At 41.2% G+C, this 142,931-nt stretch overlaps 7 protein-coding genes across 18 annotated transcripts; 5 read left to right on the forward strand and 2 right to left on the reverse strand.

The window, feature by feature from the left end:
* Positions 1 to 5,453: 5,453 nt before the first annotated feature.
* Positions 5,454 to 21,225, reverse strand: LOC115250834 (uncharacterized). 3 transcript variants are annotated; one of them, XR_003889404.1, is made up of 4 exons: positions 21,130 to 21,225; positions 17,239 to 20,229; positions 5,595 to 5,662; positions 5,462 to 5,503 (listed from the first exon to the last, which is right to left on the reverse strand). XR_003889404.1 is itself a non-coding variant. In XM_029841059.1 (3 exons), exons 1-2 carry the CDS (start codon positions 17,855 to 17,857, stop codon positions 5,601 to 5,603), a joined length of 681 nt encoding a protein of 226 aa, XP_029696919.1. In that variant the 5' UTR covers positions 17,858 to 17,991; the 3' UTR covers positions 5,462 to 5,503; positions 5,595 to 5,600. The 3 variants fall into 3 exon arrangements, 1 of the variants encoding a protein (XP_029696919.1); XR_003889405.1 differs by lacking the exons at positions 17,239 to 20,229; positions 21,130 to 21,225 and adding an exon at positions 5,831 to 6,749 and having other exon boundaries at positions 5,454 to 5,503; XM_029841059.1 differs by lacking the exon at positions 21,130 to 21,225 and having other exon boundaries at positions 17,239 to 17,991.
* A 49-nt stretch (positions 21,226 to 21,274) lies between these two features.
* Positions 21,275 to 44,278, forward strand: LOC101061602 (ras-related protein R-Ras2-like). Of its 4 annotated transcripts, XR_003889403.1 has the most exons (7): positions 21,275 to 21,686; positions 22,273 to 22,360; positions 23,112 to 23,214; positions 38,916 to 39,181; positions 42,146 to 42,254; positions 43,084 to 43,202; positions 43,676 to 44,278. XR_003889403.1 is itself a non-coding variant. In XM_029841058.1 (6 exons), the coding sequence occupies exons 1-6, from the start codon at positions 21,600 to 21,602 to the stop codon at positions 43,468 to 43,470; spliced, it is 564 nt and encodes a 187-aa protein (XP_029696918.1). In that variant the 5' UTR covers positions 21,287 to 21,599; the 3' UTR covers positions 43,471 to 43,623. The 4 variants fall into 4 exon arrangements, 3 of the variants coding, with proteins under 3 accessions (XP_029696918.1, XP_029696917.1, XP_029696916.1); XM_029841058.1 differs by lacking the exons at positions 38,916 to 39,181; positions 43,676 to 44,278 and adding an exon at positions 43,459 to 43,623 and having other exon boundaries at positions 21,287 to 21,686; positions 43,084 to 43,248; XM_029841057.1 differs by lacking the exon at positions 38,916 to 39,181 and having other exon boundaries at positions 21,295 to 21,686.
* Positions 44,279 to 45,097: 819 nt separating this feature from the next.
* Positions 45,098 to 70,916, reverse strand: ap2a1 (adaptor related protein complex 2 subunit alpha 1). 3 transcript variants are annotated; one of them, XM_029841055.1, is made up of 22 exons: positions 70,151 to 70,916; positions 69,191 to 69,402; positions 68,576 to 68,769; positions 66,353 to 66,482; positions 64,923 to 65,024; positions 64,317 to 64,576; positions 63,785 to 63,953; positions 63,490 to 63,627; positions 63,189 to 63,371; positions 61,667 to 61,764; positions 61,325 to 61,556; positions 60,975 to 61,163; positions 60,733 to 60,887; positions 56,891 to 56,953; positions 54,829 to 54,891; positions 52,129 to 52,211; positions 51,093 to 51,182; positions 50,723 to 50,846; positions 48,814 to 48,930; positions 48,663 to 48,732; positions 48,057 to 48,191; positions 45,098 to 46,456 (listed from the first exon to the last, which is right to left on the reverse strand). In XM_029841055.1, exons 1-22 carry the CDS (start codon positions 70,215 to 70,217, stop codon positions 46,379 to 46,381), a joined length of 2,952 nt encoding a protein of 983 aa, XP_029696915.1. In that variant the 5' UTR covers positions 70,218 to 70,916; the 3' UTR covers positions 45,098 to 46,378. The 3 variants fall into 3 exon arrangements, with proteins under 3 accessions (XP_029696915.1, XP_011615231.1, XP_003976086.1); XM_011616929.2 differs by lacking the exon at positions 56,891 to 56,953; XM_003976037.3 differs by lacking the exons at positions 54,829 to 54,891; positions 56,891 to 56,953.
* A 14,244-nt stretch (positions 70,917 to 85,160) lies between these two features.
* Positions 85,161 to 88,978, forward strand: prmt1 (protein arginine methyltransferase 1). Of its 2 annotated transcripts, none has more exons than XM_003976041.3 (10): positions 85,161 to 85,309; positions 86,444 to 86,539; positions 86,633 to 86,788; positions 86,900 to 86,963; positions 87,042 to 87,184; positions 87,563 to 87,650; positions 87,746 to 87,861; positions 87,963 to 88,113; positions 88,271 to 88,392; positions 88,484 to 88,978. In XM_003976041.3, the coding sequence occupies exons 1-10, from the start codon at positions 85,283 to 85,285 to the stop codon at positions 88,565 to 88,567; spliced, it is 1,047 nt and encodes a 348-aa protein (XP_003976090.1). In that variant the 5' UTR covers positions 85,161 to 85,282; the 3' UTR covers positions 88,568 to 88,978. The 2 variants fall into 2 exon arrangements, with proteins under 2 accessions (XP_003976090.1, XP_011615232.1); XM_011616930.2 differs by having other exon boundaries at positions 85,241 to 85,336.
* Positions 88,979 to 94,192: 5,214 nt separating this feature from the next.
* LOC105418202 (trigger factor-like) lies at positions 94,193 to 95,350 on the forward strand. The gene is made up of 2 exons (XM_029840965.1): positions 94,193 to 94,821; positions 95,177 to 95,350. The coding sequence occupies exons 1-2, from the start codon at positions 94,527 to 94,529 to the stop codon at positions 95,182 to 95,184; spliced, it is 303 nt and encodes a 100-aa protein (XP_029696825.1). The 5' UTR covers positions 94,193 to 94,526; the 3' UTR covers positions 95,185 to 95,350.
* Positions 95,351 to 100,358: 5,008 nt separating this feature from the next.
* On the forward strand, positions 100,359 to 126,438 carry abcc1 (ATP binding cassette subfamily C member 1 (ABCC1 blood group)). Its single transcript, XM_011616931.2, has 31 exons — positions 100,359 to 100,657; positions 102,563 to 102,739; positions 103,312 to 103,440; positions 104,277 to 104,414; positions 105,490 to 105,615; positions 106,187 to 106,248; positions 106,613 to 106,744; positions 107,167 to 107,394; positions 107,659 to 107,836; positions 108,012 to 108,173; positions 108,356 to 108,448; positions 108,889 to 109,092; positions 109,240 to 109,386; positions 109,943 to 110,030; positions 110,139 to 110,208; positions 110,607 to 110,733; positions 118,619 to 118,795; positions 119,162 to 119,329; positions 119,454 to 119,619; positions 120,010 to 120,070; positions 120,334 to 120,457; positions 120,540 to 120,747; positions 120,902 to 121,212; positions 121,303 to 121,502; positions 121,716 to 121,842; positions 121,977 to 122,078; positions 123,222 to 123,368; positions 123,455 to 123,613; positions 124,102 to 124,268; positions 124,476 to 124,670; positions 125,627 to 126,438. Exons 1-31 carry the CDS (start codon positions 100,610 to 100,612, stop codon positions 125,733 to 125,735), a joined length of 4,530 nt encoding a protein of 1,509 aa, XP_011615233.2. The 5' UTR covers positions 100,359 to 100,609; the 3' UTR covers positions 125,736 to 126,438.
* Positions 126,439 to 131,518: 5,080 nt separating this feature from the next.
* Positions 131,519 to 139,960, forward strand: tspan4b (tetraspanin 4b). 4 transcript variants are annotated; one of them, XM_029840624.1, is made up of 8 exons: positions 131,520 to 131,723; positions 133,479 to 133,548; positions 133,761 to 133,952; positions 134,429 to 134,503; positions 135,175 to 135,270; positions 136,226 to 136,339; positions 139,003 to 139,086; positions 139,363 to 139,496. In XM_029840624.1, coding segments are annotated over exons 1-8 (699 nt in total). In that variant the 5' UTR covers positions 131,520 to 131,721; the 3' UTR covers positions 139,429 to 139,496. The 4 variants fall into 4 exon arrangements, with proteins under 4 accessions (XP_029696485.1, XP_029696484.1, XP_029696483.1 ...); XM_029840623.1 differs by lacking the exon at positions 139,363 to 139,496 and adding an exon at positions 139,497 to 139,960 and having other exon boundaries at positions 131,530 to 131,723; XM_003976044.3 differs by lacking the exon at positions 139,363 to 139,496 and adding an exon at positions 139,497 to 139,960 and having other exon boundaries at positions 131,532 to 132,622.
* Positions 139,961 to 142,931: the final 2,971 nt, after the last annotated feature.

Here is a 142,931-nt window from a genome sequence, read left to right on the forward strand (position 1 = left end):
CACCTAGCAATCAAATACAATAAGTGAAAAGAGCTGATCCCTCAGGAGGATTTGCAAGGGCTGAGCGCAGGGGGGAGAAGGCGAGACTGATTTATGGCAGTGATAAAGAGGAAAGTGAGAATAAGACAGATAACTTCAAAATTCCGGCTACATTTATTGGAGAATTGGAGCTTCAGGAGCCTGTTGAAGCTCAGACAGAATTATACGAAAAAGATCCGGGTTCAAGTATGGGAAATTATGAATTAGAATCATGGGAAGAGAGTGAGTGTGAGTATAGAGGTGTACCGTTGACAGGGGCCATAAATAATGAGGAGAGGGGTCAAACAGGAATACACACGAGGAGTAAGGGGCCCGTTTTAGGAATGCCGCAGTTTCAGGCCCCTCTGATACAGAAAAGAGGAGGACAGGAACCGGTATATGTTCCATTTGCTATTACAGACATTAATTGTTTGGTGGATAAGATGCCCCCACCCACAGAGGGAGGCGGCAAGTGGATGTCTACCCTTTTCAGTTTAACACAGAACATGCAGCTGGCGATGGGAGACTTTAGAGGAATTTTAGGGAGACAAGTGTCTCTCTGGGATTTGGATAAAGTTGAAGTAGCAGCAGGCATTAAAGCCAGACCTAATGCTGCACGTTTTGGGCCTTGTGCAACTAGGGTTGGTGAAGCTATGAGACAGATATTTCCAGTATCTCCAAGAGCAATGCAGAACTTAAGATTTAACTGTGAGGACAGTGAGTCGGCACATGGATTCCTTACAAGGTGTAATTTATCACCGGAGCTGATCTCATCTGACACCGTCGAGCTTGTGGGGTTCTCAGGGAGACTGCCGTTTTCGGTGCCATTAGTGACTCGTTTTGCCGGACAGACTATGTTGCACCCTTTTGTGATTTCACCACATTGCCCTATCAACCTGCTGGGATGAGATCTCCTTGTGAGGACAGGAGCAGCTATTCTGTGTGGAGACAAAGGTCTTGTGCTGCAATTTCCTAATGGACTGAAACTGAACTGCTCTATTCCACACTAAGGTGTGAAGGGACAAATGCTGATGAGTCCGACACCCTCTCCAGAACAGGGGGTGTGGGCGGACATTTATTGGGCCAGAGACCTCACCTGGTGTCGGTGTTGTGGCATTGTTTTAGAGCTGGAGGCCCTGGTTGTCAATGCTAAGTCCTTTTGCCCCGCCAGTTGATCCCTATCATTTCACCCCATTTTACGACCTTGAGAATAATGAGGTGGATCGGGATGCGTTTAGAGAAAAGTTACAGGGAAATTTCTGGATCATTACATCACCGTGTTTGTGTGTTGAGCCTAACCTCTGGACAACAGGAGGAATGAAACTGTATAGTCTTCAGATCTGGCTTGGGGGAAAAAAAAGATAATTTCTTCAAGGACAGTCATGCCCTGTGGAAGAGCATATTAAACAAAGGTGTTAAATGTATATAAATGTTTTAAAACTGGTAAAATTGCAGCAAAAACAACTAGGCAAACTGTTTAGGGCATCACCTCCTTGAAAATAAAAGTTAGATTTTTGGCATGTAGAGCATTTCGAGGATCTATATAAGGTGCACTGACCACCTTGTGACTGCACCAGTGAGGCGGCAGTGGTGTGGCTTACATAGAAAGTCAGAAAATAAGTGTTAAAGAGAAAAAAGCAATGACCCAAATGATGAACAAAAGGTTAAGGTATCACTGACATTAGCATGTTCCAATATTTGTGTACCGTATTTTCACAACCATAAGGCGTGCCGTATTATAGGGCGCACCTTCAATTAATAGCCTATTTTAGAAATATTTTCATACACAGGGCGCACCGTGTTATAAGGCGCATAGCATAGAAACTGCGTAGTGCCTGTGGTTTCATGACGCGTTCACTAGATCGAGCTGCGCTAAAAGGAATGTCAATAAAACAGCCAGATAAGTCAGTCAAACTTTATTAATAGAATACAAACCGTCGTTCTCACAACTCTATTCACTCCCAAAACGAACATTTTTATCACAAGTGGAGTTTAATAAATCTTCGATTTAGTGCAACATTTTTATCACGTAGTACCGTTGCGGTAAATCAAACGTTAGTGCAAACACAATATACGGTAACTCGAACTCTCGAAGTAGTGCAAAGCGATAGCAATAGCAATATAACAATAGCAATATAACAACGTTGTTCAAACGCTAATGTCCATATTCACAGTATGACCAGCCTTGTTAAGTTGTAAACACACAAAAGAAACACGTAAAGATCACTTTATCAGTTCATTCCTCATCCAGGAATCCCTCGAATTCTTCTTCTTCGGTGTCCGAATTGAACAGTTGTGCGAATACGGCGTCCAACATGGCCGGCTCCGTCTCGTCAAAGTCGTCATCAGGGTCGGTGTCGCTGGTGTTGTCTGGCATTTCAGTGACAATCCCTGCCTTCCTGAAAGCTCGGACCACGGTCGATGCCCAGGCATTTACGATCCACTGGCAGATAGTGACGTATGACGCTCGGCGCCGTCTCCCCGTCTTGGTGAACGTGTGTTCGCCGTTCGTCATCTACCGCTCCCACGCAGTTCGCAGTCTAGTTTTGAATGCCCCGTTGACACCAATATCTAGCGGCTGGAGTTCCTTTGTTAATCCACTTCTTGCTTTGTTTCCTCGGAAGCTCCGTTGAGTCTTCTTTACCTGGCGCAGGTCGTCTTGTTGCTTCCTCCACTTCCGCACCATTGATTCGTTCACGTTAAATCCTCTTGCCGCTGCTCTATTTCCGTGTTCAACTGCGTGACTGATGGCCTTCAGTTTGAACTCTGCGTCAAAAGCGCGTCTCTTGCGAGGAGCCATTTTGGGGTCTTTACAGACAGAAATGGTTTGGGACTGAATTTACTGCTGTTACCTCGGCCACGCCTACTGACGTAATCCATACAAAAGGCGCTCCGGGTTAAAAGGCGCACTGTAGATTTTTTAGAAAATTCTAGGCTTTTAGGTGCACCTTATAGTCGTGAAAATACGGTATTCCAAACCTAAAGACCTCTTCTTTGAGCCACACCTTAATTAGACTCACTGAAAATGGCAAAAACTCATCAACATAACAACCTCTGTGAAAAAATGTTATGTTAACCTATGCCAGGATTATTTTTGAGGGACTTATATGTTTCTGAAAAACAGAAAACACTAAAGAGGATGGGGGGGGGGGGGGGGGGGGGGTCATGGGGAGGACAAAACCTCCACTAACCTGAAGGCCTCACAGCTTCACCGTACATGATTCAAGCTGTCAAACATGGACACCAGTGGTTAGATTAAATAACCACTTTCCACCATATATTACAACCATGGAATTTCCATCCTTCTCGACCAGTGAAACCAGTGGATCACGTGACGTAGCCAGTCAAACCTGGACTTCATGTTTTGCCACCCAAACCGCTGCGCATGTCCTTGAAAGATAAAAAGCAATTTAGTGGGAGTTGGAGTCTACTATCATCCTGATTACGGAGTTAACGGACAATCTGCTGGACTCTTATGACCATAGGTGGAGATCCATTTGCTGTACCTCGTCCTCCTCAATACTTTGACAGGATTTGTGCGGATCCCTCTTCGAAATAGGGTTAGGGTTAGTCTGCCTTCTACTCGCATCTTCTTCAGCCTGACACGTGTTGATATGACCTACGGGTCATGGTAACTTCTGACAGCCCTTGAAAGTGATGACCTGCATGCCGAGGGTCGTGGTGTAGAAGTTGACCGTGTCTGACACACTTCGCACGGTTAGAACTAAATGATCTAAATGGCTCGCTTCAACCTGGCAGGTTGTTTTTAACCTGAAACCCCCAACAGTGACTGTCTGTGAAGGAAACAATGATTAAGATGTGCGCCTTCAATATAGCTGTCAAGAAGGTATAGATGGTGTTAGCGAAACGACGCCACTCCGTAGCCAAAGGAAGTACGTACTGCAGCCAGTATCCACAAATCTGCTCCGATCCTTGAATAAAAAGAATTGACCTACTTTATATGACATTACCTTTCAAATCTCTGCCGATATTTTCACCGTTAATAGTTAGCTGCACTTTATCTTTCATATAATAAGAATATAATGTTCGGGATCTGAGGATTGGGGTTAAATGAATTAAGGTTGGGCTTTTATTGCATTTGAATTTCACCATGTGACTCAAATCATCACTAAACACAGGAGCAATTTCAGATTTTAGTCACAAATACAACAAATATTCATGAATTTCAGGAAAAGAAAATGGATCATTTAAAATGAAACAATTCAAAAAAGAAAAACTGATTAGGCCATTGCCACCCATCGGCTGCCAAACAATCGGAACAGGCAGAGTCCCTGTGGGGTCATCCTTATTTCTTCGTCGTCGTACTCGTCATCCATGGTGTATTCACGCAGTCGACGCTGGCAGTTGCGACGACGACGACGACGGGCGGGTTTTTTGACCTTTGGAGGCTTGGGCTCCACTAGAACACAATTATAAAAGTCTGTTAGTGTTTAGAAGTTTCTCCCTTCCTGGGACTCTCATTCATTTCACAACAAAGCCAGATACTTACATTTCAGAGTCCAGACCGGCTGGTCTTCGTCAGTTTGCCACAATTCTTCAGTGTGTTCCCCTGTTCAGACACCATCCTCATGATCATCACCATCTAATCTATTGCTTTCACATGTGAATTATGGGTTCATTTCTTCTCACCAGAGTCTGGTGGCTGGCCGCTGTGGGCCTCACTGCTCAGACACTTCTGGTCTCGCAAGCTGCCGTTTCCTGCTGTGTGGGCCCTTTGCTCGCTAGAACCAGCATATTCAGTTGGCTGACCGCCGTCGTCGGCTTCGGTCTGACAGCCCTGATCCTTGGTCTCTGCTTGTGCGTGGCACTGCTCCTCCTACATGGCCAGGCAGAGGAAGACATGGATCACATGTGTTTGACGGCTGTCAAAGCCAGCCTTTTCACATCTGCTTGTGCACTTCTTCGTGTCACCTACAGTATGTGGAGCGTACGCTCTGAGCGCTCACCTGCAGTCTGACTCTTGGCTCTTCTAAGCAGAAGATCTGCATGAGCCTTTCTACGGTGCAGAAAGTGTCCGTATTCTTATTCCTGATGGACCCTGATTTGACAAACTCCTGGAATCCATCCATGTATTCAATCAGATACCACTGGGAAAAGTGTACGAAAGGAAGCTTTTTTATTACCATCCCTCTGAAAATGAATCATTAGTAGTGAAGCTGAATTATTTTTTGTGCTTTTTAAAAAAAAAAATCCACTCCAGCTTCTGAGTAAGGGCTTCTGATTCTGCAGCAACATCTGAATTACCTCTCCTATAATCATTTTGATCTGTGCCAGCCACCAGCCAAATGGTTCCTGATCACCAAGCCTGGAGAAAACCTGTGAGACAATGGACATAAAAACTGAATCATCAGTTATACTGGTAGTTCTCACCTCCACCTCATCTCCAACAGCCACGTTACAGGAGAAATTTGGAGGAGGCAGCCGCCGCACAGAGTCACAACACACAACAACTTCCTCCTGTGGACTATAGATAATATATGTTAATAATCAAAACAAATAATACATCAATACACTCCAGAAGTTTGAGATGTTTAAAGAAAAAGCATTACACTTACCTGTTTTCATAAACTACTGTAAGAAGCTTTCCAGCAATGGACTTGATTTGGGCCGAAAGAGAAAGAACCTGTCACAGTATTGACAACATTCAAACACATGGTGGTTAAATAAGTTTACAATTCTTAACAACTGAGTATTGAACTAACAAATGTGTGAAATCCCAGCTGTGAGCTAGTGAATATTAAGTATACAGGTGCTTTTGCTGAGATCATCTCTAAATTTAGCAACGCCTCACCTCGTAGAAGGCGCCGTTCATCCCTTCTACTTCAACGTTGACTTGAACCATGTTGGAGCTTGTTTCTTTTGTTTGTCTCTTAGTTGGTTTTGTTTAACTAAAAATCTGGAGCTTTGCTACTTTATCTAGGCTAAGGCTCTGACCCTCATTAAATAAATTGACTTTGATTTACTTTGATTTTTAAAAATGTGCTTTGGCAAAGGCCATACAGACTCTGCCCTCCCTTTTATAATTCTGCTATGTTCGGCTATCATACCTGTGTAGACCCGTATTAAGCTCAGCGTTGGCGGCACCACGGGGAGAAAATGGACACCTTTTTAGGCTCCATGCGAAGAACTGGCGGCTCGTATTGGTGCAGTACCATAACCTGACCGATAGGTGGAGCTGTTGAAATTTACTACAATGCTTCTGTTTCAAACAAAACTGTCTGTGTCTTTTAATATGTTCCTCTGCAAACTGAACTTAACACACAGTGCCTGGTGGCCGGCCGGGCACAGCCCGAAGAGGCAACATGAGAACCCCTTCCTGTGGGCTCACCACCTGCAGGAGGGGCCAAGGGGGTCGGGTGCATTGTGTGTTGGGTAGCGGCCGAAGGCAGGGACCTTGGCGGTCTGATCCCCGGCTGCAGAAACTAGCTCTAGGGACGTGGATGGTCACCTTTCTGATGGGAAAGGAGCCTGAGCTGGTGCGCGAGGTTGAGAAGTTCCGACTAGATATAGTCGGCCTCACCTCAACGCATAGCAAGGGCTCTTGAACCAGTCTTCTTGAGAGGGGTTGGACTCTCTACTACTCTGGAGTTGCCGATGGTGAGAGGCGACGGGCAGGGGTGGCAATTCTCATTGCTCCCCAGCTCTGTGCCTGTATAATGGAGTTTACCCTGGTGGATGAGAGGGTAGCCTCCCTTCGCGGTGGGGGACGGATCCTGACTGTTGTTTGTGCCTATGGCCTAAACAGCAGTTCAGCGTATCCACCCTCTTTGGGATCCTTAGAGGGAGTGCTGGAGAGTTCTCCTTCTGGGGGCTACCTTGTCCTCCTGGGTGACTTCAATGCTCACGTTGGCAGTGACAGTGTGACCTGGAGAGGTGTGATTGGGAAGAACAGCCCCCCTGATCTGAACCCGAATGGTGTTTTGTTATTTGACTTGTGTTGTCGTCTCAGATTGTCCATAACAAACACCTTGTTCAGGCATAAAGGCGTCGATATGTGCACTTAGCACCAGGACGCCTTAGGCCTCAGATCGATGATCGACTTTGTGGTTGTGTTATTGGATTAGCGGCCTCATGATGTGGACACTCGGGTGAAGAGAGGGGCGGAGGTGTCAACTGATCACCACCTGGTGGTGAGTTGGCTCCAATGGGAAGGAAGGAAGGAAAGGAAGCCGGACAGACCCGCCAGACCCAAACATATTGTGAGGGTCTGCTGGGAATGCCTGGCAGAGTCTCCTGTCAAAAGGAGCTTCAACTCACACCTCTGGAGAGCTTTGACCATGTACCGGGGGAGGCGGGGGACATTGAGTCTGAGTGGACCATGTTCCATGCCTCCATTGTTGAGGTGGCTGACCGGTGCTGTGGCTGCAAGGTGGTTGGTGCCTGTCAAATCAAATCAATCTTTATTTATATAGCGTCTTATACAATCAAATTTGTTTCAAGGCGCTTTCCAGAATCCCAGGGGCTAACCCCAGACAAGCAACAGTGGCAAGGAAAAACTCCCCTTTAACAGGAAGAAACCTTGAGCAGGACCAGGCTCATGTAGGGGGACCCTCCTGCTGATGGCCGGCTGGGTAGAGAGAGGAGAGGAGAGGAGAGGAGAGGAGAGGAGAGGAGAGGAGAGGAGAGGAGAGGAGAGGAGAGGAGAGGAGAGGAGAGGAGAGGAGAGGAAACCTACCTCTTTGGTTTTTCAAAGAGGTAGGTTTTAAGTCTGATCTTAAAAGTAGCGATGGAGTCAGCCTCCCGTACCTGGACAGGGAGCTGGTTCCACAGCAGTGGGGCCTGGTAGCTAAATGCTTGGCCCCCCATTCTACTCCTAGAAACTCTGAGAACCACAAGTAGACCAGCATTCTGAGAGCGGAGCGGTCTATTGGGCTGGTAAGGTATCACTAGCTCCTCCAGGTAGGATGGAGCTAGGCCTCTGAGGACCTTGTAGGTCAAAAGAAGGGTTTTAAAAATTATTCTAAATTTAACAGGCAGCCAATGAAGTGACGCCATTACAGGAGTTATGTGATCTCTTTTGTCAATACCTGTCAGAATTCTGGCTGCAGCATTTTGGATCAACTGGAGGCTTCTTAAAGAGTTGTTTGGACACCCTGATAATAAAGAATTACAGTAGTCCAGCCTACAAGTAACAAAAGCATGAATTAACTTTTCAGCATCATGCCGCGTCAGTATCTTCCTAATCTTTGTGATGTTCCTCAGGTGAAAAAAGGCACTTCTAGAGACTAATTTAATGTGTGAGTTGGAGGAGAGATTTTGATCAAAAGTTACTCCTAGATTCCTCACAGAGAGACTAGAAGTTAATGAGATACCATCTAGAGTGATCATATGATCTAATCTATCCCTGAGAGGTTCAGGACCAAACACCATGACCTCAGTTTTTCCTGGGTTAAGGAGGAGGAAATTCGAAGACATCCAGGACTTTATGTCTTTAAGACAGGTCTGGAGCTTCACTAACTTCTCTGTCTCCTCTGGTTTCATGGATAAATAAAGCTGAGTGTCATCAGCATGACAATGAAAATTTATCCCATGCTGCCGAATAATGTTCCCTAAAGGAAGCATGTACAAGGTGAAGAGGATTGGTCCAAGTACAGAACCTTGAGGAACTCCATGGCTAACCCTACTGTATGAGGAGGGAACACCATGGACATGAGCAAACTGGTATCTATCAGATAAATATGATCTAAACCAGTCTAGTGCTGTCCCTTTAATCCCAATCACATGTTCCAGTCTATGTAACAGGATGCTGTGATCAACTGTATCAAAAGCAGCACTGAGATCCAGCAGAACCAGCATAGAGACCAGTCCATGATCTGAAGCTATAAGAAGATCATTAGTAACTTTACGAAGTGCCGTTTCTGTGCTGTGATGAGCTCTAAAGCCTGACTGAAACATTTCAAACAGGCTGTTCCTCTGCAGGTGCTCCAGTAAATGAGTCACCACCACCTTCTCAAGAACTTTAGAGATAAAAGGAAGGTTGGATATTGGACTATAATTTGCTAATACGTCCAGTGATGGTTTTTTAAGCAACGGCTTAATCACTGCCACCTTGTAGGACCGGGGTACATAACCTGTCACTAAAGAACAATTGATCTGGTCCAGGACAGAGCTGCCTATCATTGGTAAAACATCCTTCAACAGGTGTGTTGGGATGGGATCTAAAAGACACGTGGTGGACTTGGATTTATGGATTAGCGAAGATGCCTCAGAAAAATATATAGGGGTGAAGGAGTTTAAGGGCTCATTGGAGAACCTGTATGTTCCCACGGTCAGCACATCTGGTGATGGTCCAGTTGTTGGGATGGCCTGGTTAGCTTTCTCTCTGATAGCTAGACCTTTATCAAAGAAGCTCATGAAGTCTTCACCACTAAGGGAAGAAGGGATACATGGATCTAAAACACCGTGACTCTTAGTTAATTTGGCCACAGTGCTGAAAAGAAACCTGGGGTTGTTCTTATTCTCCTCAATTAAAGAAGAAAAATAAGCTGTTCTAGCCTTGCAAAGGGCCTTTTTGTAAACTAATAGACAGTCTTTCCAGGCTACATGATAGCTGTCTATTTTACAAGAATGCCACTTCCTTTCCAGTCTTCGCACTTTCTGCTTGAGGGTCCTGATATGTGAATTATACCAGGGGGCACACCTCCTCTGATTTACTATTTTCTTTTTCAGGGGGGCAACAGAATCAAGGGTGATTCTCAGTGAGGTTGCTGCACCTTCAGCAACAGAGTCAACCTCAGCAGGGCTAAGATTATAATGATTTGTCCCTGGGGAAACACACGGTGGTCCTGGGATTAGCACAGGGATCACTTCCTTAAACTTAGCTACAGCATTATCTGAAAGACATCTGCTATAGTAAGACTGTTCTGAGCATAGAAGAATCCTTTATCATGAATGTGAAAGTGATCAAAGAATGATCTGACAGGAGTGGGTTCTGAGGGAACACTGACACATGTTCTACCTCAACACCATAAGTCAGAACTAGCTATAGGGTGTGGTTGAAGCTATGAGTTGGTTGGTTTATCTGCTGGAGGAAACCAACTGACTCAAGTAATGAAATGAAGCCATTTCTAAAGCTGTCATTTACAACGTCATGACACATGGATATTAAAGTCTCCAATGATAATGACTTTGTCCGTTCTAAGGACCAAGTCAGATAAGAAATCAGAGAACTCAGACAGGAACTCTGAATGTGGCCCAGCAGGGGGCCGATATACAACTACAAACAGAAGTGGCTTTTCTGCCTTCCTGTTCAGATGGGTAATGCCAAGAGTCAGGCTTTCAAATGAACTGGAGCCATATTTTGGTCTAGTGATAGATTGCTGCCACTCCCCCTCCTCGTCCAGTCCAGGGTGTACCCTGCCTCCGCCCATTGTGCTGGGATAGGCTCCAGTCCGCCCGCGACCCTCAGTGGAGAAACAAGCGGTAGAAAGTGAGTGAGTGAGTGAGTGAGTGAGTGAGTGAGTGAGTGAGTGAGTGAGTGAGTGAGTGAGTGAGTGAGTGAGTGAGTGAGTGAGTGAGTGAGATGGGTAGGAGGAGTAGATTCATTTAAGCTAACATACTCCTCCTCCTGAAGCCAGGTCTCAGTAAGACAAAATAAATCAATGTGATGATCCGCTATCATGTCGTGTACTAACAGGGATTTACACAAAAGAGATCTAATATTTAACAGTCCACACTTAATTGTGATATTAGTTTCTCCAACTTGTGCTTTAGTATTAATTTTAATAAGATTATGGTGATTGACCACTCCCCTGCTCTGTGCTTGGTGAACTTTTAACCGTGGAACAGAGACTACCTCTATAGTGTTAAATATATTATTGTTGGTGGATGAGGGTTCTATGGAAGCAGCAGAGAGGTGTTTAAGACTACAGCTCTGCATCCTGGTCTGGACCCTGGATTGTCAGGTCACTTTGGGTCTAATAAAATTAGCCAAATTACTAGAAATGAGAGAGGCACCATCCCGTGTGGGATGGACACCGTCTCTCCTAATCAGACCAGGTTTTCCCCAAAAAGTGCTCCAATTGTCTATTGAGGCCACCTGGTTTTCGGGGCACCATCGTGACAGCCAGCGACAAAGTTATGACATGCGGCTAAACATCTCATCGCTGGCCAGATTGGGGAGGGGACCAGAGAATGCTACGGAGTCCGATATCGTTTTTGCGTAGTTGCACACCGACTCCAAGTTAATTTTGGTGACCTCCGACTGACGAAGCCGGGTGTCGTTGGCTCCGACGTGAATAATAACTTTACCAAATTTAAGTTTACGTCTCGCCATCAGCCGTAAATTTGCTTCTATGTCGCCCGCTCTGGCCCCCGGAATGCGCTTGACTATGGTCGTTGGAGTCGGCTTCACGTAGCGCAAAACAGAGTCGCCAATTACCAGGGTCGGTTTCTCAGCAGGTGTGTCGCCGAGTGGGGAAAAACGGTTAGCCACGGGAAGCGGGTGGTGGTGCACCGTAGGCCTTTGTTTTGGGCTACGCTTCCTGCGAACCGTCACCCAGCCGCCCTGGCTAGCCGGCTGCTCGGCTGCTGCCGGGGGACTGCTAGCTGAAACTACGCTAGGCGGCTCCACAGCAGCTAGCTTGTCCTGGCTACCCGACGCAACTCCAGCTAACTCCAAGCTGCGGAACCGCGTCTCAAGCTCGCTAAGTCTCGCCTCCATAGCCGTAAATAAACTACACTTTCTGCACCTATTCCCTTTATTAAGGGAGGCAGAGGAGTAACTAAACATTTCACACGCTGAACAGACAAAGACACCGGGTGAAACAGATGGTGAGGCCATGCTAACGCTAATAATCGGCGAAGCCCTGTATTTGTTTAATATAGGTTGTTTCTCACTGTTGTTATCCGGTGACTAGAATGTCCCAAGTGTTCAAATTTGAATTAAAGTGAATACAACACACTAAGTGTTCAGTATTAAGTGAATACAACACCCCGTGCACAATGCAACCAACGAACGATTGAGAAGGCAGGAAGTGACGCAATACGTTACCAGGAAGGACGAGGCGGCAATGCCCAAACCCGCTGGTGGACACCAGCGGTGAGGTATGCCGTCAAGCTGAAGAAGGAGTCGTATTGGGCCTTACTGGCCTGTGGGACTCCTGAGGCAGCAGATAGGTAATGGCAGGCCAAGCGGAGTGCAGCTACGGCGGTTGCCGAGGCAAAGGCCCGGGCATGGGAAGAGTTCGGTGAGGCCATGGAGAACGACTTCCGGATGGCTTCGAAAAGGTTCTGGTGTTGCGTTTGCAAAGTAAAGGCAATACAACTTAGATTACCATTGACACACAATCGTGTGTGTCTTTTATTAAAGCCACAACAAGTAGTAGAAAAAACCAAATCAGAGCGGGAAAAACACACACCCCCGCCCCTCAACTCCCACGGTCCGTTAAAGGGACCGTGCCAAATTACCCGACTTAGTTGTCGGCAAATAGTGCGAGTGAGTGAGGAACTCATACATAGCAAAATGCTCAACAGGACTATGGCAATGGAACAGATATGAACAATTATGGTGAATTATGATATTTGAGGACATAAACAGCTGTAGAGGATTATGAAATACAAGTGACCGCTACAGTGGACCACCATCCGGCGTCTGAGGAAGGGGGAGCAGTGCACTGTCAGCGCTGTGTATAGTGGCGATGTTGTGCTGCTGACCTCAACTCGGGATGTTGTGGATCAGTGGAAGGAATACTTCGAAGACCTCCTTAATGCCACCAACGTGCCTTCCAGTGAGGAAGCAGGGCTTGGGGACCTGGGGACAGGGTCTCGTATATCCGGGGCTGAAGTTGCTGAGGTAGTCAAAAAACTCCACGGTGGCAAGGCCCCGGGGGTGGATGAGATCCGCCAGGAGTTCCTTAAGGCTCTGGATGTTGTAGGGCCGTCGTGGTTGACTCGACTCTGCAACATCGCGTGGACATCGGGGGCGGTGCCGCTGGATTGGCAGACCGGGGTGGTAGTCTCTCTTTTTAAGAAGGGGAACCGGAGGGTGTGTTCCAACTATAAGGAAGGTTCACACTCCTCATCCTCCCGAGTAAGGTCTATTCAGGGGTACTGGAGAGGAGGGTCCGCCAGATAGTCGAACCTCAGATTCATGAGGAGCAATGTGGTTTTCGTCCTGGGTGTGGAACGGTGGACCAGCTCTACACCCTCAGCAGGGTCTTCGAGGGTGCATGGGAGTTTGCCCAACCAGTCCACATGTGTTTTTTGGACTTGGAGAAGGCATTCGACCGTGTCCCTCGGACTCCTGTGGGAGTATGGGGTGCCGGGCCCCCTGATATGGGCCGTCCGCTCCCTGTACGATTGGTGTCAGAGTATGGTCCGCATTTCTGGCAGTAAGTCGAACTCATTTCCAGTGAGGGTTGGTCTCTGCCAGGGCTGCCCTTTGTCACCGATTCTGTTCATAACTTTTATTGACAGAATTTCTAGGTGCAGTCATGGTGTTGAGGGGTTCCGGTTTGGTGACCTCAGGACCGGGTCTCTGCTCTTGCAGATAATGTGGTCACGTTGGCGTCATCGGCCCATGACCTCCAACAATCGCTGGATTGGTTCGCCGCCGAGTGTGAAGCGGCTGGGATGAGAATCAGCACCTCCAAATCCGAGGCCATGGTTCTCAGCCGGAAAAAGGTGGAGTGCCTTCTCCAGGTCAAGGAGGAGATCCTGCCCCAAGTGGAGGAGTTCAAGTACCTCGGAGTCTTGTTCACAATTGAGGGAAGAATGGAGCAGGAGATCGACAGGCGGATCAGTGCGGCATCGGCAGTAATGCGGACTCTGCACCGGTCCATTGTGGTGAAGAGAGAGCTGAGCCAAAAGGCAAAGCTCTCAATTTACCGGTCGATCTTCATTCCTACCCTCACCTATGGTCATGAGCTTTGGGTAATGACCAAAAGAACAAGATCACATGTACAAGCGGCCGAAATAAGCTTCCTCGGTAGGGTGGCTGGGCTCTCCCTTAGAGATAGGATGAGAAGCTCTGCCATCCGGGAGAAGCTCAGAGTAGAGCCGCTGCTCCTCCGCGTTGAGAGGAACCAGATGAGGTGGCTTGGGCATCTAGTCAGGATGCCCTCTGGACGCCTACCTGGTGAGGTGTTCAGGGAATGTCCCTCCGGTAGGAGGCCCCCGGGAAGACCCAGGTTGGAGAGACTATGTCTCTTGACTGGTCTGGGAACGCTTGGGGATCCCCCCGGACGAGCTGGAAGAAGTAGCTGATTAAGCTGATTAAGGATTCTTCTATGTTCAGAACACAGTCTTACTATAGCAGATGTCTTTCAGATAATGCTGTAGCTAAGTTTAAGGAAGCAATCCCTGTGCTAATCCCAGTGTTTTCCCCAGGGATCAATCATTATAATCTTAGCCCTGCAGAGGTTGACTCTATTGCTGAAGGTGCAGCAACCTTACTGAGAATCACGCTTGATTCTGTTGTCCCCCTGAAAAAGAAAATAGTAAATCAGAGGAGGTGTGCCCCCTGGCATAATTCACATATCAGGACCCTCAAGTAGAAAGTGTGAAGACTAGAAAGAAAGTGGTATTCTTGTAAAGTAGATAGCTATCATGTAGCCTGGAAAGACTGTCTAATAGGTTACAAAAAGGCCCTTCGCAAGGCTAGAACAGTTTATGTTTCTTCTTTAACTGAAGAAAACAAGAACAACCCCTGGTTTCTTTTCAGCACTGTGGCCAAATTAGCCAAGAGTCACAGTGTTTTAGATCCACGTATCCCTCCTTCCCTTAGTGGTGAAGACTTCATGAGCTTCTTCACTGATAAAGTTTTAGCTATCAGAGAGCTAACCAGGCCATCCCAACAACTGGACCATCACCAGATGTGCTGACTGTGGGAACATACAAGGTCTCGAATGAGCCCTTAAACTCCTTCACCCCTATATATTTTTCTGAGGCATCTTCGCTAATCCAGAAATCCAAGTCCACCACGTGTCTTTTAGATCCCATCCCAACACACCTGTTGAAGGATGTTTTCCCAATGATAGGCAGCTCTGTCCTGGACCAGATCAATTGTTCTTTAGTGACAGGTTATGTACCCTGGTCCTACAAGGTGGCAGTGATTAAGCCGTTGGTTAAAAAACCATCACTGGATCCTGACGTGTTAGCAAATTATAGGCCGATATCCAACCTTCCTTTTATCTGTAAAATTCTTGAGAAGGTGGTGGTGACTGAGTTACTGGAGCACCTGCAGAAAAACAGGCTGTTTGTGTCACAGCTGCGGGCGAACTCGCCCTTGTGTCCTCGCTCACTCCGCGCACCTGGTGCGAATCAGTAATTACGAGCCCTTTTAGTTCCCTGCGCTATGCTGCCTCCCTGCCAGATTGTCCTGTGTTCCACATGACTCGCTAGCGTTTTCCTGCCTGCCTGTTTGCCTGGTTCCAACCTTGCCTGTTCCTGACGACTCTGTTCTGCCTGTTCCCCGGTATATCCTGTCTGCCTTCGGTTCTTGTTAATAAACCTGTGTTCAACCGAACTCTGGTGTCGCTCTTGGGTTCTCATCTGCTGCCTGACAGTTTGAGATGTTTCAGTCAGGCTTATTAAAGTTACTAATGATCTTATAGCTTCCGATTATGGACTGGTTTCTATGCTGGCTCTGATGGACCTCAGTGCTGCTTTTGATACAGTTGATCACAGCATCCTGTTACATAGAATGGGGGGCCAAGTATTTAGCTACCAGGCCCCCCTGCTATGGAACCAGCTCCCTGTCCACGTACGGGAGGCTGACTCCATCTCTACTTTTAAGATTAGACTTAAAACCTACCTCTTTGAAAAAGCTTATTGTGAGTGTCAATTCAGTTCAACTTCAAAGGAAAGATGTTGTATAGTTGTTGTTGTTACGCGCCTATCTTAAACACTGTGCACAGCTGTTGCTCATCCCTTGGTTTTAGATGGTTGCAGGTGTTCAAGATGGAGGCAAGCAGGTGAGTAGGCCGCAAGCAGGTGAGTAGCATGTAGGCAGGAGAGAGGCAATGGCAGGCAGGCAAGCAAGCAAGCAGAGGGGTAAAATGGCAGGCAGGCAAGCAGGTGGCACACAGTGGTATAAATCCAAATTGTTTGTACTCCAAAATAAGGCTAAATAATCCAAATAAAATGGCTCAACAAAAAAGGTCCGAATAAATAAACTGAAGTGTTCGTTTCCTAAGTTCAAAGGCTTTCACATTCCAAAGGTACAAGGCTTAAGCGTTTTGGCTATATCACTACTAACTATTCCTTTGTCTAACTGAGACTGACTGCCAAGGGAGGGGCAGCCATCTTTACTTGGTCATGTGACCAAAGCCTGTGTCAAAATAAAAGTACGTGGCCTGAGGCCAAGAAATCTTAACCCAAGTAAACGTCTAAACTAAGGAAACTGAATTGGCTCTAACATATCCGGCCCCTTATAGCTACCACGTGTGGCTATAACAAACACATTTACAATGGGGCCAATTTTCAAAACTAAAAAACAATAAATGTTCAATCTCTTGAAGATAATTATTTTATCTTGTTGGCATGTGTTATACTATATGTTTTTGTTTTATGTTACAGTTAGTTTAGAAGTCAGGGATAGTATATAATCTTTAGTAGGAATAAGCATAAGCAAGTCAGTTGACCCTTCTTTGACATGAATACTGCTTAGACAGTTGGAGCCAGGCAGACAGGAAATGGTAGACCCTCATCGTAAAATATGACAGCATAATTTACTGGTGATTGATAAGTTCCTGGACAGGAATATGACCTCTGATCTGGCAATCTGAGAAGACAATGGAGAAGAAGGACTGCACCAACACCAAAGGAGGCTGGAAGAAGAAGATGAAGTCACCCAAGAAGAAGGACTGGATTGGACTGAATTAGCATCAATAATTACATATGTCCTTCTATAAAAGACTGGGTCAAGGGATAGTTAGGTTGTCAGACTTCATGCCCTGACAATTGACTTTGTTGTTGGTAGGGTTATGAACTGGCCCGGAGCTCTGTAATATTTGTATCTTGAATTGATTCTATGTGCTAAATACATTTTGAAATTGGCATTTGTTTACTTGAATTCTTCATTTAAAGAACACGCGGATTGGCAGTGACACACGAGAGGTATTGCAATCCAACACTCTAAATTCTAAGTTCAATTCCAGTTTACTATAAATGTTGTGTATCAGTGTATCAATATCAGTGTATGAATGTAGTACAAAGGGAAGCACGTGCGCATGTCATGAGTCTTTGTTCAGCATTCACCTTTTACCAACAAGTAGATCTTGCTGATTGGCCTTAGGAGCTGGTTGGTTCTAGTTTGCAATCTCACAGAGCGAACAAGGCCCTCAGATTCTGTTATGGCTTCGATGACTCCTCCAAGCACCCATGAGCCTCGTGGCGCTGCAGCATCAGCGATCACTACTACGTCTCCCATAGAGAAGTTCAGCCGGATGCGGGACCATTTGGATCGTTCTTGCATGAGTGGAACATATTCCTGTAACCATCGTGTCCAGAAAAGATCTGCGATATACTGTATCTGTCGCCATCGCCTTCTGGCGTACACATCTTCCTGTTTGAATATTCCTGGTGGAAGCAAGGGCTGGACCTTAAGCTGCATTAGGTGATTAGGTGTCAGTGGTTCCAAGTCATTGGGGTCACTAGAAACGGTTGTCAAGGGACGGCTGTTTAGGATGGATTCAACCTCGCACATCACTGTGACTAGACCTTCATCATCCAAAGACTGCTGGTTTGTTATTGAGGACAAGACCCTTTTCACCATTCTTATTATGCGCTCCCAGATGCCTCCATGGTGGGCACCAGCTGGAGGATTGAACGTCCACTTCACACCTTTCTGAATGAGACTGCTCTCAATTTGGTCCATGTTCCAACATTTCAGTGACTCACGTAGCTCCTTTTCAGTGGGGTTTAAATTAGTTCCATTGTCTGACCTCAACTCACTGGCCTCTTCTGGATATGAAGCGCCTGAATGCACAGGAGTCAGTATCCATCGATTATGCTACTTCCAAATGGACTGCTCTAGTAGTCAGGCAAGTAAATAGCACACCATACCGCTTTGGAATGCCACGCCCTCTTCTCACTTCTATTGGTCCAAAGTAATCCACTCCAACGTATGAGGGGGCACAATTGTTCACAATTTCCCTCGCAAAGGAATTTGCACAAGGAATCCAATATTTTACCTTCAGCTTGCCAAAATGTTGATTTCTGCCACAATGCCCAACCTGCTGATGAATGTGCCGAAGCAGGAGCTCTGAGACGAAATGCCTCTTAGGCAAGATAGCTGGATATTTCTGCTCCTCTGGCATAGCCATCCTGCTCAGGCGACCACCAACTCTTAATATGCCACGGTCAATTTGAGTTTCCATGTTTTAGGGCACATCATGAAAAGTTTTTTACTTTATGTGAGTGTCAGTTTTCAATTCAGTTCAACTTCAGTGAGACATCATCAACAATTCACCAAGAGAGCTTATTTCAAATAAAGTAATGGCAACACAGAAATTCAGTTTAAATTCATGGATGTTTTCTAAAATCCAGTATTTCAAAAGTGTATGTTATACACAATTCAAACAAATTCCAAGTTTCCATTGTCAAACAAATCCATGTCAAGTTGAGTTTCCATATTTTAGGCACTCTCAGGGAAGTCATGGTGTATTGCTGCACCAGAAGGTCACGTATCGTTTCCACAGAAATCCGGTGGCTTGTAAACAGGTTTGCCTTGCTATTGGGACATGTGTGCTCATCATGGAGGAGACCACTGGACAACCCAGCCCCAACAGGGTTTTTGGTTGCAAAAGGGCCATTGTCATTGCTATTTATCACCTTCCGTCGACCAATCGATCTGGGGGTTGTGGCAAGCCAGCCATGGATACCCGAGAACCCCTGGGAAAGAGAGATCTGGATGAGGAGCAGGCAGGATCTGCTCCCTCTGGTTCCCGGAGACGATGAGGGTGAGGGGTTGGGTCTGGTGCAGTCACCGTTGCCAGGACTTCCCCGTTGAGGCCAAGGACGGGTCTTGGCTTGGGCAGAGTGTGCGATGGGGACACGGGCTTGCATGGCCACGTCCTGGCCTATGGAAGCTGTCATCTGTGCCTGAGTTCACCAAGAATGGCGCAGAGACAGACTCCCGGCCCCAGAGGAGCGTGCACGGCCAGGGTTAAGCGGGGCGGCACGGAACAAGAAGCGCTCAGCAACACTCCCACACGTGTCAACGAGCCTAATTCCCTTGGCTGAGTCTGGCAAATCGGTGACGAAGTGGCCAGCCTGGCCGCAATTAAGGCAGAGGTTCGCCGACCGCCGGTGCTGCCGCTCCGCGTGGGAGAGTCGGGAGAGTCCCAACTGCATTGGTTCACCCGCAACGTCCTCCTGAGGTGGAGCAGGGACCAGAGTTGACGATTTAACAGGAGCTCCACCTCGCCCGGGCACGCTCTCCGAACTCCTCACTGGCCAGTCCCTGTTTCTCTGCCGGCGTCTCTCCCACAGACGATTGTCCAGCCGGATCGCCAGGCTGATGAGCATCTCCAGGTCCCCGGACTCCTCCCGGGCGTCCAACTCATCCTTGAGTGCCTCTGCGAGTCCTTGGGTGAACACCCCGCGGAGGGCCGTGTCGTTCCAGCCGCTTCTGGCTGCGAGAATGCGGAACTGGATGGAATAGTCCGCGACGGAACTGGAACCTTGGCGCAGGGACAGGATCTGGGATGCCGCTTCTCCACTCTGGACAGGATTATCAAACACCCGCTTTAATTCCGCAGTGAACGCCGGGAAACTGGAAGAAGCGGGTGTCTGGTTCTCCAGAACTGCCGTGGCCCATTGCGCCGCTCTCCCTGAGAGAAGATTCACGATGAAGGCGATCTTTGCCCTGTCGCTGGGGTAGGTGAGGGGCTGGAGGTCAAAAACTAGGGAGCACTGAAGCAAAAAACTGGCACACACGCCAGCCTCACCAGAATATCACTCCGGGACGGGTACATGGGGCTCCAGTGGTGCAGCAGCCACCCGCTGCGGAACGACTTCCAGCGTATCCGGGGCTGGTGGAGACGGTACCTGCTCCGCCCGTCCCGAAGAGAGCAGGTCCGTTACGCTCGTGTTGAGCGTCTGGAGCGAAGCCCAAATATCTGTGAGGAGCTGGTTGTGCTGGCCCAGCAACCTCCCCTGAGCCTCCAGCGTACGGCGCACTGCGTCTTGATCTGCCGGGTCCATTCTGGTCGGAGGATTCTGTTATGATACGTGGTTGTCCAGGACCTGAACGCAGAATGCAAGACGCAGTGATGAAAGGTCCAAAATAGGTTTTATTAAACAAACACAAAAGGACAGTCCTCCTGGACTGCCGGGAAGCAACAGTTTCTTACTCCGGTGCGCACAAAGAGCTCCAGCGTGGAGCCACAAAAATCACCAAAATCTTCAAAAACCAACAAAGTCACCAGAAACTTCAAAATCACTCAACAATCCACCGACACCGGTAGGCCGGAGTCTTAGTCCTTAAATAGGCGGCTGATCGCCGATGGCCTGCATGTGCGCCACCGGTGGCCGGAGCCGGCTCCACCACCGCCCCCTGCAGGAAAAACACAACCGGGAAGCCTGGACCCCAACACCCTTACCTCTACATTGTAGGCATGGTTTATGTTAATATTGTGATTTTTTTTATGCCTTCTCTTGTGTGGTCAATAATATTCTTGATTAATAAATAATAAAAGTCTGTTGGGAACTGGGCTGAGAAGTGAAGAGTTCTTGCTTTAAGCCCCAGTGCAGACCAAACATGAAAGGTGTTTTTGGTAGTAGGGAAAGGTGCCAGAACACCTCCAGAGCACTGCTGAGGTACGCTTGAGCAAGGTACTGAACCCAGAAATTCTCATATAGCATGCGATGAACTGGTGACTCATCCAGGGGCGACCCTGCCAGTTGTGTAACCTCCCCGTGACCCTGAGAGGGATGAAGAGGTTAAGAAGAGGAGACATTGATACAGCAGAAAATAAACATAGATTCCTTTCTCCATGGGGCTGTGATATAAAGGGGGACGTTCATAGAGTAGGAGAGAGTTGCACTTCGTCCAAGAGAGCAAAACCATTACATGTATCCTGTGACCATAAACACAAAACTTGATAGAGCAATCAATAATTTACAATAAATTTGCAATCCACTTACATGGTGTCACGTAAAGTAATGTGAATTTCACGGTCAAGTGTTGCATACAGATATAGAGCTATAAATCGCACAAATACAAGTCCGTGCTTGTGCATGTCTACGTTCTTCTGACAAAAGAGGAAGCAGTCCCGCCCTTTAGAGTCTGTCTTATAGGCAGGAAGTTGAGGAATTAAACGAAAAAAGAAACCAAATGGGACACTGGCCGATTGAGAGAGGGAAATAAGTACTTTAAAGTTTAGTTCACTTCTCCGGCGGGTGATGGGAAATTGTTTTAGGTGGAATGTTAAAATGAGCTTCCTGTAAGAGTTTGACTCATGTCTCGATCCTCGTAGGTGTCCTCCGCTGTGTCACAGAGCCGCTCTCACTTAGACGTTGTTTCGGTTTTTCTTGGTCTTGCCTGTTGGTGAAGAACCGTCTCTGCATTAGGCTGTTGAAAATTGCAAACGGATAAATCCCAGCGCAAAACCAGTATGAGGGGAGAAGAGGACCGACTCAAACTTGTGGTGGTGGGCGGTGGAGGAGTGGGGAAAAGCGCTCTAACCATCCAGTTCATCCAGGTAATACTATATTTTACAGCAGTATACACACGGCTGTTGTGTACATTAACACAAGTGGCTTAACAAAACCACCTTTGGAATATCGTTGACTAAAGCATAAATGTTGCACATAAAGTATTAAGAAAAAACTAAAAGTACAACGTAATAGTAAATTACATTGTACTTATGAATTATTAATTCTAAAGTACACGATAACGAACTTTTGCTGATAACCTTATAAATACTTGCTCCTTTTGGCAAACGCCAATGTTATTTTTATTCATACTTTAGAAAAAAAAATCACTTAACATTTAATAATAATAAAATTATTATTAATTTTGTTTGACAAAATTTGAATGTTCAGACTAATAAGATGAGATGCATTTAAACATGAGGTTGAAGATTTCATTTATAAGTTTACATTTTGAAATATCCATCAACATTTTAACATCAGTTTCTTAGCAGTAAATTTGAAGAGTCATGCTTCATCATCATCCATACACAGATTCATCTTTTGTCTTCTTTGCATGTAGCTATGTTTTGGGTTGTTGACTTACATCCAGGTGGCAGAAAATTGACTAAATGTTAAACTAAATGTCTCCCACAGTCTTACTTTGTGTCCGATTATGACCCAACAATTGAAGATTCGTACACCAAGATCTGTACAGTGGACGGCAAGGAGACAAGGCTGGACAGTAAGGCTGTCTCACACTGGATATGATTCATACTTAACACTATTTTCAGAGTGAGAACAGGCTTGTGAATTGCTTCATGTAAATTCTAGGTTTGTAGCCTGTAATGTGATATGTTTTATTCTTCTAAGACTTGTACTTATTCAGTATTACTGCAGGGTGTGTTGCTTTGCAACGGTATTGTTGTATCCAGGTTCTTTTTATCACTTTATCTAGTACCCCCTCACGAATATATATCTAGATAATTTATTTCTTTCCTATCTGTTTATTGCTTTGTTCCCTTGTCCCATTTTTGTTTCCTTTTTTCCTTCAGTTTTGTGATTGTACTCTTTGTTTTGTTTTTGTCTTGTTTGTTGTTTTTTGCTGCTGTTCTTTGTGTGTATCTATTTTCTGTTGAACAAGTTGTTGCTTTGTTTCTTTAGGTTGGTTTGTTTGTTTAAATGTTCCTGTTAGATCCAATATAGCTTTAAAAAAATAATAAATTGGTCATGTTCATTAAATTCAGGATGAGTTTAACAGACTCATCTGCATTTGAATGAACTTTATTATTGGTAAAGTTCATTAAAATACAAGCTGTGTTTAACAGCCTCATCCTGTCAAAGAAAAACCTGTCTGACACAAAAAGGCAACGATGCTTGCCTTACTGTCTCTATATGATATCTGTCAGAAAATGTGTGTATGTTGAAATCTTCATGATTTCATGCCATTACTCCCTCATATTTAAGGATAATAATTAAAACCTGTGTTTTTACAGTTTTAGACACAGCCGGCCAGGAGGAGTTTGGGGCAATGAGAGAGCAGTACATGCGTTCAGGGGAAGGATTCTTAATGGTGTTTGCCCTAAATGACAGGGGCAGGTAATTCTAACAGAATATGTTATGTGTGGTCTGTCTGTCTGTCTGTCTGTCTGTCTGTCTGTCTGTCTGTCTGTCTGTCTGCCTGTCCGTCCGTCCGTCCGTCCGTCTTTTTTTTGCATTTGGATAGCAAATGCTTCGTGCAGCATCACTAGAACAATTACAACTCTCCAATCAATTGGGCAGGGGTGGATTTTTTTTTAAATTCAATATTTTTATTCTGGTGTAGATATGAAAAGTGATCATATCTTTCAAAGTTCGACTCTTACCTCTGCACATGAACAGTAAACTTATCACTTTCATGATGATACATTTTTGCTCCCTGCACCTCAAATGTTCATTAAACACACAAGATAAGAGTTAATATATATGTTTGGGTGCATACGAGGAGCATTATTTGATGGGACCCTGTTGGACTATCAAAATGTGCTCCCCACAAAATATTGATTAAGGAAAACAAAGCGAGATATATATTTTATTGGTTATGTTTGGCAAATGTAGACACAGCTATGAGTAGAAATTTTACAAGGCAGCCAAAATTGAAAACAGTGTACCTTCAGGCTGATACCTGTTTTGTAAAAATACCAAATGCTGATCCTATCTACAAAACTGAAATCACTAACTAATACAGGTACTGTAATATGAATAATAAGATATGGTGCAAATATGAATCAAAGTCCAGTGTCAGTTTTGTTGTGGCAATTCTCAGAACAGATCTGAGGTGTTCAGCACTCAACTGGGATCTGTGGGATGCTTTGTTGGTGTTTTACACATGTGAGGATGAAGTTTTGATCACCCGCGCTGTTCGTTCACTAGACTCAGAGTAACCACGCAAACAACAAGAGTGCCTTGCAAGGGGGAGCCGAGCAGCAGTTCAAGCTTCCTCTGTCAACTCCGTTCGTCTGCTGCTCGCTCACCTCTTTTATTGGTGCAAACAGAATGGGTGTCCAAACAAGATCTCATATCTCAATGCCTTCTGACCTCTCCACCCATCTTAACGAACTTCTCTAATCTTGACCAACAGGATACATCTGGATGCTGGGCTTGGTTGTAAGCAGCATCAGTACTTTTGAATTCTCATGTTCTTCTTCTCCTGTCAACATTCCTCAACACTCAAAATCTACATACAATAGCATTTAAAGATAATACTAATAACAACAATAACAATAATTCTTCTCACATTTCCCTCCTGTTTATCGTTAAATGCGTCTAGATTCTCATCATCAGTATTACATCTTTACATTTTCATGAAATTTCAATGCATTACGTCATTTTCCTAGAAACACATTTCTTACACTCAGGGTTCAACATGGGTACAGCTTAAGACATCTTGAACATTTCTTTTACATATTGTATTACGTTGATCCATTCTTCTTCCAATTCTTCTTCATCGTCGTCCAGTAGAGATCGTTCTTCCACCTGCAGCAAAGTACTAGTAACAACTGATCCCACGAGCCGGCCAATGCAACCCCGGACAAGAGGTACTACACAACAAGCTAGTATGGCTAATACTAGCAGTACTATCCCTATCATCATTCCTATCTTGAACAGTAGTTCCCTCCACCCCGACAGCATTTTTGTAAGCCAATCTGGTGGGGGACTACCATCATCAATCATAGCTTCTGTAGCTTAGTTAAATTTCTCAACGCGCTATCTATCAGGTGACCATCCGCATCATTCTCTGGGATGAACGTACAACAGTAATCTCCTACCATTGCACAAACTCCTCCCTGGGGGGCCGTTATGAGATCTAAGGCCATCCTATTCTGCATGGTCATCAGTCTTAGCGCTGTCATTTCTTCCTTGACTCCTGTGAGAGCAACTTTTGTCAAATTAGTAAACACTTTCAGCCTAATCAACCGTTTCCAATCTCAATATGTTCTTTGCCACTCCTACCCACGGAAAAAGGCTAATGGAGACCTTTTCTCCATCTGTCCAGTGTTTAAACTCTTGTGGTACATCTGTGCCCCACACAGAGTCGTGTGGTTTGAACTCGTATTCATTCAAATCTCGTTTAAAACGCTTCTGTGCTATGTTCTCGGTGTTGTTGGCATAGATTATAATTGTGTGATCTTTGAGATGTACAGGAGCACACACTCCTGACCAGTTTGCTGGTAGGTGTGCATACGCATTGTGTCCACATAACCACCATCCCTTATCCACTAATTGCGTACCTTTGTCTTCTGGCGTGAATGTGGGATAGTTACATGTACAGTTTATAACCTTCTGGACACTTCTGTGTTGCCTCATCTAAGGTAAAGTAACCACAGAGGTGCCGGGGGGTCATCAATACACTCCTGTTCGCATTGCTCGGAACTTTATGTTGCTGTAGACACGTTTCCCGATAATACCGACCAGTTATAACGTTTAACTTCACATCATCACTGATTCCAGTGTGCATGACGTATAAACAACTTTACACCACCCCCGTGCATAACAGTATGTGGGATTTATCGCACCTAGCACAGGGAATCTGAATCTATTGGCTTTCCCTGCCATTGTCGTAGTGGCTCTTGGGTGCAATTACTGCGAGTGAACCACGTTCCATCCAACAACTTGATTGTGAAGTTTGGGTCACGGCTTAGCCCTATGTGGACAAAGCACTGTCCTTCACTCCCTGTCATTGGTTCAGCAGTTATTCGCGGTGTATGCACGGAAACTGGTAACATAGAACAAACGTAACAAAGAGAATGATTCTCTGTCAACTGGACTGGGTTTCTTCTCTTGAAGACGTTTCGCCTTCTATCCAGAAGGCTTCATCAGTTCTGAAATCGCTGGGGAGAGAGCTTGAAAATATATAGCCCCTGTGGACCATTTGCATGCTAATGATCTGGGTGGTCACCTGAGAGTCGTTAGCAGGGTCGTTGGTCGGGTCGTTCACCTAGTTTCTGTTGAGATGTCTCCCCTTTGTCTGCTGGGTCACATGGTGATGAGTCACTGGGTCTCTTGGAATGGTGTGAATGTTTGTTTTGCTGTTGGAAGGAGTGGAGGACTGCATTGTATGTGGGTGACAGGAAGTGTCTCAGGCCACCACCTCTGTTTAAGGATGGTTTCTCCAATTTAACATGGATAGCTTCCTTGACCCCCCTTTCGAACCAGCGGTCTTCTCTGGCCAGTATCTGTACTTGGCTGTCCTCGAAGGAGTGCCCACTCTCCTTTAAGTGTAAGTGGACTGCTGAATCCTGACCCGAAGAGGTGGCACGTCTGTGTTGTGCCATTCTTCTGTGTAGAGGTTGTTTGGTTTCCCCAATGTACAGTTCCTTGCATTTCTCCTGGCACTGTACAGCATAAACAACATTACTTTGTTTGGGTCTTGGTGTCTTGTCCTTTGGGTGTACTAACCTCTGTCTGAGAGTGTTGCTGGGTTTGAAATGAACCGGTATGTCGTGTTTCTGGAGGATCCTCCTAAACTTCTCCGAGACTCCAGACAGGTAGGGGATGGAAACGCTGCGGCGTTTGTTTCTCTCCTCCTCTCCTTTGCTGAGGTCTTGCTTTCTTGAGGTTTTGGTGAAGGCCCAGTCTGGGTAGCCACATGTTTTGAGAGCTGTCTTAATGTGGTCCTGTTCCTTCTTTCTGCCTTGGGATGTGGTGGGTATTTCTCTGGCCCGGTGTTGGAGAGTTCTGATCACTCCCAACTTGTGTTCCAGTGGGTGGTGAGAGTCAAACTGGAGGTACTGGTCGGTGTGTGTAGGTTTTCTGTAGACTTCGATGGTGAGATTTCTGTCCTCAGTGATCTTGACTGCGCAGTCCAGAAAGGCCAGACTGTTTCCTTTAACCTCTTCCCGGGTGAATTTTACATGCTCGTCTGTTTTGTTGAGGTGATCGGAGAACGCTTCAAGCTCTCTCCCCAGCGATTTCAGAACTGATGAAGCCTTCTGGATAGAAGGCGAAACGTCTTCAAGAGAAGAAACCCAGTCCAGTTGACAGAGAAAACTACCTTGGATACAATGACCTGGATGACTGAGAATTTACACAGACAAAGAGAATGATTCTGTGTCCGAGCTGTGAAATTAGCATAGCGCCACCATGTATTCAAACCATAAATGTGTGGGGACTCTGGATCTTGTTCTAACCATGAATGTCCTAAGTGGCTAACTACGGTGCGTTTAGCGCGCGCGTAGCTCTCATCCTGTCTCAGAGCATCATTCTGTCCCTGATTACCTCCCTCCTGTCGGAAATTCCAAAGGCCGAAACTCACGAGTCCTGCCGTCACAGCACTCACCACGATTGGGAAGAACAACTTCATTTCCTTTTAACTCTCCTTCTCAGGTTCCGACGGGGTTCAGCCGTTGCTGGACCTATACAGGCCGTCAGCCGTTTACGGAGAGTCCGCCACTGCTCCCTCGCCTTCACCTGGAAGAATTTTCTGTTTCTTACAATGGGAAAGGTGTATCCACGACAGTTTCCCGTCCACTCGAACTGCGTCTTTGTGGTCAGCTGTACTTGATAAGGACCTTCCCATCTAGGCGTGTTCCACCTCTTTCGCACAAACTTCTTCACCCACACGTAGTCGCCCGGTCGAATGGGTTCCTGGGGGGTGGAATCTGTGGAAGACACAGGACTAGGCAGAACATTTACAGCATTCACACATCGGTTGAGTAACACTTTTTTCAGATAATCTGCTATTGTTTCTAGCTCATTTGTTGTTGCAAAGTATGGTAGGCAATAAGGCCGCCCATATAATGCTTCAAAGGGTGTGATGCCTGTTTTCTTGTGTGGTGTTATGTGCATCCATAATTTCACCAGGTCGAGACAAAACATCCAGTTCTTTCCTGTCTCGTCCATACACTTCTTCAGTCTGTTCTTAATAGTACCATTGACTCTTTCAACTAATCCTGCACTCTGAGGGTGGTATGCGCAGTGATTCTTCAAATCAATGTCCAAAGTTACTCCTACAGTTTTCACTATCTCATTTACAAAATGGCTTCCATTGTCGCTCCAGATGACCTTCGGGATGCCAAACCTGGGAATGATCTCTCTACATAAAACTTTTGCCACTGTCAGTGCATCTGCTTTTGCTGTGGGGAAAATTTCTACCCACCTAGTAAATCCATCTAACACTACTAGACAATATTGTTTACCTTCACATGGTGTTAGCTGAATAAAATCTAGAAAAACTGTGTGAAATGGATGATTTGGCAATGGTGTAGTGCCTGCAGGGGCCTTAAGGGCTCCCTGTGGGCTGTGTTTTACACAAATAGCACATTGTGAACAAAAAATGTTTGAGTATGTATGAAATCCTATAGTGTAATAATGTTCATTAACCATCTGTACCATCCCTCCTGTTGAGACATGGCATGGCCCATGGCTCACTAATGCTGCCCATTTATGCATATTCCGGGGAAGGATTGGTTTATTGCCTATGGTTAACAGTCCTTTGTCATCCAGTTTGGCTCCTCGCTTCTTCCACGTGGCCTTTTCCTTTTCTGGAGCACTTTGTTGCATTTCTTTCAGAATATCATTATCTGCAGGTTCTAGGCTAAATGATTCTTCCTCACCATTATCAAGAAGTGTGTTGTTATTTGCTGCAGCCTTTGCGGCTCTGTCAGCAAAGGCATTGCCTTGTGAGACTGCGTCTGTGTTGTTAGTATGTGCAGTGCATTTACATACAGCTATTTTACGTGGCTGCTGTACTGCAGCTAATAACTTTCTTAACAGTTCTGCATGCATAACCGGTTTGCCCGTCGAAGTTTTCATCCCTCTCAAATTCCATTGTTGAGCAAACACAAACAGCGTGGAAAATGCATATTGACTATCTGTATAAATGGTAACATCTTGTCCTTTGCTTAATTCACAAGCACGTGTGAGTGCGACGAGTTCTGCAGCTTGAGCAGAATAGGAGGAGGGAAGTGATTTCGCCTCCACCACCTCAGTTGCTGTAACTACTGCATAGGCAGTTCTACAGTCATCCTTTCTCGATGATCCATCCACAAAGAGTGTCTGTCCTGTAGTCAACGCGACATCACTAAGATCTGGTCGCGGCAGGACCGTAATGGAGACCTCATCCAGGCAGTTGTGCTGGTGTCCCTCTTCTGCGGTGGGTAGCAGCGTCGCTGGGTTTAAGGTCGTGCAGCGACGAATCGTCAGATTCGGCTGAGACAGCAACACTGCCATACAGGAAAGATGACGTGCGGGCGACAGGAATGCTATCTTACTTTGTAGCAGCAGTATTGACACTGCATGTGGAACTAGCAAAGTTAGCTCATGGTATAGCACCACTCCTGCGGAGGCTTTTACTGCCTCAGACGCTGCCACAACTGCTTTAACGCATGGTGGGAGTGCACAAGCTACGGGATCTAGCTTGTGGGAGTAGTAGGTGTTGTGAATCTTCTCCTGGTGGTTGCCGAGATGTGTTGATGAGGAAGGAATCTTCGCAGACACCGACTTGGTTATCAAAGATGTTTATTGGAGAGAACAGTCAGGTATCAATCGAACACTGCAGATTGTCCCGAGGGAGGTTTCGCGGTCCCGATGGTGAAGAACTCCGAGGTGTCTTCATCGTCACCTCCTTCTTATACAGTCGAGTAAACACATTCTTTACTGATGACCTCACGCTATACAATATGGCCAACCCAATGGTATAGCGTTCAGTCATTACCAAAAAAGGGAATACTTGAAGATGCTTCATGCTACACATCCTCATATGGAGAACAACCAGGGGCCCACAGGCTCCAGTGTCATCTTTTAGGAGCTCCTTTTACATAAAGGAGGAAGACACCGGACACACATGTGGAGCATGTCCTAATATGGTGCTTAGGCTGGGTGTTAAACACATTACGGCCTTACAGATGTAAAGCCTGCATAGAACGGGTCAGATACTACATAGGCTACTGGCTGCCTCCTATCTCCGTGCTTCTGCAACAAAACTGAAGTCATAAAATCACCCTTGCAGTCAACAACCTGCTCAAAAGGCTTCTGATAGTCTGGCAGCTTTAACACTCCAGCACTGACAAGGGCCTGTTTTATGTACATAAATGCTTCTTCAGCTTCAGGGGTCCATGTTAACACATCAGTCATTGCTAAAGGATTATCATACATCAATGCTTGTAAAGGGGCAGTTATTTTCGCATAATCTAAGATCCATGATCTGCAAAAATTCACTAGTCCTAAGAATGACATCATCTGCTTCTTTGTTTTTGGTTTCGGAGCATCAAGTACTGCTGTTTTCCTCGACTCAAGAATAGCTCTTCCATTGTGTGTCAAAACATGGCCCAGATAAACCACTTCCTGCTTCACCAGTTGCAGTTTGCTTTTGCTTAATTTATGGCCTTGTGAGGCTAGCCAGTGTAGCAATGCTAGCGTGTCTGACCAACAATCTCCCTCTGTTTTTGACGCCATGAGGATGTCATCCATGTAGACGAGGATTTGACTTCCACACGGAGGTTTAAACTTAGCTAATGATGACATCATTACCTGAGAGAAGATTGTGGGACTCTCACAGTAGCCCTGAGGTAACCTTGTCCAGGTGTACCTTCGTCCTTGAAACGTAAATGCAAACCAAAACTGGCTGTCTGGATGTACTGGTACAGAGAAAAATGCATTGGATACATCTATCACCGTGTACCACTGATGTTCAGGGTTTAAGTCATTCAGCAGAGTGTAGGGATCTGCGACTAAGGGAGACCTAGGGACCACTGCAGCGTTTACAGCTTGCAGGTCTTGCACCATCCGCCAGCCGGTAGATGGTGGTGACTTCCTTACTGGAAATAGGGGTGTATTTACAGGAGACTCAGGACACTCTCTGATGACTCCTGCTTTAAGCAGTGAGTTAAATATCGGAACAATACCCTCCTGTGCATCAGTCTTAAGGGGATATTGCCTCTGAAATGGTCTATAATCTGATTTAGGGATTATTTTTACAGGTTCTGCTCCTTTTATAAGACCTACATCTGCAGGTCCTTCCGACCATAATTCAGGGGGAAGCTCTTTCAGCTTCTCCTCTTCCTCCTGCGTGAGGAAGATGTTTTCTTCTCATGAACTCTGGTCTGTGAGGTGCGTTGCTGGATACGCCACACCTGGAACTGATCATTAAAATCAACCTCACCCTTAGGCCTGTAGGGCAGGCTGCTCCAGTATTTTACGTCACATCCCAAGTCTTGCCATCTTTTCTTAAGCGGTTTAGCAATAGAAACATGTGGTACAGAACCTGACACTTTGAATAGCGCTGCTGCTTCGATGGAAATGCTTCCTGCCGTGCAGACAGCCGTCTGACCACACACATATAGGTGCATAATTACAACCATTTGTGGATCTTTAAGTTTAACAAACTGCTCTGCATAGCTTGATGTGCCGTGTGAGTCTGATTTACAGATCTCACTAGTGCGCTCCACGTGCATGGTTACATGCAAATCAGCTTGATTGTGGAGCTGGGCTTCAGGCTGTAAGTATGACAAAGCTTTACCATATAACATAGTGATTGGGTCAGAGAATGGAGGGGGCTGCTTTTCAGGAATGTCAAGTGACCAGTATTTACTGCACTTCTCTCCTTCCCTTACCCACAGATTAACCATTCTATCTACAGACCACATCCCTTCGGCTGTGGTACGAATCATCAACTGAAGCTGAGAGATAAGATCTCTTCCTAACAGATTTACGGGACATGTGGTGGAGATCACAAAAGGGGCTTTAAGTGTGATTCCACTTACAGGGTCACAAACATCTACAGGAACTGACATTCTTTCTTTAGTTACGAGACCATTTGCTGATCTCACAAAAATCTGTGTAGAAGTTGGCTTAGTGTCTACTAAGAATGTTAAAGAATTGCCTAACACGGTCAGTTGTATTTCTGGTTTGCCTTCAGCAAACAGGAAGATGGTTTCTAAATCTAAAACATCTTCTAAGTCATCTTTTTCAAATTGATCAAATTTTGTGCCCTGATTTGTTTTAATTTTTGTGACATCTTTTTCCAGTTCTAGTCATTGTTGAGGTGGATTAGAACCTTGCTGCTGTCCTCTATTATATCTCTGGTCACGTTGTTTCTTTCTGCAATCACGTTCCCAGTGTCCATAATTTTTACAATAATGACACCGATCATTTTCACGGGAATTGCCTCCTCCTCCCCTTCCGCCTCGGCCTCGCCCAAGCCCTCGGCCTCGGCTTGGGAAAGGGTTGGCATTGAAAAACATGCCTGTTAATTGGTTCTTACTCTTTTGGCATTGTCTTTCAGCATGCATAGCATGTTGTTCATAGCGGCCTAGGTTACAAATTCCGAAATCAACTAACTGTCTCTCTACCCATGATTTTATCTCTGATTTTGATCCCCCATGTATAGCTTGCTTTAACTGCTGTTGGTAGGGACCTTCTGGTTCTTCCGCATGCGGAATTCCACTATTTCTCCGGAACACATCTTTCATTCTCATACTATAGTCTTCAAAACTCTCGTCAGTCTTTTGTCTTGTGGCCGTAATGGCGCTGTAGTCAGCTCGTCTGGTAAAAGTAGTTCGCATGCGCTCGTACAGTCGGTCAAGTCTGTCATTTAGTTCTTGGCTGCCAGGCTGCCATGGTTGTTGAGTGGCTGGATCCACTGGGACCCAATCTCCTCTAACAGTGCCCCATTTCTTGCCATTAACGCACATGAGGACTTGCTGTGTTTCAGTACCGTTAGTATGGTAACTTCTTAGTAACTGTCTTATGTCTTGGATGCATGACTCTACGTCCATTTGGGGCGAGGTTATGTCATCACAAGCTTTCTTACAGTCTTCTGGAGTCCAGGTTCTATACACCAAGATAGTAGGATCTTGACCCTGCACACCGGCTTGTGGATTTGCAACCTGGATCAATGGGTACATCTGCACAGTGTTGTCCTGCATGTGGTAATTTCTGTACTGGGCTCCCGATAGAGAGGGGCCCAAAAAAGGATTAGTGTTTGAAGCAAGGGGGGCTAAGGCTACGGGCGGGTCCAATGGGACCGCCTGAGGGGGAGCTAGTTTATCAGTTGACTCCTGCATCCTGTTTCGTTGTCCTCCGCCCTCACGTACGCACTCAGCGATGGGTATAAGGAGTTCTTATTTTTCTCTTCTTTCTCTATTTTTCGTTTCTCTTTTTCTCGATTTTGTTTCTCTCTTCTATATTTTGATTCAGTGAGCCAGAGATGACATTGTGTCAACCCCACATTTACTTTTGGATGTTTCTTTCCATATTCTATTAAATCTTCTTTTAATTTTATAATATTGCCTGGCCTGTCTAAGTTACCATCCCAATCGAACTTAGTCATCCACAGCTGAACATATGAGCATGAACCTGGATATTTGTCTTCCATGTGTTTACATGATGCTGGGATTTCGATTTCAGCACCTTTTGTGGAATGTTGGTTGCCCATGTTTGCACTTTATTTATCAGTTTTTATGTATTTGAGTGGAGACGCCTGATCTCCCGGCTGAACAACCCTCAATCCCTACAGGATATCTAGTTCAGTCCCTCCGCCGTGGCCTTATAACCCCTCTTTTTTAATCAGGAGAGTATACACCAAGCTTCTACCTCCGAGGAGGCGGGTGTATCTTGCCTCTGCTTCTCTCCTGATGACCAGGCAGGTAATACCGCGGTATATTCCGTGTAGCGCTTTTCGTGTCTTATACTCACTCCGTTGTCTCTATGGTTTCTCTCTGAGTTGTTTTGGTGCCTTCTTCCCGTCACTGGAGATGGTCGCCCTGGGAGGGACGAAGACCGGCCTTCCGTCAACTTGTGATGAAAGGTCTTTCACTTTGGACGTCTTTTGACTCCGGCTGTGCACAGACTTCGGCGTTCGGTCGTCCCACGGCGCTCCTCTCCAGGTCTTGGGATCCGGCTCGAAGGACCAAATTTTGTGAGGATGAAGTTTTGATCACCCGCGCTGTTCGTTCACTAGACTCAGAGTAACCACGCAAACAACAAGAGTGCCTTGCAAGGGGGAGCCGAGCAGCAGTTCAAGCTTCCTCTGTCAACTCCGTTCGTCTGCTGCTCGCTCACCTCTTTTATTGGTGCAAACAGAATGGGTGTCCAAACAAGATCTCATATCTCATTGCCTTCTGACCTCTCCACCCATCTTAACGAACTTCTCTAATCTTGACCAACAGGATACATCTGGATGCTGGGCTTGGTTGTAAGCAGCATCAGTACTTTTGAATTCTCATGTTCTTCTTCTCCTGTCAACATTCCTCAACACTCAAAATCTACATACAATAGCATTTAAAGATAATACTAATAACAACAATAACAATAATTCTTCTCACACACATTAAAGGTCTGTTCACACACACATTTAGAGCCAAACAACACCAGCATCCTCTGTGCCATCTTCTGGATGTTTGGAAATTTGGTTGCACTTAATGAAGCATAAAACTCATCCAGTTTAACAAAGTTGAACTCCTCCATAACAGTGTCACATTGGAGATCAATCAGTTCCAACTGCAACTCTTCTGGCACTCTTTCAGGATCTTTTGTGAAGGGTCATGAAACCAGCTGAAGTGACTTCTCAATTTTTCCAAAATCAGAAAACTGACAGCAGACCTCTCCATGCAGGTCATCCAGTGTTTTTCTGTATTTTTGCATGTCGAGGGCCTCTTTCAATGTCACCAGTGAGGGGAAACGAGTGAATGACTTGTTTGACATTTGCTTCGAGAATAAGGCGAGCTTGGTTTTGAAGACTCCGATGTTTGTGTACCGTATTTTCACGACCATAAGGCGCACTGTATTAAAAGGCGCAGTCTCAGTTATGGGTGCTATTTCTGTATTTAAAACATACATAAGGCGCACCGTAATATTAGGCGCATGCTGAAACATACAGTAAAAAATGACAACGGAAGTAAAACAGTGAGTTTCGACACATTTATTGAACAAAATATTCATTCTTCCGCCACAAAACCATCAAAGTTTTCATCTTCTGTATCTGAACTAAACAGCTGCACTATTTCAATGTCCAACATCCCGAATTCCTTCATGCGTCTACAATCCACCTGCATATGGTGGCATAACTTGCCCACCGCTGCCTCATAGTCTTTGTGAAGGAGTGTTCGCCTTCCGTCATCCAACGCTCTGTCCGTTTCCGTGGCAGCCGAGAACCACGGTGAACGACGACTTCTCGTGCCCCGTTGTGCATATCGCCACTGTGCCGGTCCCTTTTTCTCCACTTTGTGGGTCAAAGGGATGTTAAAAGTCAGAGGGATCTCATCCATGTTGGTGATGTGGCTGGGCGCGGTTATCTTGTCGAGGCAGTAGGTGCGGAAGATGGCCACCCTCTCCTGGTAATCCGCGGGCAGCCGCTGCGCAACAGTTGTCCTTGTGCGTATGGAGAGATGCCGCCTCCTCATAAAGCGAAAACACTAAGATTGCGTGATTGCCATTTTCAGCCGCATATTCGATGGCCTGCAGTTTAAAGTAAGCCTCATTCATACGCGTCTCGCTTGACTGGCGCCATTTTAGGGGATCCTTACGCGTAGGTGTACCGCTAATCGATTGGCGGAGCTTTTACCGTAGTGCACCCACCAAAGGCGCACAGCAGATTTTGGAACTCAGTCCACACACAAGGTGCTCCATATTATAAGGCGCACCGTCGATTTTTGAGAAAATCTCAGTGTTTTAGGTGCGCCTTATAGTCGTGAAAATACGGTAGCTCCAAAAATGTGCTCTTGTCTGAGCTCCCACACTCGTTGACACACTTTCCTCAAACTTAACCAGCGAACATTGAAGTGGCAAAGCAAGTCCTGGTGATTGGTGTCAGTTTCTTCAAGAAACATAATAAACTAACGAAGCTAAAGTCCCCTCACTCGAATACAGTTTACAAGTTTTACAACTGGCTTCACTATGTGGTCAAGCTGCAATACAGATTTACATAGTGCTTCCTGGTGGATTATGCAGTGGAAGAAAGTTACTAACTGCCGAGGGTTGTCCTCTTTCACCCAGTCTTGGATTGTTTTGTGCAATTTGACGTTTTTTTTCTAGTCACATTTGGCAATCCATCTGTGGCAACGTCCGTGAGCATACTCCATGGTAGCTTGTGCCTTGGCAAAAAACTCCTCTGTTATCTCAAATTTGTCATTAAGCTCCCACACAGCGGCGGCACACCTACACGTGTCAGAGTTCCTGTCTGAGTTCTCTGATTTCTCATCTGACTTGGTCCTTAGAACGGACAAAGTCATTATCATTGGAGACTTTAATATCCATGTAGACGTTGTAAATGACAGCTTTAGAAATGGCTTCATTTCATTACTTGAGTCAGTTGGTTTCCTCCAGCAGATAAACCAACCAACTCATAGCTTCAACCACACCCTATAGCTAGTTCTGACTTATGGTGTTGAGGTAGAACATGTGTCAGTGTTCCCTCAGAACCCACTCCTGTCAGATCATTCTTTGATCACTTTCACATTTATGATTAAGGATTCTTCTATGCTCAGAACACAGTCTTACTATAGCAGATGTCTTTCAGATAATGCTGTAGCTAAGTTTAAGGAAGTGACCCCTGTGCTAATCCCAGGACCACCGTGTGTTTCCCCAGGGATAAATCATTATAATCTTAGCCCTGCTGAGGTTGACTCTATTGCTGATGGTGCAGCAACCTCACTGAGAATTACGCTTGATTCTGTTGCCCTCCTGAAAAAGAAAATAGTAAATCAGAGGAGGTGTGCCCCCTGGTATAATTCACATATCAAGACCCTCAAGCAGAAAGTGCAAAGACTGGAAAGGAAGTGGCATTCTTGTAAAATAGACAGCTATCATGTAGCCTGGAAAGACTGTCTATTAGTTTACAAAAAGGCCCTTCGCAAGGCTAGAACAGCTTATTTTTCTTCTTTAATTGAGGAAAATAAGAGCAACCCCAGGTTTCTTTTCAGCACTGTGGCCAAATTAACTAAGAGTCACGGTGTTTTAGATCCACATATCCCTTCTTCCCTTAGTGGTGAAGACTTCATGAGCTTCTTCACTGATAAAGTTCTATCAGAGAGAAAGCTAACCAGGCCATCCCAACAACTGGACCATCACCAGATGTGCTGACTGTGGGAACATACAGGTTCTCCAACGAGCCCTTAAACTCCTTCAGCCCTATATATTTTTCTGAGGCGTCTTCGCTAATTCAGAAATCCAAGACCACCACGTGTCTTTTAGATCCCATCCCAACACACCTGTTGAAGGATGTTTTACCACATCACAAAGATTAGGAAGCTACTGACGCGGCATGATGCTGAAAAGTTAGTCCATGCATTTGTTACTTCCAGGCTGGACTACTGTAATTCTTTATTATCAGGGTGTCCAAACAACTCTTTAAGACGCCTCCAGTTGTTCCAAAATGCTGCAGCCAGAATTCTGACAGGTATTGACAAAAGAGATCACATAACTCCTGTAATGGCGTCACTTCATTGGCTGCCTGTTAAATTTAGAATAATTTTTAAAACCCTTCTTTTGACCTACAAGGTCCTCAGAGGCCTAGCTCCATCCTACCTGGAGGAGCTAGTGATACCTTACCAGCCCAATAGACCGCTCCGCTCTCAGAATGAGAGATTTTGTGGGTTCGGTGCATTGCTGAAGGATACCTCATTTTCATTAATTCTGACCAGAAGTATGAAGTCTCAATGCCTTTTTTGCCTCAGTGTTGATGTGAATCCATGTCATATCCTCTGAGATATTTGACCCCGTAGTATCTGAAGCTGTCAACCCCCTCCACCATCTGTGGATGTGATGGGAAGATATGCAGACTGCTGAGGTTCTGGAGCATCAGGGAGAGAGGAGGTGAAGAGGTTTTTGACCAGCTGTTCAAAACACTTCTTCACCAATCAATCAATCAATCAATCAATCAATCAATCAATCAATCAATCAATCAATCAATCAATCAATCAATCAATCAATCAATCAATCAATCAATCAATCAATCAATCAATCAATCAATCAATCAATCAATCAATCAATCAATCAATCTTTATATAGCGCCTTTTACAATCAAAATTGTAATTCTCTCACCATTGTGCAAACATAGTAAGACATGGCCTTGCAATCCTCCATGTTCCTCTCCATGAGGAGCTCAATTTTGTAGACAGAGGTGCAGGCTGCCAGGACATCCCAAATATATTTGTTTGTGCTCTCATAGGACATACTCCAGTTTGTGTTTTCCAAGGCATCCTGAAAGGTAGCCATTTATTGGTCCATACAGCATGTCACGTCCTGTATCACTGGAGCTGACTGAATACGAGAGCGATGTGGTTTGGTTTGGTTTTCCCTGAATGGCATATACATGGTCTAAAGTCCGGTTGCCTCTATTGGGGCATGTACTGCAATGTTTTTGTTGAGATCAGGCCTTATCTTCTTCTGTTCAGAACTTCTAAAGTCACCGGCTACAATGAGGGCTTCATCCTGGTGGTTAGCCTGGTAGTTAGTGAGAACCTCATACATTTCAGAGAAAGCAGTGTCTGGGCGTGCTTGAGGTGGAATATAATAGCCACCAAAAATGGCATAAAGATGAAGTGAAAATATGGGGAGATAGAATTGGTGTCACTTTATCATCAGCAGCTCAGGTTAGGCGAGTGGAGATGGAAAAGGGTAAGATTCCTGCCATCACACCAGTTTGTCTGTCAAGGTCCTCAGTCATCCAGGCCATGGTAATTCTGGGTGTTGAATCATAGCAACTGGACTGTTTGAGTTTCATTTGCTATGATTCAACTACCAGTTGTTGTTCACCATCAGACACATATTGCCTACCCTCAATTTTCCCAATTCTTCTGTTCTTTTCACGGTGAAATGAGAAGAGCTCCACTAGTTGAACGACATGGACTGGGATCGACGGGGGTCAGCCATGTTCTGGTGAGGCAAATGATATTGCAGTCCTATATGTCTCTCTGGAACACAATTCTCGCCTTCAGATCACCCATCTTGTTTTCCAGAGACTGGACATTGGCCAGAAGAATGCTGGGCAGTGAGGGATTGTGTGGCATTCTCATAAGGCGATTTCTTGGAGGTGGCAATTTCTCCATTGTTGTTATTGCTGGAGCTCCACAGGATTTTACTGGGCCAGGTAGGGTCAGAAATCTTGAAGTACTCTCTGCTGATTTTTAAAAGTGTGTGTAATTAGTGATTGCACGGTGTAGGGATGGTTAAAATGTTGAAAATCTAAGAAAACCCACACTATATACAATAAGCGTTGGAGCAGGCAAGATGGCAGCTTCTCCCAGTAACCTGTGTGAATGTTCTTTTGCCTTTCTATGTGAGCCTTTTGATTAGCCAAACTTGTCCAGGGTGTACCCCAACAGCTGTGATAGGCTCCCCACCCCAGGGTAGATGTAGATATGTTTGAGTCCTTTTCTTTGGAGATGTTAATGCACATTAATGTGCAAAAGGTTGCACCTCAAACAGACTCTCTAGTCTGCATTTGGGTCTACCGTATTTTCACGAATATAAGGCGCACTGTAATAAAAGGCGCAGTCTCAGTTACGGTTGCTATATCTGTATTTAAAACGCATGCTAAAACATACAGTAAAAAATGACAACGGAAGTAAAACGGTGAGTTTCGACACATTTATTGAACAAAATATTCATTCTTCCGCCACAAAACCATCAAAGTTTTCATCTTCTGTATCTGAATTAAACAGCTGCGCTATTTCAATGTCCAACATCCCGAATTCCTCTTCTTAATCATCTGAATCAGACTCACCGACCGGTTCCAGTTCAGCGTTGATTTTGTGAAAGCTCTTACAATACATGAAGACGGTATCATAGCCCATGCGTCTACAATCCACCCGCATATGGTGGCATAACTTGCCCGCCACTGCCTCATAGTCTTTGTGAAGGAGTGTTCGCCTTCCGTCATCCAGCGCTCTGTCCGTTTCCGTGGCAGCCGAGAACCCCGGTGAACGACGACTTCTCGTGCCCGGTTGTGCGTATCGCCACCGTGCTGGTACCTTTTTTCTCCACTGTGTGGGTCAAAGGGATGTCAAAAGTCAGAGGGATCTCATCCATGTTGGTGATGTGGCTGGGCGCGGTTATCTTGTCGCGGCAGTAGGTGCGGAGGATGGCCACCCTCTCCTGGTAATCCGCAACAGTTGTCCTTGCGCGTATGGAGAGATACCACCTCCTCATAAAGTGATAACACCAAGATGGACCTCCTTGGAAGTGCTCAATGTCCATTTCTTGAGTAATCGCTTTGGCCTTTTGTCGAATGGTGACAGTGGAGAAGCGCCTTCCAGTTGTTTGCTGTTCCACAACCCACTGTTCCACTCGGTCTTCCAGCTCGGGCCACCTTGCTTTGTTCCCGCGGAAACTCAGCTTCGTCTTCCTCACTTGGCGCAGTTCATTTTCTTGTTTTCTCCACTTCCTGACCATGGACTCATTTACATTAAAATGTCTTGCAGCTGCTCGATTGCCATTTTCAGCCGCATATTCCTGTGTCTCTGTGTGTTTTGTGCTGCCCAGCACTAAATCAATGTTCTGTGGTGAATATTTGACATGTCTGAGTGTAGGAATAATAAATTTGGTCAGGATCGGATATGGAAAGTTGTACACACTCTTAAAAATTGGTAAAGTAAATGTGCCAAAAGTGGAACATATTCAGTGGTTGCTATAGCCAGCTTACCTACACTGAAGAAGAAAGCAAAGGAAAACAAATTCGCCTATTAATCAGTATAAAGTAAAGGTGCAGACCTTAAAACACGTAGGAAACAAATTGTAATATCCGGAGAAGGGGCATTATGCAGCAATACACCGCCCACATTGTTTAGTGTTCATTAAAGTAGTCATTAACTGGTGGACTGGGTTCTGGGTCTGGATCCAGACATCATCCTATATGAGTCCTGATCTATTATCAGTGAATTATAATGGGATATTAAATTTGACAAAATGCTTTTTTTTATGCTTTTCACTTGGGCAGCAAAGCAGGAAACATAGACCAATGGCATTGAAGTTAAGGCCTCCCGTGTGATACTACTCAATAATGAAGTCTCTGCATTACAGCCAGTAAACACTCATTTTGTCTGCTTAACCTCTTTATCTCTTTCTGGGTCACAGGGAGGGTCCACAATGGGCAAAGGCAGGGTATACGCCTGGATGAGTTGTCAGTTCATCGCAGGGCCCTAGCATTTGTAGGCTCAGTACCTTGCTCAAGCTTACCTCTGAAGGTATTCTGGCACCTTCTCCTACTGCCAAAAACACCTTTCATGTTTGGTCTGCATTGGGGCTCAAAGCAAGAATTCTTTACTTCTTAGCCCACTTCCCAACTGACTGAGCTACCACCACCATCCACTAAACACTGCTGGCATACATATATGAATGTTGTTAAAATGTTTTTAAATCATACTTAAGCTACTGATTAGATGTCGATGTATTAACATATATGACACTAACTCAAGTTAGACATTATGATTTTCTTGCCCTTTGTTTTAAGAAAATTTGTCTGACATGCCTTTCTAACTGGTTTGGAACAACTCTGAATGTTTGAACTTGTATTTATTAAAGGATAGCCCCTTGAGATGGAATGTCTCATTTTCAAGGGGATCCAGGAAACACATACAACATTCACTACATACAATGACATACAAACATTACAATAGATTACAAAACAATAGAGTACAATAAAGATAATACATTATGTTAAAACAAAATACAGACAACTCGCTCACCCTCACCCATCCCACTCCCATATCTCAGATATTGCAGTACATGACACCAGCAATTGATGGTGAAAGACATGAGCAGTTTGTTTTGAGATGGTTGAAAAGAGATGACTTGCAACATTGAAGGAAGGAGATTGATCTGAGAGAGAGTGAGAGATTGTTCCAGTCAGATGCAGCTTTGAATCTAAATGCTTTACGGCCAATTTCTTTGGAGATGTTGGGTACAGGATAGAAGGGATATTGCATAGTTCTCAGAGGATATAATGATCTGAAGGGAATCAAAAGTGATTTTATCATGGTAATCATGGGGGATGGTTTTCGATTAAAATCTGTTATCATATATGATTATAACCAATTTTGTTGTACCATTACAGTTACCATGAGGTCCAGAAATTTCATACACAGATCCTCAGAGTTAAAGATAGAGATGAATTCCCGATGGTTCTGGTAGGAAACAAGGCAGACCTGGAAATGCAAAGAGTGGTGAGTTGAAATACTCCAAAAACCAACACACATTTTTTCCTGTCCTAAACCACAGAAATCATTGGATTCTCAAATGACCAATTATTGATGAAAGCGGCGTATGCAATGACTCATCTAAACTACTTTGATCATGCCGCTCTGCTCCAATGCTATCGCAAGTTTTTGTAACGAGTCAATATGGGACCAGGCTAAGAACAAAAGTTGCCAAAGCACTGTCAACAGTCAAGAAAATAAAAGGATGCAGGAGTCTGCTAATTTAATACCGACTGAGGGATGAAGTATGCGTTCATTCACAGATATACATATACATACGTACATACATACATACATACATAGTAATGCATAGACTGAAAAAGCTGAATTCTGTCCAGTTGTTCCTGGCTGCAGACAAATCCACTGAAAATTTTCACAGGTCAAGTTTGTGCACCTTTACAATGGCGACTGCTTCAGAGAAGACATCCTGGGGTTAATACCACTGGAAGGGCATTCTACTTAGTTTATTTTCCAAGGCATTCAACTCAACCTGGAATTGAACTCTCCAATGATTTTTGAATCAACATTAGTTTAAAGCATATAGATGCCATAAAGAATGTGATGAGCTCATGACTTGCCCAATAATACCACTAAATGATGGATGGGTGGTTAGATGGATGGATAATGAAACTTATTTAAAAGAAAACTCATAGTCATACCATTTGACATCATTAAAAATGAATGAAAACGCAAATAACTAGTGAAATCTAAATAGACCAGAACAAACTAGCATAGCCGTACTGTTACAAGGTAATACTGGCTGGAGGCGGGGCCTTGATATTTGCTTTTTCTACAGATCTCTGGAGATGATGCACAGGCGTTCGCAAGAGAGAACAGAATCCACTACATGGAGGCTTCTGCCAAGAACCGTTGCAATGTTGACGAGGCTTTCTTGGAGCTGGTAAAAATTATTCGGTATGGTCAAAAATCAATTTTTCAGTTGTTAAACAAAAGAATCAAAATTTCTAAATAAATGATTTGACCCTGTTTTGCTCCTTTAGGACTAATGTAATATAACAGTACAACTCACAACTCCACCTTGCTCATAATATTTACATTTGTGTATTTCTGGGCTTTTTTTGTTTGTTGGAAAATCTGTAGAAGAAATTGAAATGTTGGTTAAAATATAATTGATGTGCCTTTAAGGATTTTGTTAAACAAAAGAATCAAAATTTCTAAATAAATGATTTGACCCTGTTTTGCTCCTTTAGGACTAATGTAATATAACAGTACAACTCACAACTCCACCTTGCTCATAATATTTACATTTGTGTATTTCTGGGCTTTTTTTGTTTGTTGGAAAATCTGTAGAAGAAATTGAAATGTTGGTTAAAATATAATTGATGTGCCTTTAAGGATTTTGTCCTTCTTTCCTCCTTGGTCTACAGAAGATTTCATGAAACAGAGAGTCCCCCTCCACCATCTAATTACAAAGGAATACAGAAGAGTCGTGGCTGTCCCTGTAGCCTTCTTTGAGTACAACAACCACAGACACCAAGGCTGCCTTCTGCTAGAGCACAACAAAAATTCTGTTTTTCTGTATGTGCACATGCATGTTGGAATTAAGATGAGATAAGATGTAACATGAAACAAAATTTAAAGAAAGTTCATTTCTTAACATTTGAAATCAGTGTGATGATTTACTTTTGTATTTGACTAATTTCTTAATTGTAAATATGCTTGACATGATTGATTTGCAAGCGTCATCTACAGCCGAATTTACTGAAAAGCCAGACTAAAATTTAAAAAAATAAAGTCCCTTGTCATACATTGGTGCAGGAAAGTCAGTGGACATCCTCAACACATTAATTTAAAGCTGAATAAATTAGAACCTTCAACTATCATGTTGGGTCAATTTCCCATGCTTATACTACTGCATGCCAGGATTGTTATCCAAGTACTTTCTTTTGATTCATCAATTTGACTTGTGCAGTATAATAGGTGTTGATTCCCTGTAAAATTTGCAATAAAAAATGTAAATTCCAAGATAATTTGTAGGCAGTAACTCCAATCATTAGTGGTTTTATTAATCAATACAAAAATCCAGAGGTTTTATTTCTTCTAAGAATTCAAGAGTGTGCTCATAAACTGACATCAGATCAGGTGCAGGAGTTGTCTGTTGAGCATTGTGACCCAAAAAAAAGGAAATATGTTGGGCAGGGGTGCTCAATACGTCAATCGCCAAGATACAATCACATTCAAAACATAGACGTCAGCCTATCATCTGCCCCGTCACCTGCTTGATCTACAGGGCAGCCAGTCACATGACATCACCAGTCACAAAGTGACCCAACACTTGGGTCACTTTGCATGCGCAAAGAACAGCTCTAAGTGAAGCAAAGCCAACAAGCTGGTCAGTTTATTTCTGCGATTTTTTCGCTTTTTTTTTCTCTTAAACTTAAGAAAGTGAGGGAGCTCGACCAGTTAAGAAGAATAAAACTTATCACTTTCATACAGAATGGGAGGAGGACTTTTTGTTCACGATGACATTTTCAAAGTGCGTTTGCCAGTCTACCATCGCAATACCAAAGAAGGGAAATGTGGAGCGGTATTTTCAGACTGTTGGAAAATAGGACACCGAATACCTGCCAAAGGGAGCTGAGAAAGAGAAATTGAAAGTCCCAGTTGTTTTTCACAATGGAAAAAAATACACATAGTTAATTATGTTGTGTTGTGCAACATGCGGTTACGCAACGTACATAAACTGTAAGAATCCTCAATAGTTTTCTAAATGAATATAATGGGTCGATCATGTTGACTTGGTCATTTCATAAGTAGCTCGCATGCAGAAAGAGTGTGAGCACCCCTGATTTTGGGTATAGAGTGTAATTTATTTTCACATTTTTCAATTACAGAATAAATCTTATTTCTACCATGGGTATTGGACAAATTCTTAACACAGATACATCAGGGTGTAGCTACTTGACACTTCATTAACACACTCAAAATGACAAAATGACTACATTTTTCACAACCAACTTCAATACACTGTGAATGCAGAGCAAATCACAGAATTTGACCATGTATTAGGAATGTCCTTAGACTTTGAAGGTAATCTTACAATTATATTTATATTCACACTCACACATATACCAAGTGCCTTGTAGCTGTTAATGAACATTTGGGGATTAGATCTTCCAGTCTGACTCTTCCATGAAGACATGCATGAAAGAAGCTTGCTGGGCAATCTGCAAACCTGGAGGCATGCACATCAGTTCCAGTAAAGGTTGTATAGAAACCAGATTTGTTGTCATTAAATTATTTTACTATTTGTAAAAGTCAGTTGGGTGAGCCGTAACATGATTGTGAATAAGGTCAAATACTACTTCATGGCATCTGACATGATTGAATGGTTCAAATGACTATTTGTGCCCAATTATGACCAGTTACCTGTATAATCTTTAGAAAGAAAAAGTAAACAAACTTTAGATACTGGAGCACTGGCCTCGACTTGGAAAAGCTTTAAATAAAGCTCCAAGTGAAGTACTCTTCATCACAACATGAAAAGTGACATTTGATCAACATTTAAAGTCACACTGCTTGAAAATGCTTCCAGCGAATGAATACTCTTTAAAAAGCATAAATGATTATTTTGACTCCAGAAAAAAGTGAAATGTTTTGGATAAACTTCATTTGACAAATTTCAAAAAATTTCAACATCCCATCAGTGTCCATTCTGCCATTCTGTTTGGGTTATGCATTATGTTATTTAATATCATGTGTTATTGTAGGGAGGGAATGTTTACACTTGGTCTTGATGAAATGTTCTTCAAATGCATTTTTAGTTGTACGCACACAATATAACTACAAAGTAGTCAGGATGCAGTAGAATGGGACATACAAACACCGGCTACACAGGCAAATGACAAAATCAAAAATATAGCATCAAGTTAATAAACAAGTCAAAGAAACACAATCACAATAATTCCCACTGCATGGAAGAATGGCAGATTTTTTTCCCTTCTGTAGTTACAACTTATTTTACTTAAAGATTTTTTATTGTCAAGAGGAAGAGAGGTGTGGCAGGATGGTGAGACGGGATGTCATTGGAGGGCATGTTTGGAATACTGGTCAAGGTAGATGTGGGAATCCTAAAACTGCTCAGCCAGGAGATCGCATAGACGCTTTGACACGGAGTCCTTGCTGCAGCGCAGAGTGAGACGATACATCTGCATAAAACATGAGAAGGGTTGATTTAAACCTGCTTGATAAATAAAATTTCTGAATTTAAACGCCATTCCTGTCATTTGTTTTCTTTTTACATTCCAATTACCTGCAACTGGTGAGCTTCTGCATTTAAGCTAATGTCTGATTTGGACTGCATCATTAGCATTGTGGCTTATGCTATCTCTGTTTACAGAAAACAACATGTACAAAATCAATTAAAAATAATTTATTAGAAATATATTATTGAATATATTTATTAGAACTACATAATATTATTCTATTATATATTGTATAATATTAAATTTATTACAAATATATTAATATATTATGCATGTAGACTGAACAATGGGTTTTTTAAATAGTAATTTATAAGCATGAATGGGGGGGGCGAACATACATTTAATCAAAAATAATAAATAATATCAGTATATCTCAATATAACAGAAACAAAGTACCTCAGAGCCACCGCCAAGCTGGCCATATCCCCATATATTGACTTACACCCAAAACTAATTCTCCAATTACTTGGAATACCTTCAATGAGTTCATCTGCTACTGCATAATGCTCATCTTGTATTTGAGGGTTAGCCTTGTAGAAAGGACTGGTGATTGAAACGGCAGATTATAGTCCAGGGGTGCTCAATACGTCGATCGTGATCTACCGGTCGATCGCCAAGGTACAATCGGTAGATTGCATGACATTAAAAAGAGACGTCAGCCTATCATCCATTCCGTCACCTGCTTGATCTACAGGGCAGCCAGTTAGATGACATCTGAATTTTGTTGACACTTGGGTCACTTTGCATGCGCAGAGAACAGCTCTAAGTGAAGCAAAGCCAACAAGCTGGTCAGTTTATTTCTGCGATTTTTTCGCTTTTTTTTTTCTCTCTTAAACTTAAAGGGTATTAAAGTGAGTGAGGGAGCTGGACCAGGTAGGAAGAATAAAACTTATCACTTTCATATAGGATGGGAGGAGGACTTTTTGTTCACGATGACATTTTCAAAGTGCGTTTGCCAGTCTACCATCGCAATACCAAAGAAGGGAAATGTGGAGCGGTATTTTCAGACTGTTCATGGAAAATAGGACACCGAATACCTGCCAAAGTGAGCTGAGAAAGAGAAATTGAAAGTCCCAGTTGTTTTTCACAATGGAAAAAAATGTACATAGTTAATTATGTTGTGTTGTGCAACATATGCGGTTACGCAACGTACATAAACTGTAAGAATCCTCAATAGTTTGCAGAAAGAGTATGAGCACCCCTGCTATAGTCTATGGTTCCGATTAGAGAATCAAGGCATGTGGAGAGATCTGAGTTGTCTTCCTTTAATGGTGGTTGTTCAACTTAATAAAATCCAGTCAGTAGTAATATAAGGTTACATAACAGAGTGGGTTGCTTTGTAGATCAAATTTCTTCCAGAATCCAGAACATCAAAATTTAATGTGCTTCCCTTGGTCCATTGTTAACATTTCCTGAAACTTTCATCAAAATCTGTTCAGATTTTTGAGATATTTTGCTATCAAGCAGTCACACGCCCTTCTTTGGCAGAGGTAATAAAACAAAAGTTATTCAAATTTATGTCCATTGAAGCAGAACGTTTTACCTGTGCTTGGGCATTTGGCTCCAATCTTAGCAGACATCCAATCTGCTGGCTCTTGGTTTGAATGACTCCAGCGCACACGTAGTTTTCTGGGTTGGGATCAATGTTTTCCAAAAGGGCTGTTCCCAGTCCCAGCAACTATATGTAGATGGAAATATGACTTGTTTAGACAAAGTGGTAAATAAAGTATTTTCATCATGCCCATCAAGTCATCTTCAATACTACCACAATCTGAATTTTTCCATTCCAATTCATTAATTCCTTGATGGGTGCTGCCTATTTACAAACATGCACTGATGATGTATAACAGGATGTTCAGATTTAAGAACAATTTGTCATGGAATTGTCAAGGGTCAGGAATTGAAACCATACCCATCCTATCACAGAAGCACCACAGCAATGGAGCAAAAAGCAACAGGTTGCAATTTAACTCCTTGGCTGCAGACAAACGTGATTGCAGAGGTTAAAACAAGATTTATTTTTATTTATATATAGACTTTTTATGTGAATTTAAATGTCTTCTGTTGACTTGTTTTTGTTTGGACAGTGCAAAGGAAAAATAATTTTTTAAATGGGGAAGTAACAAATGTAGTAAGACTGAAGACAGACCTTAGCCTTCAGTACTTCAGTATCCATGCTGTTATTGGCCTTGAATATCTTCTGTGCTTCTTGCTGAGGCCTAAAAATATTTACAAAAGGTGTAGTTAAATTTTCTAAACATACGTGCAACTAATATCTCACGCGTCACTCACACACTTACTGGCTGAGCTGCTTCCAGCGCTGGAAAAAGTCATGTGAGGTCATTTCAGTTGGCTGGAAGAACTTGTTGATGGTGACAGGCAGCTTAAGGGTGAGGTTCTGTAGAGCTCCACCATATCTAAAGAACATGTTCATGTGATGTTTAATTGTGGTTTTTCATGAGTAAATATTAACAATTCAGATTAAAGTAGCCCCTATATTAAAAATGGATGGCTGCAAGACTAAAGCAACCTCTGTTGATTATACTTGACACCAGCGACAGCGATCCATCTGATCAAATTTCATTGTTAGAAAGATGCAGCGATATCTTTTTTATTGCGCATTGGGTTTGACAACGTATCTGCATTTCCGGCCTGACCATCTGATGCTGTATTAACTGAAGCCAAGAGTAAAGCTGCAAATTATTGCTATTTCAGGGCATCGAAAATACTGCTAAATCTAGATCTGTGCCATCAGTTTTCCTCCTATACCATATTTTCACGACTATAAGGTGCACCTTAAACACTGAGATTTTCTCAAAAATCGACGGTGCGCCTTATAATATGGAGCGCCTTGTGTGTGGACTGAGTTCCAAAATCTGCTGTGCGCCTTTGGTGGGTGCACTACGGTAAACGCTCCGCCAATCGATTAGCGGCACACCTACGCGTAAGGATCCCCTAAAATGGCGCCGGTCAAGCGAGACGCGTATGAATGAGGCTTACTTTAAACTGCAGGCCATCAAATATGCGGCTGAAAATGGCAATCACGCAATCTTACTGTTTTCGCTTTATGAGGAGGCGGCATCTCTCCATACGCACAAGGACAACTGTTGCGCAGCGGCTGCCCGCGGATTACCAGGAGAGGGTGGCCATCTTCCGCACCTACTGCCTCGACAAGATAACCGCGCCCAGCCACATCACCAACATGGATGAGATCCCTCTGACTTTTAACATCCCTTTGACCCACAAAGTGGAGAAATCTCTTCTGCTGCGCAGCGGCTACCCGCGGATTACCAGGAGAGGGTGGCCATCTTCCGCATCTACTTTTTATATTTCAGAACTCAGTCCACACACAAGGCGCACCATATTATAAGGCGCACCGTCGATTTTTGAGAAAATCTCAGTGTTTTAGGTGCCTTATAGTCGTGAAAATACGGAACTGCCGCGACAAGATAACCACGCCCAGCCACATCACCAACATGGATGAGATCCCTCTGACTTGGGCTATGATACCGTCTTCATGTATTAGAAGAGCTTTCACAAAATCAACGTTGAACCGGAACCGGTCGGTGAGTCCGATTCAGATGATTAAGAAGAGGAATTTGGGATGTTGGACATTGAAATAGCGCAGCTGTTTAATTCAGATACAGAAGATGAAAACTTTGATGGTTTTGTGGCTGAAGAATGAATATTTTGTTCAATAAATGTGTTGAAACTCACTGTTTTACTTCCGTTGTCATTTTTTACTGTATGTTTCAGCATGCGCCTAATAATACGGTGCGCCTCATGTATGTTTTAAATACAGAAATAGCACCCATAACTGAGACTGCGCCTTTTAATACAGTGCGCCTTATGGTCGTGAAAATACGGTATATGGGAAATGATTACAAGGGTGGCACCGAGCTTTACTGAAAACACCATTAGGTTTGGGTATTCTGAGAAACAAATAAACATCTTTCTTCTAAAATATTTTGATGATTTGTTAAGCAACCTCTCTAAAGACATTTGTTGTGTGGGCTCTAGTTTTTTCCTCTGAAATTTTTTGATGGGCCTTTCACTTTAGATTTACATTTTCATTGGACTGTAAAAAGTACCAGACTTAGTATTTTCATTATGTACTTTTATACCTAATATGATGATAACCTTGACACAGACGACCCATCTGATGTACAAGTTATTTTGGGAAAAACACTCAAGTAATTTCAATCTTACCTGAATTTGATATTGAGCAGTGGGGCATCACAGAAGTCAGTCAAACACTCAATATTGAGAACCTGTTGTATCTGGGCTCCTCCCTCCACTAGTGGCTCCACTGGTTTAGTCTGAACATTGAGCTGTGACTGGTTGTTAAGGATCATCAGGTGGACAAAAGAATTACAGCAGATCCCGATTACGCAGATTTGATATATGGAGTTCATTTGAATTAATTATTATACCCATGATCACAAATCTCCATCTTTTGACATATTAGGTAACTTTATAACGTCTTAAATTACAATGAGCAAGTATTTTTATTAATTCCTGATGTGTTTGTGTTCTTTCAAATCTTCAGTTTCTAAACATACTGAAATGTCAAGGATATGACCCTGCAGCTCTCCAGGACAGCTGACAGTAGTACTGAAACTGGCAAACTGCACTGAAGTCTTGTTGCCATAGAATAAGTACATTCTCCCTAGACAAAGCAATATCAGTTTATTATCATGGTTTAGACTTGGTGGAAGGAAATGTTCAAATAAACATCAGCACACCTACAGCTTTTTGTCACACGACACAAATAAAGGCAGAATCAGATTCATGTTAGATTCATATAAATAGGTACAGTGGGACCTCTACTTACGAAATTAATTGGTTCCAGAAGTTGTTTCGTAACCTGAAAATTACGTAAGTAGAGACACGTTTTCCATGCAAATGCCCTAATCCGTTCCAAGCCCCCAAAAATTCGGACATAATTTATTTATAAATCATAAAAATGCATCAAAACATGTAACAAATACATGTTACAATTAGATTACCGCACAATAAATGTAGGAATTCAGCGTAAGGCTTTTTCAGGAACAAAATTGACTTTATTACAGGCTAATCTTACATTAGCTGTCATTACTAGCAACGAACGTTAACACTTGTTGTAACACCGCCATCTAATGGACAAACATCATCAATGTATTACGGCCATATTCTTTGGCGAGATCAACCAAATGAATCCCTTTTTCATGCTTTTCTATTATTTCTTGCTTCGTTTGTATGGACAAAAAAGCTCTCTTCTTCTTTTCCTCTTTTCTCCATCACTTTCCTGGGGTCCATAGCGAATAAAAGTTAAACGAAGAAGACGCTGGGATACACACAAACTTGTACATATTGACGTCCCTCCTAGCCAATGGGATGACAGGAAAATGCTAGGCGATAGCCAATGGCAAAGCAGCTACAAGCATGTTTGCGTTCGCTAAACTCCACGAGCTGCGAGTAGCAGCGGTAGCGTATTTTTGACTTTCGTATCCTGAAATTTCTTTCGTAACAAGAGGAAATATTTTCCCGTTGAGACGTTTCGTAACCTGAAAATTCCGCATGTTGAGATGTTCGTAAGTAGAGGTCCCTCTGTACATACTTCTGCATAACCTTACCTAGATTTTGACGATACTCTGACTTGATGCCGATTTGTAGAAGTTGATTCTCAAACAGAACTCCATTGTTCTTGCAAACAAACCTGTAACATGAGAATACATCAAATATTACAGGCTGAAAATGTAACAATTCTGACAAATTCTGAAAATACAGTTTCAGGAAATGGTTAACTAAAACTTTGTTTTAGAGGTATAATTAGAGGAAACCATTTGGATTAATGGCATTGCGTAAACTGAGGAAGTGGCACTGCATTCTTAATTTAGGCATTTTTGTTGATTTTTGAGAGAGATATCTTTGTGATTACATACTTTTGTCATTTGTGGAACTTTTTCTTGGGTGTAATTGATAAAAATATCAATACTGCTTAGAAGTATGTTTTTCTTCCCGCAAATGAAAATCATTTTAACTTAAATTGTTCTCAACTATGGCTTTATTTGATTAATCAGTCTGCAAGAATGTGAAAAGATATACAGTGATCCCTCGCTATATCGCGGTTCATCTTTCGCGGCTTCGCTGCTTCGCGGATTTTTTTTGCGAGTCGTTCATTGCAGTTCTCAAATATAATCGAAGGTGGCATATCCGTTTATAAAAATCTTCTTGCCCAGAAAAAGAAAGAGCGCCAACAACTGCCTATAACAATGTTCTTCTCTCGGAGAAAGACTCCTGCGCCTTCAGTAGAAACAGACGCTACAGCGGAGCGGAGTCAGGACGCAGAGGCACAGCTGGGACTGGGAAATACGCGAGTGACAATGTTTCCAATCTTGTACAGTATTACTATATTAAAATTATTGTTTTAAACAAAGTTTGGTCTTTAAAACAGGTTTTGATGTTTGGTTTCATTCTACTGTTCAGTATTGCATTGTAAAATAATTAAAAAAAATAAAGTTGCTACTTCGCGGATTTCACTTTTCGCGTGTTACTTTTGGAACGCAACTCCCGCGATAAACGAGGGATCACTGTATACAAATTTTGCAACAAAACTAACTTAAGTGTATAAATCCAATTCAAAGCATTGCTTGCTTTCGGGCTGTCAATGTGTGAATTTGAAATTAGTAATCAGTGCTTTTGCTTGTACACAAGGAAACCAAATTCCTGCAGTAGCTCGAGTAGAGAAATCACACGTAGAAACTGTAGCTGGACTAGAATCGGCCCAGAGTATACCAGATAGCTTGGTTGCGAGTCGACGAGTCGAGCAAACAAGGCTGACCTACACAATCTGTGCTGGCACGACATTTGGGTTATAGTTCGCTCACCTGGAACCAGAAATTTTACAAACAACAACCAGCGGCGACCTAGTAGGCCCTAATACTGGAATGAACTGGCAAATGTCATGATGCTTATGTATCTGAATTAACTCATTTTTGTGGATGGGTACAAAAAAAAGTTGTGGAGCGACATGATGTATCCTCCACGAGCCCGTTCTTTGCATACATCGCCATTAACACAGTGCCTATGGTGGCTCTGAGGAGTTGCAAAAGCAGAACATACCAACAGTATGTCAAGTATTGATGATCCATTGCTACCATTGATTTAAGGCCATGTTATGCTTCTGTGTAGCCTGTCAGCAATGTGAGCACTCTTCCTACATAGGTGGGGTTCACCATTTATGCTCCTACAGACTTGTCTGGTTTGCTATGCAACTCCCAGAGTTTATTGCCCAACAAGCAAAGAGGAGCAGCATTCGTTATTTATACTTACAGCCAATGGCTTTTGACTTAATAAAAACCGTTTCGTAAGCAAAATGCGGCATCACTCGTAGAAAAAAAAACCAAAACACTATGACCGCACAATAACAACAAAACAGACCAGATATTTATTTATTTTTTAGCTCAAATGAATCTATACCAGGCTATTTGCACTTACTAGGCACACAGGTCACAATCCTTGAAACTTGACCACAAAATCTCAAACCACTTGGGAACTGTAGCTCACACGCTAATGAAATATGTATCAAATTGCAGGTTGGCGAGGAGGATTTTTTTATGCGTGGTCTCAAAACCGTGATTAATACACTCTCTGAAAAAATCCCATAAAAATTCAATATGCCTCCATTCCCCCCAAAAAACATAGCCTTTTTCTTCTTCATATTATTCTGTCAAAACGTCAAATATTGCCTCTCACACCATTTATCATACAGGCACCAAATTACACCAAACCCTGTATAAATTCTGGGAATTAATTGCTATGAGTTTTCTTTTGAATTCAGGTGACCCCATAATGTGAGGCATCAAAAAGTTCATGCTTTTTGACCCCTGTATGAGGGCCCACAGATCTGCTATACTTTCATGTAGAAATACCATTCAAACTTTAAAATGCAGCCAAAAGATAGATCCAGAATCTATATGAAACCTCAGTGTCCTATGTCTAAAGGTGCCCGGAGGGGGGACATTTGTTTGAGGCATGGAATTTCTCTCCCGACTGTCCTTTAACAGTGGTGTCTATGGGAGAGGCTAGAGAGTGGGGACCAGGTTACCAGAGTATCAAAGGCTGAAAAAAATGCAACTTTTATTGCCAGGAAATCTTACATTTATGTCTCTGTGATGCTCTTTTGTCTGTCCTTATAAAACGTAGCTGTTAGCTACCAGGAGTTTATCATAATGCTGACAGATTCAAAAAGTGGGCATATTACTTGTTTAGACTTTCAGTATAATTAGGTACATTTGCAAACACCTGAATGTTTCATCCAGAGAAAATCTTACTTGTTGAGAAGTTCGTCTGCATCAGACAACGGAGCAGCAGGATCCTCAGAGGAAGGAGCAGCACTGAGACCACAGGACAGCCCCAAGCACAAAGGATGGGTAGATGCAGACAAGCAACAAGACCAATGAATGCAGCAGGGCAATTGGGTTAAAAAGCCATTAAGTGCAGCATACACCAAGTGGTTAGGACAAATGTAACAAAAGGAACAATGGACAAAAACGAAAAAGCAGAGGTTAGTAAAAGCAGGTTAAATCAACATCATTTTACCAAACACTAGGCTTCAACTGGTGTACATGATAGACTGTGTTTACATATATATCCTCTCATGTTAATGTGGAGGATTTATTAAGCAAAGGAAATAAGAAATAAATGTATTTGAGGGGAAAAAAGGAGTTGATATTTTGAATAAGTCAGCACAAATGTGCAACGATAGCTAACAGCCTAAAACATTAAATAATTAATATTAAAATTTACTAACTAAATGACCGAGTTTGAATTAAGCAAAAAAAACAAAAAACTTTTGATAATATATTGAAAAATACTTAAATATTGTGTTAACAGAAGTATATAGACCCCTTTCTATGACATTTAAACTCAGGCCATTTCCAAAATCACTCCATATTACCCTAAACTAATTAGGAAGTTCCCCATTTTGTACTTTTGTCCCAAAATTAGATGAGTCCCTAACCATGTAATTTATTCCAACATCATTACAACCAACAATGATGTTGGGATAAAAGGTACATGCTTGTCTATGCAAGGTCTCATACAAATGAGACAAATTTGTCAGAGTAAATCAGAGTAAAAACCAAGCCATGAGGGCAAACAAAATGCCTCCAGAACAAAGAGACAGTCACCTGTTACTGAGGCACTGTACCAATCTGGGCTTTAAAGAACATTGGCCAAATGGATGCCTTGCGTAAAAAGACCGATGACAGCCTGTCTAGACTTCACAAAACAGACATGTCTTCCAACAAGACAATGACCCTAGGGCCTAGGCACACAGACAAAACAACGCCAATGACTTATTCACAGTACACGACTTTCAGCACCGTGCTTTTCACAGTACGCAACTCTCCTGTGAGAAGTGACAGACGAAAAGAGTCAATGCCTTAGAGTCGGGCTGTTGCCAACCTCCTAACTGTTGTCTTCAGATTATTCACATTTAATGACCCAGGCATGCAGAGCAGATGACTGCCTCACCCTGATCTGTGAGGAGAGCAAAACCCCAGCCTGCGACTGGCCAATTGGGCTAAATTTGTGTAATGCAAACAGAGAGAAAGTGCAGGGAATGTCCTTCAGAGGCCCAGAGTCTGAACCCACTTTAACATCTCTGAAGAGAGGTGAGAAGGGTGAGAACATCTCACACACAGGATCTGCAGAGATTAATGCCAAATAACCCCAGACCTTCCAAAGATGCTTCAACTAAGTACTTTGGGTCTTAAATAGGGATGTCCCTGATCCGATCAGGTGATTGGAAATCAGGGACAATACCTGATTTTCAAAGGATCAGAATCAATTACCTGATGTTTGTCAATATCTTAAAGTGGAGCAAGAAGGCAGTGTTATAGCAGCATGCAATGTCTATAAGATGGGAATTCCGTTAAGAAAAACAGGCGCAACAGGACGAACATGGTTTGCCACCTGGGAAACAAGCAGCTGGTACAATTCTCCAAGTACACTGTTGCAACTCGGGCAAATACACTTTTCGTAAATAAATTACGCATATCTAAATAGAAATCATTTGCGTGGGTATTCAGTATGTTAATTTTGTGATAAAAATGGTATGTTTTGATGTCGTTTCAATCATAATTAACACTTCAGCAGTGTTGAGCTCACATGCTCCTTGGATTAGTCAAATAGGATTGATTTTTTTTTTGCCCCACAAGTTCCAACCTACATACAAAGTTTCAAAACTTTTTTGCCCCCCAAGTGTACTAGCAGCTCAATGTATACACATGGTGTTATATTTTAAAATAAAAGCTTGTCAAAGAAAGCCTAGGAGGTGGTAATCTATGTGTATTTTACTGGCTAAGTTTGCAGTTGCCTACTGGCCCTTACTCCAAATCACCAGAACTCTCCACCAAAAGGGAATCAGAAGATTCGTTGGGTTGTCCCAGATCTCTGTCAATGTCAAATCAAAGTAGAAGAGAGGGGACACACATTCAAACAAAACACACAAATATACACACACACACACACACACACACAGACACACACACGCGTGCACACACACGCGTGCACACACACACACACACACACACACACACACACACACACACACACACACACACACACACACACACACACAGAGGAAAGAAGAAAAGGGAAAAAGATAAAAGACAAAGATAAAAGACAGTCATATAGACATTAAGATAACTTGAACAGAGAGTGTACTAGACCTGCCAACCACCACAGCACCACAAACAGCCAGAAACTGAAAATTGTTTGCCCGGTAAGACTTTCTCTTCTGAAACGGTCTTATATGCAAAATGCACTAATATACATATAAACAATAAAAAAAATGCAGAAATGCAGATTTAGACTATAGAGAAAATATAATCTATAGTAGCATCCCATTTTCAAATTTAAAATGCTGACACACGTTGGGTGAGATGTCAACATTTTTTAAATTACTGCACAGCATCACTAATATGATGCAATGGCTAACAACTGATATTTTCTCCCAACAAATTAAAGTTTTGCATCTAAAAATCAATCAAACATGATGTTGGTTGGCACCATGTCACAATAAATGATGTTTCAATTAAGCTTTTAGCAAATGGCATCCAATTATTAATTTGTCTTGGTTGGCAGGTCTTTTTTTTTTTTTTTTTTTTTTTTTTTTTTTTTTAAACAGAGAGAAAAAAAAGCAGCCTTCAACTTCAACAGTGTAGGTACTACATATCACAAGTGGTAACATACAATTGTAATAAAATTGTATAATTAAAGACAACAAACTCCAATTCAGTTGCTATCTTCTCCATCCAGATCCAAGAAATGCATGCAGTGATATTATAATAAACTGGTCAGTTTTCCAAACTGAAACCACCAGCTCTGTTCATTATTTGTCTCAATTCAATTCATTTGTTAAACAGAGAGGCTAACAGATTTCTAATACCTGTATGAGATAGTAGCATTGATGGGTCACAACAGAGCACTACATAATATATCATCTTAAGTTAAAACGCTGCTTATTCCAAAGTCATGGGATTCAGGAGCCTATCCCACAGCGAGGCATCCACATGCAATAACAATAACATTGCCAGATTTATCTAAATGATATTGGCCATAATGAAAAAAGACAATGACAACTTTTAGAATTTTGCATCTAGCCATTAACACAATGGAAACAGATAAATTGAGGACTATGCCTACACATCAGACACATGCCTATAAACTTCTAGGATAACCTAAAGATCTAGTTCTGTAATAGGGGGCTGTGCAGAAATTGTCTTCAGATCTACACACTTCACAGTTAATTGTAGTATTTCTATCCAAGGTCAAATGACCATGACCTTCCCCGTGTTCTACAAGACTGGAAGGGGAGATACTGCATTGGATTATGCTATAATTCATAAACGACAGATTTTCTCATATGTGTGCAGATTGGGGGTGGGGGTTGCTTGGCTTATTGTTTAAAACTGGGTTCACACTGGACACAGAAGTGCCGCAAAGCCCCATGCAACAAAAATCGCAACAAGCCAGGGCCCTCTCGTTCACACCAGACGTGTATTTCGCCACACTGGTGGACAAATGATCTCCTCAGCTGTTGTCTACTCAAACCAGTGTTGTGTAGTTGTGGTCTGTAGATATAGAACTGAAATCTTAAATGTTTATCTAACATTTATGTTTATTAGCTATTTAATTTCTCTTCCTTTTCCCCACTGCAGTGTGTGTGTGCATCTCTCTCACATCTCAAGCCACAAGGTCCCCCATCTTAGCTTCTCCAATATCTTGACACAGAGGACACTGAGATTCACAAGGTCAATTTAGACCCTTATGAGTACATTTTAAAGTTTGAATGGTGTCTCTAAATGAATGTCTGGCAGAACTGCTGGCCCTCAAACAGTTGTCAAAAGTGTGACCATTTCAAGGCCTCTCCTATTAGTTAACAAGAGATTTCCTGACCACAAAAGCCCCATGTCCCCTCCCTCTGGGTCCTAATTAGAATAAAAGCAATAGCACACCATTCCAAGAATAGTAAAATTTGATGCCAGTACCACAAGCTGTGGGGGAAGAGATATTTGTCAAACTTTTCGATGGAATTATTAAGAAAAAAAAGGCACTTCCCGTTTGGATGTGAGAATGAGGTTTTTCAAACTTTTTGGGGATTACACAGAGGGCATAGTAGTTAGTGTTAGAGTGCAACGGTTCCCGAGAGGTTTGAGATTTTGTGGCCGAGCTCCGACGATTGTAACCTTTGTGCCTTGGAGGCACATAGAATTTAAAAAAGCCACTTCCTATTTGGGTGTGAGAATGGAGGATTTAGACATTTTTGTGAATTACCGTACTTGGAGGGCATAGTAGTTACGGTCTTGATGCCCCAGATCAAAATCCGCCATGCCAATGCGCAATTCGATGCATGCTGCTCAGTGTGCACCCTATGGTTCCTGGGTAGTTTGGTTTTTTGTCACCAGATTGTGGGGATTGTAACCTGTGCACCTGTATTGTTTTAGATTTATTTTTTTCTTTGTTTGACTTCCAGCCGGATTGTCATGATAGTTCACAGCTCACTCCCAAAATAGACCAGACGTCAAAATGATCGCTACACGGGGCACGCCGATCTTAGAGCTTCGTATCTGGTGTGAACGACACATTCTGTTAAAATGAGCGCCGAAACAAAAATGGCTCTGCTTTTCGGCAGTTCCAGTGTGAGCCCAACATAAGAGTTTAAGATGAGAGTTGTCTTTTTCATCTGTCATCCATTCAAATAACTATTACCGTATTTTCTGGACTATATGTCGCTCCGGAGTTTAAGTCGCACTAGCCAAAAATGCATAATAAAGAAGAAAAATAGATATATAAGTCACACTGGACAATAAGTCACATTTTGGGGGAAAATGTATTTGATAAAATCCGAGACCAAGAACATACATTTCATCTTGAAAGGCAATTAGCAAACCATTAGCATGGATTAGCAATAGGGTTACGGTATGCTAACGTAACAAATTCAGCTACATGACTCACAACGAACTGAGTACGTGTCTGCTTTGTTAACGTAACATATTAACCGTTATTCAGATAATTATAGCATAAAGAACATCCGAGCAAGTTTACCAAACAATCAAGTCTAACTCCATAGACGAAGCACCGCTTCTTCTGCGTAGCTAGAGGAACTCGTTCCTCAGTACTCACACCTAGAGCGCCCTCTTGTGGTTGGCAGTGTGAAAATAACAAACATGTGAAATTCTGTAATAATGTATTTATATAAGTCGCTCCAGAGTACAAGTCGCACCCCCTGACAAACTATGAAAAAAAAGTGCGACTTATAGTCCGGAAAATACGGTAGTTAATAAAAATGTTAATGAATATTATTACTACCACTGAAAACTGTTTGTCCATAATGTACAGGTGTACGGTAATGTCACGAGGAAATATTTAGCAACGTAGCATCACTAAGATTTTATGGATGAGAAGCTTGAGGACTGGGATTTGTTTATAATGCAAAAAAACATATCAGAGAAAGGCTCTCAAGTGTGAAAAGAACAAACTCTGACATCTGAATTCCAAATCGTTTTATATGTAGATTTAAAAAAGATTTGGAGAAATAATTGTAGTGTACCATATTTTTAGTCAGAAATATTGTTCTTCTGAATGTGTTTAATTAGGTAGATTTTTTTTCTACCTCACATTGACCTATTGTGCTTTTTATTTTTGCAATTCAGGGGATGGCTTCTTACCTCAGGAAGCCGTCATCATTTACAGCAGCAGATGATGCAGTTGGTGCAGCCTCAGAGAATACGTCTACCAACAGGCTGCCAGCACTTGTTAAAGCACCACCAATGGGAGCGGCAGAACGAATACCAAGAAGGTCTGCTGATGGTGAAGGAGTTGACTAGTGGAAAACAAAATAAAGAATTGCAAAATAAAATCATTTCGTGGCAATTCAGGAAAATTGGTTAAAAATAAATAGTTTGTTTACAGCATTTGAAGCAGCCACTGCTGCCATCTCTGGGCCGCGTTCACTTGCTCCGTTTAACTCTCCACCCTCCCTCTTGTTGTCCTCCAGTTCTGTCACAGACACAGCACCTGGCCCCTTCTTCTTTTTAAGTTTGGCCAGAATTGATGACTCTCTCTCTGGAAAAGGAGGCATCTCCTCCAGGACAGTTGCCTGAACAAACACACAGCACCGAGATTAAAATTGCAAACAGTAAGGGAGTAATGTCTGTTTGAGAGCGAAGCAAAATAACAAATTATGGCTCCTTACAAAAAGACACAAATTCTTGTTTCCAAAGATATAGGATTTTCATTGACAAGATCATCAACACTAACCAGGACATCTGTGCTAGCAATAGAGGAAAGCTTGAGATACTCGACAGCACGCTGCTGTAGTTCAACATCTGAATTGCGAATTTGGCTATCGCAGCGAAGAACTTCCTGGATGGTGGCCTTAGTCTCTGGGAATAGATTGATAAACTTGATGTAGGCTGACAGCAGCAGAGCACGAGTAGGTACAGAACACAGGTGGAACTTGGAATGAAGAAGGTTGAACTGGACCAAAGGGCTGAATAACAGAACAGCAAAATTAGTATTTATTTAGTACCTATTAGTATATAATAATTTCATTTATTATTTCAACTGTCAACTGTCTGGTATTATAAAAATCATACACACCTGGAGCGTGGGTCACCAGCAATGAGATTGCCAAATTCTCCCAAAATGTAACCTCCAACCTTCACCATGTTCTCATGGCAGGCAGGGGCCTGCAAGGCCTGAAAGACACAGTTAATATTTTTACAAGGTTACACCAACTTATTTGAAAAAACACATTTGTTGAGGAATTGCCACTATGTGCTTAACGGTTTCTTGCTGTAGCATATTTAGTACATATAATATACTATTGCGCTGGTTAACTTGTACAGTGAATGAGATAATAAAACAGTTTACTGCAATAATGTCACAATGTCAGCTTGCAAAAGCAACATACTACAATACAGTGCAAACTGTGCAAAAGGGGGCAATAGAACATCAACCAGGTCTCGTGACTGCTCCTAAAATTTTAGGTGATGCGAGTAAAGTTTCCATCTTCAAGCACATGTGTGACCAGTAACTTTGACAAATCTTTTTAATGTTATTAAATAGTTTTTGTTGCTGAAAATTTACTCGCCACATTTCAGAGCAGCATTTGGCATTAATGCACCAATATACCACTATCGACTCCAAAAGTAGGGATTAACGTGCAAATCCACAGATTTCACATCTTGTAAATAATGAAAATGACGACTGACTCCGCAGTGTGTCAGGAGACAATTCCTGATAATGAATCCAAGAGATCATTAGGAAGCAGGCAGGGAATTATTTTGTGAGAAATGGTGTCGCAAGTTCACCTGACTGAGATGCGTCAGAGAGACAAATTCAACAAACTCCAAATTCTGCTGCCAATACCCACAACATGTAGGGAACACAAAAGTTGCTGCTAATACTGGCACTATAAAATAAATCATGACAGACTGGTCAAACATTTTGTCAATGCAAAACAAGGTGGATGGATTATCTCACTTACACAGATCTAGACAGCCTATTGTGAACATTGTGTCTTAGATCTTTGCAGTTAGCTCATCAAAAATAGGAGAAAAAAACAAAAGTGTTGCCTTGATGTTTTTTGTTTGTCTAGGCTGCATCTATACATTATATGCAAACAAATACAGAACAGAAAAACTGAATTGACAACATAGATGACAACCAAACTAACCAAGATAGTTTTAAGTCACTGCAAAGAATGCAATTTAAGTTGTACATTATGTAAGTGATTGAAAGCCCCATAGCAATGGACCATCCACCCTGTACTTCTGGAGAACAATGGGATAAGAAGGGAAATTACTGTAAGTTCATTTCTTGGTATAACAAAAAATGAAAATGAATAAATAAATCACATTTAATCTAGCTGATGAAATTCCAATAGCCTATCAGCTCCTTCACAATCGTTGCTAACCATTTCATACCCAGGACAAACCACAGTTGTTCCTCTTGAAACTGATATAAATATTTATTTGAAACTATTATTTTCAATAAATAAAGTGAGATAAAACGTTCCATTTAGTTTAGGCAGGAAAATAAATATTTTGAATCAAATGTGAAAATAGGTTTGAAAACTACTTGAAGGTCAAAGAGTGCAAAAATATAGCTTGTAGTGTACCTCAAAGACTGTCTTGGCAGCGTAGCCCTGTACGTCATCTCTGTTAATGACAATCTGAATAACACGATACCAGACTTCTTCGCTGACATAGTCCCCCGCAATGCGGATGAGGTTGAGAATAGTGTCCACATACCAGGAATAATCCACAGCATACTTCTCAGCTAATATTGCAACTTTCAGGACCTGAATAAGGAATGGATTATTCAGTATGGAATTTTGAACGAACAATTAACCATGAGAAATGTACAAGTAGTAACAATGAATTACACTGCAATTCAGCTCTAGGGTGATAAACACATACCATCTCCTCTCTGATCGAGTAGTCAGCAGTCTCAAGATAGCTGAGCATCTCAGCTACGATCTGTTTGGCATTGCTTCGATCACACATTGCATACAGCAAATCTGCTGCCCTCTGTCGGACACTCACATCCCTCTCAGTCTAGGACAGTGATAATAAAGACAGATAAACATCTAATAAACAATCATCTATTGCTTTTAAAAAGATGAAAGAGAAAGCCGTTTTCTGTCATGCTATATAGACAATATTGAATATCTGATAAAATACAAATATTTCAAGTTAAAAGCATGATACAAACCTTCAGCGCATTAATGACAGTCTCAATGTGTGTCTTAACGGCTTCATGGGAAAATTCTGAACTGGCCAGAGTGCACATGCTCTCCAGAGCCAGGTACCGCAGATTTGTTTCTCTGTGCTGCAGAAACTGACCCAGCTGGTTACAGGCTCGAACCAAAAGATTTGGCTCACTGCAGGGAAAAAAAATATAGAATTTTATGCAATTATTGTGCATTTTCTCATTCACCCTCACATTATTACACTGGTGGCAAGAGACTAGTTCACTGGCTGCCACATAACAGCAGACATGTATTTTACATAGGTTTAAAGAGACCAAGAATCATGCTTAATGTGAGAAAATATTTTCAGCTGTGCTAAACCTCTTTCACTATAAAACACTGATACAATGCTGCGTTTGGGTTTGTATTTTACATCATTCATTACATCACACAGAGCAATCCCCATGAGATAAGTAACATTCAGTTAAATTAGTTGCTCATCCATTAGGTAACAACTTAACGTGCATGCACAGTGCTGATTTAATAGAGGCTCACCTGTCATAGTGGATGATGAGTGAGATAGCCTCAAACAAGATTGCATTCTTTGCATTAGAATGCTGCACCTTTTTAGATTTTGGTGGTTCCTGTGCTTTATTGAGAATTGTTTCCAGACACTCAACCAGGCGGCCTTTGACAGCACCATCTTCTGGTGGAGGGTAACACTGCAGCAGGCGCAGCAGTTTGCAAGAAAGCCAGGGAGCTGGAACAAAGTAGTATGTGTAATCCTGAAGATCGGTTGAGGCTGAGGACACAATCTAGAGAATTGGGGGAAAAAATTTAGCACTGCATTTTTGTACACACTGTGAAACATTTATTGTGTAGAGGAATACATAAGTATCACATCCGATGTAAAGATGAAAAAACACAGAAAACTATTTTTCTAATTCTAATGAAGCAGAGATTTGGACATAGCAAATCAAACACATTACAAAAAGCAAAACAGCAAAGAATAGGGACACAAAGACTTCTCTTTAGCTTTAAGACAATAAACAGAAACTACATGAAGTTATAGTTAATGTCGTATTTTTAATTGGTACTACTGGAAGATGAATGGAGCAAGTTAAAGAACATAAGTTGAAATGTATTTTTTGATATAAATACCCTGCTGAGTCGAGAAACAGCCAGAGAAACGCAGGTCTTAAACTCATCTGGATTCTTCTGACTTAGACAAGTGATAAGAGAGATGGCCGCTGTTACTACACCCTAAAACAATAAAATATACAATTAGAAAAGTTACATTGGATTAATATGATGATAAATAGTTAAAAGATTTTATGTGACCAAATAGAAAGTATTAGTACATTGCCTCTTCGATTTTGTGCATTGAGTGGGTCATCTTTCCAAATATTTATCAGACAATTTTACTCACTGAATTATACTGGGTCAGTTTACACAATTGGCATTCATTTGACATGTACCAAGTAGAAAGCTGCCAGTGGGTATTTGCGGGAATTTAAGAACACAGATGAAGTGGCAGCTTTTCATAAACCATTTTAAGTTCAAGTGTCCCTCAAAATTGCATCATGTCTCTTGAACTGAACATATCACTGTGAGCCAACTTCATCATGAATCCCACTTGATATTACCACAGTCTTCGAGTAACACAGGATAGTACCACTTTTTTGCACATTTACTTTCAATTTCAGTACAAGGATGTCCAACTTTAGGAGCAGCTGAGTAAACCACTATAATTGGTGTCAGACATTTTGATGTTTACCATTACTGAAATGGGGTACTGAATAGAGTCTGGTTATATTGTGAACTATTGTGAAAGAAAAATAGTAATGAAGTAATACAGAAGTAATGCACTGACTGAATGTTGACAACGAAGAGACTGTGCAAGTCAGGCAACATAGAAATTATTTAAGCATCAGAGACCTAAATATTTATCCAAAAAAAAAAACGTTACTTATAGTGCCTTATATATATTGGAAATACTATGAATGCTTTACAGCCTTATTTAAATTATTTTTAAGCCAAGGGCAACCAACCAACCAAAACTTTGTAATTATAACAAATGAATGACACATAAATACAACAACTGAACTATAAACTTGGATAACTATGACCTGGATGATTGAGAATCTACACAGACATTGCGTAACCTAGTTTATAGTTCAGTTGTTGTATTTATGCGGGTTTTTTTCCTCTTTGTTCTCTTTTGAAGACGTTTCGCCTTCTATCCAGAAGGCTTCTTCAGTTCTGAACTGAAGGTTAGGCAATATTTTTTTAATTGACTTGTCGACACCATATTCCTTCAAGATTCAAGATTCAAGAGTACTTTATTGATCCCTTTAGGGGGTGTCCATCAGGGACACCTTAGTTAGCTAACAGGTCTAGTGGAAAGATGCCATTAAAAATATAAAAATGTCGTCAATTAAATTTAAAACATGAAATTCCTGTTAAGTTCCTTTTTCACAAACATAACTCAAAACAATTTTAAAAATCCCATTTTTGAGAATAGAAGTTTTGCTGACAATAATGCTGTTTTCACTCCCTCACATGAACCATTTCAGACAGAGCATCCTCACCATATGCTGGTCGTTGAGAAGGTGCACCACACGTGATGTCCACTCGCCCATCATCACCAAGTCAGGAGAGGTCTTATAGAGCCGCAGAAGACATAGGGCAGCTGACTGTTTCACGCTATCCATTGTATCACTATAATGCACATTTACATTACAAACAAGCAAAGGTTTGTTTTCACCCGTCCATACCAGGTTTCAAGTGTAACAACACTTCAAAACCACTTTTTATGTGCTGAAAACACATACATATGGGTATGATGTCATGTTGTTGATTGAGTCTGGTCCAGATTTTGACATTTTAGTCAAAATATTTAATTTTGGCATATTTATTTTTATTAAATATCCAACAGTGACTGCCCTCTATGGATTGAAACCTGACTAGTAAAATCAACATTTTCCATTGGCTAAGATGTACGTCAACGACATTTTGGTTCCAGCTTTCATCACGAACAAGTAGTTTTTGCAGCGCCCCTCCTACGAAAACTAGCATCTGTCAATGTCCTCAGCACCGGTTGCTGCACAAACAGCTCAAAAGGGCACGGCTCTGCACCAGTGGTGGAAATAAATTATGTCTCTGTTGCAAATCTGCTGCTACGGACAGATGCTGCTGGATGTGGAGTCACTGCGGTTCTGCTGCCTTTACATTGTAGTTGAGTGCCACCACCGACTGCAGATGTGCCGTGTCACAGCTCCAGCTTCCGAAACAAAAACGTAGAACGTCTATTTTGGCCGGATACCAGACCGCAGCATCACTCTACTAATCTGGATGGTTTTGTGGGTCTCCTTTTACACACTACAACCCACTGTATCGCATGATTACCGTATTTTCACGACTTTAAGGCGGATCTAAAACACTGAGATTTTCTCAAAAATCGACGGTGCGCCTTATAATATGGAGCGCCTTGTGTGTGGACTGAGTTCCAAAATCTGCTGTGTGCCTTTGGTGGGTGCACTACGGTAAACGCTCCGCCCATCGATTAGCGGCACATGTACGCGTAAGGATCCCCTAAAATGGCGCCGGTCAAGCGAGACGCGTATGAATGAGGCTTACTTTAAACTGCAGGCCATCGAATATGCGGCTGAAAATGGCAATCGAGCAATCTTAGTGTTTTCGCTTTATGAGGCGGCGGCATCTCTCGATACGCGCAAGGACAACTGTTGCGCAGCGGCTGCCCGCGGATTACCAGGAGAGGGTGGCCATCTTCCCTAACCCTAACCAGGAGAGGGTGGCCATCTTCCGCACCTACTGCCGTGACAAGATAACCGCGCCCAGCCACATCACCAACATGGATGAGATCCCTCTGACTTTTGACATCCCTTTGACCCACAAAGTGGAGAAAAAGGGACCAGCACGGTGGCGATACGCACAACGGGGCACGAGAAGTCGTCGTTCACTGTGGTTCTCGGCTGCCACGGAAACGGACATAGCGCTGGATGACGGAAGGCAAACACTCCTTCACAAAGACTATGAGGCAGTGGCGGGCAAGTTATGCCACCATATGCGGGTGGATTGTAGACGCATGGGCTATGATACCGTCTTCATGTATTGGAAGAGCTTTCACAAAATCAACGCTGAACCGGTCGGTGAGTCCGATTCAGATGATTAAGAAGAGGAATTCGGGATGTTGGACATTGAAATAGTGCAGCTGTTTAATTCAGACACAGAAGATGAAAACTTTGATGGTGTTGTGGCTGAAGAATGAATATTTTGTTCAATAAATGTGTCGAAACTCACTGTTTTACTTCCGTTGTCATTTTTTACTGTACGTTTCAGCATGCGCCTAATAATACGGTGCGCCTTATGTATGTTTTAAATACAGAAATAGCACCCATAACTGAGACTGCGCCTTTTAATACAGTGCGCCTTATGGTCGTGAAAATACGGTATGTGCAAATTTGCGTGATTACACATGAATTACGTGTAATTAATTGAGTTTTCGGCATTTTAATTCCTGCTGTATATGATTGCTTTACTGTTTGTGTGTTTTTACGCATGTTAGTGGTGGTGGTGGCATGTGTGGAAAGTGGGTGCAGGCTGCTGGAGAGTTGCTGGACGTATCTTAACTGCTCCATGAGCCCTGCACATAATCAAGGCCCATAATTAAATTTCCAGCCTAGACACACATTAGCCAAACCCTAGTGTGGTGTAGTTGCACTTTAAGAAATAAAAAGGGAGAAAATGTTTCAATTTTACTTCCCACAGTCTTTGTTGCTCGAGTTACTCACCCTGCCACCAAGATTCGAGGAATTTCACCGGCAAAAGCCTCAGCCATCTCTCGGCTTCCGACATTTGCTATACAGTGAAGTGCGAGGCACATGAAGGTGGGATTGCGGCTGGAAAGATCATTCTTGATGGCATTGTTGATCAGCCGAATCAACTCACTGTTGCTGTTTACCAAAACTGAGATAAACAGGTAGCCCTGCAGAAACACATTTTTCAGGATAAGAGCAAATTAAGTACATTAAATAATAACTGAGCATGAAACAGAGTTTGCTGGGATTTCTTCAATACCCTTTGGCACTGCAGAATACATCACAGGAAAAATAATAGATGTAGCTATTTGTTCCTAGATCAGATACCCAAGCCACACAGTGGTAACTTAACTGGAAAAAGATAAATCAAATATAAATATAAATTACGGTAAATAAATGATTGAAAAGGTCAGTTTTGCTGCCAGTATGTTACATATTTCTAACATGGAAACCTGCTAATTATATTAAAACCATTGTGCAAGGCTTTTTTTTTTTTTTTAATGTTTCATTCCACCATACTCTAGAAAATGGTAATTTGAAATTGCTCATTTGAGTTTAACAAAGAAACCCATTTACACACAAACTTACAATCTGCTTTTCGGTGTACTTGTTGGAGCTGAGCAGGTTGACTGCCTCCATGTGTCCAAAGTCAATGTCGTGGCCAAGCAGGAAAATGAACAGCAGCTTGCAGACATATTTCTTCTTGCTGTAACCATCCAAAGCTTTGTCTCCTTTGAACTTGGAACGAATGTTGGCAAGCTCTTTATTAATCCGTTTAATCTCTGCTTCTTTACTCTTACCTAAAGGAAAAGGACATAATTTATCATGGAAAAATAATAATGAAAGAGTGCTGTTTGGGGAAAAAAGAAGCTTCAAGTCCTCCTTGTTTATGATACACTGCTTAATCATTGTGCTTAACTGTCACAGTTAATCACAGATGTTAAACTTTTCCTAAAATTGCGTCTAGTTTTACAGCTAATATTGTTTACACACTAATTTGGAGAGTAAATCATTGAGGAAAATCCAAGAAGATGTAATATCTAAACATGAAACCTATATTTATACATTTGTTAAACCATACAGATATACATAGGAAAACAGAGGACAACAATACTCAAAACATAAAAAGTGTCTCCGGGTCAGCTTCTTTTTCATGACACATTAAATATAAATTTAAATTGAGTGGGGAAATAGGCTGCATTGTGAAGTGGACACATGTGACAAGGCAAAAACATCTCTCTAAATCTACCGACAAGCTTGGGCTAGGGTTGTGGACTGGTCTAGTTGCAATATAAGTAAATACAACTGCTAGAGTTGCGAGGTATTTTCTGACTTCAATGCACTGGAACATAAAAAAGTCAGGATATATATTTTGGTGAGCGTTTAAACTCGCAAATGACTGCCGTTGTTTGGCTAACCATCACGTTTCATTACAGCGTCACGTAAAGTGGTTACGCTGCTAACGGAATCGGACCGAGCCTTGAAGTTAGCTGAATTCAACTTCGACAAATTAAAAATAAAATTCAAATCAAAGCAAGGGACACTCACAGTTTCTGATGTCCGAAATGAAAACCGCTAATCCTCGCATCCCGTCTCCTTTCGACACAGCCGGCATTTTGCAAGATTTTGTCCTTACTCCGACCTTACCCTTAAAAATGCACGTCGATCAGATTTTTGCACAAGACTGGGGTGGACGAACGTCAACTTGACGTTTGGAAGCGGCACGTTCCTTAATAGGGTCACACGTTCACTGCAATGTTATATCTAACAATTAACTAGCAAACCTATCTTTTGCTTTAGTCTACCTGCTTGCTACATTAGCTGATCCAACCGATACGTTAACTCGGTCAGCTGGTCCGTTTCCGGTGACTATGGCAAGCGTATGCTTTTCATTCAATCCTTATCTAACATTAGCTTGGAATGGAATCGAAGTACACAATCTTGGAAATAATTAACTACCGTTGAAGCGGCGTGCATTCAATGTTTGCAGATGGGGAAAAAAGTTCAATTATCAAACAGTCTTAAACGGTAAAATAGCTTATTAGCTAGCTAACAAGCTAGGTAGCCGTACCAATCAAATACTGGAATACATCAACATATCATAAAACTAATTCAATTGGTTGATAAAATACCAATCTTCGATATGTTTGTTTCCTTTTTCGATTCCAGACCTAATTATCGGCAGGCCAAATACAAATAATGTCCTTTGTAATTGCTTCCACACGGCTTAGATAAAGCTAGTGACAGAAAAACCAACACCGTGACCGCGCGACTCTTGTGTGTATATATGCGTGTGTGCGCGCCCGCGCGTGCAATTCTTCTTCTCTTTTCCGAAATAATGTGACCTACAGAATGTTCTTGTTCTTGTTTTGTTTGTTTTTTAAATTGCGACACCAATGTCACGCTGCATTACCGCCATCTACTATGTTGGAGTACAGAGCGATCCACTAAAAAAAGATTATATTAATTTAACCTTTACCTTTTAAGAATGTCTATTTTCCCTAGTGGATAAAATAATTTTAAATTAAACATTAATATCTACTTTCCTTATTTCACCTTGCATTGTTTGTCTTTCAGTTGAAGTATTGGTAATATACTGTACAATGACATGTTCTACTGTTTCCTCAAGTTTACATTGAAAATAGAGTTGGGTGCTTAGTTTTAAGTGTAGTGTTTGACTGAGTTTAGTGTGACCTATTCTGCAATGGGTTAAAGTCTTTGTTCTTTTTTGTTCCCCTTGCCACTCACAAAAACCCACCTTCTGCTGTACCTGTATTCCCTCTATCCCGACCATGTTGCCACTATCCCTTTGCTTCATTGATACTTAGATGTACAGTATGTTCATGATATTCTGTTGTTGTTTAGCTAATGACTGAGTCAACTGTCTGATTTCATTTCTCTGAGCTGCTATCCACATGTTGTAATTATGTTTTTTAAGTTTGTATAAAGCTTAAAAGATTTCCTTTATAATTTCCTGTGCACTCTGGAATGTAGATAACTTTATGGTGGATTCCAAATCTGTGCATATGGTGACCTTCTGTATTCAAGTCTTCTCTATCCACTATAGAGCTGTTGAAAATGCCACAGAGATGTTTTTGATTGCAGCAAGCTCTGCTTGCACCCTTTTGCAGTGATGTTACACAATATAAAGCAATAAGCAATATATGTTTTCAAGTTATATTGAAGAAAAATCACAAACACTATATCTTTATTTCAATCTGCAAATCCTCCATCTGATCCAGAAAGCCTCTAAAATGCCTCTGAAGGAGGATTGCTGCTAATTTAATAGCAGCAATCCTAGGAACTTTTCCCCTCCTAAACCTGTATTGTCTGGCAGTAAGCAAGTGTCATTGTAGCCTGAATGCTGTTTTTATGTCAGACAGGTTTGTAAGATGTCAAACACATCTTTTATAATGAATAATATTTTATTGTTTGATACATACTGGACCTCTGGTGAGCCCCTTTCAGGACCCTCTGCAGTTTGCCTATCAGCCCAAGGTGGGGGTTGATGACGCAGTGATATACCTGCTGCAGAGGGCTTACTCCTCCTTGGACAGACTAAACACCACAGTGCGGGTCATGTTCTTCGACTTCTCTTCTGCCTTCAATACCATCCAGCCAAGACTGCTGAGGGCGAAGTTGGAGAAGATGCAGATGGATGCTCCCCTTGTTTCTTGGATCGAGGACTACCTGACAGGTCGGCCACAGTTTGTGAGACTGCGGAGCTGTGTGTCCGACCCCCTGATGAGCAACACAGGAGCTCCTCAAGGAACTGTGCTCTCCCCATTCCTGTTCACCACCTACACAGCCGACTTCCAGTACCACTCTGAGACATGTCATCTCCAGAAGTACTCGGATGACACAGTCATAGTCGGGTGTGTGGAGAATGGACAGGAGGATGAATACAGGGACCTTGTGGAGAGTTTTGTCAGGTGGAGCAGGGAGAACCTTCTGCAGCTCAACGTGACCAAGACGAAGGAGATGGTGGTGGATTTCAGAAAAAGCAAGTCCCCACCCTCCCCAGTCTGCATCAGTGGGAAGGACGTGGAAATAGTCCCATCTTACAGGTTCCTGGGTGTTCAGCTGGACAATAAACTGGAGTGGTCCACAAACACCGATGCTGTCTACAAGAAGGCCATGAGCAGACTCTATTTCCTCAGGAGACTCAGGTCCTTCAGTGTTTGCAGCAGGATGCTCCAGATGTTCTACCAGTCTGTTATGGCTAGCACCATCTTCTTTGCTGCAGTGTGCTGGGGTGCAGGCATTAAAGCAAAGGATGCCAACAGACTCAACAAACTCATCAAAAAGGCAGGGTCTGTTGTTGGCTGTAGACTTGATAACTTGGACGAGGTGGTGAGGGACAGGATGGTGTTGAAACTGCGGACAATCATGGACAGTCCCTCCCACCCCCTCCATAACACAGTGGACAAACTGAGGAGCAGCTTCAGCAACAGACTCCTGCAGCCTCGCTGCTCCAAGGAACGGTACAGGAAGTCATTCCTGCCGTCCGCCATTAAACTGTACAATTCACTCAAACCAACTCAACAATAATTGTGTAATGTTTATGTTGTAATTTTATTTCTAATTTATTCTATATTTATGTATATATGCTTATAATGCTTATAATATGTATATATTATATTATGTATATATTATATATATGCTTATATATATGCTGTATATATGCTTATAACATTCTAATCTATCTGTATTTATTTTTTTCTGTCTCTTTACTCTGCATTCGCTGCTACTATAATTCAATTTCCCCACGGGGATGAATAAAGTCCATCTTAATCTTAATCTTAATCTTAATACTGGTCCTAACATTAGTAGGGAAATCCACAAACTAAATCTAAACAGGCTAAACACAAACAAATATCTGTGTTTCATTCATATGCATAACAGCAGTCAACCAGTGGTGCAGCGTACAGATTTGTATAATGAGAAGAGTGGCCATACTGAGGTACAGCAAATGTTGAATTGCGAGCTATAACATGAAGACATTCAAAGCCATTAATTTCATGAAAATTTTGGCTCATATGAAAGGCAATACAGTATACGGTAACTACCTTTTGAGAAACATAACTTTGCCGTGATTTTTTAACTTTAGCTTAGCACAATAGACTTCATGTTCAGAAGGTACACGTCTGTGTGTTCATGTTAACAGGTGTACCAAAAGTTGTCTTTTCAAAATGCTGCCCAGAATTAATTAAAATCAAAATGTTAAGGATTGGGTTTTTACAGGACCCGAAAGTAGGCAAGAGCACAGTGATAAGTCCAAAAACTACTCCTTATTAACTAAACAAATCAAACTGGCAGTCCTCCTGGACTGCAGGGAAGCACTAGTTCAATCTTCCAGGGCACACAGAGAACTCCAGCACAGTGCCAACACAGGAGTCGGGATCTGCACGTTCACAAGTCCAGCAGGACGGCTTGGAGACCTCAAACGAGCAGGGGAACACTCCAACACGGGTAGGGAGGCGCTCCCTCCCTTAAATAGGTGGCATGATGGAAATTGCCGACAGGTGCGCCTGCCTGCAGCGCCAGCTGTTGCCAATTTACTCCTCCACGCCCCCTGCAGGAAAAGCCAAAACACAACCCGGAACCCTGGACCCCAACACAAAAGGATCAAAAATACATCACTCAAATCAATAAAGATTTAAATACAAAGCTAATAGAGTGATGAATCACAAACCAAAATCAGTCGATTGGAACATAAGTCGCCGCTGCACCACCTCCAGTCTCCAATGTACCTGAACACTCTGTACCTCTCTGGACTTGGGATGATGCCTTATGCCCCTCCATCAGCTAACAGCTAGTTCTTATACTCAAATCAGGAATGTTCTCAAAGATAAGTTTATGACCAGGTGCCTCCTGCACGTATCTTATGTTTTGGAATGGGCTCTCCTGCTCCAGAGCCTCAAGGGCGTGAGACACCTTTGTCCCCAGATTAAGTATGTCTCAAAGAATCATCAAAATTGTTCTGCTCAGCAGCTGTTCTAGCAAACAACTTATCTCAGCATAACACACACATCATTAAAACTCAGCTTGAGCAGTAAGCAATTAAATAATGAATACGTTCAATGTCTCTTCAGTGTGCAAAACACATCAGTACATGTTTTCATATATCATAGCTATAATGATTGAGTAGGTTAATTTTAAGTTTCTTTTTGTAATTGGAAACCCCATATGTTCCTACAGTCAACACATCTAGTGATGGTGTAACAGCTGTTGGGATGGTCTGATTAGCTTTTCCTCCAATATTTTTTGACTTTATCAGTGAAAAAGCTCATGAAGTCTTCACCACTAAGGGAAGAAGTGATACGTGGATCTAAAACACTGTGATTCTTGGTTGATTTGGCCACAGTGTTGAAAAGAAACCAGGGGCTATTCTGATTTTCTTCAATTATAGAAGAAAAATAAGCAGTTCTAGCCTTACGGAGGCCTTTTTTATAAAATATCAGACAGTTCAGGGTATGGTCGTCACGACAATGACACTAACAAACATAGTTCTAGCCCCAGTCCATCTCTACAGAGACACAAATGTGCCAGTCCACATTCAAAGAACAGTGGGAAGTTCAATTTTGGCCTCAGACTGGGGAAACAGGTAAGGCAACGGGACGTTGAACTTCTTAGAGGGGCTTCCCAGACACTTACCGGTATATTAAGTTGGGATTTTCTGATGAAACACCCAAGCCCTCCTTGATCCCAAGAAAAAAGTACTTCAGCTTTGGGACATGAAAATTCCACTTTTGCTTGGGAGATATGAAGTTGCAGCTTGCCGCAATGTGTCAGTACTATTACCCACTAAGATCCCTGTTATGATTGAAACCCTCATCACAGCGTGCGTATAGAGACAACGCCTGCTTCCCCTGTGCCAACTGACTATTATGGCATACTTCGTCACATACTATTCATCCTGTCACATCTTGGTGGCACACTCTGTCAGTGAAGTTTAGAATTGCACAAAATGTAGTTCAAGTTTTAAACCCCTCAAGACAAGACATTGAGCTCCACTCTGGTCAGCAAATTGGTGTTTCATTCAGCCTCATCTGTTAACATCATACCTTTGGGAGGAACGTGTAATGCAACCGCACCTGTATATGATGTAGCTCCACCTGTCCAGCTAAACAAAACAAGCCTCACAGAATCCCAAAAAATCTCAGTAATCTTTGCTTCACGAATCTTCAGCAGTATTTAGTAAACATTTGGAGGACAGAGGTCATACAGGCATAATCAAACATCTTATTTGCACTCCTGATGCGACACAAATCAATCAGGGAGCTTACAGAGTAATGCCAGCACAGAGGCCCAAAATACACACTCAAGTTGACAACCTTTTGAAAGGAAATGTAATTGAAGGGAGATACAGTCCCTGGGCAGCACCAGTTGTTTTGGTGCGAAAGAAAATGGCTTGTGGTGTTTCTGCATAAATTACAGGAAACTCAATCAGGTCACAATTAAAGACTCAGGAGTAGACAATGCTCTGGATGCTTTGCCAGGTTCTGCTGGGTTCTCTACAACGGATCTTCAAGATGGCTACTGGCAAGTTGAGCTAGAGGAGTCAGACAAAGAGAAGACAGCCTTTACAACCGGCAGTGGTCTTTATCACTTCAAAGTTACATCAATAGGACTCACAAATGCTCCAGCCAAATGTCAACGCTTAATGGAAATGGTGCTTCGTGATCTTCTATGGAAAACAGTGTACTTGTGTATCTGGATGTTGTGCTAATCTACAGTCAATCCTTTGGTGAACACCTGCAGCACCTAAAGGAAATCATCTCCATGCTACAGTCAAGTGGCCTAAAGTCAAGCCCAAGAAAATATTGCTTTGCAAGATCTCAAGTTTTTGGGTAATGTAGATGGCATCCAGCCTGACCTCAACTGAGAGCTCCAATGGAAACCATTGTTGCCACTTCCAAAAAGTTGATGTTGACATACTTGAACTTTCCATCACGAGCCATGGAAAGAGGTATGTGCTTGTGGCTCAAGATTACTTCTCTAAGTATGTCAGTCTCTATGCTATTCCAGACCAGTCCTCCACAACCTCCACAATAGTGGAGTGAAAGATTCAACAGAGTCCTTATCGATCAGCCAAATCATTTCTGCAGCAAACTGGTGAATGGGATGACTGTCTCAACCTGGTAACCTTGGCGTACAACATTCTACTACAAATTCACTCCATTTTTTCCTACACAGGTTCATGAAGCAAGGATGCCTACTAACCTGCTGTTGCCAACGCACATTCCTCATCTATTTTAGGGTCCCCTGATAACTATGTGGAACATTTGTCTCAAAAACTTCAGTCAGCCTTCGGTTCTGCTGCATTACACAGGGACTCTGCCCATTCCAAACAAAAACATCATTATGACAGGACTGTCAAGCATTCTCCCTATGTTTCTGGTGTGGTTAAATGACCCCACTGTAACCAAACGCAACTCGCTCCACACTGGAAAGGACCCTTCGATGTCATGGAGTGAGTTGGATCTGGTGGGGTTTCTCCTGTGGTGACATACAGGATTTGTCACTTCCGGGAGCAATCTGATGAACCCCACAGTTTTCATTGCAACTGCCTCAGACCCTACAATGTACCTGAGCCAAATCACGGAACACAAGAAACCGCAGGTGACTCTGCTTTTCACCCTCCTCTCTACCTCTCTAGTCTCTTTGACTGTTTGGTTAGGTGTATTGCCATTTAAACCAACACAACCTGTGGTTCCTGTGAACTCTGACAGGCTGGCCTGCAGTATTCCAACCTCACAGGTCCCCTCCAGCCTGATCCCATGGGCCTGGATTCACACAGTTTGCCTCAATCCAAGGTACAGCACCATCTCTCTTCTCACTTACCACTGCCCCAGTCTCATTATTTGCCTTCTGCCAGGTTGAGTCAAGGCCCTGGTTCTTTGCTATGCCCTAGACATGTTGATGGCCATCCCAGATATCTTATGGACTATGTGCTGAAGTAAACTTTTTTTTTGTTCTTGTTCCTATTGTTGGCATTTTTTTGGTTATGTTTATGAAACAAGGACATTTCCTTTTGTGGGTGAGGGAGGAATGTAAGGCTCAGATTTATTCTCAATTTTTCCAGAATAATTTTTTATATTCTCATATAGTTACATATTAGTGTTAATACACTTGCAAATGATTACTTAAATCTGCTTTTTCTGATGCTTGTATTTACTTTTTTAAATCCTGTCTGGTAATTGGTCCGTTTTGGTCAAGGGCCGTGAAGGTCCATGGAAGTGTGTGGCAGTACCTGTTATGACTGTAACAAAAACTCAAGGCGGGACCCAAGAAGACAGACAAGAAGGCAACTCCGGTGAACAAACAGTTTATTTACAAAAATATTTACAACACTGAAGAAGAGTGGGCATACTATGGAAATTACAGTGAACGAAGTGTCAAGCCAAAATCTGGTGAAGTGCTCGTCCGAAAGGGAAGACATGGTGACCTAAAGACAAAGAGATAAACACGGTTAGAAAAACACAATAAGCACAAGAACTCAAGGTCTGGACCGCTCAGATTACCACTAGTATTGATGAACCAATCTGATGCTGCACAGCCTGTGCTGGGTGCTTAAAAGGCCTGCTAATCGACCTGATTAACTGCAGGTGTGGATTCATCGCCATCCTGCTGTCTCATTTTATAAAGAGTGATCCAATAACCACCAACGAACACTATGTAGTTGTGGTGAGTTTAAGATGGAAGGAAAAAATGCTGGAGCGTGTGGGTCCAGGTGCAAAAGAGGGAGCGAGGTGGAAGAACAAAGTCCAGAATACAAAATCTTTTCCCACCAGATGGAAGCAGGAGGTCATACACAAAAATGGCTAGAAGAAACAGGCAACCAAACAGACACAGAACTGGCTAAAATCCCAAAACAAATGCCACAATTCCAAAAAGTAAAGGGTAAATAAAAAGGAAATAAGTACCATAGAAAGGGTCAGATCTGTTACATTAGGCAAAAACTAAATTTTGGAGCTATATAACTAAATATGGAAGGGGCAAGTTACCCAATAGTTTGAAAGAAGCAATAGTCATATCTATAATAAAACCAGTAAAATATTCAACATATCCAATAAGCTAGAGGCCCCTTGCTCTCACATCACACATAGCAAGGATCATAGAAAGGATGATAATATATAGAATGATCTATCATATAGAGAAACAGAGATTATTGTCCAGAGTGGATTCAGGAAGGGGAGCATTACAAATGACCTTACAGCTTTCCTAGAAACTGAAATAAAGAATGCTGATATGCTGATATAGGGCCCTGCGATGAATGGGTGACTCATCCAGGGGTAAACCCTGCCTTTGCTCATTGTGTACCCTCCCCATGACGCCCGAAAGGAATACAGTGGTTAAGCAGAAGAGACGAGACAATTTACACCAATGGCACGAAGAAAGGAAACAGAGAATATGTTAGTGTTGGACTGTTTGTGTTGTTTGTTTTTCCTGCCTGCATCTTTTTCTTTCTTCCTCTGTTACAAAGGCAGGCAGGGCTGACTTATTTTGTGCACCACCTTACTCAGCTGCTGCTCATTTGTGCTAATTGGATCTGCAGCTTTAAAAGAGCTGCTCATTTCTCTTCTCATTGCCAGGTTGTTGTAGAGCCTTCTGTGTAGTTGGATTACGGCTGTGTAGCGCAGCCTTGCTCATGAGCCGCTTTACAATAACCTTTTTGAAAATAAAATAGTCCAATTTGTCTGTATCTGTATTTTGGGACAGGTTTCTGGTTTCAGGTTTCTAGGAATCCAGTTTTGTACTACCTGACCATATGCGTAAATAGAATCTGTATAAATATTTACAACTTGATCTGTACTTATCTCCATTGCTTTTGTTAGAGCCACAATCTCTGCTTTTTGGGCACAAGGATTACTTTCTACTCTTCCGATGTCACTGTTTTCCATTCTTTCCACTATTGCTTATCCTGCCTGCAGTCCAAGATCCTTATGTCTGAAACAGCACCCACTGCAGAATAGTTCCCTTGTGTTTTCTTCCTGCATGGTATCTGTAATTTAGTCATGTCTACGTTTTAGTTCGGTTTGAGTTTTTTCAGGTTTTCTCCCATATTTATGCCTGCCAGGACATGTAACGTGTGGTGGCAGAAGCGATTTTTGTAATTGTATGTGTTTCAGTTTGGTGAATGTGAACACTGGATGTGATATAAGTGCTTATGATTTATTAGAACTATGAGCGGGTGTGCCATCACTATTTGGGCAGTGTGTCAATGTAACCAATGTAGATGGTATCTCATTAACATCTAGTCTCTCTGTGAGGAATCTAGGAGTAACTTTTGATCAAAATCCCTCTTTCAACTCACACATTAAATTAGTCTCGAGAAGTGCCTTTTTTCACTTGAGGAACATCACAAAGATCAGGAAACTACTGACGCAGCATGATGCTGAAAAGTTAATTCATGCTTTTGTTACTTCCAGGCTGGACTATTGTAATCCTTTATCAGGGTGTCCAAACAACTCTTTAAGAAGCCTCCAGCTGATCCAAAATAATGCAGGCAGAGTTCTTACAGCTATTGACAAAAGAGATCACATAACTCCTGTAATGGCGTCTCTTCATTAGCTGCCCGTTAAATTTAGAATAATTTTTAAAACCCTTCTTTTGACCTACAAGGTCCTCAGAGGCCTAGCTCCATCCTACCTGGAGGAGCTAGTGATACCTCACCAGCCCAATAGACCGCTCCGCTCTCAGAATGCTGGTCTACTTGTGGTTCCCAGAGTTTCTAGGAGTAGAATGGGGGGCCGAGCATTTAGCTACCAGGCCCCCCTGCTATGGAACCAGCTCCCTGTCCAGGTACGGGAGGCTGACTCCATCGCTACTTTTAAGATCAGACTTAAAACCTACCTCTTTGAAAAAGCTTATTGTTACTTATTCTGTAGTTCCAGTTACTATTATAGACAGACAAACATGATCACCTGACAGGCCTCTGTCACCCCACTGGGTCATGGTTTCCTCTCCTCTCCTCTCCTCTCCTCTCCTCTCCTCTCCTCTCCTCTCCTCTCCTCTCCTCTCCTCTCTCTTTACCCAGCCGGCCATCAGCAGGAGGGTCCCCCTGCATGAGCCTGGTCCTGCTCAAGGTTTCTTCCTGTTAAAGGGGAGTTTTTCCTTGCCACTGTTGCTTGTCTGGGGTTAGGCCCTGGGATTCTGGAAAGCGCCTTGAAACAATTTTGATTGTAAAAGACGCTATATAAATAAAGATTGATTTAAAGATTGAGTAGTGTTGCAATACTACTGAGTCTGTGGTGGAGTGAATAATCATATGTGCCCTGGGAAGGAGATAACAGAACCTGTGGTATTTGTGTATTATTCCAATCAGTCAAGACATTTGTCAGCCTTTTGGTCAATGGAATTATGTCTTTGTCCTGATATCCTGCATGTAATGGTAGTGAAACATGTGGAGCTGCCTCCTCTGAGACTGTGCACCACTCATTCTGCTCAGGTGCCAATTTTGTGTGTTTCACAACTTCCTCAGGACCGATGAGGCATGTAGATGATATGTCCCATGTCACTCCCTCTAAATGTTGTGTGAATGTGTCTGTGTGTGATCGTCCTCCAGGGTAACAGTTCAGGGTAACATTCGGCAGGTCAAGAGGAGTCACATAAGGTTCTACAGAATTAATCCATGCCTTCCTTAGGTTAATCAGAGACATTATTCCATTTGTTACGTTTGTTACATTTGTTTGTGGTTGTAAAGCTCCCCAATAAATGTCAGCACCCACTAAATCAGCACTAGAGGGGGCCTCAAGCATCATTGTTGCTACTTTGGATGTCCATTTATGGAACAGATTTGATAATAAAGAAAAGAGTGGGTCAAGCTCTGATGTCCTACAGTCACTTGCTGTGGTTTAGTAAATGGCAGATATTTTGATTGTCCTGTGAATCCCATAACTGATGCTTTTTCTGATAAGTTTGCGTGAGATGTGTCCATTAAACGTAGTATAACAGGCACCTGTGTCGATCATAAAGGGAAGTACTAACCATTTACTATTATGCTCTCTGTTAGTTCTTATGCTTCACCTTCCCTCTGGGTTCCTGGGCCTCCTCATTGGTGATATACCGGTACTCCTTGCCACATTTGTTGTGCAGCGGAGGTGTTCAGAGCTTGGTAGTGTGGAACTACGGCCTGTGGATGATGACGGGGCATTGTCTGACCTTGTCCAGTTTGGTAGGGACCCTCCCTGGTCCAGTGACCTGGTTGGCCACATAAATGACAGTTGTTATGGGACGGGCCTCCTTGTCTGTTATATCCCATCTATCTTACTCGACCACACCAACACCCATCTCTACCATGCATGGGTTCATGACCAATAATGCTGTGTGAGATCTGGTGGATGCAGGGGCAGCTACTGTTTGGGGCGTCATCAGAGTTACATCACCTCTTTCATCAGATTTTTCTTTTTGTTTTGTTTGATTTCATTAAGCCTGCACATCTTTCAATTGCAGCTTCAGCAACTGTAATTCCAGATCTGTATTTTTTTTTACCCTGTTTTACCATATTAGTCATGTGTTCTCAGTGATAATCAGTCACATGTATTTTCCAATCATTATATGACATATTCACCAGGACTGGAACCCCATCTGCTTTAGCTTTGACATCTGAAGGGAGCCCAGCCATCACAGCTTGCCATCACCGACATCACTCCCCGTCCTTTTTGATTTGTTCCCATTTTATTTATCCGCTGATCTTCAGCTGTTCTCAAAAGCTGTTCTGGTAGTTGTCCCTCTTTCAGATTTATACTAGAGAATATTTGGCTGCCCACATCTATTAGCAATTCAGCTCTCAATGCATCATTACATGCAAGCTCTGTCAAATAGTTCTTCATCCTTTATCGAGCCAGTGCCTGCATCTGACTCCACATTATTTTAGGTGGAGGATGATGATGCTGACACCACTATGGCTCTCATTTCACCCATAGTTATAAACAGATGCATGGTTTGACCTTCTACTGCTCGAATCCAAGGTGCTCCTCCACCTTACCCAGTAAGATCAGAATGTCTTCCATTTTCCAAGGTTTTTATACAAGTCTGTTACCTTTTTCCCTGGAACTGTTTCTATGAGAGGTGCCATAAAGATAGGAGACTCTACAGGTGTCTGTGATTTCATGGGATGATCAAATGAGAGTGGAGGTCTAGCTTGTGATCTGCTTAGTGATCATGTGATGTGCTCTGGGCTGTTTTGTAAGGATACCTTTAAGGGTAACCTTCTGATTTAAGGTGGGGTATAAATCATCAGGACTGAGTTATGTATCTTTGGAGTCCTCAGTATTGTCTTCAGGGTCTACATCAAGAGGTCCATCAGATGTATCATTATTTTCTTTAGTTTATTCATCACCGCCCATTTTTCAGTTGCCATTTTTTGTCTCAGTCTGTATGTGCTCATGCTTTTCTTTTAAAATTTTCAATTGAGTTTCCAATTCTTTCATTCACTTTAACATATTATCAGCAGCTTTTACTAGCCACTTAGATTTGGCTGTTTCAGCATCAACTGGTTGAACAGCATTCATGACAACTACTCCTGATATTTCTACTCTTGGACACTGCAGAGGGGCTAGGGGTGCCGATGGCATTCCTTTGTATGGTGCATCGAAGCAGGCTCCTCTTCACCTGGGCTTATCTTTACCTCTCGTTTTTCCTTGGCCCTGTGTTTTCTGTAATTACTTTGCAGCAGCCATTATTTATGATCAGAGAATCTTTTGCTCTTGTTTATTCCATCATTTGCCTTTGTTCATTTTCCAATTTGCTATGTCAAATTTAAATTTGTATTCACAATCCAACTGTTAAGACTCCTTGTAAAGGTGCTCAAGTGTGTCACCAATGAGGGCGGTGCGGCTGTCGGGTGGAAATACTCCACTTTTTTCCTTTTCCAATTTTTTTTAATCTTTTGGCATTTGAATTTCTTAATGTGACCTCAGTACTGGTGATTACTTAAAGCGCACTTGCCTGCGAACACCCACACATCATTGTTGCAGATTTTTTAACTTTGAACATAGACAAATGACCTTGAAACTTGCTCTTAGCAAATGTACACACAAACAAAAAATTGTTAATGCGGGTGTTTAGTGGGAAGAAAGTGGGGAACCCATAAAAGAGCTCTGAGATACATAGGATACAGGATTAATTACAGCTATATCCTGGTTGCATTGTATATTGTTCAGCAGCAGACACTTCTCTTAATAAGCTAGGTAAAATACAATATCAATGTCAAACTGTGGAGAGCAACCACTGGAAGTATTTAGGAAACAATTACCGGTAGTACTAAACTACTGAGTCAGTCTACAGGGTCATAGTCAGGATACCTTGAAACCTTACTGGGAGAAAGAGTGGAGAAAAAAAAGCTTTGGATGGACATGGACAAAAAAGGCAAAACAATTTCAGATAGATCAACTACACATCAGTTCAACTGTGCCCTTGCCAGTCATTCAACCATGTTTACTTGCTGATGCAACAGTAGACTTGTCATTGTTAGAAAAAAAGGAAGTTAGAAACTTTATTCTTAATCACAAATGGCACAAGCATACATTGATGCATTTCATCAATGTATGCTTGTGTCATACATTGCATCAAAGAACTCAGATGATAGGATGGAAGTAGGTTTTATGTGCCAGAGTTTGGTGTTTCAAAGAGGAAGAGAATTGATGAAAAGTTACCAGTTTATACAGGGGAAATGGTGGCACTATTATTGTTGTTAAGGGGAAGTTTATGCTCAGATGTCCACTCAGCTTTAGCAAATTTATTTAATAATCATTCTAGTAGTTGTCTGTCAACTGCCAAACAGAAGAAATATATGTTATCCTCTTTTGGCAACATTGTAAATAGCTACTGGTGGAATTCAGCTATCGCTTTTATGTAGACCTCATCAAGGTTGTGCATTTGCAAAATGCATATGTAAGGTGTAAAAACACAGCTCCAAGTGTGAGTAGACAACAGCTGAAAAGCTAAATGCTTATAGGATTGTTGAACGTATTTGATTCGTCGTTCTGTTGCTTTTTTTTCATTATGATGTCTTTTCTTAGCTGTGATGGTTGAGTTGAGGGTCCAGCTGTAATGTTTATAGTTGTCATTCACTGAAACAGTCTTTTGTGTCAAAAAATACATCTAGCGGCGAGATGTACCTCTTGAAAATTAAAATTGAAATTAAAACTAAACTACTCCTTTGTGTTATGTTAAAAAAAAATCATTCTAAAATAGTTCAATAAGCCTTATATGTTAAATGTTGCTTTTGTTAAGAAGAGCACATAAGTGATGCGCAGGTGAGCGCACGTTGTCAAAATAAACAATGCACACAGATAAAATATAAGGCGCTCCGCAGACTGGCTCAAACTAGGGGCGTCAAAGACAAATATTTTGTTGTAATGCTTTTGTTAATTTTCATTAGAAATTAAAGCACATGTTTCTCCATATCGCATGATGTGTATTTTTTTTTCCAGTGAGGTGAGGTTACCAAAACAACCCATCCATCTGCTCCTGGTTCGGTCCCTCTGTCAAATTTTAGAACCAATTATGGCCCACGAATGAAAAAGTTTGCCCACCCCGTTCTCGTCTGATCAACACTCCCAACCAGTTGGTGGCGGTAATGCACCGAGATGTTGTCTGCATATTCCCATTAAATAGAAAAGAAGAAGAAGTACAAGAAGCAGAAGAAGACGACTAGCACGTCTAGTTGAAATGGCGGCACTATCAGAAAGAATGGAGGTACAGTCTCTCAAGAGCAATTCCAATGTAATTTGAATTTGGTTTTTAATAGTTATTCGGTAACAGTCTTTTTGGCTGCTGAGATTAACGATAGGGTGGTTCTCACGTTGGTACTAGAGCGTCTAATTTTCCTTGCATTTTATCATTGTTACATGTGCAACAAAATGTTGCTTGTGATGTCATATTATTGGTTGGAGAAGTTGTGTATTGAACTACGTGAATCAGTCTGAGTTTTATTAAAGTCGTTAAGTTTACAATTACATGAAATTGCAATAACCTTTAAATGATGCTGCCAAACGAATCTGTGGAGCCACATGGGGTTTTAGCTTCCATGCTAGTTAGCTGGCTATTCAATGAATGGATACAACTGATGTTTTTGATTTAAATTTTAGTTTCATAACTTCAAAATTATCGAAGCGTTGACATCTTGGATCTCTTGCGTTTTGGGAAATCCTAGACTTTTACACAGTAGTTACAAACATGTTAATGTTAGAGACATGTGGTAAGGCATCGTCTTCAGATGAAAGGCCTATGCTTTGGAGACAACCAAGAGGGACAAAATAATTTGTTCATGAGTATAAAAGCTGGCATAGAAAATCAAATCCCTTGGCGGTAGATATCTGCCTACAATTTCTATGAAGTCGTTTATTTTAATATATAATATAACTTTTATGATGAGTGGGTTACTGATTACCGCCCAACTCAAAGGCGGTTCAAAAGCAAATTATAGATAATCCTAAATTATGACCACGTATAAAACTATCAGTTTCTTTGTGAAGCTATTATTTCTTTCGGCTTTCTATCACGGTTAAAAATAAAAAGGTTGCTGTAAAAAGAAAATAACTCTAAACACGCTTTTAAGGTGGTGATAAAATTGGCATAAAGCCCCGTTTGTTTTTGGAGTTTTGGGATGATTATGATGAACCAAGAACTCAAAGTCTGAATTACAATTCGGTTAGTTCAGTTAGTAGAAATGTAATATGCATACTACAAAGTTAGCACACCAATGTATATGCTTATTCTTGTTCAACATATGGATAGAGGGAAATTTCACCCTATAACCCTATGAATTACCATTATTCTTCCATTGTTTTGTCCCTTACTACTGAACTTTAATTCTGTGACTGTGTTTAGGTTTCACAGGGAGAAAGCTCAGTAAAGCCTGCAGCAGAGGATATGACCTCTAAAGACTACTATTTTGACTCATATGCTCACTTTGGTATCCATGAGGTAATTACTTCTTCCCACATGTTTACACATACCGTAATGATTAAAAGTTATTTTAAATCTTTCCGTTTGTTATTCACGTCTGCACATTTTTAGGAGATGTTAAAAGATGAAGTCCGCACTCTCACCTACCGCAATTCCATGTTCCACAACAAGCATTTGTTCAAGGACAAAGTGGTGCTGGATGTAGGCAGTGGCACAGGCATTCTTTGCATGTTTGCTGCCAAAGCAGGAGCTAAAAAAGTGATCGGGGTAAGCTTATTTAGATTAACATGTTTTTTATCAATGTGTTTAACGTGTTTTTATAAAGGCAACACATTCAAGAGATGCAAATTGAGATTTTTTTGTTTTTCTTTGGAACAGATTGAGTGCAGCAGCATTTCAGATTATGCTGTGAAAATTGTCAAAGCCAACAAACTGGACGATGGTGTGTACATTACATAGGTCCCAAGTTTATCTAATGAAAATTAAGTAACGTATTTGTACTCTGACCCTCTATTTCCAGTGGTCACCATTATTAAGGGAAAGGTGGAAGAAGTGGAGCTGCCTGTGGATGGAGTAGATATCATCATATCTGAATGGATGGGCTACTGCCTCTTTTATGAGTCCATGCTCAACACAGTCATTTATGCCAGGGATAAATGGCTGGTATGTATTTGTATTTTATCTTCTCCCTGCACAATAGATATTTGCTATAATTATCTTTAAGTGCTGCTTAAGTCTAACTAGTAATCGACTCATTTTCAGATATTTGGTAATGTATTTTTACAATGAGTCCTCTCTATGAATTTTATATTTTCAGAAAATATTTTGAAACTTGAGTCATTAGCCAAAAATGTTGCCAGTAGCAAACATTTTGGTGCATTGAAACTTCTCTGGCGTATGAGATGGATCGGGGCTCTATGCTTACCCTTTTCCTTAAGAGTATATACGTATGCCCCAAAATGAAGGGGAGAAAATAAAAAATATATATATATAAAAAAAAATTGTTATGCAGCTAAAAAACTTTCCTCTCACTTTTAACAGAAACCAGATGGGCTCATTTTTCCAGACAGGGCAACCCTTTATATAACAGCCATTGAAGACAGGCAGTACAAGGACTATAAAATCCACTGTAAGTAGCTTTTTATTTTTACTCTTCATTTTCCCTCTGTAATTATATTGATCATAATTGAAACAACCCTCATGGGCCCTTCTGATTTTTGCCAGGGTGGGAGAATGTGTATGGATTTGATATGTCCTGTATAAAGGAGGTAGCGATAAAGGAACCCCTGGTGGATGTTGTCGACCCAAAACAACTGGTCAGCAGTGCCTGCCTCATAAAGGTAAGGTTATATACGCTGATTAACAAATAATTTTATGCCACCTTGATCTTATACTTTGTCCTAACTGTCTCCCTCATTTTCATTGTTTGTTTTTTTTAAAGGAGGTGGACATTTACACGGTGAAGTTGGAGGACCTGACATTCACCTCCCCATTCTGCTTGCAGATTAAGAAGAATGACTACATCCATGCTCTAGTTACTTACTTTAACATCGAGTTCACTCGTTGTCACAAGAGAACCGGATTCTCCACCAGTCAGTGGCTTTTTTTGTACTTTTGTCACCACTTTCTATGTCAATAATTCAGCATGACCCCATCTTTTCATTAAAATAACAATTGTGATAATTAAACTCTTATTCAAGGAGTGCCTTCCTTCTGTTACTTTTAAGTCTAAAATATTATCATTATTAGGCCCAGAGTCTCCCTACACCCATTGGAAGCAGACTGTCTTCTACCTGGATGACTACTTAACTGTGAAGACTGGTGAGGAGATCTTTGGCACCATCAGCATGAAGCCAAATGTCAAGAATAATGTAAGTGTTCTCTTCAAAAAAAAAAATATTTTTGTATGAAACGTTAATTCATTTACTTTTTCCTTTGCTGCATTGTTTGCTATATTTGCAGAGAGATCTGGACTTCATCGTAGACATTGACTTCAAGGGTCAGTTGTGTGAGGTGTCCAAGACATCTGAGTATAGGATGCGTTAGTCTGTTTCCATATTTTCCTTTTGCCTTAGAGTAGGGAAATCATACTGTTCCATTAAAGTCTGTACAGTAGATTGAAGCTCTCACAGGATTTTAAGATTACTTTTCTTTTTTCATCTTTTGTTTTCATGGGAACATTTCCAAAGGCGTTCTTGTGCTTTAGATTAACTGGCACTTAAATACATTGTGCTGTAGTTATCAGAATGTTTGATAGACGGTTGCTGTATGTATAAACACCTTTGCTTTTTGGTTGGTATTAGGTGGTCTTTGCATGTGCAAGACTTGTAAGATGTTACACTGCATATTGCTGTTCCTGTCACATTGTATAGCATCACATTTTTGGTCTGTTTTATCAAGATTGTGTATGTGGGCCCCTGTACTTTTGTATATTAAAGAAATACCAACTCCTGTCATTTCCTGTACATGTGCATTGATGCATAACCTAAAAATGGTAATATTTATTTGTATTGTGCTTGAGAAATTGCACACCCTTGTTACAGTTGTAAGTACAGCTTATCAAAGAAAGCAGTACAGTACAATATTTATTGCATTTTATGTTAAGTAGTCTCTAATTCTTAGAACAATAATTGATACAACCTTCAAACATATACTTCTATAGTATGTTGTATTTGATAGAATAACTTATTTGACATTTAGAGTTAATATTTTATAAGCGATATGGTTATAGTTGGTTAATGCCTTACATCATTTGAAGTGACTTATTAATCTCATAAATAGCATGTTTTTCCTGCAACATCTTGGTTACAAAGAACAGGCCATGGTTTGCAGAGAGCCACCAAAGCACCAGAAGGACTTTTTATAGAAATATACAAAGCAAGGAGAAGGATACAAAATATTTGCAAGGTGTTAGATGTATCACGCATCCCAAGACAGTCATCAGAAGATTAGGGATGGCCCAGCTTGAGCTCATACTCAATCCAGGTTGAACATCCAATTGAGGGGTGAAGTGAAGAAGACTGCAGAGGTAATCACCTTGAAGTTGATAGATTTAGAAAGTTGACTGTTGAAACATGCAACATTTATTTCTGAATGAAAACATGGACACAAAAGACCTTTTGAGTGTTTTCTGCATGTTTAGCAATATATTTCTTCATTTTTAGATGCACAGTTAAAAGTTAAAGATAGAAGCTACCTTGTACAACAATATATAGCATAAATAAAATGAAATATATTGCTAAACATGCAGAAACAAACAGTCATGATGTGGAATGTTGCACAATAATGAAAAGAATGTTTTAACTAAGGATGAGCTAAACTAATCTGATGATAGATATTTTATTGTCAATTCATTCCATGTTTTGAATATACAGATGGACCGAAATACCGTTTCTCTTCTCTCTAGCTTATCGTGCTGTAAAACTGAAATGAAAAATGAATAGAATAACAGAAAAAGGGTGGTCAAATAAAGTGCCAAAGACATAAATGTGCATATAGTGCAATACAATGAAGTGAGGTAGGTTAATAGAATAACGCAGTCAATAATAAAGAAATTTCCCTCGTGCAAATTTCAAGGGTTTGTGGAGTGTAATTGTATTTCAGCAGAGTTAAGGTCCTGGGGCAGGGGTCAGGAGCTGGGGGAGATAGTGTTGCTCGAGAGTTCAGGTAGAGTTCAGCATCCTGACAGCCTGGTGGATAAAACTGTTTGACAGTCTGGTGGAGCGGGCCGAAGGCTTCTGAACCTTCTCCCTGAAGGCAGGAGGCTGCACCAATGATCTTACTGGCTGCATTCACTATGCGTTTCAGAGTCTTTCGGCAGGAGGCGGTGCGGCCTCCATCCCACACAGTAATGCAGCCAGTGATGAAAACGTAGAGGGATTAACCTTTTGATACTAAAGATCAATCAGTTCAAGTTAAGTGGAACTAATGGTGAAGCAAAGAATGAATGTCTTTCAAATGGGCATTATATACAACTAGTATATTAATTACAATTTGGTAATAATTTCAGGGGTCAATTTCAATACGTGAGTATATTCAGTCAAGTGCTGCATATTTAAATAATTGAAATAAAATGTCATAATACACTATCCCTATCTGCATGCAAATAGGCATGCACTGTGCCTGATGCTGGAGTGGTTATGGGCTCCTCGGGTACCTGCTAATTGATGGATTTTCCAGTAGGGACTGAATTTATACCCCAAGATGGCTACTGCCTAAGCTCCTCACCTTTCTCCAACTCCAACTGGTTTCTGATGTCTATTGTTAAATTTTGTTGTAGAAAGTACAAAAAGTAAAGTAGAAGTACCATTTTGTTTTATCCCTTTCTCCTGTGTTTTGAAAGAGGGTAGCTATGTCAAGTCAGATGGTCATTTTTCAGTTAGAGCAATTTTCTTTTTGTTATTATGGCCTTAAATTCACTCTAAAGAGCTTAATTTTGACAAACTCTCTAAGTTTTGATTTTTGGAACGACATAAACCTTTGACAGTAAAAGACTTGTGTTAACTGTATATAATCTTTGTTGCTGGCCCCTGGAAACTTGGGGAAGCTCGGCCTTCTTTGTGTCGTGCCTAGGGCTTCTAAACTGGGCATAACATAAATTCGGGGCTCATCCATCTTCTTTTCACATTTTGTTTTGGGCAAGTAGTTTTTTCTGGGTGACAGTTTTTCTTTGGGTGTGTTGGGCCGAGGCTGCCGGGGCCCAGAAACATGATCACCTGACAGGCCTCTGTCACCCCACTGGGTCATGGTTTCCTCTCCTCTCCTCTCCTCTCCTCTCCTCTCCTCTCCTCTCCTCTCCTCTCCTCTCCTCTCCAATAACTATATTTAATATTTATGTATGCAACATAAATAGTAATTTATTGCTTGTAAAATTTTGACTCTTACCATTTACAGATCTGTTAGAGAATTTCTTTTTCTGAAAGGGTCACCAGTTCATTTCATGGCTACAAAGCTTTCTGATGTGTGTGTGCTTTCTGATATACATTTGGTGATAAAATTACATTCACACAGTAACTAAAGGAAATGTATAAGATCAAGAAAAACTTAAATAATGTGTCCCATGGTTATTGTTTATATAAATTTCCATCCATCCATCCATCCATTCTCTACCGCTTATCCGGGTCGGGTCGCGGGGGTAGCAGCCTAAGGAGAGAAACCCAGACTTCCCTCTCCCCAGCCACCTCCTCCAGCTCATCCGGAGGGATCCCCAGGCGTTCCCAGGCCAGTCGAGAGACATAGTCTCTCCAACGTGTCCTGGGTCTCCCCGGGGGTCTCCTACCGGAGGGACATGCCCTGAACACCTCACCAGGGAGGCGTCCAGGGGGCATCCTGACTAGATTTACTGATCACAACTGCATTACAGTACATTTAATGCTGATGATTTGTTCTTTTAACTAGCATGATGAGATCAAGCAATATGTTCTGTGTGTGTACATATAGGAATACATTGTTTATATGCACAGGATTTATATGATCTTTATATAGGAAAATACTCTTTTATGAAATGATTGGAGCTTGCCAGAAAAATGAAGAAGCACACACATGTTCGTGTAGCGCATAGGTGTCAAATTCTCAAATTTGGCCCGCAATGTAATTATATTTGACCCGCGAAGCTATACCAAATGACTATTAGAGCTGGCGCGCAAGTATCAACGCATAAAGCACACTCACTGCTAATACTACAAATCCCAGAATGCCTTGCTGTTCTTTTGGTGCGAAAATCCACACTCTACATCAGTTGGTGGCGGTAATGCACCAATTTGTTGCTCGACAACCGCCAAGAAAACCCACAAAGAAGTAGACAAAGCGACCTTATACTGTATACTATTACTAATACTGGCACTGCGCTACCCCTCTGAAAAATGGCAAAAAGGCAGAAAACAGAAGCTTTCTGGACAAGTGGGAGGCAGAATATCTGTTTACATATGTAAAATACGGACCTAGAGATGAAAAGACATTTTTATTAGCGTGCGAAAAAAGATTACTATTTAAATTTAACTCAGAAGGCTACAAATAAAAGTCATAGGAGTTTTATTTAATTTTTATTTAAGAAACGAACGCCAGTGATGTGTGTGTGTTTTTTTTTTAGTTTCGATTTTGCATGTATGCAATATTAAATTATATATTGTATAGTGTTAAGTGTCCCATGCTCATTTTTAGGAAACACTAGTACACATCAAAAGGTTTATTTTTATAACTGGAGATTTAAAAAAAAAAAAAAAATCAATATTGGCCCGCAAATTTGTCCCAGTTTTGAATTTTTGCCCACTGGGTATTGGAGTTTGACGCCTCCGGTGTAGAGTGTAAAATTATGTCCTCATTTAGACTGCCTTTAAATGGAATGGGCTTGGGCAAGAGACAGGATCAGTTTCCTGGAGGAAAATAAATCCTGCTGTTGAATGTCTAATCTAGTGATGGATGGACTAATGAAATGCATTTGTTGTGATCTCATCACATACAGGACGTATGAATGAGGTTTTTATTCAATTTCCTGTTATAAGGGTACTTGCAGATCTAATCCCAGAGGAACAAGAAATTTAACAGTTTAGGAGAGAAAATTAGTAGAGAGGGTCATTGTATACTCAGCCAGTGGTCCAACACAGGAAGAATATGTCTATGGCATGTCTGAGTTAATCTATCCACTTTGTAGTCTTCACATTGATGTTGTCTACTCAATTTTCTTGCTTTCTCTCCATACATATGTACCTGCATTTAAAATAATTATGGCTGTTGATGGGGTTTTAATACATTACACACAGCTACCTGACAAATAAATATTCTTTCAAATCTAATTATTCTTAGACTGCTGCGTTCATCATTTAATTTTTGCCCTTACAAGGGGGCTCAAATCTGAATAAGGGAATGATATTTTTGTGCATAGAAGATAGCGTCCCATCTTGATGCATCAACAGGATTACTTATATGACAGATATCATTCAATATATAAATAAATAATTTTCATCCACCAGCAAGTGACATCAGATGGCTGAACAAGATATGGAAAGATACATTCTTATATTTCTTATATATATTCTTATATTAGGTCACATAACATTCCATATTACAGTACAGTAAAAAGTGCACCATGAAGTCAAAACCTGCATTCAGGTCCGAGAGACACCACCAATCCTGAAAAAATTATAAGAAGCCAAATTAAGCTGTTCCCTGATAAAAACCCATGTATAGTTGGCCTAGGCCAGAGTATACTTTGGGGATAAACAGTCCTAGGCCAATAAATATGTTGATAGACAGATAAAGAGAGTCTTACTTTTTGCCTGGCCCTTTTAAAAGACAGGGCTGGGCAAACTCCTATTACACTGACTCCCAAGATGTTTTAAATAGAGTGGTTGTTGAGTTCCTGTGAACACATCTATTTTGAGCTCAGTGTATGGAGGGAGGAACCAAAACGTTGACTGCCTTAAAATGGAAAAAGTTCCCTATATTAAATACATTATCATAATAGAATAATATATCATTCATCAATAAAAGTTTATTTAAAATATTAATTTGCCATCTTTTCATCATGTATGGGAAAACGTTTGAAAATTCTCAAAAGACAGATGGACAGACAGATCCTGTGGACTGCTCCCTGTAGTGCATCTTAGCTCACCTAGAGTTAAGTCAAGTATGTTTTTTTTTCCAACTCTAAAATTAGTTCTCTCTGTGTCTCTAATGCTGATCAGTTACTGAGCACTCCCCACAGGTTCTCAGTGTGAGCTTCAGTCATAGGACAACACTGGGCTATAAGACGGTAGATTTATCGTGGAGTAGTCCAGTGCTAACTTTAACGAATATTAAATATTTAGCTGTTTTAAGTGTTTAGATCACTGTTTGGAGTACCTGAATATATTGAATGTCGACATAAATAGTCTACATTTGAACTTATAACCAACTGCTGTTTTTGTGTTAATTTAAATTTGTCTGAACAAACAGACGAAGAACTGCATTGCAGGACTGCAGCTTTTCCAGGTTGATTCTTCATTCATTTCTTTGGTTCTGACTGAACATGGCATCAGCAAGAAGGCTGATTCTTGCAGTGCTGCTTGCACTGCTTTGCTCTTTCCACACTCCTGTGGGTCCCACTGCCCAGGCACAGGATCTGCCATTCCACTCTGAACAAGATCTTGTAGCAGATGATGACGATAATGACAACGATGATGATGACGATGGTGATGAAGATGACGACGATGATAACGATGATGATGATGATGACGACGACGATGATGATGATGATGACGACGACGACGACGACGATGATGATGACGACGATGATGATGACGATGATGATGATGATCATGAAGGTCAGTTAGTTAACACATCAAATTTGTACTGACCTCTCAGCCTCATCTGATACCTAACTAAACATTTTTTAGTTTAAAAATGTGAACTTTGATATTGAGTGAATGCAGAATGAATTTGGGTTTTTAATATTGTTGCAGTATGGTATTTCGTTCTAAGTTCTAATGTAATTACATTATATGACCAAACATGGCTAATTAGTGTTAACATTTCAAGGGTCTTAAGAAAATGTTTTCTTTTTTTTATTCTTATTTTGATGGCTAAGATCTTATACTTTTATTTGGGGCCTATCTCTACTTCTTTTCTGCTGACAATGTACTTTTTCAGCTTCCAACAATTGTTTTTTTTTCCTGCCAGAGTTGTGAGCACCCTTGGGAAATTGAACTGGACCATCCAAAGACCCACTGTTTGAAGTCCTTACCACACAATACCTATGAACTTTGTGACTGCAGAAGCAATCAGTTTAGAAAGGGAGAGGAGGAAAAAAAAGTCAAACACAACCCGAGTTCTCACTTATCAGAAATTGATCTTCTTTTTGTCTGTTTTAATTAAATTGACCTGTGCTGTGTTCAATTTCTAGTTAATTCTTAAGTCTAAATGTATTTCCAAAATTGTTTTTCAGTGTTACTTTAAACACTGACATTGTAAGGAAATTAACTGTAAAATAGAAATAATTTAATGCAAGCTTGTTTTTAGTTTGTGTTTGAAAAACGATAACCAGAAAAAAGGTACAAAGCTACAGCTTTCAAATTTTAAGTGATCAAGATTGACTGTTATTTTACTTCTTTGGAAAAATGCTTCTATCTTATGATGGTGAATATTCACATATACAACCTTTAGCAATGAAATTTATGTCGAGGCATGCTTTAATCAGTAAAATAAAATGAATGCTCATAAATTTCAACTTTTTCTCAAAACACATACATTTTTAGACTATTGGCAACCTTATCAACCTGGTCCAAGGTAGTTTTCTCTGTCAACTGGACTGTGTTTCTTCTCTTTGAAGACGTTTCGCCTTCTATCCAGAAGGCTTCTTCAGTTCTGAACTCACTGGGGGCAGAGCTTGAAAATGTAGCCCCTGTGGACCATTGGCACGTTAATGATCTGAGTGGTCACCTGAGAGTTGTTGGCGGGGTCGTTGGTAGGGCCGTTCACCTAGTTTCGGTTGAGGTGTCGCCCCTTTGTCTGCTGGCTCACTTGGTGGTGAGTCACCAGGTCTCCTGGAATGGTGTGAACGTTTGGTTTGTTGTTGGAAGGAGTGGAGGACTGCATTGTACGTGTATTGTACTGAAGGAGGATCCTCCTAAACTTCTCAGAGACCCCGGGCAGATAGGGGATCGAAATGCTGTGGCGTTTGTTTCTCTCCTCCTCTTCTTTGCTGAGGTCTCGTTTTCTTTAGGTTTTGGTGAAGGCCCAGTCTGTGTAGCCACATGTTTTGAGAGCTGTCTTAATGTGGTCCTGTTCCTTCTTCCTGCCTTGGGATGTGGTGGGTATTTCTTTGGCCCAGTGTTGGAGGGTTTTGATCACTCCCAACTTGTGTTCCAGTGGGTGGTGAGAGTCAAACTGGAGGTACTGGTCGGTATGTGTAGTTTTTCTGTAGGGCCTGTGATTCCACTTTCTCCATGTATAGATTGGCAACTATAGGGGATACTGGTGAGCCCATGGCACAGCCATGTTTCTGTCTGTAGAAGCCTTCTCTGTACTGGAAATAGGTGGTGTTCAAACACAGGTCCAGCATGGTGCAGATTTGGGCTGGTGTTAAGGTTATTCTTTCTGGAAGATTCTTGTCCAATAGAAGGTGCTTCTGGATGGTGTCTATGGCACTGGTGGTAGGGATGAACGTGAAGAGTGACGTGACATCGTAAGATACCATAGTCTCTTCTGGATGTAGTTTGAGTCCACTGACCTTTTGAGCAAAGTCTTAGGAATTTTTGAGGTGGTGTGGGGTGTTGCCAACCATGATCGTTTCTCCTGGATATAGACGGTAGTATTGTGGTCTGTCGATGGCTTTATCCTTTTCCAGTTTCTGTAGAAGTCTACCACCTTGAAGAAGCCTTCTGGATAGAAGGCGAAACATCTTCAAAGAGAAGACGCACAGTCCAGTTGACAGAGAAAACTACCTTGGATACGATGACCTGGATGATTGAGAATCTACACAGACACCTTATCAACCTTTAGATTGCTTTAAAACACATTGTATTCCCATTTTTCTACATTATACAACTGATAGGAAGGAATAGTTCCTGCCTAAGAACTGAAGGCAGAAGGAGCTGGACAAACGCTTCTCCCTGTCTTGGTAAGTTTAGTCAGTACACAGGACAGTAGACGAAGTGTGTGTTTACTTACAAAAAATAAATTTGAAGATTACAGTTAAGAAGTGCCCGAGAGACCAGCAATTAGATCCAGCTAAAGCTAGTCCGGTAACTCCGGGGAAAAAGAGCAATTCACACAGGATCAAAACCACACTCGGCATGAAGATGGCAACCCTTCTGTGGTGGGAAGACATGGTGACCACAGGAAGGGAGAAAACAGATGATAATTTTTACACACAACAAAGCACAGTTTGCTACTCATGGTGGGTCAAATAACCACTGGAATTGAAGGAATGATCCGACACTGGCATCGGCATTGGTAGGTGTCAAAGCTGAGAACATGAAGATGCACCAAACATCCAAGGTAGTTTTCTATGTCAACTGGACTGGGTTTCTTCTCTTGAAGACGTTTCGCCTTCTATCTAAAATAGAAGGCCCCTGTGGACCATCTGCATGGACCATCGCAGATGGTCCACAGGGGCTATATATTTTCAAGCGATTTCAGAACTGAAGAAGCCTTCTGGATAGAAGGCGAAACGTCTTCAAGAGAAGAAACCCAGTCCAGTTGACATAGAAAACTACCTTGGATACAATGACCTGGGTGATTGAGAATCTACACAGACATGCACCAAACACCACAACTGTATGATCATGACAGTATCTCTTCTTCAATGTTCACTTCCTGGTGCCGTATCTGGCTTGTCAGGATGGTCCTGGGAGAAGTTCTGCAGCAGCCACTCATCCAGTATTTTGTACCATGGAACCCATGACTTCTCCTCAGAATTGTATCCCTCCCAGTGAACCAACAAATGGAGGCCTTGTTCATGCCGGCAGACATCCAGTATACATCGGACGGTATAAGCTGGAATGCCGTGGATGACAAGGGGGGAGGAGGGAGCTCGGACAGAGCGACTACATTTGACGCCGAGACCAGGTTCAGCAGAGAGACATGGAAGGCGGGATGAACCTGGAGATCTTGAAAGGTCTGGTGCAGTGAGGGGCCAATTTCCAAGAGGCCATTTGGAGGGGAAGGTTTTTTGAGAAAAACTACAACCCTATGGCCCAGCTGATAGGGTGTGTTGGAGTTCTGTGGGGGTTGGCCTGCCTCTGGCATTGTCGTGATAAGTGCAAGAAGGCAGAACCAACCTTTTGCCACACACTCCTTCAGCACTGCAGATTGGTCTGAACAGTTTTAGGAGGATGCAATAGTGCAGGTCTTTCCAGGTTTAGCATCACCTTTGAAACTTATGCCGCTCAGACTTTTAAGGTGCTTATTCCTTGAACTTAGTCTGGATGGCGTCAAGTGATTGGCCAAACAAACCACTACCCAACACAGTTTTGGTCCAAATGGATAGCCCTCTCTTGAATGTCAGACAGGGTGCATCTGTGTGCATCTCCTCCTCCTCCTCATCATCAAGTAGACTAGTTATGCTGATTCCTGTGTAGTTTTTCTGCCCCCCACCCTCTATTCATTTACAGGTATCGCTGCCTTCGGAGCTGCATGATGACCTCCGGCCCCACTGACCCGTTGTATCGTGTATTTTTGTGTGTGTTTCTGTGCTCTGTGCCTCTCCTCTCCCCTCCTCTCCTTCTCCCTCCTCTCCTCTCCTCTCCTCTCCTCTCCTCTCCTCTCCTCTCCTCTCCTCTCCTCTCCTCTCCTCTCCTCTCCTCTCCTCTCCTACCTATTCTATCCTCTACCTGTCCTCCCCCTTCTCCTCTCTCTCTACCCAGCCGGCCATCAGCAGGAGGGTCCCCCTACATGAGCCTGGTCCTGCTCAAGGTTTCTTCCTGTTAAAGGGGAGTTTTTCCTTGCCACTGTTGCTTGTTGGGGGTTAGGCCCTGGGATTCTGGAAAGCGCCTTGAAACAATTTTGATTGAAAAAGACGCTATATAAATAAAGATTGATTTGATTTGATTTGATTTGATTTGTGTGACGACCATGGAGGCCATTCTCCAGGAGAAAACTGCACAGCAGGACAAATAGAGGATGTGATCTGTAGCTATCCTAATCAGTCCTAACCAGTGGACTCTCCAAATGCATATTCTCTCTTCTGTTCTGCCAGACATATAGCCTGACATGTCTGTAGCATGGTGTCAGAGCTGAAAGCAAGAGATCTTTTCCACCTGTGAGGTAGAGAACCTGCAGTGAATGGTTGGGAGTGTATCTGAACCACCAACACCGTGATTATGGACCACTAGAGGAAAAATCCTTTGAATTGCGGTGATATTTGAGCCAGTGGAAGAGATGGCCAGTCAACAGACAGCTTTTCAGCTGCACGACGGCACAAGAGTAAGGATATGTCAGTGTGGATGACCGATGCAGCAACAGTGGTATACTGGTCAAACATAACAATCTTCCTGCTCATCCTCTGATAAGCCATGCATGTCCAGGCCGATGTTTTTGGCAAGTCCAATGACAGTTACTAATCACAGGAATTGAATGGTGTAATTTTGCAGTCTGTGCCCATGATGATATTTTTGTGCAGTGTATTTACAGAGAAGGGGTGTTATGTTAGATGAAACAGGAGTGATTTGTTTTTCTCTTACACATACCTGTCAAAATACCTTGCTATGCACAAATAGTTGAACGAATATGAACATTTGTCATTTTATTCTGTGAATTCTCTTGTATGTATTTAATCATTTGTAACATATTGAAGTAAAACATTACCCAAAATTCATCATAACCGTTTTTTATGAAAACAAAATTTACTATGGAATTTGATGTGCTACTAATTTCGCTTCTACACAATATCTAAACTAATTGTAACATAAAAACTAAAAATAAAACTGCTCAAAAGAGAGCTCCGCATTTCCAATGTCTGCGCCCCACTGGGGTTGGCAGCTCAATAAGGTCCGAGCTGTGAAAATGTCGGCTATGAGCCATAATTTCTGTAATTCTATTTTTGGCAAAGGTTTAGAAACTGAGAATAGAAATCCATGTCGCAGATGCTGTACATTCTGGCACACAACGGTGGCGGCTGGAAGTGCTGTCCTGTTTTTGAAAACACACTTTGTTCGTTTGGAAACACACACTTTGTTTGTTTACAGTTCATCCTGAAATGTAATAGATATATATTGTAAATACGACAGATTAAACAAATGCCACAATCAACAAAAGAAATATCTTCGAAAGCTGTTTGAGTGACTTCTGCTACTGTTTTGTTATTATCCTATCGTCGTATTATCCTATGGGTGGCCGGATGTTACCAACCATCCTGAGCTTTCACCGGAACTGCATCACAGTCTCTCGGGCATTTGCCCATAGATCCATACAACTGAGCAACTTTCATTAAAATAACTGAATGCTCCGCTCCAACATCGCGGTTCTCTTGATAAGTATAAGATAACGACAGGGAAAGAAATGTTGCAAAAACAGCCGCGCACGCGCACTAGTTAGCGCACGCGCAGATGGGATCTGGAACAGAGAAACACAAATCTGCCGACTTCTTAGAACAGCGTTACATACATTGGGCGGATGGGGTTTTCCCAGTTCTGCACATTAAACGATTCCGATCCATTTTGGGTGAGTGGTCTTTTTAATTATTTCCTTGTAGGATCGACTGAACTGACACATTTTGAAACGTGAACGTAGGCTTGCTCTATATTAACCCACGTGACCGGTTCACAGGTCATATCTAACATCTTGGCTTTGCCATAGATCTTTATTCCGTCGTGGAAACGTCATGAAGAAATCATCAGTGTAACGTATTGTCGCTTGTGGAATTAAGATTACGTATTTTTTGGCCGAACGAATCGTTCCTACGTTTAACAATCGCAAATTAACTATCATTAACCGGTGACTCAAAGCAGGTGCCTTGTATTGTTAAAACTCCTTGTTACACAAGAAAAATCAGCATTTCCAAGTGAATAAGATTTGCGCTTTCCTGACTGAAAAGTCATCCTAGAGTAGATAACACAGCACTGCTTCTGTCACAAATGAGAGAAAAGGCATTAAGTGTCCTTCATCGGGATGAGCCAAGTTAAAACTACCATGAGAGAATCGTACAGGAGGGCTATCGTTAAAATTCCAGCCAGTCCTTGCTGCAACATAGTTAAGGTCTTAAGTTACAAGTGGGACCCTCCTGCTGATGGCCGGCTGGGTAGAGAGGGAGGAGAAGGGGGAGGATAGGTAGAGGAGAGAATAGGCTTTAAGGCAGAGATCATAGAGATACATTAACAGTACAAGCTGCTGGTATAAGAGTAGAGTGGGTCAGCAAGGTCGGAGGTCGGCAGGTCAGCATACAGCTATAAAGGCGGCTTGACCTGTTGATGGATACAGAGAGAGGAGAGGAGGGAGAAGCAGAGAAACTATATAAGAAATAACATCATCACAGATCTACTTGGAGAGGAGAGGAGATTAGTGATGATGTTATTTCTTGTATAGTTTCTCTGCTTCTCCCTCCTCTCTCTGTATCCATCAACAGGTCTAGCTGTATGCTGACCTGCCGACCTTCGACCTTGCTGACCCACTCTACTCTTATACCAGCAGCTTGTACTGTTAATGTATCTCTATGATCTCTGCCTATTCTCTCCTCTACCTGTCCTCCGCTTCTCCTCCCTCTCTACCCAGCCGGCCATCAGCAGGAGGGTCCCACTTGTAACTTAAGACCTTAACTATGTTGCAGCAAGCACTGGCTGGAATTTAAACGATAGCCCTCCTGTACGATTCTCTCATGGTAGTTTTAACTTGGCTTATCCAGATGAAGGACACTTAATGCCTTTTCTCTCATTTGAGACAGAGGCAGTGCTGTGTTATCTAGTCTAGGATGACTTTTTAGTCAGGAAAGGGCAAATCTTATTCACTTGGAAATGCTGATTTTTCTTGTGTAACTAGTTTTAACAACACAAGGCACCTGCTTTGAGTCACCGGTTAATGATAGTTAATTTGCTCGACAGAAAAAAATGAGGCATCACTTGCTCCTCCAGGTCTCCAGCTGTCACCACACTGGTAGAGAGCTGATGTTTTAGGTTTTTGCCAAATACATCATCTTCTCTCATGGCCAAATGTAATTTTTTTTGTCTCTTCAAAGTAAAGAACCTGATTCCAACTGACCTTGGATTCTCCCACATATGTTTCGGTGAATTCCAGATGAGATCTTAGGACCTCTATCACTCTCCTATACAACTTTGGGTGGTGAACAACCTGAGCAGTTGTTGTGTACACGGTGCTGAGGGTTTTGACTCCATCAGAATGATATAGGCATTTCTGTGGCCTCCTTCTCTTGTCTGGTTGCTCAGTTCGTGAGGACAGTCAGTTCTAGCCATATTTAAATGTGAAAAACTTTAAAAAGTGCTGTACTCTGCCCATTCCTTAATAATGGCCTTAACTGTATTTTTTTAAATTGTCAGCCTCTTACCAACCTTGTTTGTAAATCACATTGTAGTTTGAGGGTTGATCCTTTTTGAAAAAGAAAATTCTCTTTTTCAGGATTGGAACACAACGTGGTACACTGGCAACCCAGATTTTACCCAGTGCTTCCAAAACACAGTCCTGGTGTGGATACCATGCTTTTATCTGTGGCTATGTGCCCCCGTCTACTTCATTTATCTCCACAGTCATAATCATGGGTACATATGTATGAATCACCTCAACAAAGCAAAAACTGTAAGTCATTTTTCCATTCCAGTAATTTATTCAAGTTTATTTTGTTGCTTATATTACTAACAGAGTTGTTTAACTTTAAGCCCAAGGATGCTGGGGTACAGAAACATGACCACTGACACTTTTCTCTAACAAGTTTGTGCATGGTTATTTACCTCACCTCAGCTCACCTCATTTTGTAGGTTGATGTTCCTCCCTTCTTTCTGTCCCATCTTCTGCCTTGTTTCCCCTTCACCTCCTCATTTACCCAGCTGATCATCAGCAGGAGGGCCTCCAGATATGAGCCTGGACATGCTCAAGGTTTCTTGCTGTTAACAGGGAGTTTTCAGGACACTGTTTCTTGTATCAGGTTTAGAGTGTTGATTTCTGTAAAGCACCCAGAGACGATTATTATTAATATAATAACTACCGAATAAAGTGAGTTAATCTGTCTGTAAGAGCGTTTCTGATATTGAAAATGCTTCACTGTAATTTATGATCATTAGAATGAAGTTAGAATTAAGTCATTTGAGTGAGGCTTTAAGGACTTACATAGATTCTCCACCACTCAACTCTTTTTTTTTTTCTTCTTGCAGGCTGTTTACCTTCTGCTGTGGGTTCTCTGCTGGTCAGATGTCTTTTATACTTTCTGGGAAAGAAGTCAAGGAACCAATGTTCCTGCACTTGTCTACCTAGTCAGTCCAACTTTAATTGGACTCACCATGGTAAAGTTTCTTTTTCTTTTTTTGAAAGGAACATGTTTCACTTCCAGCCTGCGATTACCTGGCGACTCATTTAAAGCTGTACTCTGCTTGTGCCCATATTCAGCTGAGATAGACGCTACTGTATCCCTTAAAGGGATATAGTGGTCAAGAAAAAATATTCACCTAAATGTAGATTGATCTTTTTTACCTGGTTATTTTAAAAGTAGCTCACAAGCCAAGAGTGTGTTGTCGTCATGCATTTGCAGAACTACCAGTCCAGTTTGCGGAGTAAAGTGGTGCTTTCGTTGCAAATGTGTTAGAACTTCATTCATTCAAGAGATTCATTTTCATTTGAACTTTAAAGTGGTCTTCTTTTCTCAATACATCTCAAATAAGTATCAAATATATATTCCAAGAGGCTCAGATACCTTGCAACTTTAGTTAATGTCATTAAGAATGAAAGAGTGAAGAAAGAATTGGATACCTGTTTTATTTATTTTTTTAGATAATATCCATTTAAATTTGTTAATATGATGTGTGTCATTGTGTGGATGTGTGTAGTTGGCTTGTTGTCTTTAATGTGCAACAGTCAAAAGAACTATTGGGAAATTTTTGAAGTGCCTAGAAAATACATTTTTTTAACCCAATGGTATGTTGCATAATTGTCTGTTAATTTGCATGCTGAAGACTGAAGTACAGAAAAGACTTTGTTAGCAAAGTCAGATTTTTGTGGAGGACAACTTCAAAAGGCTGGTTAAGTTATTTACTTGCGATTGTTAGAATTAAGGTGCTTGAAAAGTGCTTGAAAATGTATATCGTTGTATAATAAGCATACCAACTGTCTATATGTGTTGTAGTTGCTGTGTGCTGCTGTAGTACAATATGAACGACTGAAAGGGGTTCAGTCATCTGGAATCTTATTCATCTACTGGTTTCTGGCACTCCTGTGTGCCACAGTAGTTTTAAGGTCTAAGATCCTGCAGGCTCTTGACCAGGTAAATCTTAAAGAATAATCAATAATACCGTAATTTCCAGACTATAAGCCGCTACTTTTTTCCTACACTTTAAACACTGCGGCTTATTCTACGGTGCGGCTTATTTATGTTTTTTTTCGTGGCGCACTATCACAACTATTGTGAATCAGTCATTTTTACTAACCCTCATCAACATGGAAAATACTAGAAGAAAAGCATATGATGCGGCTTTTAAGTTAAAAGCGATCACTCTGGCGGTTGAAGAAGGAAATCGAGCTGGCGCACGTAATCTTGGCATACATTATGGTAATCAATGGCGAGAAGGTGGAGACGCCAGCATAAAGAACTGATCCAAAGCAAAAAGACAACAAAAGCTTTTAGACGTAAACATCGCAGGTGGCCCGAGCTTGAAAACTTTCTGGAAGACTGGGTCAACACACAGAGAGCAGGCGGCCGCGGTGTTTCCGCTGTACAAATCAGACGGAAGGCAAAAGCAATCGCCACCGCGATGAAAATAGAAGATTTTAAAGGTGGGCCATCGGGGGTTTTTAGATTGTTCATTGTTGGAGTAAAAAAGCATAAACAACGTAATTTGTGTGTAGCTGATACAAACGTATATTTCAAGGTAGCAGCATTACAGACACAGTTAGGAAAAAAAGCATTTACCAGTAGAATATATTTTTATGTTGCTAAGCGGATTAAATTAAAAGAAAAGTTACAAAATCCTGACGTGATAAAATTTGAATTTAAGGTCTCTGTATAAACATACAAGTGAAAAGAGTGGCTGTTGTTTCTTACCTGTCTGTCACTCGTCAGTAACTCGTCTCTTACGGTAATAAAAACATATACCGGTACTGAATGTTTTCGATCTAATTTTTCATATTACTACGTGGGATACCTGCGGCTTAAAATCCGGTGCGGCTTGTATAAGTACAAAATTGATTTTCTTTCTAAAATTAGATTATGCGTCTTTTTATCGGGTGCGCTCTATAGTCCAGAAATTACGGTAATTAATAAGTATAATATATAAAGTGTTATAGATTTCCATTGTCTTCAAATCAACTGTGTCTTGTTCATTGTTTAATGCAATTTCAAGCCTTTGACAGCATTTACATGGAGAAATACCACTTTCTACATCTACTATGGTCTTCTTCCTGTTGCTCTATTACTCTCTTGCCTGACTGACCAGCCACCTCTTTTCTGTGCAGCTGTTAAAACCTTGGTGAGTCTACCTAAAGTAATGATTTTTCTGTGTCTCTTGTTTGCACACATTCCAATTCTTGTCTACAGTGCAGGTACACAACTAATCTATAGAGGGAAGGAAAAATATCAGTTTTTTTAGTGTCAGTCAACAGATTCTTGACAGTTGTTCTTCAAATGACCAAGACCAATGGGGCATTGGACATAAAGCCCACAATATTGGAATCCTTGTTATTACTACTGTACTCCTGCTATCCATTGTCCTCAACCTTAACTACGAGAATAGTGCGTATCTCATTTGTGAATAAATACCCCAACAACCTTTTGGCTTCTTCTTTTTTAATGTTTTCTAACCAGTAGCCCATCTCTGATCCTGTGAATCAGACGAATGCAGGCCCACACGTGGTCCTTTGAGCATTCAGATACCTGCCCGGCAGGGAAGACAACTTAGCTCACTCCAAGCACCTTCATTTTTTTAAAATCGGAATCGTAGCCAATAGTCTACTGACTAGAACAGCAAAATTTCCACCAAGGCTTAACCTTGATCAAATATGCTTATAATTATACTCATTTTTAATTTTCCTTATCCACAGAATCCCTGTCCAGAGCCTGGAGCTTCTTTTCTTTCAAGAATAACTTTCTGGTGGATAACCAAGTATGCTGAAGATTGAATATACTGTGCATATTTACTTGTACTTGTGTATAGGCTGTACAAAATGCAGTCCATTCTCTTGCTGCGCCATTTCCCTTACAATCGGCCCATGTCTATTAGCGATATTAGCACCGTTCATGTTTTGTCACGATAGTTATAGTACTTGTATTTACAGTAAGTATAGGGTGATTCTCTCAACACTCCGAATTATTGCAAAATGTTGTGCTAAATAAAAAATTGAATCATGTCAATATCCATTTATTTGCTGAACCTTAGTTTGAAACAGTTAAAATGTTTTTCACTTGTGACCCAGTTATTTGGTAATACACGTGACTGCTTTTCTCCCTTCACTTCTTATTTGCTCTAGGATGATGGTGAAGGGTTACAAGCAACCACTGGAGGAAAAGGACCTGTGGTCTCTTAACAGAGATGACCGCTCTGAAAATGTGGTTCCTCAGCTGGTTCATCACTGGAACACTGAGTGTGAGAAAGTTAAAAGGTCAGAAGCCTGGCAGTAGCAATGTTATATATTTTCAGAACGTTTAAATTTGAATAATCGTGCACCTTCAGCATATGGACCTCATCGATCAGCCTGTAAAACCTAAAATTATTGTCTTTATTATTATTGTTTCAGTATACGTTCACAGAGCACCTGTCACTTTTTTTTTGGACTCAAAATCTTTTAGAACCACAATTAACTCAATTAAAGCTCGTATATGATTAATATTGGAATAGTTTAGGATGTTCAACAAATTTGTATGTGTCAGACATCCTTTAAGAAATCCAAATTTAACCCATTTAAACACAAGGTTACCCTCCCTAACCCTAACCCTAACCCTAACCCTAACCCTAACCCTTTTGATATCAGCTATTTTGTATAAATCATTTCAATGAAACACTCTTCCTGTTTTCTGTTGTCAGGGAGGAGAGGAAGAATATGTATTCTTCCAAAGTGGTCCTTCATCCTAAGGGTAAAGAGGATCAATCTGTGGAAGAGTCTGAAATCTTGATTGTAAAAAAAACACAGACAACAAAGGAGCCATCCCTGTTCTGGGCACTGTGTTTGACATTTGGACCCTATTTCCTGATCTCTTGCCTATATAAGTTCATTCAGGATGTTCTTATGTTTATTGGGCCTGAAATTCTACGGTGAGAAAAAAATTATATATTATAGGTTTTTTTTTTAAAAAAAAAGAGATTTTCCGCACTTGTCCAAATTAAATTATGTAATGTCCAAGTATCTGTCTGTGTAGATATTGCACTTTTTTATGTAATTATTTTTAATAACCCCTTTAAGCAAACTCCAAATTGCAGCCTAACCCACTACAAAACACAAAAATGCGATGCACGGAATAACGTAATTATGGTTAAGATTTTAAAATATTTTGTTTTATTTTTTTTACAACTGTTCAGGCTGCTGATCAACTTCGTCAACAACTCAGATGCTCCCTCCTGGCATGGCTACTTCTACACCAGTCTGCTGTTTGTGTGTACCAGTGTGCAGTCACTTGTCCTCCAGAAATACTTTCATGTCTGCTTTGTCTCAGGCATGCGCCTGCGAACTGCCATCATTGGGGCTGTCTACAGAAAGGTACAAATTTACAGCATGAAAAATTGAAAGCTTAAATCTTATGTTTTCCTCTATTCTAAGTAGACCTGATAAAGTAATTTAAAGTCGATTTAACTGTGCAGTGGCAACCATGCTTTAGTTGTCCTAAAATTTGCATGTTGAGCATTGTGGAACTGCTTTTGATGTGCTCTTTTAGGCCTTGGTTATAAGCAGCACAGCACGCCGCACCTCAACGGTGGGTGAGATTGTCAACCTCATGTCTGTGGATGCCCAACGTTTTATGGACCTCATTACATACATCAACATGATATGGTCTGCTCCACTGCAAGTGGTGCTTGCCCTGTACTTTCTCTGGCAGGTAGGATTATACAGCAGCATTGGGCTTTTAACTTTGGGGTTACAGTCATAAAGAATTATTGTCTGTCAAGCTTGTCTTGCATTATAAAAATGTTATACATTGAAATTATTAAAACAAGCATGGTATTTACAATGGCAGAGTAATATTGCACTGCTAACCCTTTGTACTTTTGTAATGTGTAGACCCTGGGACCATCTGTGTTAGCTGGAGTTGGTGTGATGGTTTTGATGGTTCCTGTTAATGCAGTAATAGCTATGAAGACTAAAACCTACCAGGTGAGTTTTTACCAGCACCCCATTTTGAAGATAAAATCATTTTATAAATGCCCCCATTTTATAAGTATACCCCCTTCACTGTTAAGAACAGCTTTCAGTATGATGTGATTTTCTTGCTAACATGAAAAGGTTCACTTTATTTGCAATACTATTAGAATAACTCCCTGAGAATAACACCCCTAATCACTGCACTGCACTGCACTAAGCACATACAACTCAATATTGTGCCCCAGTACTACCCATTCTAATTTATGGACTCTTATTTTTGTTTCTAAACATTTAAAAACTAGGAAAATTGTCAGTTTTACAGTTTAAAACCAGTGCATTGTAGTATGCTAACATGATTTGAAAGTATAATGAACTTGTCCTCCATCATCCTGGTTTAGATGCATTGGTACTAACACAAAAACATTGACCCTTTGTGTATTATCTTTGAACAGGTAGCTCAGATGAAGAGTAAGGACAGCCGCATCAAGCTAATGAATGAGATGTTAAATAGCATCAAAGTGTTGAAGCTGTATGCTTGGGAGTTGGCATTCAAAGACAAAGTATCAGAAATCCGTGAGCATGAGCTCTGTGTTCTGAAGAAGGCAGCATACCTTGGTGCAATGTCCACCTTCACTTGGGTCTGTGCACCTTTCTTGGTGAGCTAAAGAAAAGAATCTGCTTGTGCAAATAAAATGACAGGAATTGGCAAAAAAAAAGATGTATGAGTGCATTTTGAAATAATGACAACATATATTTGGGTCATTTTTTTTGTCTGGTGACTTTTTCTGATCTATTTATTTCAGGTTGCCTTATCTACATTCACTGTATATGTGCTGATTGATGAAAATAATGTGCTTGATGCCCAGAAGGCCTTTGTATCATTAGCACTCTTCAACATCCTTCGTTTTCCTCTAAACATGCTACCAATGGTAATCAGTAGCATAGTGCAGGTTAGTATGGATATTAATCTCAATTGCTTTTCATGATGCAAATTTCAAATACATTTTTAGATATTTTTAGATTATGACAGATTTTTATAATGGTGAGCTAGCCAGGTCCTGCTACAGCAAAGCATCATCTACCCATGACATTTCATCCTCCACACTTCATAATTGCGATGGGGTTCTTTTAATGGAATGCCGTTGGTTTACATCGCCTCCATTTTGGTGTCCAAATACATTTTAGACTCATCTGTCCAAACATTATTCCAGATCTTTTTCAAGGTTTCCCCTGACATAGTGTTAAATATGGGAACTTTATTTAATATATTTTAAATCTGACTGCTGGCGGTTGATTCACAAAAATGTAGGCAATTCAAATTTGAAGTCAACTTTTTTCAGATGCTTTTTCTGTATGTATTGATTTTGCCCGAAAATATTTGTTAAAAATGTTTGACAGTTATTAAAGAATGTGGGGACAGGGATAGTAAATCCTGTTTGTCAGCATTAAATCTTTCAATAAGGCTTTTTGATTTCTAGTAATTTTCTAAACATAATTTTATTTTAGGCCAGTGTCTCATTGAAGCGATTGCGAGTATTTTTGTCACATGACGAGCTTCAGAAAGACAATGTACTGCGCAAACCAGTGGTGACCTGTAAGTGGATTTCTTTTCCTCCCTCTTTCTTCTGATTTGTAATGCTTCACGTGGTTTCCTCATGTGTATTTACAGTATTTCTGTTCTGTTTTGCTTTTACCTCCTTAGCACCACACAGTATCTCCATAAATGATGGAGTTTTCAGTTGGTCCACCAAAGAATCCCTACTGCTCAAGAAGTAAGCACCTGCATTATACTTCTGGACTGACATAATATTAATAAATCATTTCCATTAGTTTAGTTATTTTGTGCTATTATCTGTTTAAAATCATATTGTATTCTTGTGCTCTAACCAGGAGATTAAAGTAATAGATTTAATAGATCAGATGTGGACCTACCGTATAAAAGAGATTTCTTAATAAGAAAAGATCACCGTGTGCGTTTCACATTTTCTGTTGCGGCTTTAAGACTTTGATCAATGCTTGAAAAGTTAGATACTGTATACACAACCTTTGGGATTGACATAGTAGATAGGCAGCGTAAATGAAATGAGGAAAATAGCTGTGCAGAACCATTTCATCAATAAATAAAGCTGACTTGTTCTTTAATTGACATGACTGTAATTTGTGTCTGCAGGCTGAATGTGTGTATCCCAGAGGGATCTCTGGTAGCTGTGGTGGGTCCTGTCGGTTCAGGAAAGTCCTCATTGCTCTCGGCTCTTCTCGGAGAGATGGACAAACTAGAAGGAACTGTTGTTGTTCAGGTAGCTGTACTCATTTCGATGAATACTAGATAAACACATAGGCAAAAGACTTTTAATGGTCTAATATAAATATTCTGGAAGGCTAAATCAGATGGAATACTGCACTTTAACCAATATGAAATGTGTTTGGTATTTGGCTGCTAAATTGTTAGGAATTTAAATTTTGACCTCAGTCATCAATTCTGAAAATGCTGATGATGACAGACAGTGGATTAGCTGCTTATATGAAAATTAGGTATTTCTCTAAAATTTAATTTACTACTAATTTATTTTAAGAAAATAGTCAAATATTTTGTTGCTGCTCACAACACCAGAAGTAGAAATTCTTTGCTTTCAATCACAATAGCCAGATTTCAACTGTGACACCTATTGGACTGAGCAGTAGGCTGTTAAGGCTCCCTAACAACGCCGTATTTGTGGCTACTTATCATGCCGAGGAAGAAATTTGCTGTATATTTTAGACCTGCTAATTAATTAATAGCATGCAAACAACCCATTAGATAACAAGGTGCAGTTACCTTTGATCACAGATGTGCCTGCTTGCATAACTGACACACAACCCCATTATTATTTTATACATGGTCCTTCTTTCGTGATTGAAATTTCTGTAGCCGTCACTTGTTGGCAAAATAGGAATGTGAGTCCCTCTGATGTAGTGGTTTGTGGAAGACATCATTTATTTCCAATCCTTTGTACCTCTCAAAGTCAAAATTCAAACCAGATCCCAATCCCAGCCACAATCCTTTCTGTGTGTGTGTGTGTGTGTGTGTGTGTGTGTGTGTGTGTGTGTGTGTGTGTGTGTGTGTGTGTGTGTGTGTGTGTGTGTGTGTGTGTGTGTGTGTGTGTGTGTGTGTGTGTGTGCGCGCGTGCGTGCGTGCGTGTTGGGGGGGTAAATAAATGTCTCCTTATTTTGTAATCTAGGATATCTTTATAGCATCAAGATTCTGCAACATCAAGATTCTGCAACCAAAATAGCATAAATATTGAGAGACAGTGAGTTATTAGTTGTTCTGGTTAAGGGTTCGTTCTTTAACAACAAATTCCAAACTGTGTTTTTATGAATATCCTACCAACCACTATAACATTAACAATTAGCACTAACAATTCTGCCAGTAAATGACAAATTTTAAACATTCCTGTAAGGAAAAAGTTTAGTCTTGAAGACAGGTCATGCTCAAAATGATGGAAATTAAAACAGCAGTCATCTTTAAAGTATTATGTAATAATTGGATCAAAACTAAATAAAACCCAAAACCATGGACAATATTGTTGTATAGTATTGCACAAAATGAAATAGAAAGTAAATAGAATTTCAGTCTGCTCACCACACATTTCAGTGCATTAGATCATTCAGATATTCAATAAAGAGTCCTGTTACTACAAGGCTTGATCAAGACTGCTCTCAACTTTAATGTACAGTGATCCCTCGCTATATCGCGTTTCATCTTTCACGGCTTCGCTGCTTCACGGATTTTTTTTGCAAGTCGTTCATTGCAGTTCTCAAATATAATCGAAGGTGGCATATCCGTTTATAAAAATCTTCTTGCTCAGAAAAAGAAAGAGCGCCAACAACTACCCATAACAATGTTCTTCTCTCGGAGAAAGACTCCTGCGCCTTCAGTAGAAACAGACGCTCCAGCGGAGCGGAGTCAGGACGAAGAGGCACAGCTGGGACTGTGAAATACGCGAGTGACAATGTTTCCAACCTTGTATTACTATATTAAAATTATTGTTTTAAACAAATTTTGGGCTTTAAAACAGGTTTTGATTTTTGGTTTCATTCTATAGTTCAGTATTGCATTGTAAAATAATAAAAAAAAAATGAAGCTGACTACTTCACGGATTTCACTTTTCGCGTGTTATTTTTGGAACGCAACTCCCGCGATAAACGAGGGATCACTGTATTTCCAATTTTAAGTAGTTGCTGGAGAGGATCTTATCAAACTTGACAAAATTCAGTGTTAGAATTGTATGTACTTGGTACCACAACAGGCCTTCAATAGCAACAGGCCTTTTGTTGAGCCCAGTTTCAGCATTAAAACAAATCAGAATTTTTTTTCAACACATATGCCTGAGGACCCAGTACAGAATCTCAGGAATCTCAGGACATTCTCAGCTTTGGTTTGGTCACCATTTTTCCCATAATGCTGGAGATGATTAAAGGTTGCCTTCTCTCACTGAGACAGCACCACCTTTGTTGTTTCAAAGAGTTCTGACAATTTTGCCCGTGACCTTCGTTGACAAAGTAGTAAGTCTTCATCCCCTTCTCAACAGTTGATCTCTCAACTGGAGGTAGACAGTTGAAAAATGATGCCGTCAAAATGACAACATCAACACTGTCAATTACATTAATGCAGGCAAAAATGAACGCCACCGATAGCCTCAATGGCATGACACCATGATCTATTGAACCCTACATCCAATTGCTCGCTCAGTTCAGAGGAGTGATCTGCTGAAGCGTCTTCTTCTTTTGTACAATTGTAAAATCGATACAGCTTTAGTTTTATTTGTTCATACAATCTACCAACAGTATCAACTAATTGAAACTTGTTTCTTTTAAAATCAAAGGTAAAATAATCAGCTTGGCATTTTGTTGACATTCCATCTGGAAAAATTACCGTAGGTCTGTTCCCATTTCCAACATCTGAGCAACAGTAGTTTTCTCCACAGCTGAATGTGCTGTTCCTGCACCATTCCTGGTCTTCACTTGCTAGGATTCATTAATTTCTTACTATTTATGTATATACTGTATATATGTCTTATTTTATTTATCTTATTCTAGTGTTGTCTTCTTTATGTTGAATGTCGCAGCGTCACACCAAGACAAATTCCTAGCTTGTGTAATACTGTGTATTACACGAACAATGGCAATAAATCTGATTAAATTCAATTCAATTCAATTCCAAAATGAAGTAAACAATTTCACTTTTCCTAAAAGTCTTTTCAGCAGCAGCATTTCTCCATCTTGACATCCCTTCACTTGTCTTTTGCAACATGCCTTGAGCATGAGACAGTACTCCTTTTGATTTCATTTTCCTTGTTCCAATTCTATCTCTTAGTCTCTGTAAAAGAGTCTTATTATCTAGGCTGCATTTATCAGCATTTGTTTGTTCACAGAATGATCGGACTGGTTCATGGTCCTCATAAGAGGAGATGTAATTGGACATTTGCTCATCCGTCATCACGCATAACACTGCCATGTCAATCTGCATATAAAATGTTAGAAGGAATATTTGAGATGTTTACTTTTAACCTGAATGGCAAACATATAGATCTAAAGCCATGACCCTCCTCTTCACAAATAGCATCACTGCAGTGTTTCAATGCTCTTTCAAGATTCAAGATTTACTTTATTCATCCCCGTAGGGAAATTGAATTGTAGTAGCAGCCTAACTGTGGATTAATATAACTGTAGTGTAGGTTTTGTATTTACAAAGTATAGAAATAGAATGACACTGTCACACTAGGTGAGGGACCAGACAAAGCGTAGCCCAGGACCCCCTAATGATGCTGAACAACTTTGGTGCCAAGTTTCCCTTGCCCGGATGCGGGTCACCGGGGCCCCCTCCTGGAGCCAGGCCTGGGGGTGGGGCACGTTGGCGAGCGCCTGGTGGCCGGACCTCTGCCCATGGAGTCCGGCCGGGCGCAGCCCGAAGAGGCAACATGGGACCCCCTTCCCGTGGGCTCACCACCTGCAGGAGGGGCCAAGGGGGTCGGGTGCATTGTGTTTTGGGTAGCAGCCGGAGGCAGGGACCTTGGCGGTCTGATTCCCGGCTGCACAAACTGGCTCTAGGGACATGGAATGTCACCTCTCTGGTGGGAAAGGAGCCTGAGTTGGTGCGCGAGGTTGAGAAGTTCCGACTAGATATAGTTGGCCTCACCTCGACGCACGGCAAGGGCTCTGGAACCAGTCTTCTTGAGAGGGGTTGGACTCTCTACCACTCTGGAGTTGCCGATGGTGAGAGGCGACGAGCAGGGGTGGCAATTCTGGTTGCTCCCCAGCTCAGTGCCTGTGTATTGGAGTTTACCCCGGTGGATGAGAGGGTAGCCTCCCTTCGCCTTCGGGTGGGGGGACGGATCCTGACTGTTGTTTGTGCCTATGGTCCAAACAGCAGTTCAGCGTATCCACCCTTTTTGGAGTCCTTAGAGGGAGTGCTGGAGAGTGCCCCTTCTGGGGGCTCCCTCATCCTCCTGGGTGACTTCAATGCTCACGTTGGCAATGACAGTGTGACCTGGAGAGGTGTGATTGGGAAGAACGGCCCCCCTGATCTGAACCCGAGTGGTGTTTTGTTATTGGACTTCTGTGCTCGTCTCAGATTGTCCATAACGAACACCTTGTTCAGACATAAAGGTGTCCACATGTGCACTTGGCACCAGGACGCCTTAGGCCGCAGATCGATGATCGACTTTGTGGTTGTGTCATCGGATTTGCGGCCGCATGTTCTGGACACTCGGGTGAAGAGAGGGGCGGAGCTGTCAACTGATCACCACCTGGTGGTGAGTTGGCTCCGATGGTGGGGAAGGATGCCGGACAGACCTGGCAGGCCCAAACGTGTTGTGAGGGTCTGCTGGGAACGCCTGGCAGAGTCCCCTGTCAGAAGGAGCTTCAACTCACGCCTCCGGGAGAGCTTTGACCATGTCCCGGGGGAGGCGGGGGACATTGAGTCCGAGTGGACTGTGTTCCGTGCCTCCATTGTTGAGGCAGCTGACCGGTGCTGTGGCCGCAAGGTGGTTGGTGCCTGTCGTGGCGGCAATGCCCGATGCCGTCAAGCTGAAGAAGGAGTCGTATCGGGCCTTACTGGCCTGTGGGACTCCTGAGGCAGCAGATGGGTACCGGCGTGCCAAGCGGAGTGCAGCTACGGCGGTTGCCGAGGCAAAGACTCGGGCATGGGAAGAGTTCGGTGAGGCCATGGAGAACGACTTTCGGACGGCCTCGAAAAGGTTCTGGACCACCATCCGGCGTCTGAGGAGGGGGAAGCAGTGCACTGTCAACGCTGTGTATAGTGGTGATGGTGTGCTGCTGACCTCAACTCGGGATGTTGTGGATCGGTGGAAGGAATACTTCGAGGACCTCCTCAATCCCACCAACACGCCTTCCAGTGAGGAAGTAGGGCCTGGGGACCTGGAGATGGGCTCTCGTATCTCCGGGGCTGAAGTTGCCGAGGTAGTTAAAAAACTCCTCGGTGGCAAGGCCCCGGGGGTGGATGAGATCTGCCCAGAGTCCCTTAAGGCTCTGGATGTTGTAGGGCTGTCGTGGTTGACTCGACTCTGCAACATCGCGTGGACATCGGGGGCAGTGCCGCTGGATTGGCAGACCGGGGTGGTAGTCCCTCTTTTTAAGAAGGGGGACCGGAGGGTGTGTTCCAACTATAGGGGGATCACACTCCTCAGCCTCCCTGGTAAGGTCTATTCAGGGGTACTGGAGAGGAGGGTCCGCCGGATAGTCGAACCTCGGATTCAGGAGGAGCAATGTGGTTTTCGTCCTGGCCGTGGAACAGTGGACCAGCTCTACACCCTCCGCAGGGTCTTCGAGGGTGCATGGGAGTTTGCCCAACCAGTCCACATGTGTTTTGTGGACTTGGAGAAGGCATTCGACCTTGTCCCTCGGGGGGTCCTGTGGGGGGTCCTCCGAGAGTATGGGGTGTCGGGCCCGCTGATACGGGCTGTCCGCTCCCTGTACGATCGGTGCCAGAGTTTGGTCCGAATTGCTGGCAGTAAGTCGAACTCGTTTCCGGTGAGGGTTGGCCTCCGCCAGGGTTGCCCTTTGTCACCGATTCTGTTCATAATTTTTATGGACAGAATTTCTAGGTGCAGTCATGGTGTTGAGGGGATCCGGTTTGGTGACCTCAGGATCGCGTCTCTGCTTTTTGCGGATGATGTGGTCCTGTTGGCTTCATCGGCCCGTGACCTCCAACTATCACTGGATCGGTTCGCCGCCGCATGTGAAGCGGCTGGGATGAGAATCAGCACCTCCAAATCCGAGGCCATGGTTCTCCACCGGAAAAAGGTGGAGTGCCTTCTCCGGGTAAAGGAGGAGATCCTGCCCCAAGTGGAGGAGTTTAAGTACCTCGGGGTCTTGTTCACGAGTGAGGGAAGAATGGAGCGGGAGATCGACAGGCGGATCGGTGCGGCGTCCACAGTAATGCGGACTCTGCACCGGTCCGTTGTGGTGAAGAGAGAGCTGAGCCGAAAGGCGAAGCTCTCGATTTACCGGTCGATCTTCGTTCCTACCCTCACCTATGGTCATGAGCTTTGGGTAATGACCGAAAGAACAAGATCACGGGTACAAGCGGCTGAAATGAGCTTCCTCCGTAGGGTGGCTGGGCTCTCCCTTAGAGATAGGGTGAGAAGCTCTGCCATCCGGGAGGAGCTCAGAGTAGAGTCGCTGCTCCTCCGCGTTGAGAGGAGCCAGATGGGGTGGCTTGGGCATCTAGTCAGGATGCCCCCTGGACGCCTCCCTGGTGAGGTGTTCAGGGCATGTCCCTCCGGTAGGAGACCCCCGGGGAGACCCAGGACACGTTGGAGAGACTATGTCTCTCGGCTGGCCTGGGAACGCCTGGGGATCCCTCCGGATGAGCTGGAGGAGGTAGCTGGGGAGAGGGAAGTCTGGGCTTCTCTCCTTAGGCTGCTGCCCCCGCGACCCGACCCGGATAAGCGGTAGAGAATGGAATAGAAATAGAATACTTTGTAAATACAAACTTTGACTTATCTGGTGTTACAGTATCAACAGAGACAGAATTAGCTGGCAAACTTCACAGACTGCATCGATTTTAAAAAGAAAGCTGGGTTTCCGTTGAAGCGGATGCAGATTTATGATAATACTTAATTCGTCTTAATACTTAATTCGAAAGGTTTGTCTTTTATTTCTGCATAGAAAGGTTTTGTGAGATGTCACAAAAGGTTTTTTTTTAACCTTTATTTTCCCTCCTGTGTCCCGTAATGGGCTCCATTAAAAACATTGTTTTGTAGCGCTTGTAATTTGTATGGAAGCTTCACAGTCAATCCTGAAAACCATGCAGTACAAGCAAAAAATGAACCTTTGTTTTGTGATATAAAAACTTTAATTTACAGGCTCATTTGGCTAATACATTGGCTGCAGTGAATTCACCCTAAAGACATTAATCCAGTTTTAAACCCAAATTTTAGACACAATTTCATACCCATCACACATGGCCTTTAAAGTAACTGATACTCACATTCAATTTTATTCTTCCTTTCCTTTCTTTCCTAATTCTTGCTAACTTTGCTACATGTTCTCTGATTCCTCCTCACCCCTACATGTGCTGGTACCAACATAAATCTAACCTGACTTCCTCTATTCACTATTCTGGTAACATGACTGAAGAACCTCATATAATATGTCATGAGAGCTATTCAGAAAACATGCTTATTGCACAAGTCACACTCTTTGTCACCCTTTTGAAGATTTGGAAATTAATTGAAGCCTAATTTGAGGTATTTAACTGTATTTTAACAAATATCATCAGTCAGTGTAGTATAGATGACCCAGAATGTGTCTCCTTGGGATTGTATATTGCTTTTTAGTTGAATTGTCTTGTGCATTGTATCATTAACTATCACCCATTTAGCAATCTGCTCTGCAGTGTTATCAAGATGTAGTGTTTCAGATGAGATCCCAGCCTCTTTTCTGCTGTAGCAGTGTATTAGGTCATCAGCTGATTAGCAGTGTCACTGTATGAGGGAGTGTGCTTAACACATCAGTATTAGAATAATATATATTAGAAACGGTTTTTTTTCCAGCACAACGTACAGTGTATTGACTTGTGTTTGTGTTAAGTCCTTATTAGTTGACATAGTTGAGCTGACATTTGCAGCTCTTAATTCATGTAATTGTGTGTCTATTAATCTATTAATCATTGTGCAGGGTTTGGTGGCTTTTGTTCCCCAGCAAGCCTGGATCCAGAATTCCACATTTAAAGAAAACATTGTATTTGGCCAAGAATTGAGAGAAACCTGGTATCACAGTGTGGTGGAGGCATGTGCCCTTAAACCTGATTTAGAGATCCTACCTGCCGGAGACCAGACTGAGATTGGAGAGAAGGTATTAACTTTAGGACCAACATCCTTACAACAATTAATATTCTTAATGTTGAAAGTACTGCAAATCATAAAATTTGACTCAATGTACTACGATATGGTTCAAATTGCAATATTGCATCATGACATGGTATGGATATCGGACACATTTTTTCTCTTAGCTCTTTGACAGACGTTACTATGGGAAACTGATTTGAGTTTTTGGCAAAATGACATAAAAGAACTGATGGTGGTTTTTAAGGTAGTACTGTAATTCACAGTCTCAGACTACTGCCTTAAAACCACAATCAGTTTTCAGCGATACTACTACAGCGATAGATTTGTATTTTGTTTATTTATGCTTTAGGTTTGTCGTCTGTATCCCTTATAGGGTGTAAATCTGTCAGGAGGTCAGAAGCAACGGGTGAGCCTGGCCAGGGCCATCTACTGTGATCGTGCAGTGTATCTGCTTGATGACCCGCTGTCAGCTGTAGATGCTCATGTTGGAAAGCAAATTTTTGATCAAGTCATTGGCCCACAGGGACTCCTAAAGGGCAAGGTATTTGTGAAGTTAAAATACTTTCTTAAGTTAAAATCTTTTTGCAGATGTGCCAACCAGAATAAGTCATTTTAATGTATCATTTTCACAACCTAATAATATGATTTGGTGTGGATGTGTACAGACTCGTCTTCTGGTGACTCATGGGTTGAGTTACTTGTCTCAAACTGACCTGATCCTGGTTATGTCGGAGGGAGAAATAATAGAGATGGGCACCTATCAGTGGCTCAAGGAGAAAGAGGGAGCATTTGCCGGGCTTCTGCAGACATTTAATGCTGCTGACCACACTGGTAAAAGACAACGGAGAGGCCTTAATTATTTTTTTTAGAACATTCACAGGGCCTTAAAAACTCTCTATACTTTTGACAAATTTAGATAAATAGTTGTCTGTCTTGGGTTGATAAGATCATTTGTGATGCTTTTGATTTTATTTTTAAATATACATTTATTAATTCACTTTCTTTAGAAATTATTATTAATATACATTTTAACTTTAATTTTGGACTTTTGCATTTTTGGCCTGAATAGTTCCGTTAATTACCTACCAAACCATTAATTATGAGCTTGTCAAAAGTTAATAAAATCCACTATTAATATTTTATGTTTTTAGTGTCACTTACTTTGAGAATCAGGTGTATTTTTTCCTTGTTTTGAGAACTTAATTTATATTCTACTTTCAGAACACATGGATGGAGACACAGATAAATGTGTAGAGAGCCCCAATGTAGCTGTTAATTATAGGTGAGTCTCACTGTGCAACATCAGGAAGTAATTTAGGAAACTTTCACTCTTACTACAATTTCATTTGGAAACTGACAAACTCTCTGAAACAGATAAAGATGTATCTGTATGTAGACCAAATAAATCACCTTATTTATAAAAAAGTTAAAGAAGATCTGTGAGATTGTGAGAAAAGAATGTATGACTGATATGGTCAACAACCACAAACACCATGCTAAAGTATACATATTTTATTTTGTCATCTCCCATGTCTTTCATTGTAGTCCAGCTATGGGCAGTTCATCCATAATTCCCCAGCCAGGTCAGGCAACCAAGCAGCTAAGCAAAATGGCAAACAATTTTAACGTGGGGAAACTGACACAAGCTGACAAGGCTAGCACTGGACGGGTATGAAAAGGTTTGACTAAGGGATTGTCATTATCTGTGTGCACAGTATGTGATCATCTAACCAAAAGCTCTTCCTAACCAGGTCAGACTCTCTGTGTTCTGGGCCTATCTGAAGGCCATTGGAGTCCTTCTGTCCTCCACAAGTCTACTTTTTTTCTTCATCCATCATGGAGTTTCGCTGTTCTCCAACTACTGGTTAAGCTTGTGGACTGATGATCCTGTGGTCAATGGTACTCAGCCTTATAGGATAATGAGGCTGGGAATATATGGTTCCCTTGGTCTAACTCAGGGTGAGAATGGTTGTTAAGATGTTATTAAATAATGGTAGTAGACTTAAAGAAGTTAAATCGATGAAAAAGGGGTTTTAGAGAATAACACGCATTTCTTTATTGTGGGTTAAACCATACAGCTTGACAAAACAATTTGTTTTATGTTGTCTTACAGGAATGGCAGTCTTTGTGTACTCACTTTCCATCTCAATTGGGGGCATCATGGCATCTCGCTATCTTCATCAATCTATGCTGTATGATGTCTTGCGCTCACCAATGTCTTTCTTTGAGAAAACCCCCAGTGGAAACCTAGTGAACCGCTTTGCCAAGGAGATGGACACTATTGATTCCATGATTCCCAGCATCATCAAAATGTTCATGGGATCTATGTTTACTGTAGTGGGTGCTTGTGTTATTATTTTGATCTCCACACCATTGGTAGCTGCCATCATTCCTTTCCTTGGCCTGCTCTACTTTTTCGTACAGGTTAATTAAAATTATTTGTCTAAATAGGCTACACTTAATATAGTTCTTTGAAGTGCCTTAAAGTCACGTTTCTCTACTGTTCCTGTCCAGAGATTTTATGTTGCATCATCTCGTCAGCTAAAGCGCCTGGAGTCAGTCAGCCGCTCCCCCATCTACACCCACTTTAATGAAACATTATTGGGCACATCAGTCATTCGAGCTTTTGGTGAACAAGATCGTTTCATCCAAGAGAGTGACCAGCGGGTGGACCACAATCAGAAGGCTTACTATCCCAGCATCGTTGCAAACAGGTTTGGTGCAATCTCAGTTTCCTCAAAAATGTATACTTGATGATATGGTGTAATGCTGTTTTTTGCCCTCACTGAACACAATCACATCAAAAAATCAAATCAAAAAGCTTTTTTAGAAGTTTAAGAACCTATTGAACATTCAAATTTCTTCATTTTTTGTGATTTAACTGCAAGTCTCCACATTTTGTCTTGTTTTACTCATTTTTAATGAAGGTGGCTTGCAGTACGCCTGGAGTTTGTCGGGAACCTCATTGTGTCATTTGCAGCTTTGTGTGCTGTCATAGCAAGACAGAATCTCAGTCCAGGCATTATGGGACTTTCTATTTCCTATGCCCTACAGGTAAAATAAAAATCACAGGGGTTTTTCCTATTTGGTGTTGCTAAGCTTGCATATGATTTCTCTCTTTAAGAATGTATCAGTGAGAAAACAAAGTTTTATTTAAACCTTTTGACTTTGCTCTGTTCAATGTAAAGCTGACAGCCTCTCTGACCTGGCTTGTGAGGATGTCCTCTGATCTAGAGACCAACATAGTGGCTGTGGAAAGAGTAAAGGAGTACAGTGAGACACCAAAAGAGGTAAAAAGAACTTTACCATGTTTTAAATTTAAATATCAGATTTCACTATTCATTTTTCTTTTTGGTATTTTTTTTGTTACAAATAGATTAACAAGATTACTCTGGCTTTTCACATTAACCAGGATAATCCTTAAGAATTAATTCATTTGTCATTTTGTGGCAATGTAACATTTTGTATATTACACACAGCAGCATGATAACATTTTCAATTCCGTTTAAATTTACATGGTTTTTGTTAAACCCTTTTGCAGTTGTGTTAATGGCTTTGTGAAACAAATCATGATGGACTGTATTGTGACATTTCTGTATCAGAAGTAATATGTTGCAATTTAATCTGTTACACTGGGCCATACATTGCTCCCCCATGTACAGTATCAGTTTGTTTTAGACACTCACGCTGCTGTTACCCGTTTCACTCCTTGGACAGCTTTGACAGACACTGACCACTACAGATCAGGACTGCCAAATTGTGATGGCTAAAAGAAAAAAATGTTATTCACTTCAGTTAGCGTTGTATGTCAGTTTGAAATATACAGGGCAGGTGTTATAGATACAAGGAAGCTTTAGTCCTGATTATAGCCTCTACTACCTTCTCATCCTCATTCAAAATTTTTAGTTTGTTTAATTCTCTGCTCACAGTCGTGTAAATATATAAAGTATTTGTCATAAGAGGATGACAAAAATGGAGAAACACAGCATGCTTTATATACAAACATATATAATAAATATAAGATAATAAATAAGATAATAAACATATCTTAATAAAGAGGTGTCTCTGCTGCTAAAAATCTTGGTTAAAGAGTGTGCGGTATCTACCCGATATGCAAATTTTTCCCTCCTGCAAAATAATGTCAGCTGTCACCTCAGGAGAGAAAACCCAGCATGTCATTAATTAACTCAACAACCACATTATGGCACATCCTTCTGTCAGCACCGGCAGACAGGTCTGTCACATGTTCAACTGGAGTCTGTGTAATGGCATTTTACATGAAAATATATAATAATGGTCTTTAAAATCCTCATCAACCACCACTCAAAAAAAGAATAAGAGCTGTTGTGCAACAGGTTGTTGCTATGTCAGACTGATTTGGGTTGTGGAGGATAGTCCTATCTATATTTTAATGTGTTTTCTCACTATCATAGGCAGAATGGAACCACAAGCCTTCATACCTACCTCCCGGCTGGCCAAATAAAGGTTGCATAGACATTCGAGGCTTCAGCCTGCGTTATCGTGATGATCTTGAACTTGCCATTCGCAATATTACCATTAGTGTTAACGGAGGAGAAAAGGTCTGCATTACATCATTTCATCCTAAACATGTCGCAATGTCTCTAAACCCATTATGGTGCATCCTATAACTGCATTTTATCTATAGGTAGGAATTGTGGGGCGCACTGGTGCAGGAAAGTCATCTCTCACTCTGGGATTGTTTCGGATCATTGAGGCAGCAGAGGGCCACATCTTCATTGATGGGGTGGATATTGGGCAACTGGGCCTCCATGACCTCCGCTCCAGAATCACTATAATACCACAGGTCAGTATAGACAAGACACTAATGGACATGGATTTAATGGTTTGCTTCACCATCCAGTAGAGTTCTCTCCAAATTACAGTAAATAGAAAATCGGCAAATTTAATATTATTTCAGTCACACTGTTGAAATATATGGGGCTGTTAAATATTCATTCATTTGTTGGATATTATTCAATTTCTTGGGGTGATTTAAAAGGATGATGATAGCTTTGCACACAGGCTTAATCCGTATTAGATATATGGATCTGTATTGTAATTAAAGATTATGCACTAGTGAAGTACACCCCCGTAAAATAAGTTTCAAAGCAGAGGTGGAAAATGGAAAATCCACTGATAGAAATGTAAATAACAATATCCATTAGTCATTTATGATAGTTAGAATAGAGTCAATTGTTCTCTTTTTTTCTTTAAAATATCCAGATTTGAAATGTAATTGGTCAAATAATTACATTTATGCAGTTATTCTAACTGACTGATTTCCCTCTCTAGGACCCAGTGCTCTTTTCAGGATCTTTGAGGATGAACCTTGATCCTTTTGACATGTATTCAGATGAGGAAATATGGACGTCTCTGGAGTATTCCCATCTGAAAACCTTTGTCTCTGGTCTTCCAAACCAACTTAACCATGAATGTAGTGAAGGAGGAGAGAATCTCAGGTACAACTTCTTTTAAGAAACCATGCAGCTACAAAAACTTTGACAGCAAAAGCAGACTTTGAAATAGGCTTTAGTAAAGTGCATCCAATCAAAATAACTCCAAAAGCTGCCAATATTACTTTTTGTAATGTGTATGTGTTTTTGTTTATTACTGTAGTTATCATACAGTCAATTAAAATCTGAACATGCTTTTTTATTCGTTTATAGTGTGGGTCAGCGTCAGCTCTTGTGTCTGGCCAGAGCTCTGCTAAGGAAAACCAAAGTTCTAGTTCTGGATGAGGCCACAGCAGCTGTGGATATGGAGACCGATAACCTGATTCAGACTACTATCCGTTCTCAGTTTGAGGACTGCACTGTCCTGACAATTGCGCATCGTCTAAACACCATCATGGACTACAGCAGGTACTACACAGAGAATCCTACAATAATGCATGTTGTTACTGGTATAATCAAATTGTAAACTCAACTTGTTTGCACGCTACATAGTGAAGACAAGAATATTTATTTTATTACCAAAGTGGAGGTATTTTTGGAAGTGAGAACATTTTGGCTTGTCCTGACAACTTCAGGTTAAAGGGTTAAGACCTAGTTAGAATTATGTTTAGGATAAGGTAAAGATTAGGCATTTAGTTGTCTGGGTTAGGCTAAGGAGTTGGAAAAAGGATTATCTTGATTATAGGGATTTTATACAAGTTAAAAATAGCAAGTATCAGGTTATTTGCAAAAAATATAAAAAAGACTGCTCTTCCAGTCTTACACAAAATACACATCCACTCCTGCCCCACAGACACCTTCCCCAGGAGAAAAATTTAAATGGATTTAAATATTCTGTTTCATGGCTAGGAAAAGATGACCTACCCCATCCAGTTCGGGGAGAAAACTATTGCCTGCGGAGCAGTTTACGTCTTGGGGTTCATGAGTGAGGGAATCATGGAGCATAAGATTGACAGGTGGATTGGTGTAGCAGCCCCGGTCTTTGTATCAGTCTGTCATGGTAAAGGAGCTGAGCTGAAAAACAAAACTTTGGATTTACCAGTCAGTCGACATTTCTGCCATCACCCAGGATCATGAACTCTTGTTCATGACCGAAAGAACAGGATCCTGTATAGAACAGCTAAAATTAGTTTCCTCCACAGGGTGGCAGTGCACTCCCTTAGAGCTAAGGTGAGGAGCCATGTCACCCATGAGGAGTTCGGAGTAGCCACTGCTCCTCCACATCGAGGAGAAACAGCAGAGGTGGGTGTGGCATCTGCATTGGATGCCCCATTGATGCCTCCCTCGGGTGTTTTTTAACTAAAGCTAAAACTACATCTGCTGCAATATACCACCTGAGATAACCTTTGTCCTACTTTCCCTAGGGTCCTGGTGCTGGACAAGGGAGAGTTGATAGAGTTTGCATCCCCCTCAAATCTTATTGCTGAAAGAGGAGCCTTTTACCAGATGGCCAAGGATGCTGGATTGGTCTGAATTTACTTTTCTTTCCCTTCCCTCATATATTATTGTATATTAAAAGGTGTTGTTACAATGTTTGTTATTCTAAGAAAAGAAATATCAAAAGATCAAATTGCATAGCTCATGTTGTGTCCTTCATTAAATAAAGGGCATTTGTTACCAGTTTGTTTAACTGACCATAAAGTCTTTAGGAGTGATCCTTCACTGATTCTTTATACCGGTATTTCTTACTTTTGCCTTGTTCTCTCAGACCAGGGGACCTAAATGTTAAGATGGTATCAGCAGATGCAGATGTGCCACTTGTTTGTTCAGAAAACATGATGTACAGTTGCTGGCAGTACCAAGTGTAGAAAAATATTATTTTTGTGTAATTCAATTCAGATCAAAGTTCCAAAACCAAAATTTGTTTAACATGTCGTTCCATAATGTATATATGTGCAATAGACGTGTACACAGAAATAATCAAAATTCTATTTACAACATTACAAATTCTCAGGAATCACTATGGTAGAGTTTAATTGCTTACCTTCTGTGATTTAACGTCCATTAATGTTTATTTATGTAGTTTTCTTCTTTTTGAAAACAGTTGGATTTGGATATTTTTTTTAATTTTATTTAAATTAAGTTAAATTTTATCCTAAACATCCAGGATTGACAGAAATGTGTTCTTGACATTCTGTTCTTTTGTGAAAAAAAATAAATAAACATGGGTACTTGATACTGAATAAAAGCATTCTTTTTTTATGATTCTGGGTTAAATTCATTAAATATATTTGCTCGACACAGAGCATTTCATAATGTGTGTTTGAAAATTGGAAATATCATCGGACATGGCCAGATGTCTCACCCATTCGCACCAGTCAGCACATGACCCACGTGACTTGCATGACAAGGACAGCAGCCTAACCACTTAGACTTAATATCTGTAGGAAAAGGAAGGCATAAACCTGCTCCAAACTGGTATTAAAAATAGGTTGTCATGTAAATGAAGGAGGGAGAAGGAATACACAAGAAGACAGAGCTATAAAGATATCTTCAAATTCCACGTCTTTAACTCTTAACCACCGCAAAAGTAGTGCACTACAAACAAATGACGTCCTGGAGGAGCATTTGAAAACAGTCTGATTCAAGGTGCTACGAACATCTGGCCATTCTTTCACATGTCCCACCAATTACCCCCCCTTGCCTTCTGCTTCCTTGCAAATCCTCCCTCCCCCTCTTGTCAATTGCTTTAAATTTGCTATAATCTGTGTAAGTATTTGGATTATTGGTATAATGACGGTGTATGGAGAGCAGGTGAAGAGAGAACACAGCTAGTATAATGGCAGCAGTGAGGGATGCAACCTTTTGGTCATTTAAATATACCATAATCTTTTCTGGGAGCTAATCTTTGAGCTCCAACAACAAAAGTTCACACAAATGCTAAATTGCTAAGCTGGTGACATTGCTGACTTGGCACCATTTATCAAACAAAGCAACATTCTCTCCTGTAATTTTAAAGTGCAATATGTTTAGTTGGCCTTCTCACATCTTCTAAATTTTTGTCTTTATGCCTCTGGCACCATCTTACCACATCCTAATGTTAACTCCTCAATAGCACAAACCTCAAAGCACAAACATTATGCTGGCGTAAAAGTGACCATATATTGTATGACCACTCAATCGTGGTGGCTATGTGGTTTAAATCATTAAAGTAAATATCATCTTCAGTTTACCTAAAAGGAGGAACATGTGCAATACATCTACTTACATCAAAAGTCTCCCTGAAGGTGTGGGGGTCTTTGCAAAAGTAGAACTGGCCGCTAAGGCAGTTTTCCACACCAGTTCCAACAGCATAGCTTCCACCTTTTTCTCTCCCAGGTTTTGAGACAAGAGCTCTCTCCATTCCTCTTGAATCGCACAGATCAATAATTTGGCCTAACTCAGCAACAAAACTATGAGCAAAACAAGCAGGAAGTAACCCCACCAAAAAGTAAATAAATAACCTTCTCCTAAAAACACAGCCAGCCTTTCAAAGTGTAAATAAAAGCAGCCTTTATTTGCTTCGTGTCTGAGCAACAAAATAAGCAAATGTAGAAATTTAGAATAACATTGTCATTGTATTGTACATAATGGAAAAGATGAACTTGAAGTCATATGGATCGCATCACTGTACTGTACCCTCTGTTTGTCTGCTGGACAGTGATGTTAACGTGGTGACAAGGCTCAGATTTATCCCTACTCTCTCCATGTCATTTTACAGTTCTTTTTTTAAAAAAAAATCCTTGTCAATTCATAAGAGGGCCAACCACAAGGCCACCATCATCCCCTCTGGAGGTCCCACCCCATCAAATAATGATTACACCACAAGATGTATGAGTCATTGCTGCCCATTTATAATTTTAACATTTAATTACATTTCTGTATTATATGAAATTTTTAAAAAAAAGTATTACACACGTCGAATCTAGCAAACACACAACTTCAACTACCTTAAACTTTATTGATCCCTTTACGATGATTGCCTAGGGAAATTTTTAAAAATTCCAGCTGCACATCAGAAAGAGTGGCACACAGATAGAAAAAGCATCACACAGGAAATATGGTTAGTTATTGCACTATGGATAAGAATATATAGAGCTATATATATTAAATATATTGCATCAGGTGTCCATTTCTGTGCAGTGCAGTTGAGATCAAGTGAGATATATATGGATAAATTATCCAGTAGTGCATTATTGGATGTATTTACAGTAGTGCAATGACAGGTTTTAGAGTACGGTAGTTACAAAAATAAAGTGCAGATAGTTGTAAGTGGTGGTTCAGTCCATGTGTTATTGTTGCGTATATGAGGATACAGTCCGTTGTTTTGACCATTGTGTGTGTGTGTTTGTGTGTGTGTGTGTGTTCCTGTGGCTCCTGTAGTGCCTCCCAGAGTGCAGGTTCTGTGAAGATGCTGTGGTCTGGGTGACTGGAGTGTTTAATTATTTTTTTTCAGACACCGCTTCCTGTAGATGTCCTTTTTGAAAGGTAAGTGGTTCTCCGATGATGTGCTGGGTGGCTTTCACCCTCCGCAGTGCCTTTCGGTCCAAGGCGGAGCAGCTCCTGTACCAGACTGTGATTCAGTTGGTCAGGATGCTCTCGATGGTGTAGTAGTAGAAGCTCACCAGGATGTCTGAGGACAGGTGGTTCTTCCTCAGAGTTCTCAGGTAGAAAAGGCGTTATTTAGCCTTCTTGATCAGCTTGGAGCAGCCGGTCATCCGGGTGAGATCCGCGGAGATATGGGCTCCCAGGAACTTGAATCTATTCACACACTCCACCATCGTCCCTTTGATGTGAATGGGTGTATGTGTGTCAGCAATCCTCCTGAAGTCCACAATGAGCTCTTTGGTCTTCTCAGTGTTAAGCAACAGGTTGCTTAACTCATGTGGTCCCACTGCCCGCTGCAATATTTTTTAGTCAACTGTCATAGTGGAAGACATTTGGGTCATAGTACCAGATACCTCCTGATAACACAGTTGCTTTTGTTGCTGTGTCTGCTGCATCATTTCCTGCAGCAATTTTGTTTCACGTTTTGCCAGGTCATTTACATTTGATTATAGCAACTTTAGCTGGTAGCATGAGAGTGGCTGCCAAATTAATTATAGCATCTTTATTTTTTTATACTGGCTCCCCCTTTACTGGTTAGGAATCTGGTTTTGTACCACCTGATCAGCTCATGGTGCACTGTTCCATAAGCATAAGCAGAGTCTGTATAGATATTTACAATTTAATCTGTACTTATTGCCAATACAGAGCCACAATCTCTGCTCTTTGAGGGATTACTCTCCACTCTTCCTGATGCCACTGTTTTCCCATTCTTGTCCTTTCCACTTTCTTTTTCCTTTCTAAGGTCCTTATGTCTAAAACAGCACCCATCGCATAATAGTTGCCTTGTGTTGTCTTCCTACATGGGTTGTGTCATTATGTCATGTCTGAGTTTCAGGTCAGTTTGAGTTTTTTTTTCAGCACATATGTGTGGTGGTAATAGAGCCATGCTGTCTGCCATATTTGGCTTTCTCTTTTATACACCCGTAGCATCTTTTCAATATTATGGAGAAAGATTAAGTCAGTTTAAATGTATGTTAATTTTGTGCAGTTATAGATTTAATTATTTGAGATTTATCAATGCCAGCAATATTGCATTTATATGACTTTAAGTTAATGTTCAGATTTGAGTATAGTTAGAGACATTCACAGATTCAATATTAACGCCTCAATAAGTCAACACAAGAACATTCATTTTCAAATAAGACCTCATCACAATGTAAACTATAAAGTACAACCTAATTTAATTGATCATCAGAGCTATTTCACAGATTAACACATCTAAAAGAAACACATCACTGCTTGATATTAGTTCTTGTGCTATTTTATCATTTCGATTGTAGTACATATAATTTACTTAAATACTGCTTCCTCGTAACAGTCACTCGGTCTCATTCATGAAACATGAGCAGCGCAAAATGGTGTGTAGACTGTTCGTAAATGTAAATTTATGTGAATCTTTATGTGAACATTTAGTTGCTCAGATCTGTTCGTAGCTACTAACAAAATATGCACATGCTAGACTGTGTAAAACACTGTGTACGAACACATAAATAATGCTTGTCACTGCACAATTTTAACTATGTTATGTAAAAATAAAGACGATGTCTTTGAAAAACATGATATGAGGATATCCTAAAGATGACGGATGATTAGAAATATAAGACATTTAGTTAATTAAATTAATTGGCAATAGGCTTAATTCAGATTAGGTTAATGATTGTGAATTCTGCATAGAAAACTGCTGTTATCCATATCACTTTTTAAAAAATGTTAAATAGCTCTACATTCTGGTAGCTCTCTTGGATTTAGATTAGGCTATATCAATTACGCACCATATATAATTGCTGGTTTCACATTTCTACTTCAATCTGGAGAGAAAGTTGCCCAAATTGTTTTGGACTGTACGACCTAGACTAAATTGATCACTAAGTTATCTGTGATTTTTCAGAATATTGTTACAACATTTATTGCCTTCCCATTTGGGGTCGCTGTCTCCGCCAGGGAGGATTCCTGACAAAGCGCTCTTCTATTTCTGTATTTGACAATTTGGACAGTGAGTCTCCTCCTCCAGTGGCAGGTTTTTTTTGTTTTTTGTTTTTTTGCACAAATACGTTTTTTGACCTCCGTTTTTATATCAGACCACTTTCTTTTGACCTCGGACATGGTTCTAGGGACAGCAGAACCCACATTAACTGTGTCTGTTACCTCCTTCCATTTGCCTGTTCCCGTCACACCACTGCTAATTGATAACAATAAAATATGTTTTGATTTTTTTTACGACTTACTCAAAATAATCTCTATGCTTCAAGAAAAGTTCGTTCTGCTTCATAAAAGTTCTTCTGTTCTCTCTTGTTTTGCTTGTGCCATGACTGACAGGGAACCGGACGCATCAATGAACACCTCCTTTTATGGTGCTCATTACCAATTTATGGGTGGAAATTTATGCAAATAGCTGATTAGCGGGAACGAGCTGTCAATTTACGATGGTTTGGCATTTATGGTCTACATATGAGTTTACGATTAGATCTGAGTTTCCAGAACACAGTTTCACTGTTCCTGAATCTGGAGTAGGTTTTTAGTGGAGTACGCTTTAATGTTTAAATCTGTTAGCAAATTTTCTAACGTTTAATGAATGAGACCCACTGTTTGGAGCAGCTCGGCCACAAGCAACCGGCGAACAAGCTCAAAAACGAGCCCGGGAAAGCCCGAGTATTTCGGCACGCTTTTCGGAAACGCCACTGCGCAATCTCGGACCCCAACGCGGTGTCGAGTTCTTTACACAGATCCAGATGCTCGCATTGCGCAATCGGCTTTATCAAAGACGAGCTCATTCGTTTTAACAGTGTGAGAATGTTTGGTGGATTGGTTTGGATTTATATTCTAATAATACTGGAATCGATTATTTAGTTTAATTTGAAATCCCGACGAACTCATGTAAGTTACTCGGTTGAATTCCTATTTCTTTCCTTAATTTACTTTATTTTTTATCTCCTTTTCTCTCATTGGATGAGTCAGTAGCGAGTAGTTATTGATATTGTTTGTGTTAGTTTATTCGTATCACACTGTGTTACGTTATTATTTATGATCCTTTGAAGTAATTTAGTTTTTGTTATTTCGGTTTGTTGATTCCGCCTACATTTTTTTCTCCTCTTTGCTGGAGACGGTGGGGGCGGTGCTGGTGCCTGGGGATGGTATACCGTTTTTTTCCGCACTAAGTGTGTATGCTGGGTGAATTTTTTTTTTTTTTTTTAAATAGAGGGGTTGTTAGTTTGCGCTATATTTTCATGAGATTATTAGCATTTCTGCAGACAGATCTATCCTTATGTCCAGTCAGTATTATAATGCCTAAAACTTTAAAGCGGTGCTGAACGGGGTTTTTCTTTTGGGTTGCTCGTGTTGCACAAGAATAAAGCTGAAGCTATTAGTTGTTAAGAGCAACTGGGATCGTAAACTGATATGAACGTGACAGTGGCAAGAGGAGAACAAACTGTTTAGACATTGTGCTGTACAGGAAGGAAAAGGGTAAAGGGATCAGGAATAACAAGAAATGGAAGGGGAGAGGTTGGACAACAGAAGACACATCTGGAAATGATTGGAAGGAGAGAGGGGGTGGCAAAAATAGATGGCGCATATGACGGAGAAAATCCATGAAACTGGAAAATAACATGCATTAAAGTAAATGATTAGAACTGGGAAGAGTTTCGGGAAAATCAAGAGATAACTACTAAAGAAGCACTTAATAAGAGAGAGAAAAGCAGTTGAAAGAGTTGGACAAATAGGAGGGATCCAGCGTCTCAAGAGTTGGAGAAATACAAGGGATCCCGAGTTACAAAGTGAGTACAATTAATACAAGATCCGAAAGCTCTGAAAGTCATTTTCAGATTACTATTTACACTGGGGGGAAAATGCAAGCATTCAATCACAACCGTGCAAAATCAGTTGTCATTTTAAATAATGAATGTATTTGATGCTGACCCATATGGAAATGTTCCCGTTTTATACTGTCATCCTATATTTAAAAACATTTTTTCCTTTTTAAAGAATGCATTTCTATTTTCTGACTAAGTGTGTTATAAATAAATATTATTGTAACCAGATATTGGGGTAATGCAGACAAATTGTATAGACAATAAAACAAGGTCAGTCATTGGAAAATAATTGATTACACATTTATCTATTTTATTCTCTCACCATTTTGAATGTAATACTTTGGTTTTGAATAAACTGTAATCACTGGTTGCTAGGAAGATGTAATCTCACATTCATAATTTTCATTTAAGTCTGAAATGTTTGCTGCTGACCCCAAGGGCCAGTCCATTTGTCATATGATAAAAGTAGTTATGGGATGCCAACACCTCAGTTTTTTAAAAACATATCTGCTTGAGAACAAGACCACTGTGACCATAGGACATGCCTTATCACTACCATTAGGTTTTTTGTTTTGTTTTTTTTAGAAGAGAGAGGGAACTTCCTTTCTTCCTTCTAGTCAGTTCTCTTTCACTTCCCAAGTTACTGTGAGGGTAACTACTGCTGCATTTTAAACTGCATGCAGTATTCATATGGTGACTTCGTGCTCAAAGCAAAACAAAGAGGGCGTGTGTGCATGTGTAGGGTTTTCTTTTGCATAACAAATAAGTTCAATGTAATTTTAAACTTTCTTTTTTCTCCTCTTACATTCTTTCTTTTCAGGATGTCGGTTTCCTGGAGCTGTTTGTGCTGTGTTAAATATTTGATGTTTGTGTTTAACCTCATCTTCTGGGTTAGTATTTGCAACAAATCATTTTGTCAATTTATTTTTTCCCATGTAAACATCAATTACATAAATCTTAATATGGCTTGCTTTGTATCTGTGTTTTCTTTCTTTAATTTATACACACATTTGGATTTCTCATTTTTGTCTTAAAGAAAAAGTGGGAATTTTCAAGACTGCGTGTTGTAATTAATTATTTTGGAATTACATTTCTTGTATAGCTAGGTGGATGTGGCTTGTTTGGTGTTGGAGTCTGGCTCTCTTTCACCCAGTCAGAGTTTTCCTCCCTTCCCCTGTCCTTTCCATCCCTCTCCGCTGCAAATCTGCTTCTCACTGCTGGTGGCATTACTATGGTGACAGGCTTTCTGGGCTGTCTTGGAGCTCTAAAGGAGCAGCGTTGCCTGATGTTCATGGTAAGACATTCATATGTCAGAAGATGTACTTTTCTTAAATGTGTGGGTTTTACATTTGAAGACTTAAGACCTGATACACTCGTACTGATTCTCTTATAGTCTTTATTATACTATACGGAAACTATTTTCAGAGCATTGCAGCATCCTAAATGGATTTTATTTGGATATATCTAAACCCTCAAATAGAATAGAACAGGATGTTTGTGTACAGACTCCAGAAAATCATAAACCATAACTCTGGTACTGGCCTTTCTTCCCGTTTTCCACTAGCTTTGTTTTGGTGTAATTTTGGTTGCATGAATCCTGTTTAATTGTTAATATTTAAGCTAAAAATGATCTGCCTACATGTTTCTAATATTTTCACTATAGAATAACCAGAATGCAGGAACTTGTAGATGGACAGAATAATCTAGGTTTAACAAAATGTCATTCTAATGCTATATCATTTTATTATTTATGTAATCTATATTTTTCAGTTTTTTGTCATCCTTCTGCTCCTGGTCTTGACAGAAGTATCTTTAATATTAATAATACACATCTTCCATGACAAGGTAAGTTGAAAGCTGCTTGGAATGCCAATGCAAATATTTTGACCCCAGAGTTTTGGTGTTTGATAGACATCTTTGAGGCTTATCTCAATGTATTGCAGTTCCTCCAACAGACCAGAAAAACATGCATCATATTGATGGACAATTTTATATTATCTTCAGGACTATGAGTAAAAATCAGTCAGAGAACAGTTTCTTTTCTAATCATTGTTTCCATACTAACTACTGTCAAGTTGTCTCACACAATTTTGCATTTTATCATTTAATTATAAATGATACTAAAAGTGAGTGCTACATACACTGCAATGCTGCTCAATATTTGGGTTTGTTTAGTAGATTGTTATGCTGCACATTAATATCTTTCTTTACTTCATATTATGCTACTAAAGATTGTCTGGGATTGTCCAAAAGGAACACCACAGAGAACAAACAAACTCTAAAGTTGATATAATTTCTAAATTATTTAACTTTAGAAATTTCAAATGTCTAAAATCTTGTTTTCACAATGGCATATTGAAATAGTGTCAACACTACTTCACTTTAGAGGATATTTGTTAAATGAAGGTTCCTGAGGCTGAGCTGTTATTTTGCAACTGACAAATATTATGTGGATCTTGAAAACCTCTAAAGTATGGATTGCAAGAAAACAATCCTTTTTGTTCTTCCTTTTTTAGCTGGATTCCAAAGCCCAAGATGAATTAAAGGAAGGCATGAAGATTTATGAGTCAGAACCTGGACTGAAAAAATCCTGGGACAGTGTACAGAAAATGGTAAACCTACTTCCCAAACAATGCAAGAGAAATACCTTCCAACTTCTCATTTTGTTGCAACCACAAGCAGTTATTTTTGTTTTTTGTAATTATTAATTAGACTTATTAATGAGATTAATAAATTATCTAGTTAATTCTATTTTTATTGAAAGAACATCAGCAATGACCGTAGTATGCCAAATTCCTTCTGATGCTGTGTCTGTTGTTAAAATGTGTGAATTAATTATTGCTGTTGATGAGTTAAAGTATGTGGACTTGCAGCTACTTTGAGCACTATCTCCTTATGTCTAGATGGTTTACCCTGAAAAAAACACCACATGTGAAAATGGGGCATTTAAAAATGAAAACAGTACACAATATTTTACCACTAGCATGAGCAAGTTTGTGACAGGACTACCAATCAAATGCAAAAAAATGGCACACTAGCTAATGGAAAGTAATTCAAGATGAGATTCTATGTTCACATTTGTATAAGGGACTTTGCAAAGCTGCCATTTTTTTGAGACAATTGACAATTCATACAATTTTGAAAAAAATATGTTGACAGTCACGAACATTGACATAATCATTTCAAGCAATACTTTATCTTAATCTTTCCAACTGTAAAAGGGGTCATCCTACAACAAGTTAAAAGATTTGTTTTTAAAGTTAGTTGTATGTTTGCAAGCAATATAGGCTGAAAATAATTTTAACCCCAAGGAATTGCTGAAAAAATGTTTCGGAGCCACTAGGTTTAGGTGACTACATAAATTAATACATAAATATAGTCCAAGAAATATCTTTTATACCTACAGGTGTTCGTTCAGAAATCCCTGCAAGTTACTTACTTAAAAAAAAATGAAGCATAGATTAAAATAAACAAATAACATTCACCAACTCTATTTAAAGTAAAAGTAAAGTAAAATATTGTGGTAATACAGTACATAAATAGAATAACAGTATTTTACTCTTTCAGTTCAAATGCTGTGGTGTAACTAACAAAACAGACTGGTATGAAGTGCTGAATGGGTCACTGCCCTCATCCTGCTGCTCCATTGGAACAGATCAATGCATCAATGGATGGAGTGAGGTTAGTCTGAGACGCGAGGCACAGGAAAACTGTTAATATTGTCGGTCGGTCGGTCGGTCGGTCGGTCGGTCGGTCGGTCGGTCGGTCTACACACACACACACATATGTATAGATGTGTGTGTATGTATAAGCAACTTCTCATTACGGATATTCGAACACTAAGCTGTATTCTTAGCTCAGTGTTCGAATACCCATAGTAAGAAGTTGCTATTACAGCTAGAGAATGATGAGGAGGTTTTACCTCATCCACGGTACAAAGATGCTACGGCAAGGGGGAGCTAGGACGCCAGGTCCGCTTGGTGGTGGTTTCACCATCACCCCCAAATATTGAGATTGAGTACAAAGCCCCAGTGACAGACAGAGTCAACACAAGGGCAGCTGACCTCAGAGAGAGAATCATAAAATCCTGGGGGAACTCAACTACCTCCTGCTTGCCAAGGCTAACAAACAAAGTACCAGACCAATCTCTACTGGAGGACACTGTCAACCATCCCTACCACTACCATCACTGAGACCAATCAGCTGATGTATGCAGGCATTATAGCGGCTAAGATCAGTAGGCATGGATCAATACATGAGCAGAGCACAGAAAGTTATTGGCAACAACACCAGAGGAGCCAAACATGAGCTACTGGTCGACAGGGCCCAGGACTGTAGGGCATGGCAAACCAACCTGTGCACTACCTGTATTGACTACAAGAAAGCCTATGACTCCATGCCACACAAATGTATACTGACTGCCTAAAGTTGTATAACATCAACAGACCACTAAGGGAGTTCATCTAGAACTCCATGAAGCTGTGGAACACAACTCTGGAGGCCAACTCAAAGCCAATTGCATGGGTGAGCATCAGATTCTGCATATATCAAGGAGATGCCCTGTCCCCCTGCTGTTCTGCATTGGCCCAAACCCCCTCAGCCAGATCATCACAAAGAGTGGCTTTTGGGTACGAAGTGGAACAACCATCAGCCACCTCTACATGAATGATATCAAGCTGTATGCCAAGAATGAACGTGACATTGACTCCCTGATTCACCTCACTAGGATCTACAGCAAAGAATGTCATTCGGACTAGATAAATGTGGGCGGATGATATGTAGAAGAGGAAAGGTGATCACAACTGATGGGGTTGAACTACCTGAAGGGAACATTACAGATGTGCAGGACAGTTACAAATACCTGGACATCCTGCAGGCAAATGGTAACCATGAGGAGGCAGCTAGGAGGTCAGCCACAGCTAAATACCTACAGAGTTAAGTAAGGCAGGTCCTGAAAAGTCAGCTGAATGGTAAGAATAAGATCCAGGCTATTAACACCTATGCCCTGCAAGTAATCATATACCCTGCTGGCATAATATCCTGGCCACTGGAAGAGATACAAGCCACTGACATCAAGACAAGGAAGCTCCTCACCATGCATGGAGGGTTTCACCCTAAATCCAGAATCCTGAGGCTGTACACAAAGCGAAAGGAAAGGGGCCCAGGACTAGTAAGTGTACAAACTACTGTCCAGGAGGAAACAACAAGCCTCCAAGCATACATCAAGAAGATGGCTCCCACTGACCAGCTGCTGAGTAAATGCCTCAGGCAACAAAAGCCCAGCAAGGAGGAGGAACCCAAGGGGCTATCATGGAAGGACAAGCCCATGCACGGAATGTACCACCGACAAATTGAGGAAGTGGCTGATATCGAGAAAACATACCAGTGGTTGGGAAAAAGCCAGACTGAAAGACAGCACAGAGGCACTACTCATGGCTGCACAAGAACAGGCCCTGAACATCAGAACAATAGAGGCTGGGGTCTACCATACCAGACAAGACCCCAGGTGCAGACTGTGTGGAGATGCCCCTGAGACAGTCCAGCATATCAGCTGGGTGTAGGGTGCAATATGTTGGCAGGCAAGGCACACATGGAGCGGCATAACCAGGTGGCAGGCAAAGTGTACAGGAACATCTGCACGGAGTATGGACTGGAGGTCCAAGGGGCCAGGTGGGAGACACCCCCAAAAGTTCTAGAGAACAAGCAGGCCAAGATGCTGTGGGACTTCCAGATCCAGACTGACAAGATGGTGGTGGCCAATCAGCCTGACATAGTGGTGGTAGATAAACCCCAGAATACAGTGGTGGTGATAGATGTAGCAATCCCAAGTGATAGCAACATCAGGAAGAAAGAACACAAGAAGCTGGAGAAATACCAAGAGCTGAAAGAGGGGAAAAAAACTGTCTAGTTCCAGCTTTACAGTGCAAAATGACAGTGTGTAACATATAGTAGTGAAACAGACAGTTTGTGTGTTTGTCTGTGTACATGTGTATGTGCAACTGTGTGAGACATAAAGTGCGCATGTGTCCAAGGTGCTTGGTATGAGTATATTGTTATTGCCCTCCATGTGAGGCATTGAGTCTTCCTGCTAATGATTGACAATAGAATATGTTTTTTAATTTAATTTAAATATAGGGAGATATGGCTATGATCTGAGAAATCCATTGTTCCAGTTTTGCATGATCTTACAAAACAAATATCTTTAGTGTACATAAAATAATTTTAAGATTTAGGGTTAGGGTTGGGGTTAGGGTTAGTTAATAACTCATAAGGTTTGAGTTATTGTTTTCAGATTAGCCATTCTCTGCCTGGGTCTCCTCCCTGACTCTCTTTCTGGTCTACAGCCATGTTATCAGAAGGCCAGGATGTGGCTTCTGGACAATCTTTCCTCAGTCCTGGTATTTGGAGTGTGCATTGGTGTTATACAAGTAAGTTACCCTTACCATCAAAAATAATGTTTTTGAAAATGTATTACCTGTTATCCTGTGCCTGTGTTCTGTATTCTTAGGTCTAATCATACCATATGAAAGAAATTATATTTTAGAATCAATCCTCATATACAAAAATCTTTTACATATGTAAAAGAAATATAACAATTACTCACATATTAAATATTTAACTTACATATTACATATTAACTTTTTATATTATGTTTTTTTTATTTAATTTTATTTTTTCTATCAACACCACATTTTCTGTTTCAGGCTAACTCCCTGACAACTAAAACTGATGTGTGCACTTTGTGGCAACATTTGAGCAACTTTAGATAATAATTCTATTTACTCATTTGTTGCTTCTGGTTTTACAGATTGATTAATAAACCTGCTCTCTTTGTTAGATACTTGCCCTTGTGTTCTCCATATTGATGTTCTGCCAGATTTTCTGTGCTGAGAAGCATTTCGACTGACTGACTTGCTGCTACGTGTTCTACACAAAACAGAAATTCCAAATTTTGTCCAATGTAGTTTCTACTGCACACTGAGGAATTCAGAAAAAGAATTACAAATTCCATTTACCTAAAGTTGACAATGCATATACGATAGATACAGAGAAGTGTACCAGTTTATGTGCTACCATCTAAATTGAAACAATGTAAAAAAAATCTCATCTTACTTACCTTATTTGATCCTTATTACCTTATTTTTCTTTTCTTTTATATGTATTTGCATATATACTATTTTGTGCTCACGTTCCGACTACACTTAATGTGCTAATGTTTGAATTCAGTACAATGCTTTTACAGAGGTCTGTAAATTGAACTGTATCTTTGCATTATGTATTAATAAAGTTGTTTTTTTTAAAGTGCTCTTAGGTTTTTGGAGTAACTGTAATATGTATCCCATAAACGGATGTACTTTTCAGAAATATTATTATAATAGGTTTAGGATACATTGTGTTACATATGTTAGTTTGCCCTGGTATCGCTCTCAAAACATGACATTAACAAAAAATCTGTAGCAATATCATTTTTTCCCAAAAGCAGTCACTGATCTAAAAGTGTCACTGATTAGCACTCTATGAAAGATGTCAGTTTTTACAGTCCTCACCTTAGTGGATGAGACTGTATTTATACAGCACATTTTTATTGATTATACAATTCAAAGCACACAATTCAAGGACATCTTGATATGTAGCACACGGGGATCTATGATCACTGTGGCAACCACAACTACCATTCTCCACTTGGGCTTTTAACTAAACTAGAAGCTGCAGTGGTTTAAAGACACATGATGTGCACGGGAACAGCGCGGAAAATTGTTAAGGCGAGCAACGTCATTCGACCTACACTTATAGGGCTTTCGTACAACCATTGCACACCTTCACACCCACTCCTGCTCCCAGGACCATGTTACCCCTAGCTTGCAGAACCTTTGCCCCCAATTTACAACACATCTAGTTCAAAATCCCTCATAACCAAAACTCCCTCATAACTCACAGAATGTGCTACCTCCCACATTGTCTGTTCAGATCAAAGCACCAAACCTGGGGTGGCAGAGCCTTTTCCATATCTGCTGCCACCTTCTGAAACCCAGATTTTCTTTCCTTATTTTTCCTTCTTGAGAATTTTTTTTTTCTTGCTGATCAGGGAGCTCTGCATTCCTGCTGTCTACTTCATGGCTGCTCCTTTGCCCCAAATGCAGAAAAATATTTTATAGAATCATATCAGCATCAGAACCAGACAGACAATCAGACTGGAAAGTTTAAGTGAATGTTGTTATAAAATAAGTCTTGCACAGGAGGAAAGAGAAGCTAGTTTATATACCAGTTTACGAAAAGTACAGCAGAGACAGGCAGGAGAATAATCGGGATTATGGGATGTAGGAAGGAGACAGGCGAAGAAGTAAGGATGAAAAGGGGAGGGGAGGACAGAACAGAATACAGACATTGTTGATAAAACAACTAAGTTATACACAAGTATACATGAGGTATACACAAACCATTTGTAACAATATGTTAAGCAGGGATGTATAATTAGCAGGTGTTGTCAGAGAAGAAGAAAATAAGCTTTTCAGTATCATTATACAATTGTATGACATTATGAGGCCAGATGGTCAGGTCAATCCACCCAAACACATTCATGACTATGCTAAAATTATCGTCCTCAAAACAATCAAGATCCACCTTTTCAGAACAGCTTGTTTCATTGTTTGATGGTGTTTCCATAGTCTATTATTTTAATTTTCTTATTTCAATCTTTTTTCAGAAATGCTTCAATGTAAATCATTTATTATTACCGGTAATGTTTTTAGGTTTTTCCCAATAATATGGTTCTGAGAGCAGCACTTGGGGTTCTTAAAAAAAAGGGTGAGACTCAACTCTAACAAATAACTCTGCGACTTGACACAACATACACAGGCAAAGATTGGAGTAAAAGAGCAGCTTCAAATTATACAACTTTGAATGACACCTTTCTGATGCATGCACAATGTAATGATTTTGAATGTAAGCTAAGTAGACGGTGATAAAATATTCAGTCAGTTATTTTTGATAATGTTTTTGCCAAATTCCATCCATGATGACACGATGCCGCCAATAAATAGGGGGAATATTTTTGGGATCAAATACAGAATTTAAGCTGAAGATATAGCACACCTCATTTGGATTTGCATTGGGTATTTTTCAAGTAAATAAATTCTTTTAACAGTAGGGATGGCAGTTGTTAATAAAAAGGATAAGGAAAACAGTGCAGGAGAGCAAAATTAAGACATTTAACACTTTCTTTGAGATGTTAAAGAATACACACTTAATATATATAATGCTAATATGTGTTGGTTTGATATTTTTTTGAGCAGTGAGACATTTCCAGAATGAACAGTTCTCTCTATAGGTGCTCTGACTTTGATATAACCACATGAATTTGTCTAGTTTCTTTGCTTATAATAAATGATTATCTTTATTCAACAATTCACTTAAACTGCCTAAAACATGTATATACTCTATACCTCTATAATGATTCTGCAATTTGTTGCGTTGTCAGGGAAAAAAAGTAAATGAACCACAAAAGTGTTTGATTTGTTTATTATTTCTGAAATAACCCAGTTGATAAATCATGATGATAACATTGATATCATTCCTTCTGAATTAAAGGCCTTATTTTATATTCTGAGCATAATAGAAATAGATAATACAGTAGATATAAATTATTAAAATTTTGTATGCCGTATATTCTTAATATAGCCCCCCCCAAACCTGTCCAGTGTCAGTTCTGTTAAGACACTGATACAAGGATTGGGAGTAACCAGATCAAGAATGGCACAAAGACTGATAGCAAACTCAAATCAGTCGAGTCTTTAGACAGAATCCTTCGACAGGCTACAATCAAGATCTGCGCTAAACATTTAGACCACCTATTTATCCATTTTAGTCCAATTCTTTATGAGAACTTACATAATAGAAGTGACAATAAAAAAGACGCAATTAAAAAAAATAAAATTTTACACTGATAGTTTGCAAACATCCCATTATTTGTTTAGTTCTTACTTACCTTTTACAGGTCAAATCATTTACACGAATGGCACTAAGCCTTCTGCTGCCTGCCAAATCTGGCTCCTTTATATTTGGAGGTCCCGCTCTCAGTTCATCTGCCCCTGCCTTTCGCTAATTGTCTTCCAGTCCTTATTCTTATCCCTCTATCTACATTCCTGTGGCACCCGGTTTGACTCTCTGTGACCTCAGAATTACAGATCATTCAAATAAATAGGAAGCAGGGTGAGGCATTTCCTCTGTTAAAGGAAACTAACAACTAACCACATGAAAAAGATGGGGTGGTGGA

Source organism: Takifugu rubripes, chromosome 8 (genome assembly GCF_901000725.2).
Source record: "Takifugu rubripes chromosome 8, fTakRub1.2, whole genome shotgun sequence".
Taxonomy (NCBI): Eukaryota; Metazoa; Chordata; class Actinopteri; order Tetraodontiformes; family Tetraodontidae; genus Takifugu; species Takifugu rubripes.

What these genes read in the sequence shown, in the direction of transcription:
- LOC115250834 (XM_029841059.1), bottom strand. Translation starts at nt 17,857, where the DNA reads ATGGACCAAATTGAGAGCAGTCTCATTCAGAAAGGTGTGAAGTGGACG. An exon ending in GATCTACTTGTTGGTAAAAG is followed by an intron (nt 5,663 to 17,238) that starts GTGAATGCTGAA and finishes ATACTGTGACAG; the next exon opens with GTTCTTTCTCTTTCGGCCCA.
- LOC101061602 (XM_029841056.1), top strand. Translation starts at nt 21,600, where the DNA reads ATGAGGGGAGAAGAGGACCGACTCAAACTTGTGGTGGTGGGCGGTGGA. An exon ending in TAACCATCCAGTTCATCCAG is followed by an intron (nt 21,687 to 22,272) that starts GTAATACTATAT and finishes TGTCTCCCACAG; the next exon opens with TCTTACTTTGTGTCCGATTA. An exon ending in ACAGGATTTTACTGGGCCAG is followed by an intron (nt 39,182 to 41,166) that starts GTAGGGTCAGAA and finishes TCTGGGTCACAG; the next exon opens with GGAGGGTCCACAATGGGCAA.
- ap2a1 (XM_029841055.1), bottom strand. Translation starts at nt 70,217, where the DNA reads ATGCCGGCTGTGTCGAAAGGAGACGGGATGCGAGGATTAGCGGTTTTC. An exon ending in ACTCGATCAGAGAGGAGATG is followed by an intron (nt 63,372 to 63,489) that starts GTATGTGTTTAT and finishes TTCCTTATTCAG; the next exon opens with GTCCTGAAAGTTGCAATATT. An exon ending in AGAGTATCGTCAAAATCTAG is followed by an intron (nt 51,183 to 52,128) that starts GTAAGGTTATGC and finishes TGCTTTGTCTAG; the next exon opens with GGAGAATGTACTTATTCTAT.
- prmt1 (XM_011616930.2), top strand. Translation starts at nt 85,283, where the DNA reads ATGGCGGCACTATCAGAAAGAATGGAGGTACAGTCTCTCAAGAGCAAT. An exon ending in CTCACTTTGGTATCCATGAG is followed by an intron (nt 86,540 to 86,632) that starts GTAATTACTTCT and finishes GCACATTTTTAG; the next exon opens with GAGATGTTAAAAGATGAAGT. An exon ending in ATGCCAGGGATAAATGGCTG is followed by an intron (nt 87,185 to 87,562) that starts GTATGTATTTGT and finishes CACTTTTAACAG; the next exon opens with AAACCAGATGGGCTCATTTT.
- LOC105418202 (XM_029840965.1), top strand. Translation starts at nt 94,527, where the DNA reads ATGGCATCAGCAAGAAGGCTGATTCTTGCAGTGCTGCTTGCACTGCTT.
- abcc1 (XM_011616931.2), top strand. Translation starts at nt 100,610, where the DNA reads ATGGGGTTTTCCCAGTTCTGCACATTAAACGATTCCGATCCATTTTGG. An exon ending in TCCTGCAGGCTCTTGACCAG is followed by an intron (nt 104,415 to 105,489) that starts GTAAATCTTAAA and finishes TGCAATTTCAAG; the next exon opens with CCTTTGACAGCATTTACATG. An exon ending in CTATTTCCTATGCCCTACAG is followed by an intron (nt 121,843 to 121,976) that starts GTAAAATAAAAA and finishes TTCAATGTAAAG; the next exon opens with CTGACAGCCTCTCTGACCTG.
- tspan4b (XM_029840623.1), top strand. An exon ending in TGTTTAACCTCATCTTCTGG is followed by an intron (nt 133,549 to 133,760) that starts GTTAGTATTTGC and finishes TTTCTTGTATAG; the next exon opens with CTAGGTGGATGTGGCTTGTT. An exon ending in TACACATCTTCCATGACAAG is followed by an intron (nt 134,504 to 135,174) that starts GTAAGTTGAAAG and finishes TTCCTTTTTTAG; the next exon opens with CTGGATTCCAAAGCCCAAGA.